Source organism: Ictidomys tridecemlineatus, chromosome 4, assembly GCF_052094955.1.
Source record: "Ictidomys tridecemlineatus isolate mIctTri1 chromosome 4, mIctTri1.hap1, whole genome shotgun sequence".
Classification (NCBI taxonomy): Eukaryota; Metazoa; Chordata; class Mammalia; order Rodentia; family Sciuridae; genus Ictidomys; species Ictidomys tridecemlineatus.
The window spans coordinates 19,082,517-19,220,604 of record NC_135480.1 but is presented as its reverse complement, the minus strand read 5'-3'; the positions used below and the strand labels follow the sequence as shown (position 1 = coordinate 19,220,604).

General features: G+C 38.6%; 2 protein-coding genes, 1 long non-coding RNA gene and 2 pseudogenes across 13 annotated transcripts; 2 read left to right on the top strand and 3 right to left on the bottom strand.

Moving 5' to 3' along the window:
* Positions 1-7,548: 7,548 nt before the first annotated feature.
* Fnbp4 (formin binding protein 4) lies at positions 7,549-49,277 on the bottom strand. 8 transcript variants are annotated; one of them, XM_005329962.5, is made up of 17 exons: positions 48,956-49,269; positions 47,883-47,975; positions 42,687-42,823; positions 42,173-42,359; positions 40,225-40,372; positions 40,008-40,128; positions 37,933-38,274; positions 36,309-36,519; positions 30,842-30,966; positions 28,426-28,530; positions 24,771-24,904; positions 23,611-23,798; positions 16,560-16,873; positions 16,292-16,436; positions 15,612-15,961; positions 8,984-9,141; positions 7,549-8,591 (listed from the first exon to the last, which is right to left on the bottom strand). In XM_005329962.5, exons 1-17 carry the CDS (start codon positions 49,260-49,262, stop codon positions 8,501-8,503), a joined length of 3,156 nt encoding a protein of 1,051 aa, XP_005330019.3. In that variant the 5' UTR covers positions 49,263-49,269; the 3' UTR covers positions 7,549-8,500. The 8 variants fall into 8 exon arrangements, 3 of the variants coding, with proteins under 3 accessions (XP_005330019.3, XP_040140275.2, XP_077902140.1); XM_040284341.2 differs by lacking the exon at positions 28,426-28,530 and having other exon boundaries at positions 48,956-49,270; XM_078046014.1 differs by lacking the exons at positions 7,549-8,591; positions 8,984-9,141; positions 15,612-15,961; positions 16,292-16,436 and adding an exon at positions 18,288-18,387 and having other exon boundaries at positions 16,727-16,873; positions 48,956-49,277.
* LOC120890078 (U6 spliceosomal RNA) lies at positions 35,410-35,527 on the top strand (annotated as a pseudogene).
* Positions 49,256-50,100, top strand: LOC110598627 (uncharacterized). The gene is made up of 2 exons (XR_002484508.3): positions 49,256-49,520; positions 49,987-50,100. It is a non-coding gene; the product is annotated as an uncharacterized LOC110598627 (long non-coding RNA).
* Positions 50,101-60,833: 10,733 nt separating this feature from the next.
* Positions 60,834-61,712, bottom strand: LOC101959254 (glutamine synthetase pseudogene; annotated as a pseudogene).
* Positions 61,713-69,856: 8,144 nt separating this feature from the next.
* On the bottom strand, positions 69,857-125,535 carry Nup160 (nucleoporin 160). Of its 4 annotated transcripts, none has more exons than XM_078046010.1 (36): positions 125,379-125,535; positions 125,008-125,119; positions 119,607-119,817; positions 118,900-119,122; positions 117,032-117,110; positions 116,369-116,483; positions 115,616-115,774; positions 108,240-108,317; positions 107,564-107,661; positions 105,747-105,831; positions 103,984-104,052; positions 102,018-102,113; positions 101,598-101,768; positions 100,115-100,214; positions 99,262-99,427; positions 98,382-98,509; positions 98,139-98,299; positions 95,229-95,362; positions 94,006-94,076; positions 93,148-93,307; positions 92,062-92,167; positions 90,703-90,801; positions 89,898-90,017; positions 86,373-86,468; positions 86,175-86,269; positions 85,985-86,081; positions 85,786-85,891; positions 81,698-81,858; positions 80,604-80,664; positions 79,792-79,902; positions 79,504-79,627; positions 78,031-78,132; positions 75,859-76,000; positions 73,078-73,203; positions 70,904-71,008; positions 69,857-70,495 (listed from the first exon to the last, which is right to left on the bottom strand). In XM_078046010.1, the coding sequence occupies exons 1-36, from the start codon at positions 125,476-125,478 to the stop codon at positions 70,406-70,408; spliced, it is 4,257 nt and encodes a 1,418-aa protein (XP_077902136.1). In that variant the 5' UTR covers positions 125,479-125,535; the 3' UTR covers positions 69,857-70,405. The 4 variants fall into 4 exon arrangements, with proteins under 4 accessions (XP_077902136.1, XP_077902138.1, XP_077902137.1 ...); XM_078046012.1 differs by having other exon boundaries at positions 92,062-92,131; XM_078046011.1 differs by having other exon boundaries at positions 102,030-102,113.
* Positions 125,536-138,088: the final 12,553 nt, after the last annotated feature.

Sequence of the window (138,088 nt, the reverse complement as noted above, 5' to 3'; positions counted from 1 at the left end):
ACCTATTTGCCATTAATTTTAACTATGTGTTTCCCTGTTCACATCATGAATTCCTGGGTAAGGCAAAGGAGGGTCTGTTGGTGGGGAAAATGTGTGTTGCACAGGTTGTGCCTTTAGAACAAGGAAATTAGTGTAAGTTGTTATGCTTTTCTCAGGAACCTCGATTTACAATCAGTTCCCTGTGAATTTCTTGAGGAATAACACTATTGTTTGTATCCTGAAAGATATTGAAACACACCCATACTAACATGGCCCCCCTAACTAGGATGGCCACCATGACAGTTCCAGAGAGGACCAACTAAGGCCCCAAAACTCCACTGTCCGACATGATAGAGGAGTTGAACACCCGATTGACAAAGAATACACAAGGTGATCCCCAGTTCTGGTAAACATGAACCAGTGATAAATGGAGATGGTATCGTCTCCTTTGTCATTCTCTGGAGATGGCCCATTCTCTCTCTTGCCGGTTCCTTCTGCTTAAGTCTCACTTCGCTTTTACTTTACTTTCACCTATAATAAAGTTCTCTTGCATGACTTTTGGTGTCTGACTTGAAATTTTCAGAACTCAAGAACTGATGTCTGGAGTTTCAGCTCCCTGCTTTCCTGTGTCAGAACTATCAGATTCAGTGTGAGCCTTCCTGGACTCAGTTGTAACAGTGTTGCTACTCTGTAATATAGAAATAGAATGCTCAAGTAGGAATGTATATTACCTTATATGGGAGACAAAGAACAGTATGTAAAGGAAAACTAACAAGACTAGGACTATGCCCTCCTGCACTAAAGGTTCAGCCTTTGAATAAGGATCTGCTGAGCCAGTGCTGACACAAGTGCTGTTTCCTGACCTGGTCTCTAGTACCCTACAACATCCTGGCTACCTGGGCCCCTCCACAGGAATGGGCAGAGGTTGATGGTACTCCCGTAGGGTTGAAAAAGGTCTTATACCAGGTGGGAGAGTGGGAAAATGCAGTGTGTTTAGCTGCTGGGCCCATTGGATGGTTGTTCCTTACAGTCTATGGGAAGTTACCGAGAAGATGCAAGACTTACAGGATAAAAAAGAAACCATGGAATCTATAATGCAATCAATATAAGAGAACCTCTGTACCTTGGAAAAATAACCTCAGCCTTCCCCATGTGTTGGTGGAGCCAGAGGAGTAAGAAGAGGGGATCTAACCATTGGTAATGCAGAAAACAAAACAATAACAGCAGGTGGCTTAAGGTTAACAGCCAGAAGAGCCGGCCCAGGTAACCAAGTTCACCATGTACCAACCATTTATTCAAGCAGAGTTGGCAGACTTGGGAAAGCAATTTAGACAGACACTAGGAAAACCCTTGGCCACTTGGTTATTAATGCCTCTGGGATTTAGGAGGAGATAGTATTATGTTTAATGCCTTGGAAATGGAGAAATTACCATCCATAATTACTCACCCCTCTTTGCAGCAGAGATTACATAAGTCAATGCCACAGGGGTGAACAAGGATACCACTCTTTATTTGATTGGGTAATGACTGCTATCTTCACTGTTTTGTCAAATGTGGGGGATGTCCCAGAGACCATAAGTAAATGGTAATCATGTGCATACCTGGTCCAGGCACTACGAGTGTTGGGGATGAGATGGGCCATATTTAACTTGAATACTCATGGGCCAAATGATGAACAGTTTATAGCTGGCATGAGGAACCTAATATCACAGAATGCCCCATTGACATCTTTTGGGACCTTATGTCCATCTTAACTCTTTATGTGGGTCACCTATTAATGAGGAAACCATTATGGTGGTCATCCTGGGGAAAGTGAAGGATTGATGCCAACAAAAGGGGGTCCAAACCACTGCTAAGACTACCCCTTCAGTACCTCTTCTGATGAGAGAAAGACCCATTAAGGTAACAAAAGCCCATTTAAAAAAAAAAAAGTTGAGCTGGGGCTGTGGCTCAGCAGTAGGTAGCACACTTGCCTGGCATGTGTGAAGCACTGGTTCGATTCTCAACACCACATATAAATTTAAAAAATAAATGTCTGGACTGGGAATGTGGCTCAAGTGGTAGCGTGCTCACCTAGCATGCGTGAGGCACTGGGTTCAATTCTCAGCACCACATAAAAACAAAATAAAGATGTTGTGTCCACCTAAAACTAAAAAAAAAAAAATTAAGAAAGAAAAAAATGTCTATCAACAACTAAAAAGTAAATTAAAAAAAAAAAAAAAGGAACAAGAACCCAAATGTGGATAGAACTTTCGGAAGCAGGAAGTCAATAGAGACAAAATAGATGGCAAGCCAAACACATATTTGCTACAATTATGAAAATAATTGAATAGGGACCAGCAGTTCCTCCATGTAAAGAAGCAAAATCCAAAGGTGGACCTGGAGCTGAACGCAGTGGCAAATGCTTATAATCCCAGCGGCTTGGAATGCTGAGACAAAAAAATCTCGAGTTCAAAGCCAGCCTCAGCAATGGTGAGGCACTAAGCAACTCAGTGAGACCCTGTCTCTAAATAAAATACAAAATAGGGCTGGGGGTGTGGCTTAGGGGTCAAGTGCCCCCTGAGTTCAATCCCCAGTACAAAAAAAAAAAAAAAAGCACCTACAGAGGCATGTCCCCTACATCTAGAGGATTATCTAGTCTCCCAAGGTTTTTAGGAGGAAGGGGACTATACCTTCTTCAAGTTTAAATAGGGAGGGGGGTAACATACCCATTGGCCCCACGTGGAACTGGTTATCCACTGGTCCCCCACTAATGTACAACAAGTATTATTAGTTCTGGTAGATACCCGGGCCAGATATACTCTGTTGTGCAGTAACCTGGATAAATTCCAGGGCTGATTACATATATAGAATGGATGCAGAGGCCATAGTATAAAAGAGCAAGCCATTGGCTGCTTGCCCCCACATGAACATCCAGTCTATGTATCTCCAATCGTGAGCACATTTTATTTGTGGACATCCTCCAGACAACAGCAAGAGAGTTTCACCTATGTATCTGCCATAAAGACAATGGTGAGGGGACATGTGAAGCAGCCCCCAATGGTGCTGCTGCCGCCACAAGCCTCACCAATTCCAAGCAACATAAACTGCCTGAAGGGCAAGAAGAGAGAATCACATATGCTGGGCATAATGTGACCTGCCTGTCATCCCTTCAACTCCCTGGTATGACCAGTGAAGAAAAAAGATGAATCCTAGAGAATGACTGTAGACTCAATATTATGTCCTCCAATACATGCTGCTGTCCCTTTGGTGGCTGACTGTGGCTTCTGTCCCGGTAGCTTAACCACTCAGACTTTTTTGCCCACCCAGGGACGCCAATTGCCAGGTTTTGTTCGAGACTAAAACACTCAGAGGTCACTCCAGGGGAACTGGGCTGCGTGAAATAACCACACAAGAGACAGAAATACCTTTTCCTTGGGGTTGCTGTGATGGTTCCTCTGACATTAAGGGTCTGCAGAAAGACAGGCAGCACGTGCTGACCCTTTTATTGAGGTAAAGCCATTCAAATGAGGCAAGGGGTCAGGTTTCAGGGGGTTGAGTCTAGCTTCATGATGTCTGCTGTCAGCAGGTTGACTGACATCTAGGAAGGCCACACCCAAGGGCACAGTAAAATAAAGGGACACACACAAAAGGCACTTCCATGGAACATTCTATCCCAAACAGGGCAAGGGGTAATATTACAAAGGAACAGGTGAGCATAGCTCCACCCATGGGGCTATAGGAAGGCACATGCCCATGCACGAAGACACTGTCCCTTGAACCCAAAGGGCGGGCAGTCTAGGGGCATGGCTGCTGCCTGACTGCCTCAGTTACCCAGCCAGGGAGTGACTTAGTCACGTGCAAGGTTGGTCTCCCACAGCTGACTTGATGGATTGACTAACGACTTTTGTAGCTGATTTGGCAAATGCCTTCTTTTCCATAGATTTTTTTTTTGTTCTTTTCCATAGATTCATAGATATTCCTGCTGATAGCGAAGTCTAGTTTGCTTGTTAGACCAGGACGCAAGAAAAGACCACTGACTCCAATTAAAATCAAATTAAAGCAAGCTTATTATTTCGACTGGCCAGGCTGCCTCTCCTACCCAAAACCGAGGGAACAAGACAGCAGCCGCAGCTTTCCTGCAGCCCAGCTTTATAGTCCAGAAAGTTACACAAAGTGGGGTTACAGATAACAAAACTCTGAGGAGCATAACACTAATGGTAGTTTGCATTTTTGCTGGCCCTGACATCAGAATTTATGAAGGTCATTAGAGCCTCAGAAAGGGTTGTTATCTGGCCAGGGAAAGCCAAGATTTGTGAGGCTTCACTAAAGTTTCAGAGAAGGCTGCTATCTGGTCAGAGAGCCAGGCATGGGTGAGTTCAAGGCAAGGGCAGGCATTCCAAGCAGGTTCAGAATTTGCAGTAATTTATAGTAAAGCCGAAATTATCTTTTCATGGCTTTGCAGCGAGATGGCTCCCAATTTTAAGAAAAGATCAGGTTGGGTCTATCACTTCCCCTTGGGATGGGCAACAATGAACATTTACCATGCTGCCTCAGAGTTATTGCATTGTCCAGCTGTATCATAGCCTAGTAGCCTCTGACATGGCCTAGTGGCCAAAACCATCCACTGTATGTCTATTTCACATTATTGATGATATTTTGTTAACCAGTGATTCTCTTGCAGATTTAGAGATACTGTGCTGAAATTGCTAGCACAACCTTAAAATTCAGATATCCTATGTCTCCTTCCAATGATATTATATTGAGAAGTATTTTTGTACTGTCCCTCTGGTCAATTATGAATGCCTTCTTACTAATACATATTGAATCTCAGAAGCTCATAAAAGCACTTCTTTTTTGGTACCAGGGATTGAACCCAGGGGCACATTAATCACTGAGCCACATCCCCATAATTTTTGGTATTTTATTTAGAGACAGAGTCTTGTTGTGTTGCTCAGGGCCTCGCTAAATTGCTGGGGTTGGCTTTGAACTCATTATCCTCCTGCCTAAGCCTCCTGAGCTGTGCCACCCTGTCTGGCATATGAAAGCACTTCTAAAGGTGTGGTACCACCAGACAGCTCAGCCATTGCTGCCTACAATATTGTCCATGGGCTCAAAATTGGCCTGTATTTTGCCAGAGGGACAATTGCTTTTGTTAGTACCTGTAACTGCCTTGCCTTTTTGACCTTAGGTACTTATGGGCCAATATGCTAGCTCACTGCCATGGCAAATCAGCCCAGCATCAACCTCTAAATGGATTTGGTTGCAAACATGGAACACAACTGACCCTCAGTGGAATCATATAAAGGGCCATATTAAGAAAATGTTTTTTCTAGTTGTAGATGGACACAGTCTGTTTTATTTTTGTGTGGTGCTGAGGATCGAACCCACTGGTTCAAATGCTAGGCAAGTGCTCTACCACTGAGCTACATTTTTGAAGATGTGTAACAGTAGGTCAATCTTTCATGACACATTATTCAATATGGGATGGCTTTAGATGGCTCCCTACCGAAGCTGTAGAGCTTAACCAAGAAGCACCCTATATGTTGAAAATAGAGGGCCAAAAGAACTCTGGGGTGGACCCTGCAAGCCTTATGCACTATAATAGTTAAAAGTTCTAACATGAAACGGTAGTCGTGCCTAACTTGTCCCTCAGGATATTTATGGGTATATGGACAACATGGATGTTCGCATTTACCTACCAAATGGACTGGCCAAAGCACTTGGGGAAGGTCATACCTCCCTCCCAGCAAAGGTTGAAAAGACCTTATTTGAGTGGTGATCCAGCTGGGACACTTTCAAGAAATGGCATCATATGAAATGTACTCCATGGTAGAGTAACCTCATTTTCACCCTAAGGGGCCACCATTGTTAATGAGAGATTACAGTACTGGCACTGCATACAGAAAGTCCCAGGTGAGAGAGCCTTCAATGCCATCCACAAGTCCCTTAGCTTCTTCTTAAAGGAAGAAGTGTACCAATCGAATGAGGAAAGTAGTGTTGAAAAATCAGATGGCTTTTGATACACTGCTTCCCAAGGTGAAGTATGTCCTCTTGTAGACAGTGAATTTTGACTACATATACCACATGAGTGCCATAATGTAAGCAGGCACTGCAAACCCTAGCCCTTGAACTCAGCAAATTGAACATGTAACAATGGATCTCCTTCAAGAACCATGGGCTGGGCTGGGGATGTGGCTCAAGTGGTAGCACGCTTGTCTGGCATGCGAGCGGCCCGGGTTCAATCCTCAGCACCACATACAAAGATGTTGTGTCCGCCGGGAATTAAAAAAAAGAAAAAAGAAAAAAAAAAAAAAAAAAAAGAACCGTGGGCTTCCCTGGCTGCCCCATGAAGATGGGTCTAATCTTTGCAAGGAACAACTTGTGTTATTAGTAACTTGCTGTTGTGACTTAAATTGCTGCTGTGGGTTATGGGAGCAGTGCTCTGCCCTCCTTGCCAAGGGACCTTCACAGAAGACTCCTGTTGTGTAGACTGTATGGCGTGGAACCCTGAAGGGGTAAAATGTTAAGGTTCCCTCACCTGAGTATCTAGGAAGCAATGATTAAGATGTCTTATTGCAATTGTAATAAGCTGAATGGGACTTTCTGCTGCAGATTGCTCACCCATAGAATAAGGGCAAGACAGATCTCCTATGGATCCACATCTCTTTTTCAGGATGCCTAGGATTAAACAGTTGCACTACACAGCCTCAACCTGGGGACTGAAACTTGGTTTATGAGTGCAGTAGCAACAGTCCTCAAAGTATTTCTATGCTTTGCTGGTAGTTTAGGAAACTTATTCATTGCTCTAGGGAGCCTATTTACCCTGTCGTTTCATTTTATATTCTCTCCACCATCTAGCCAGAAATGAAAAATTATCTTCTACATTGAAAACCAAAGAGTTAGAAAACCCAAACCATACCCAACTTGGCAAATTTAAAATTTTAAATGCTGCAATTTGTAGGATGTGAGGAAGGCACTGGTGCTCTGCAATTCCTTGAAGTTTGAAAAACTGTTAGGCAGTTAAGACAAAAGTTTTAACAGCTAGTTGATAGCCTTTATTTGCAGAAATTTACTCTATGCAAATAAAACAAATTTATATACAAAAATGCACCCCAACATTAGCATAATGGTAAATTAATCCAACACTCTATCACACATGACTGGGTAAAAATTTTAATTATATGCATAGTAATATACTGGAATAAACTTCAAACTACTATTCTTTGGTTAACTTTATAGGAATATAACCATAAGTATATATTATATACTTTTGTAATCAGTTATGTATTACTTAATGTAAAAAAGCAATAAAGCACCTTTTTCATTTTTGGTCAAAACTTCATCCACATTACATTGTTTCCAGGACTGAGACCTCACAGCACTATTTGGTGTTAGAGGCCTTTTTCTAACCCTGTCCACCATCCTCAAGATCCTGCTACTCTTTTTCCTGAAAGTCATTCAACATTTTTACATGCCTTGCACCATATCTGACTCTGATTAGGAAAAAACACTTAGGAACTGATGTAAAATTAAATTCTGGTTACATAATTATGGAATGACAGTCTTAGAAGAGCAAAAGATAACCAATCACAAGTATAAAAAGAGCTTTATTAGTGCATATTTACAAATTTACAAGGTCAGAAACTGGAGAAATACAAACAGCTTTAAAACACAATTTGCCTTTTCTTCAGTTTAAAGTGACTTTACCTGATTGTGACACAATAGAAAATACAGAACAGTAAACTGCTTTTTAAATACTGGAATTTTATGGAGAATACATTCACACATAGAAGGGAGGTGGATTTTGGAACACGGTAAGATCATGGAGACGCATTAACACAAAGTGGCTTTGTGAAACTTACTGCCACATACTTTGGGGGAAATTTCTGAAAATCAAGGATATAAACACCGGCTGCTATTGCTGCCTGCATTAAAATTTAAATATGTCACCTAGAGTGTAAGATGACTATCAATTCTAGGATTTGTGAGAAAGGACTACTCTTTATATAAAGAGTGTGGCCACTAGCACAAGGTATATCACTCTACAGATCTCAACACTTCAGGGGTGGCAGCCTGGAGGAAGAGTTCAGAAAGAGCTCCTAATGATTGCAGTCAAGCAAGGTAGAACACAGAGCTTCCTTCTTAATTGCACTTGTTCTTGAGTAGAAATCAGAGAATGTGCCACATTAGGAATGAAAGAAGCCTCTATTAGGCAGGAAAATCCTTCACTTTGTCAGCAAGCCCTCTACAGGAGCCATACTCATGAGCCACATGTTCTTCAAGATTGATCGACTGATACCTAACATGCTAAATTTGCCAGTGTGAGAATAAAGGTAGTCAGGTCAAAGCAATTCCAACTGCCTCACCCTTCAGCAAAACAGAAAAATTACATTTCACAAATGGACAACTTTGTACATGTATGCTCTTGCCCAGGAAATGCATATGCTCACCCCCATTACATTTATAGTTTATTTGACAATAGTAAAACTGGCTAAGACTCTGAACTGAACACAAAACAATTAAAATTTTTTTTTTTCAACTATGTGTTTGGAGCCATTTTCCTTCTCTTTAGTCTTGCTCTCCAATCCTCAGGAAGGGCTTCAAAATTAGCATTTCTCTCTGCCATGCCACTGTGAAAACAACACACATATTACTTCACTGGAAAGAAAAAGAACAAAACTGTTCAAATAAAACAAAAACATCTAATTTAAACTAAAAACCTGAACATCAGGAAGTTTAGAGTTTCTCAGCAAGACAGTACATTCTCCTTTGAGGTCTATGATTTCAAGAATATGACTGTTCTAAGATAAGACCAACACCATTACTCCCACAACCCATGTGCCCCCAATTTTTTTTTTTTTTTTTTAGAATTTTAATATTTATTTTTTAGTATTTGGCGGACACAACATCTTTGTTTGTATGTGGTGCTGAGGATTGAACCCGGGCCGCACGTATGCCAGGCGAGCGCGCTACCGCGCTCACATCCCCAGCCCCAACTAAATTTTTTTTGGTTTGTTTTTACCTAACCAGCTGCTGCTGTTTCCACTCTTCAATTCGCTTCTGTGCAGTTGATTCCCGATCCTCTTCACTGGAACTTGAGTTCTCTTCTTCATCTAATTCACGCTGGATACTCTGCCACTTCTTTACTAAAGATGGCATTTTGGTTTTACTTTTCTTTGCCTGTAATAAATGTTAAAGATCAGAAGGAATATAATCCATAAAATAAGGAAATAGGACCTCTACAAGGAGATCAAGATCTTTCCCTGATTCTAATGAATAAGTGGACTTCATAGGTATGATATATTTTTTTGGTACTGGGGATTGAAGTCAGGGGCACTCAACCACTGAGCCACATTCCTAGCCCTTTTTATATTTTATTTAGAGACAAGGTCTCACTGTGTTGCTTAGGGCCTCACCATTGCTGAGCCTGGCTTTGAACCTGCAATCCTCCTGTCTTAGCCATTCAAGTTGCTGGAAAAACAGGCATGAACCATTGCGCCCAGCAAGGTATGATATTTTATTAAAGCATGGCAGAAATGTTTCCCTTACCATTCCTATTCTATATCCTGGCCCCCTCCTGAGGTGGGGACAGAACCCAGGGCCCCATGCTAATAAGTGCTCTCTTGTGCTATGGGTGCATGCCTGCAATCCAGCAACTTGAAAAGCTGAGGCCTTAGGCAACTTTGCAAAAACTTGTCTAAAAAATAAAAAGGGCTGGGAATGTAGCTTAGTGGTAATGCACTCATGGATTCAGTCCCCAGTATATGTGTGTGTGTGTGTGTGTGTGTGTGTGTGTGTGTGTGTGTCTGTATGTGTGTATAAAGTGCTCTACCACTGAGCTACACCCCCAGTCTGTTTAATAGGTATCAACTGGTTTTGTTGATCTTTTCAGAAAAGCTGGATCTTTATTTTTCAGCTCTATTGTTTATCACTTAAAATGAACACTGAGAAGACAAGAACAACAATTTTGAATTTTACAGAATTGGAAGGTTAAAGTCAGGGAAACACAGCTCAATGAGTACTTGCCTCTTGCCTAGTATATTCAAGGCGCTGGGTGGGACCCCCAGCTTGGTGGTGGGGGGAAGCTATGACATTAAAGTATTAATGATAAATTACTTCCAAAATATGGTATTATAATGTTTTTCTTTTGGCTTACCTTCATTTACTAAAAATTTTCATAATAAAACACGTACTTGGCAAAGTAGAAATAAATATTCAAAATGGTCTGTTCTTTCATTATTATTTTGTGGTATTGGGAATTGATGCACAAGGACCTGGGTTCAATCCCCAGCATCACCAAAAAAAAAAAAAAAAAAAGAGAGAGAGAGAGAGAGAGAGAGAGGGGGAATTAAACCCAAGGTCTCACACATGCTAGGCAAGTGCTTCATCACTGAACCATATTCTCAAGCCACTGGCTTGCTCTTACATTCAGGCTTATGATCATTGTCACACTAGCACAGAAGCCACTGCCTTCTGAGAGCAGCACCTTCCAAAGATCACATCTGTCCTCTTACACTGCTTATTTTTCTTGATGGTTTCATTTAAAATATCTACTAGGTTTTATTTATTTATTTATAAATCGATTACATGAATAAAGTCTCCACAAATGTGAAAGAATAAGCTTAATATTTTCAGTCTTTTTATATTTATGTGGTTTTTCTGCTCCATGCCCTACTTTTTTCGGGGGGAACCAAGGATTGAACTTAGGGGCACTTGGTCACTGAGCCACATCCCTGACTTTATTTTGTATTTTATTTAGAAACAAGGTCTCACTGAGTTGCTTATGCCTCAATTTTGCTGAGGCTGGCTTTGAACTCGTGACCCTTCTGTCTCAGCCTCCTGAGCCACTGGGATTACAGGCGTGAGCCACCACGCCTGGCCTTCACACCCTGCTTTGACTGTCATTGATAGTTCCTATTTTCTGGAAAAAGGAGTGCACATCTATTGTGCTCAGCCTTTAGCTCCCTCTACATACATTCTCACATTCCATTCTGTCACTTCATCTATGGCACAAACCATCCTACTACAAACATCCTTCCAACAAGCTCAAACACGGTTCATTCTGGGAAAGCATGAAGCTAACCAAATAAAAAGTAAGATGGATTAATAATGATCTCAAGAAGCTCATGGGATTAAAATCTCTCAACCTCTGCAAACCTAATTTAAAAACCACAGACCTAAGTATAATCCTAGTGTTTCACTTTGAATTCTATAGAATTCAATAAATTTCTAGTATATTTGATTTCATCTGTCATGGGAAAATAAATTTTAGAAGTCATGTATGCCCTATTACACTTGAAACTTTGGGTCCAAAGAGTTGCAGTGGCTATTTGAGTACACTTTAAATAGGAGAACATGACAGTCAGAAAAACAAAGAGTAAATGGTCAGAACTCCTTTGTTCTTCTTTATTTTTTCTTTTGTGGTATTAGAGACTGAAGTAGGGCCTCACACATGGTAGGCAAGTGCTCTACAACTAAGCTACATTGCTGGCCCTTTTTGAGAAAGGGTCTCATTAAGTTGCCCAGACTGGCCTCAAACTTGCAATCCCCCTCCTGCCTCAGACTCCCAAGTAGCTGGGATTACTGGCACATGCGACCATATCTGTTCTTTAAACTAATTTCCTATTAAGCTGCCCATAAAACTCTTTAGGAAAGACTGAGATGTTAAGAATATAGAAAAACTGCCTGTCAACAAGGAGATAGGTCATTATTTATTTTTAGATATCAGGTATATAAAAATGAAGTACTATCTTAACATTCTAGAATTTTACAGAATTATAAGACAGTGAAAACAAGACTGGTTAAAAATATTACTTGTTGAATAAACGGAGGAAAAGTAAGCTATCTCTACTGGAGGATTGGGAGAGTCCTCAGAAGACTTCATAAAGGAAGTAATTCCTAACATTTGATTGTGTAAAAAATGAACTGTAGTGGAACTGGTGGACAAAGGCATGGAAAGTGGTAAATGATATGGTGGCTCAGGAGAATACGTTATAGATTAGCATAGCAGATGAGATAGCAATTTGTTTACAACACTGTTTTAATTTTTTAAAAATATTTTTTTTAGTTGTCAATGGACCTTTATTTATTGACACTCGGTACTGAGAATCAAACCCAGTGGCTCACACATGTGAGGCAAGTGCTCTGCCACTGAGTTATAACCCTAGCCCTCATTCTTGAGTTTTATAACATTTACTTTACTTCCAGATAATTTCTGGAGCCATGTCAACAACTACAGAATGACTAGAATAGCATTGTAGGAACTCTGGAAATCAGTCAAAGATCTGCAACAGCCACTGAAAACTGAATTTAAAAAATGCCACACTCAAAATGATAAGGAAACTTTGAGACACTTTTCTTGCCTCAGTTGCATTCCCTCCCCAGTGTGGCTGGGAGGAAGTGGAAATCTCCCAGTTCCCTCCCTTATGAATAAAGGAAAAGAATGGATGTGCTTGCAATCTTCTAGCCTGTCTGTGGCTGCCTGAGGGACTGATCTTTGTACTGCCTGCATTGGACTTCAGATGGAGGCCAAGATAGGTAGTGACGGACACTGTGAAAACTGGAGAGGGGCTAATAAACTGGCAAATGCCCAAGTTTAAAATGGTCTCTAGGGCTGGGGATGTGGCTCAAGTGGTAGCTCGCTCGCCTAGTGTGCGTGTGGCCCGGGTTCGATCCTCAGCACCACATACAAACGAAGATGTTGTATCCGCCGAGAACTAAGAAAAAATAAATAAGTGTTAAAATTCTCTCTGTCCCCCTCTCTCTCACACTCTCTCTTTAAAAAAAATAAAAAATAAAAAATAAAATGGTCTCTAGGTGACATTATTCAATAGTAGAAAATCCTAAAGAATTCACACACACACAAATACACAAATACTACTAGAACTAACAAATTTGGCAAAGTCACAGTGTTTAAGATCAATACACAAAAATCACTTCTGTGTCTACATACTAGCAAAAAGGAATCTGAAATCCTGGTGATACTGTCCAAAAGAATGAAATAACTAGGATAAATGAAACCAAGAAAGCAAAAAACATGTATTCTGAAAACTACAAAACACTGCTGAAAAAAATGAGGAGGCCTAAATACATGGAAAGGAATCCTATGTTCACATGTCAGGAAGTTGACGAACAATATACCAATTATGTGTGCAATCCCTACCAAAATTCCAATGGCCTTAAAACTTGTAGTGGCTTTTTTAAGGCTTTATTAAGAAATTTTTTTTAAGTTGTAGGTGGACACAATATACTTTTATTTAGTTCATTAATTTATTTTTATGTGGTGCTGAAGATTGAACCCAGTGTCTCACATGTTGTCAGGCAAGCACTCTACCACTTAGCTACTTCCCTGGACTCTCTTATGGCATTTTAATGCAGCAATGAAAAAAGTGATTCTCAAACTGTATGGAATTGTAAGGTGTCCCAAATAGCTAATATTGACTCATACTTTCCAAAACAAAGCTATATGGTCAGCTGATTTCCAGCAATAGTGCCAAAAATATTCAATGGAGGTAGTTATAGTCTCTTTGACAATCGGTGCTAGACAACTGATTATACACATGCAAAATGAAGCCGGAATTTTACTTTGTATCTTAAAAAAAAAAACAAAACAAAGTTGGGTGTGGTGGCTTGGGAGGCAGAGATAGGAGAATCCCTAGTTCAAAGCCAGCCTCAGCAATGGGGAGGCACTAAGCAACTCCATGAGACCCTGTCTCTTAAATAAAATACAAAAAATAAGGCTGAGGATGTGGTTCAATGGTCAAGTGTCCTTGAGTTCAATCCACAGTATGTATGTGTGTGTGTGTGTGTGTGTGTGTGTATGTGTGTATGTATGTGTGTGTGTATGTATGTGTGTGTGTGTGTGTGTGTGTGTGTGTGTATATATATATATATATAAAAAAAACCCACCACCAACAACAACAACTAAAAAACAGAAACCCTCCAAATCTATGGTCAATTATAAATTCTAAAACCATAACTCTTTTAACCTTTTAAAATTTTCTTTTGAGACAGGGTCTTCCTACTAAATTACCCAGGCTAGCCCTGAACTTGTAGTCCTCCTGCTTCAGCTTCCCAAATACTTGGGGTTATAGACATATACCAATGTACCAGGTTATAGAACACTTAAAACAGGAAAAAATCTCCATGACCTCATATTTAGCAATGGATTCTAGACATGACAACAAAGACATAATTCAGGCTGGGTACAGTGGCACATGCCTGTAATCCCAGTGGCTTGGGAGGCTGAGATAGGAGGACCATGAGTTCAAAGTCAGCCTCAGCAATGGCAAGGCGCTTAGCAACTCAGTGAGACCCTGGTGCTAAATAAAATGCAAAATAGGGCTAGGGGTGTGGCTCAGTGGTTAAGTGCCCTGGTTAAATTCAATCCCGGGTACAAAAAAGAAAAAGAAAAAAAAAAAAAGAAGAAACTGAGAAAATGAACTCCATTTAAGAATTTGCTCTTCACTGTAGCTAAGTGGCACGGTGCTTGCATGATACATTGGGTTCAATCCTCAGAACCACATAAAAATAAACAAATAAAATAAAGGCATTCTGTCTACAACTACAAAAAAAATAATTTGCTCTTCAAAAGATCATTAAGCCAGGTGTGGTGGCGCATACCTGTAATTAGCCACTTATGAGGCTGAGGCAGAAGGATCTTGAGTTCAAAGCCAGCCTCAGTAACTTATCAAGGCCCCAAGCCAGTTAGTGAGACTCTGGTCTCAAAATAAAAAATAAAAAAGGCTGGGGATGTAGCACAGTGGTAGAGCACTCCTGTGTTCAGTCCCTAGAACCAAAAATGATAAAAGGACAAAGGTTCCAAAGAATCATTTCTTCAAAGAAAATAAACAAATGGTCAATAATAACCTAATCTGGGCACAGTGGTACATGCCTGTAATCCCAATGGCTCGGGACACTGAGGCAGGAGGATTTTGAGTTCAAAGCCAACCTCTAAAACTTAGTGAGGTACTTAGCAACTCAGCAAGACCCTATCTCTAATGAAATATTAAAAATGAGCTGGGGATGTGGCTCAATGTTCAAGCATCCTTGGTTTCAATCCTCATTACCAATAGTAATAATAATGACAACAGCCTGAAAAAATATGCAACATCATTAGTCACTAGAGAAATGGAAATCAAACTATGATAAAATACCACTTCATATCTACTAGGATGGACATTATCACTCAAAAGATAGAAACAATCCAAATGTCCATTAAGTAATAAATGGGTAATTGTGGTATATATGCACAATGGAATTATTAATTTAGTCACAAGAAGGAATGAAGCACTGATACATGCTATGTACATGAATCTTGAAATCATGATGCTAAACAAAGAAAGTCAGACACAAAAAGTCACAAACTGCATGGCTCTATTTACAAGAACTATTCAGAATGATAAATCCACTGACAGAAAGCAGATTGGTGGTTCTCATGGGAAGCAGAAGGGAATAAAGGGGAAAAATTGCCTAATGGGTAGAGATGAGGTAGTTTTTTGGGGAAATTAAAATATTTTGTAACTAAATAGAGATGGTGGTTGCAAAACATTGTGCATGTATTAAATGCTAAAGCACTGTTAATTTTATGCTACATGAATATCATCTTAATAAAAGTGTTTTGAAATAAAAAGAAATTTTTTGGTATTCACCTTTTCTTTCTTTCCTTTTTTTGTCTTTTCTGGTGGTGGCATTTTGGGAGCTGGTGGTGGTGGTGGTGTAGGTGGAGGAGGAGGAGGTGGAGGTGGTGGTGGTTCTATAATGGCAGTGGCTGGCACAGCACCTCGGGCCTGAACTGGCTGTAAAGAGGCAGAAGTCACTCCAATAGGGACAGAACATTCAGCATAACTCATAATTGTAGATGCTGCTGCAAGTCCAAGGTAATTTGACTGGAGGCTCATTCCTCTGGCCTGATGACCCATTCCTGCTGCTGGATGGCTAACTGATATTGCCTGGTGTCCAATCCCAGTAGCCTGGTGTCCAATCCCTGTTGTCTGGTGACCTAACACAGAAAAAAAAAATACTATTTGATAAATCTTTCCCTTAAAAAATAGCCATATTTGCTGGTAGCAAAATAGTAATTTCTAAATATCTTAAAATTAAAGTACTTAAACATATAAATCACTGATGTATGAAAATGCACACACACAAAAAACAATCTGGAAGGCTACACCAAACCATTTCAATGGTGCCTTTTAGGAACTAGAAGAAATACATATAAGCAGTCTTTGCTATCCAAAAAGTCTTTACTGTTTCTTCAAGTTATGGTATCTAATACTGGAAACAAAGAAACACTACACTGAGAAAAATGCACTTTAATCATGATGCTTACCTGTAGCTATAGCTGCCTGGCTGTAGAGAACAGGAGAACTACCAATAGTAGCAGATCTCTGAACTACTGCAGTACTAATTTCTGTAGCTTTTCTCTTTATTGCTTTAGTGGAAGGAGAACTAGAGATGGTAGCATCAACTGAACTCTGAAACACAAATATTCTGGTCAGTGATAGGTGGCCATGGTTAAACATACTCTTCTAAAATAAAATGGTTCCAATCATGCTGTAGTCCCCACAACCAGCCAGAATGCTAAGGACATTACTTACCTGGTTAGTTACAACAGTGGGTTGGGCTGCTGAAGGGTTCAAAGGAGTGTCCTCCTCTGTTCCTGGGGCAGGAGGCTCCTCACTTCCCTCATCTTCCATCTCTACCTCCTGGATCTCACCATCTTCTACAGGAGGAGGTGGTGGCGGAGGGGGAGGAGGGGATTCTGGGGGTGGGGGAGGAGGTGGTGGCATTTCCAAGGGTAATGGAGGTTGAAGCACAGGCACATTTGACTGAAGGAGAGTCCAGAATGGAGTAAGTGGCATCAGTGAAGAGGAAGAAACTTGGCCAGAAAAGGATTCTTTACAAAGAGAACCTATGAAAACAGATAGGAGTCAGGGGAAAAAAGCAAGACAAATTTTCCATTGGTAATATTCAGAGTAATATTCAGCTGATTGGTGAGACAAATATCAATATCAACCTAGGATAGTATGGTCAGTAGTTTCAAGGACTGGCTTCCTGTTTCCTAACAGAATCTGATCCCTCTACACACCTATTGTACTTTGGTTTCACTGAAATAGTAAAAGAACTTAATCCAGAAATAACTTTCACAGGAAAGTTAAATGGACGGATATCATAGCACCTTCCCCAGCTGTTATATTCTTCTCTGGGTCCAGATTTATGAATAAGTAAATGAAAAGCATCAATAACTCAATGAGAAATTTGGTCATCTCAATCAGTAGTTTTTTTTTTTTTTGTGTGTGTGTGTGCCAGGGATTGAATCCAGGGGTGTTATCACTAAGCCATATCCCCAACCATTTTTTAAAAAGTACTTTTTATTTTGAGATAAGGTCTTGTCAAGTTCCTTAGGGCCTTGCTAAATTGCTGAGGCTGGTCTCAAACTTGTGATCCTCCTGCCTTAGCTTCCCAAGTCACTGGGATTATAAGCATGTGCCACTTGCCTGGCTGGAATTTTGTATTTCAAATAATATTTCAACATACACAAGAAGACAATCCTGGAGTCTATTTTTGTTACTGGGGATTGAACCCAGGGGCATTTTACCACTGAGCTACATCTCCAGCCCTTTTTTTATTTTTAATTTTAAGAGAGGGTCTTATCAAGTTGCTCAGGGACTTGCTAAATTGCTGAGACTGGCCTTGAACTTGTGATACTCCTGCTTCAGCTTTCTGAGTTGCTGGGATTATAGGCATATATCACTGCACCAGGCTTGATTTAGTAGGTTTAAAAATTCTTTTTAAGGTGTTACTGTTGACTCCTATTCTTTCATATCTCTGTATAAATCATTTTCATTTGCTTATTCACAGAAACATAAGTGAGGTAATTTTTAGTTCTGTGACGATAAGGGGAAATTCAGGAGGACATATCTTCAAAGTAAGTGGTAACTCAGATTTTTGAAGAAAGTATCTGAAGATGAAGAGGATTTGAAATTGCTATAGATGAAGTTTGAGTTAAACTGTTCCAGAGGTGGACATGGTGGCACACAACTGTAATCCTAGCTACTCAGAGGCTGAGGCAGAAGGATCACAAGTTCCAAGGCAGCGTGGGCAACTTAGTGGCAAAAGCACCCCTGGGTTCAACCCTTTGTACCCAAACCAAACCAAATAAAAAAAAAAAAACAAAAACAAAAACCACCCACAAACAAAAACTAATACTGAAAAGCTGCAGGATCAGCTTTTTCTCAAATTTTGCAAAGCCACCACTGAATGCTGTGGTTTTCTCTGTTGGGAAACACTTTTAGAGATTAGAGAAAATAGTAGGATATACTTACTTGTAGCCTTCCCCATCCCTCTTTATCGTCAATAGGAAAGTTTCACAATATATGGGACTATTAGATATATATCCCAGGAATGTTGAGGGGATTTTTCTCCCTAAAAACCACAGAATTTAGGAGTAGAAGAAACATGAAAAATCATCTAGTTCAACTTCCTCATTTTTAAAAGGTAATGAAATCCAGGCAGGAACTGACTTGCCCAAGATCACATGGCCATTAACAGCCAGACCAGAGATAGAACTGACTTCTAGCCTAGTGTTTTCTGTTTTATCAAGATCCCTGATGAAATATCAAGAGTTCAAGAACCTTAGAAATCTCTGTCAAATACTCTCACTTCTCATAGAGTAGATATTTAGATGTAGTCTCTTGTCAAATTTCATGGTCAAAAGTAGATTAACTAAGGGCTCTATTGAAAAGAAGGTCATTTAAAATATACTGCTTTGGCACTTGACAAGGTAAATCCAGGTGACCAAATTTACTTTTTAAAGATACAGCACATGGTACAGTGTATAAATACTTTAACAGTTTTCCAGCTAAAGGAATTCAAATTATTCATTAAATTTTTCTTCTTGGAATTAGATAATACTAATTTATACACTAACTTTCAGACAAATGAAGTCTGGGTATGACCAGGAAGCCTACATTATAAAACAGGACATCAAGATTACATCAGAACTAAGACAATAAACATGGAAGATTAATGACTTAATTAGTATTAAAGAATTAAACATCCCTGTACTAAACACGACAAATAAATATGTCAGATTTGATGATATTGTATATTTATGATGGTGACATGCTGCAATATGGAGGAACTCAAGGAAACAAAGTGGGTTCAGGGTTAATAATGTGGTTTGTTTTATCACCTCCAGCAAAGCTAGGGAGAATTAATTAAACCTTATAATGTAAATACAAGATTAAACCACATTTGATAAATTCAGCCATAAACAAGGAGCATTTTTAGAATATGTAAATCCCAAAGTAAGTTTACTCAAATCATACAAGCTGTATCAAATACACTGATAATTACCTCTTCTAGTTTAAGTACAAAGAACTTCAAGAAATCCCAAGTGGGAGTACTGCAGATGTCTATTAAAATGATGCTTATATTTGTTTCTAAATTTATTTGAGTTGGTGTTTTTGCTATTTTGCCAGGAATGGTGGCATAGGCCCATAATCCCAGCAATTTAGGAAGCTGAGACTGAAGGATCACAAGTTCAAGATGAACTTCAGTAACTTAGTGAGAACCTGTCTAAATAAATAAATAAATATGGCTGACAATGTGGCTCAGTAGTAGGGCAGCCCTGGGTACAATCTCCAGTATCACTAAGAAAAACAAGAGAAATAAGAAAGCATTTAATTCTGATGTTCAAGGAGAGATTCAAATGGCACAAAGCATTTACCATGTGCTAAAACTTTTAAATAACTAATGCTTAGTGTTTTGAATTAAGAAGAGGTTAGCAATATAAAGCAAGAAATTATACAAAAATAGTTTCACAGATTAAAAAGACAGCTAAATTTAACTAAGTGAAATAAATTTATTAAGGTTAAGGATAGAATAGGGTGAGGATACAAATTTTTAATTCTAGCCTTTTTTTTGGGTGGTGGTGGTGGTGGTGGTACTGAGGATTGAACCTAGTGGTGCTTAAGTACTAAGTCACATCCCCAGCCCCCCCCTTTTCGGGGCATTTTTTATTTACAGACAGGTTCTTGCTGAGTTGCTTAGGGCCTACTAATTAAGTCGCTGAGACTGGCTTTGAACTTGACATTCTCCTGCCTCAGCCTCCTGAGCCACTGGGATTACAGGTGTGTGTCACTGCACCCAGGCTAGGTATTTTAATTTCTATTTATAGGCAGTCTTCTTTTATTTACCCCCAAAGAATAACTAATGCTTAGTGTTTTGAATCAAGAAGACAGTTTAGCAATATAAGTCAAGACACTATAGTTTTACAGATTAAAAAGACAGCTAAATTTAATCTAAGTGAAGTAAGTCCAGCAAGAAAGACATGTCAGATACCTTGAAATATCATCCAATCTTTAGAAACATGATATTAAATTCAAATAGTGAAATGATGAGCAAGGATTAAAAATGAAATAAAACTTAAAATATCCTTGGCTCTTTTGAATGCAGTAATTTCTCTTTTTATTTTGTGATGCAGAAGATTGAACTCTGGGCTTCAAACATAATTACTAATTATTCTACTACTGAGCTACACCTATAGGCCCCAATTTTTCTTTTTTTTTTTTTTTTTAAAGCAGTACTGTTGTAGTACCCAGCAGAACCTCACACATGCTGGGTAAGCACTCTACCATTAAGCTACCACCCAGCCACCAATTTTTTCTTTTAAATTTCTTGAGACAGACCCTGTAAGCACTTGTTTATGCTGAGGTGCACATGAGTGGAAGAGGACCCAGTGTGGAAAAAAATACGTTAACACATCACAGATTTGCGTGCCATCCTTGTACAGAGTGATCTCTCTATTGTTCCATTTTTTAGTTTATGTGCTACTGAAGCAAGTACCCAATTTTGCTTTTATAAAGGGTGGTATTATTCACTGCTAAGCCCACAAAGAGCAAATGTATATTAAATACTCTTTAGAGACTTATAGCAATAGTAGTCAGTATTGCTTTAAAATTCTATAGACCTTGTATAAGATTTGATTTTTTTTAAGATAAAGTTTATCATACTAGATCTACCTTTTAGCAGATAATACCAACAGATGTATCATACATGAACAAGAAAGAAAACCAGCTTAGAACCCAACTTTAATGTGTACACATTTCAAGAGTTGGTAATTGTATTTAGCTTTGGAACATATAAAAAAAGGACATTAGACCATGGTCAGGAATGAAACCACCAGTAGAACTATCAACTCTCTTCAGTCCATTAATTACCAAAAAGCAAAGGATAAAAACAAACACTACACCAAGCATGTCTATCACTGTTATCAAAAGAGGGAGTATGCATAAGAAAATCTCATCATGAAAAAAAGGGAAGTGAAATATTCTGTAACATGAGAAAACACACTCTGAAATGTGAAGTAGAATAAAACCATTTTAAAATGACCACTGAAGTCTTATGTGGCTTCGAAATGTTATTTAAGAAGTTAATAAAATCGACCTGGGGTTGTAGCTCAGTGGTAGAGCACTTGCCTAACATGTGTGAGGTACTGGGTCTGATCCTCAGCACCACATAAAAATAAGTAAGTAAAAATAAAGGTAGCGTGACCATCTACAACTTAAAAAAAAAAAAATCAGCTCTTCACTTCCTAGGTCACCAACAAATTCCATCTCTTTTTATTTTCAAAGGGCTATTACTTTAGAAACCATTCCATAGCCTCTTGCATTCATATGACACTTTAACACACAAACACTAGTTGCTTACAATCAAAAGGTTATTATCATCGTTTTGTCTCTATTTCACTATTCATTTTTGTCATTAAGAAAAATGCACTTGAGGGAAAAACAAATCTTTTGTAAAGTACCAATCAAATGTATAGCTCTTGAGCTGGGCACGGTGGTGTTCACCTGTAATTCTAGTAGCTCAGGAAGCTGAGGCAGGAGATCAGGAGTTCAAAGCCAGCCTGAGCAAAAGCAAGGCACTAAGCAACTCAGTGAAGACCCTATCTCTAAATAAAATAGAAAAAAGGGCTGCAAATGTGGCTCAGTGGTTAAATGTCCCCGGGGTTCAATCCCCGGTACGAAAAAACAAAAATTACAGCTCTTCTTAAAGAGCTAATTAGAGTGGCTGGGGGTCATTGCTTAGTGGTAGATCTATGTGTGAGGCACTGGGTTTGAAACTCAGCACCATATAAAAACATAAATAATTTAAAAAATGGTACTTGTGTCCATCTATAATAAAAATACATTTTAAAAAACAGCAAATTAGGGGGCTGGGGACGTAGCTCAAGCGGTAGTGCGCTTGCCTGGCATGTGTGCAGCCCGGGTTCGATCCTCAGCACCACATACAAAGATGTTGTGTACGCCAAAAACTAAAAAAATAAATATTAAAAAATTCTCTCACACACTCTTTCTTTAAAACAACAAAACAAAACAGCAAATTAGAGCTGCAGATTAACTGAGGAACTATGAAAATCTACTTATTAAGAAGAAAAGAAGTGGGCTGGGGTTACAGCTCAGTATTAGAGTGCTTACCTAGCTTGTGCACAGAGCCCTGGGTGCAATCCCCAGCACTGGGAGGGGGGGGGAGAGAGAATGTATATATATATATATATATATAAAACTAACCAAACTTCTTTGGAAGGTACCTTTAATGGGAAGAGTCATCCTATTTGATTGTTTAGAATATGGTTTGCACTTTTTCATTATCAAAAATTTTGCTTTTGTGATTCTAATACAGTACTAGTTTCATAGCATTTCTTCCTACCATTTTGATTTGTACCAATGATACCTAATAAGACTACTGGAGTTGAGAATGAGTTGCAAAATCAATAGACTAGGTGATCTGCTGGAATGTAGAACAAATCTCATATTACCATACTACAAAGACATTGACAGTTTAATTATCTAGTTCCTTGTCATTACCATTCCTGTTTTTGGAGAAGCACAGCTTTCTCTGGGGTATGACAGAATGATTATAGGAAAATTTTTAATGTGTATTTAAAAAATATTGTTATTTAACAGGTAAATGAAATTGTACTTAATTAATTGATGGGATAACATGTCATGTTTGATATGTGGGATCTTTTAAAATTCAATTATAATAGTTCATTTTTTCATTTTGGGGCATCTAATATATAGTATTCTCATCTGCAACTAGTCACTGCCTTAATTTCTTTTCTTGGTACAAGGGATTGAACCTAGGAGTGATTGAACCTAGGAGTGCTTAATCATGGAACCACATCCCAGCCCTCTTTTATATTTTTATTTTGAGACAGGGTATCAATGAGTTGCTTAGGGTCTTGCTAAATTGCTGAGGTTAACTTTGAACTTATAATCCTTTCCCAGCCTCCCCAGCCACTAGGATTAAAAGCATGTGCCACCACACCTGGCTCAGACCTTTTTGTATTTTATTTAGAGACAGGGTCTTGCTGAGATGCTTTAGGACTAAGTTGCTGAGGCTGGCTCTGAACTTGAGATCCTCCTGCCTCAACCTCCTGAGCCACTGGGATTTCAGGTGTGTGCCTCCGCACCTGGCTGCTGTAATTTCTTTCAGTATAATACATGCATTATTTAAATATAATTTTCACTTTTTTTTTCAATTTGCGATGTTATTATGGTACAAATTAATTTCCTTTATAATATTTGTCTTTTTGTCTAAAATCATTGTGTCCAAGTAGTATAGAGTAAATTAGCACACCTGCTGAATTCTCAGAGGATTCTGTAGAATTTGAATCAGTGCCAGTTTTGTCTTTCAAGGCTGGTTTAGGAAGAGTCTCGTCTCTATTTTCTTGTGCTTGGCTTTCTTCCTCCTCCTCCTCACCATCTGGGAACTCCCACTGAGACTCGCCCGACTGTTCGTTTACATAGAAATATCGTCTATGATCCCTAAATCACAAGAAAGAAAACACATGTTTTAAAATCCATTCTCCTACAAAGACACATTCATTTGGTCCTGTCCCAGGACAGCAGTCTGCTCTCACCGGGACGAACCTCTTCTTATGGACTGCTATTCACAAAGGCAACAAAGAGCTTTGACAACTGAGGATGGAGAACCAAGGATAATTCAAAGCTTTTTGCACTGCCAGCAGCTCTGTGAATACAGCCCTGAGCCCTCTCACTCCAACAGATGACTTAGAAAACATCTTTTTTTGTTTTTTTGCCAATACATAACAGGGTTCCAAGTTTCATTAATGAAGGGACTCAATCGCCTAGAACACTAATTTCCCTTCCAAAGAAGAGAACAACGAAGTTTGTGAAAGGTGACTCTTCCCCTCTTGGACCGTGGAATTCACATTTCATATTCTTGATATCAAACACAGTGAAAGCTAAAGAGAGGGAGAGGATCTGGGAGCTGAAAAATAAAAGAGCAAAGATTTCAAATAATGAAAAAAAAAAAAATCAAGAAAAGCCAAATATAAAAAGAAATGTTTTCATCTGACCTGCTGGCAGAGGATAGTAATCTTGTTCTTCATTCACATCTTCAGCCACGAAGTTTTCCTTAACTTCACCGAGGTTAATCAGGAGTAGTTGATTCCAGAGGTCCTGTAAAGCGCACAGAGCTCTCGCATGCGCTTAACCCCCAAGCCCGCCCTACTCCGTGCAACACTCTGGAGTAAAAACCGGCTTTGTCCAATCTTGGGAAAAAATCCGTTACATGGAACACTTTAAACATTGCTTTTTGTTTCTCCAATGTGTGGCTGGCCCAGACTCTGCTTGCGATGCTTTGCCTGCCCAGCATCGCTAACTGCAGCTGCTTTCAGTCTCCAAACAGGCTGTCATTGTCGTCAGGTGGTGGTGATCACAAATCATGTCTGAGATGTCAAAGGTGAAAGGTGAAAAGGGGAGAAGAGTGCGTACCTGTCCCAGTGGCAGGACCAGCCTTTAGGAGTGGCGTTTATTTCATACTGTTTTAGTTGTTCTGCTGCATCCTGAAGTTTTCGTTTAAGGTAGTTTCCATTAAGAGCCCCTTCCCGCCAGTCTGCAATTCGAGTCTAGAATCAATGGAGAAAAAAGAAAACATTTATTATGATGTCAGGAGACAGAGGTAAAAGAAACATAAATATTCTACTCTGAGACAGTATTGCTACACTCCAGACCAAAGAAAATAAGAAATCCCATCTTTTGTTGTTGTTGTCATACTAAAGATCAAACATAGGAGAACTTTATCACTGAGCTACATCCTTAAGACACCCCCCACCCCCCTTTTGAGACAAGGTCTAAGTTGTCCGATTTGGTATCAAACTTGTGATCCTCTTATTTGCACTGTAGTGTTCTGAAAAAAAAAAAAGGGACCTGATTCTATTTTTTAAAAATATTTTTTAGTTGTAGTTGAGAATAATACATTTTATTCATTTATTTATTCACTCATTTATCCATTCATTTATTTTTATGTGGTGCAGAGAATCGAACCCAGGGCCTCACAAGTTCTAGGTGAGCACTCTACTGCTGCGTCACAACCCCAGCCCTTCTAAATTTTTTTTTAAGTTCATTTTTTTCCCTTTTCTATTTTTGTGGTGCTGGGAATTGAACCCAGGGGCTTGTGCATGTGAAGCAAGCACTCTACCAACAGAACTATATCCCCGGCCCCATTTGTTTTTTAAAACCTTTATTTTATTTGCTTATTTTTATGTGGTGCTGGGGATCGAACCCAGTGCCTCATACATGCCAGGCGCTCTACCACTGAGTCACAACCCCGACCCCTCTAGTTTATTTTTTATTTATTTATTAAGAATTTTTTAATTGATTTTTTAGGTGTAGATGGACACGACACAATGCTTTTATTTTTATGTGGTGCTGAGGATCGAACCCGGGTCCTGCCCGTGCTAGGCGAGCGCTCTACCGCTGAGCCATAATCCCAGCCCCCTCTAGTTTATTTTTATACTGCCAACTTTTTATTATCTTTGAAAACGTGTAGTTCTGTCATCCTCTCTGGATTTTATTAAGATTGATTACTCCAATGATTTGAATTTTTATTTTATTTTTGTGATTTGGGGATGAACCCAGGGACACTGTACATCTCAGTTAAATCCCCATCCCATTTTATTTTGAGACAGAAACTCACTAAATTGCCCAGGGTACTCTGGAACTTACAATCCTCCTGCCTCATCTGCTCAAGCACCACCATGCCCAGCACATTAACTTTTATTTTTAAAAATTGTTTTAACTTTATTTTATTTGTTTTATTGGGTTATTTTCTTTATATGATGCTAAGAATCAAACCCAGTGCCTCACATGTGCTAAGCAAGTGCTCTACTGAGCCACAACCCCAGCCCCAGCATGTTAACTCCCACCCACCTTAATAGATGATTCTTTCAATTTGATGTAACTTAGTAATCAAAATTAAAGGTTCAGTTATTGGCTGGGGGAGACCAGAGACAGAGAGAAGTCAGGGAAGGAAAGGGAAGAGAAGAAGAGAGAAGATACGTGAGGAGACAGGAAAGGAAAGAGCAGAGCGGAGCAGAACAGATTTAGGCTTAAGAAAAATCAGTCAGTTTCCTTAGGAATTCCTTCCCTATCTTACCCTACCATCATGAAAAGTATGCAGGTAACAAATATGACTCAATTTTTATTTTGAAAGATTTACATGCTTTAATGATTATGAAGTACTTTTTTTCTGCAGTACTGGGAATTGAACCCAGGACCTCAACATGCCAGGCAAGCACTCTACTACTGAGTCACATTCCCAGTTTTTTATAAAGTACTTTTAATATGGACTTAGAGCTGGGGCTACAGCTCAGTGGCAGAGTGCTTCTCTAGGACATGTGAGGCACTGGGTTGGATTCTTAGCATCACATAAAAAAATTAACTACACACACACACACACAAAAAAAAAAACTTTTAAAAAATTACAAGGCCCCATCTAACCATTATAAATATAATTTTTACTTGCTGGAAAAATCTTATTAGTGAGATTTAGTGAGAGCTGGGGAACAACCTTAGCGCACTTGCCTGGCACGTGTAAGGCACTGGGTTCGATTTTAAGTACCGCATATAAATAAAAAAAGGTCTATCTACAACTAAAAAAAATGTTTTAAAAAAAGTGGGGAGCTGGGGATGTGGCTCAGTGGTGAAGATGCCCCTAGGTTCACACTCCTTAGTACCAACCAAAAAGCATATGCCCACTGATGGTGCTCCAAGTATCATAATTATGAACAAACTCTTAGTATTCACATTCTAATTACATTTTTTTTTAAAATTTTTTTTAATATTTATTTTTTAGCTCTCGGCGGACACAACATCTTTGTTGGTATGTGGTGCTGAGGATCGAACCCGGGCCGCACGCATGCCAGGCGAGCACACTACCGCTTGAGCCACATCCCCTGGACTCAGTATCTTTATTTTACATTTATGTGGTTCTGAGGATTGAACTCAGTGCCTCAAGCATGCTAGGCGAGTGCTCTACCACTGAGCCACATCCCCAACCCCTAATTACATTTTTTTAACATTTTTAAAAAAATGTTTATTTTTCAGTTGTAGGTGGACACAATATTTATTTCATTTTTATATGGTGCTGAGGATCCAACCCAGTGCTTCATGTGTGCTAGGTGAATGCTCTACCACTGAGCCACAACCCTAGACCCTCTAATTACATTTTTGCCTAGGAATAGTTTATTTTCTGGGTTGATGAATACAAATCAAGGTTAAACTGTAAATTTAAGGTTTGGGAAGTAGCTCAATGGTACAGCATGCACAGGCCCTGAGTTTACTCCCTACCACCACAGGAAAAAAAGCAATAATAACAACAACAACAACAACAAGACACTAAAATTTAGGAATTACACAGGATTACAGTGAATTCTTGGTTATCAAAAAACTCATGTAGCTTTGGGATTTTCAACTGGTTAATATTTATGATGTGTGGAAAAGCACAAAACACACTACAATCTCAAATCACACCAAATGGAATGCTGTATAAGCAGGATCTTATACTACATGATCAACTAAGCTCCTTGTGATTGGATGACTTTGTTCTTTGCTTTTGATTTTGTTTCCTATAGTGCACATATTAACTTTTAAAAAGCAGAAGCTGTTTTTTGTTTTTGTTGTTTTGTTTTTTTCTTTGGTACTGAGGACAGAACTAAGGGGTACTCGACCAGTGAGCCATATCACCAGCCCTATTTTGTATTTTATTTAGAGATAGGGTCTCACTGAGTTGCTTAGTGCCTTGTGGTTGCTAAGGCTAGCTTTGACTTTGAATTCTCCTCTCTCAGCCTCCTAAGCCACATGTGCCACCATTCCTGGCCAGAAGCCATTTTAAAAAAAAAAAAATCAACAAAATCCCTTTAGGGGCTGGGGAATGTGGCTCAAGTGGTAGAGTGCTCACCTGGCATGCGTGAGGCACTGGGTTTGATCCTCAGCACTACATAAAAATAAAATAAAGATATTGTGTCCACCTTCAACTAAAAAATAAATATTAAAAAAAAAGCCCTTTAGGATTTAAAAGAAAACTAGAGAGATTCCTAATACAGAATTATCATTCAAACACTGTTGAAACCAAAAACATTGAAATTACCTCAGTCTGTAAGAGCAGCACGTGAAAGTTGGAGATGGACTGTCTATTAATGCCTAGGAATTCAAATTTACTTGTCAGGGTATTTGCCAGTTCTCCAATTTGAAACTGCAATGCAGGAAGGAAAGGGGAAAAAAAAAAGGAAAAAAAATAGAATCAGCATTATTTCTTTTATCATGTGAAATCTTATTTCCTTACTTGTTAAAGAAATTCCAATAATTTGTACTACTAAGCTACATCCCTAATCTTTGAACAGCAGCTTCTAGTTGTGCAGAAGATAAAATTCTAATTTATAGTAAAAAAAAAAAAATCATATTAAGTTATATTATAACGACAGGTCTATAGAAATCAAATACTAATCTACTCACACTTCATAATACATACTAATACAACAAGAAATTCAATAGTTGAAAATAGATCCTAATCTTAATAACAGATGAAATCATAGAAAGAATTAGAATTGTGGTTATCAGAGGCTGAAGCAACAGGGAAATGGAGATATTGGTCAAATAATATAAACTTTTAGGCATAAATCAGTTCTGGGAATCTAATAATATAGCATGGTGAGTACAGTTAATACTGTATTATTAGGCAGGTGCAGTGGTGCATAACCATAATCCCAGTGCCTCAGGAGGCTATGGTAGGAAGATCACAAGTTTGAGGCCTAAGCAACTCAAAAGATAAAACAAAAACAACAGAAACCTGTATTATTTAATTGAAATTTGTTGAGAGAATCTAAAATGTTCTTATCACTCAACCCTCAAAAATAAAGAAACCTCGGGGCTGGGGTTGTGGCTTAGTGGTAGAGCACTTGCCCAGCATGTGTGAGGCACTGAGTTCAATCCTCAGCACCACATAAAAATAAATAAATAAAGGTATGCGTTAATCTACAACAACAACAACATAAATTGTTTTAAATAAAATAAAATAAAGAAAGAAACCTATGCTGGGGTTATGGCTCAGTGGTAGAGTCCTTGCCTAAGATGAGTGAGGCCCTGGGTTTGATCCTCATCACCACATTAAAAACTATTTAAATAAATGGTAAGTTCTTTAATACATATAAATATGTAATAGATGTAAATACATAATTTTTGTTATTTATATCAAGAAATCTAAGAAAAACATACCGAATGATATAATTCTATTATTCAAATTTTTATTTATTCATTACTAACTGCTTATTCTAGCCACAGGATAAAACCTTAAATAGAGGCTGAGGCAGGAGGATTGCGAGTGCAAAGCTGGTCTCAGTAATGACAAGACACTAAGCAACTCTGTGAGACACTGTCTCTAAATAAAATATTAAAAAATGGGGCTGCTGAGTGCCCGAGTTCAACCCCCAGAACTCCCCCAAAATTTATTAGTTGTTCATTCATTCATTCATTTATTTATGTGTGGTGCTGAGAATTGAACCCATGGCCTCACACATGCTAGGCAAGTGATCTACCACCGAGCTGCAACCTTAACCTCTCAAATAAATTCTTATACATCTTCTACATGGTTGAACACTAACTGGTGATTAAACTCTTTATAAAAAGACAAAAAAATACACTAAATGGTTTTTCCAACACACTACACTTAAAGCACCAATATAGTGGGCCCTCCATATCTATATTCAACCAATAATAGATTGACTATGTGAAAAATAATTTGCTCCGTATACCACACAAACTTCCTTTTCTTGTCATTCCCTAAATAATACAGTCCAACTAACTGCATAGCATTTACCAATTCCCCATTAATACTGAGGGATGACAATACTTACCTGATTCAATTGTCCTCAAGAAATTATGTTAGAAATGCAATTAGAAGCAAATGTGCCTTTGTTTAAAGACAAGTCTTTCGTGCATAAATTAAATTTGACACTTAGTCTTTTAAGAACTTCCAAAGAAGGGCTGGGGTTGTGGCTCGGTGGTAAGGTGCTCGCCTAGCATACATGAGGCACTGGGTTCGATCCTCAGCACCACATAAATATAAGATATTGTTTCTACCCAAAGCTTAAAAAAAAAAAAAAAAAAAAAAAAAAAGAACTTCCAAAGACACACATATACACATATATACATTTTTTTTTTTCAGTATTGGGAGTGAAACTTAGCACCTTCAACATGCTAGGCAAGCACTGTACCACTAAGCTACATCCCTAATCCTGAGAACTACTGAGAACTGAGAAGCCAACACTGATAAGCTGCTACTTCTTTTATAGAAGGATTAGCTACAAACTAATTAAGCGCTTTGAATTTTCAGATAATTTCTCAGCACCACACCAATCCTGTAATTCCTTATAGCCTTATGACTTTTTAACCAAATAAAGTGAAAAATTTAGGTTTAGAGACAGTAAAGCTTTGTTACTTGATAATACAAAGTAGTTTAATCATTGACTTAAAAAAATTTGTTAAATTACATTAAGAAATATACCTACTTTCAAATCTTGTTCTTCTTCTACTTTAGGTGTAGTTTGTACTTTTATTTTCTCTGAAGATTCTTCCATTTCTATCTCTTTGTCTGAATTTTCATCTATTTTTTCTGAATTTTCAGCACCAACTGCTAAAAAAGCAAATATGAAAAATAACTCAAAGAATCGATTTTATGTTCTTTGCCCATTTTCCTCACTTGTTGAAATTCCGATAATTTGTCACTATCTTTATATAAACTACTACCTTTATGAAGCCAAAACTTTATCTTTTCTTAAAATGTGTCTATGAATAAAATGTGTTCTACCACATTAGCCTATAGTTTCTTCTTTTCCTTTCTCCTTACCTATCTTTTCTAATATTTTCTTTTTTTTTTTTAAAGAGAGAGTGAGAGAGAGAGGAGAGAGAATTTTTAATATTTATTTTTTAGTTCTCGGCAGACACAACATCTTTGTTGGTATGTGGTGCTGAGGATCGAACCCGGGCCGCACGCATGCCAGGCGAGCACGCTACCGCTTGAGCCACATCCCCAGCCCCTCTAATATTTTCTTTCAGTACTCTATTGCTTACAAAAGATGAATAACAAACCTGGGATACACAAGAATTCTTTACCAACTTGGGTAGGGCAGGGAGAAGCTTTCAAAATTAAAGCAGAAAAAAAATTTTATGTTTATTTTTTAGTTTTCGGGATACAATATCTCATTTTATTTATTTATTTATTTTTAATATTTACTTTTCAGTTTTCGGTGGACACAACATCTTTATTTTATTTTTATGTGGTGCTGAGAATTGAACCAGTGCCTCACACATGCAAGGCAAGTGCTCTACCACTGACCCACAACCCCAGCCCCCTAAAGCAAATTAATTGTCAACCACTCCTTTTCCTTCCTGAGCCACTTAAGACCTGTAGATAAATTAGTCAGGAGCAGGGGTATCCACCTAGTCCCACAGCTACTTGGGAGGCTAAGGCAGGAAAATCACTTGAGTTTGAGTTTCAGACAGTCTGGGCAATATAGTAAGATTATGTCAATGTAAGAACAAACAAAAACAAAACACACTGAAAAGCAAACCAACTCCTACAGAAGACCTATTGGACCCACCTATTCTGGTTGGTGTTGCTGTCTGTTGATAGCAGAAAATCTTCAAAACAGAACAGATTTACCACCAACTTAAATTAAAATTCTCTCTGTCTCCCCCTCTCAAAAAAAAAAAAAAAGAATAAAGCTAGGCATAAAGCTACTCAGGGGACCGAGGGAGGAGAATCACCAGTTCAAGTGTAGCCCGGGGAACTTATGAGACCCTGTCTCAAAATGAAAATAAATGTACTACCAAAAAAGAAAACAGCTTTAAAACTTAACATTTGGCTCCTCTTGGGTATTTTTCTTTTTAACTAAGCTTTGTAATTTTAAAAAATATTTAACACAGGGAAGATCTGTGGATATGTGTGTCTGTAATCCCAGCAAATCCAAAGCCTGAGACAGGAAGATGGCAAATTCAAACCCAGCCTCAGCAACTTATGAAGACCTTGCTTCAAAACACAAAATTTCAAAAAAGGCTGGGAATGTAGCTCAGTTGTAAAGCACTGCAGGGTTCAATCAAACAAAAACAAAGACAAATAACAAAAAACTCATCATTTTAAATAGCTTTTAAGAGACTAAAACATGCCAAGTACAGTGAGTGGTACACCACTGTGCCCAGTTACATTTTCAAATGAAAACAAAACCTTTCTACTAGTCCCACTTATTAACTTATAATACAATCACATTTTAGAAATCTTACATCTAGTGGCAGATACAAGAATCGAACAATTCTAGACACCACTATAATACTGGAATATTTCTGAGGGCAGTTAGGCAGGATCTATTGCATTAAATTGACACATGCCTTGACCTAGCAATACACAACTAGTTATCTACGTTGTAGTTGCAATAAAATATACTAGAATGCTTACTGTGAAAGCCCTTAGTAAATGTGTATAATACATACAATTTAAAGAACAAGGGCCTGGGGTTGTGGCTCAGCAGTAGAGTGCTCACGTAGCATACGAGTGAGGTGCTGGGTTCGATCCTCAGTACCACATAAAAAATAACAAATAAAATAAAAGTATTGTGCCCAACTATAACTAATAAATAAATAAATAAATAAACAAATAAAATAAATAAAGTGGGCAAGGCCAGGCATAAAGCCACTCAGGAGACTAAAGCAGCCTGGGCAACTATCTGAGACCCTATCTCAAAAATAAATGATTTTAGGGCTGGGGATATAGCTCAATTGGTAGAGTACTTGCTTTGCATGCACAAGGCCCTGGGTTCAATAACTACCACCATAAAAAAAAAAAAAGGTTTTGCTGGGTGCGGTGGTACATGCCTGTAATCCCAGCAGCTGAGAAGGCGAAGATAGAAGGATCACTAGTTCAAAGCTAGCCTCAGCAAGAGCGAGGCATTAAGCAACTCAGTGAGACCCTGTTTCTAAACAAAATACAAAATAGGACTGGGAATGTGGCTCAGTGGTCGAGTGCCCCTGAGTTCAATGTCTGCCATGCAATCAGTCAATCAATGACTTTGATTCCCAGTACTACCGAACAACACTCAAGTAACTACAACCCAGCTTAATAGAATACTGCTAGCACTGCTGAAGCTCCCTATGTCCATCACCTCCATGAGCAACATAACCTCTACCCTGATGGTATCAGTTGTTACCTTCTTTAATTTCATCATAAACAAATATTTAAGAAAGACATTTTTTGCTTATTTTCTGACTTTATACACAAAATATCAACATTTGCATTATTCTGTGTTTTTTTTTTGGTTCAAATTATTTTTAAGTTGAATCAGTGTTGCTAAAAAGAATGAACTACATGGTTCATTTGTCATTGCTGTTTAGTATGCCACTCTAAAAATACAAAATTTCCCCTTCTACCTTTTTCTTGGGGGTACTAAGGATTGAACTCAGGGGCACTCCATTACTGAGCCACATCACCAGCCCTATTCTACATTTTATATATATTATATATATATATATATTATCATATTATATTTAGAGACATGATCTCACTGAGTTGCTTAGCTCATTGCTACTGCTAAGGCTAGCTTTGTACTTGATTCTCCTGTCTCAGCTCCCAGAGCCACATTATTACAGGTGTGCACAACACCTGGCTCATAATTTTACCTTTGATGGTTATTTGAATAGCCTATAGGCATTTTTGACAACACAAATATGCCATTATTCTTTAGCAGTGCTCGAGATCGCACAAAGCTTTGAATATGCTATGCACGGGCTCTGTCTCTGAGCTACAACCCTAGTCCTTTTTATTTTTTGGGGGTGTCAGGAATAACTCAGGGGCACTCAACCACTGAGCCACATCCCACAGCCCTATTTTGTATTTTATTTAGAGATAGGGTCTCAACCAGTGGCTTAGTGCCTCACTTTTGCTGAGGCTAGCTTTGAACTCACAATTCCCCTGCCACCACACCTGGCTTATTTTTTATTTTAAGATAGGATCTTGCAAAGTTGCCCAGCTTGGCTAGAACTTTCAATCCTCCTACTTTAGTCCCACCTCCCTGTATCTGGTATTACAGGTATGCACCACCACATTTGGCCCAGAATTATTTTTTTAAGAAAAAAATATGCGGGCTGGGGATGTGACTCAAGAGGTAGCATGCTCGCCTGGCATGCATGCGGCCCGGGTTCGATCCTCAGCACCACATACAAACAAAGACGTTGTGTCCGCCGAAAATTAAAAAATAAATATTAAAAATTCTCTCTCTCTTTAAGAAAAAAATACAGAGGCTGGGATTGTGGCTCAGTGGTATAGCACTGAGCTAAACTCAATGTGAGGCATTGGGTTTGACTCTCAGCACCACATAAAAATAAATAAATAAAATAAAAGTGTTGTGTCCATCTACTTCCCGCCAAAAAAAGGTAAAACATTGACACAAATACAGATAAAGGAAAATTTATGAACACAACTATAGCACTCGGTGGTTAAAAACAATGGTTTTTAAGACCTTAAGTGAAACAAGTATTGCCTAAAAATCTATATGACAGTCTCATATATGGTGAAATGTACATATGTAAACATGAACATACTCATACATACACAACTATGAATGTGTATATAAAGAAAGAGGAAAAGGTCTAAAAAGAAATATGTACATAAAATAAACTGTATCGCAGGATAGGGGATGAGAATAAAGGAAATTATTTTAGAATTTTACTTCATGTTCTCTTATACTGATGACTACAAAAAATAAAAAAGTCAAATAAGAATGTCCACATTTGTTATCACTGGTGATTAAACACTGAGCAATATCACCAGTTCTTTTATTTTTTAAGACAGGGTTTTGCTAAGTTCCTTAGGGCCTAAGTTGCTAATGCTGGCCTTGAACTTGTGATCCTCTTGCCTCAGCCTCCCAAGCCACTGGGATTACAGGAGTGTGCCACTGTGTTGGGCATCAGTGTTTTTATTTTTTTTAACCATGATCTATAAAAGTACTGAAAAAGTTTGGTGTTCAGATCATACCACTAAATTTGTACTGCAGAATTATGGGTCAAATGGACATTAAAACATTAACTTGTGCTAACTTCAGCTGCACATATACTAAAATTGGAACAATACAGAGAAGGTTAGCATGGCCCTTGTACAAGGATGACATGTAAATTGGTAAAGAGAAGAAAAAAAATAACTTTTTTTTTCCTAATATTTTATTTTTTAGTTATCAACGGACACAACATCTTTGTTTGTATGTGGTACTGAGGATCGAACCTGGGCCGCACGCATGCCAGGCGAGCATGCTACCGCTGAGCCACATCTCCAGCCCCTCCCCCAAAATTAACTTTATTCAAAGCTCTCTATCAGCATGGAAAAATGTAGTAGAACTTCTTGCATCCTACTTGGAATAAAGATAGCTTCCTAGTGACAGGATCACTAACTGCACACAGGCTGGGCAAGAGGTAGAAACCTATCTACCTTGCTTACCAACTAGAAAGAGTAAGCAAAGGAGAACCTAGGGCCTCCAATTTTTATGGCAATCAATAAAAAAAAAGGGGGGGGTCAGCCTTATTTTATGCTTTTGAGGGAGAGGTAACTCCCACTCAATGGATGATAGCCTCAGATTCTTAATGAGACATGGAAGGAGATTACTTCCCAGCACTTTCACTAAAGCATAAAAAATGCTATCTTGCGGGCTGGGGATATAGCTCAGTTAGTAGAGTGCTTGCCTTGCACACTTAAGGCCCTGGGTTCAATCCCTAGCACAACAACAACAACAACAAAAAATCTCCATTTTTTGGCTAAAGAGGAAGGGGGGAGATTAAAAAAGGGATTCCCCTCAAAACTGTTAAATTGTGAAGTTTAATGTGGGCGGGGCTATAGCTCAGTAATAGTGTCTTATGTGCACATGCCCTGGGTTTGATTCCCAACACCACAAAAACAATTAATAAAATAAATAAAGTTGAACATGAAGCATAAATTACCATTTTCTCCATTTTCTGGAGTCTCTCGTCCAGTTTTGCTAGAACTCCGGCTGGTAGATTCTGGACTGGTAGCGCGAACAAACATCTTCCATTTTCCTCTTTTAGACATAAGTCTACGCATTCCATCCTGAGATGCTGGCTGGCTGATATCAGAACGTGGACTAGACCCTGACACACTACCATCTCCTTCCTCCAAGGCTCGTAATTCTGCCTACAAAGTGTATGATGATAAAGTTAGCATCATTAATGCATTACCAACATTTAAGCATTTGTAAGTCGTGAGAGTGATAGCCTTGACTACATTCTTTTTTTTTTTTTTGCAGTTCTGAGGATTGAACCCAGGGGAGTTCTAACACTGAGCTACATTCCTAGTCCTTTTAAAATTTCATTTTGAGGGCTGGGATTGTGGCTCAGTGATAGTGCTTGCCTAGCACATGTGAGGCCCTGGGTTCAATCCTCAGCACCACATAAAAATGAAGTAAAGATATTGTGTTCAGGGTGGGGGATATGGCTCAAGCGGTAGCGCGCTCGCCTGGCATGGGTGCAGCCCGGGTTCAATCCTCAGCACCACATACAAACAAAGATGCCGAAAACTAAAAAAAAAAAAAAAAAACATAAATATTAAAAAAATTCTCTCTCCTCTCTTAAAAAAAAAAAAGATATTGTGTTCACCTACAACTAAAAAAAATAAATATTAAAAAATAATGAAAAATAAAATAAAATTTCATTTTGGAAATGGTCTCACTAAGTTGCAAAGACTGGCCTTGAACTTATGATCTTCCTGCTTTAATCCTCCAGAGTCACTGGGATTACTGACATGTGCCACTTTACCTGGCTTTTCTTGGAACATTTTAAGAAGCGGAAGAATTTCTCAATACTGTTTTCTATCACAACTGAACATTATGTCCCATATCCTACTGCTAATTAGTAAATGCATGTTCACAATTATAGTAGCAAGCATTGATTGGGGGGACTGGCTTTAGAGAACCACAAATATATTAATTTTCACAAATGTATACCCCAAATAGAAAAAGCTTAACGTATTTTTATTATTATTTTGAAAAAGCTTAACTAGTTCTTTCCCATAAACTACTATATATCCTGCTAAGCTCTTGCTTCTCATTGGATCTCTTAAGGCAACAGGAGATGAAATTGTCCAAAAGACAAAGAATGCAGAAAAGAGGTAAAAATGAACATCTCAATGAAAAACGTTTCTGAGAAGCATCTTTAAAAAAAGAAAAGTACCATGGGACTAGGGTGGTGGCTCAGCAGTAGAGCACTTGCCTAGCAAATGCAAGGCCCTGGGTTCCATCCTCAGCACCACATAGAAATAAACAAAGAAAGAAAGAAAGAAAGAATTTTGTCCAACTACAACTAACAAAGATTAAAAAAAAAAAAAAGGTAAAGTACCAGAAATTAAAAAAATTTCTCTCAATTCTGCTATTTTACAAGGATCATATATTGTTTGTTAAAACTCAAGTTTTTACTGCAACAACTTAACCTAACATACTAGACACAGTGAGAAAAATAAACATACCAATCCACCCAGTAATGGCTATTGAGTATAATGATCCCCAAATCTGATATTAAGGGGAAAAATGTATTTTAAACCTTCAAATCTTACTTTCTTCCGTTCCAAAACGAGTTCCAACTCAAGGGTATCTTGTTCCTCCTCTTCTTCACTTTCTCCAGATTGAACAACACTACAAAGATCCTCCTGAGAAGGGTCTTCTATACTGTCCAACATAACTTCCTGTGGCTTTACCGTTGTCACCGCTTCTTCTACTGTTGCACTAGCTTCTTTCACCTCTGAAATTGGCTCAACTTCTTTACAAATTACTTTTCTTCTCCATCTTTCTTCTTCCTCTTTTATTCCCTCAGGCAATAAAGGAGCAAGCAGGGAGGCTGCCACCCCTTTCTTTTCCTCCTCACTATTTGAGAGAGCCTGGATTCCTTCATTTACTTCCTATGAAGAATAAAATCATTTAGTCTCAATTCTCAAGAAATCTCCCCAGGTATATAATCAACAGTTCACATTAATTTTATTTTTGTTCACTGGATACTCATAAAAAGCACTTATATCCAATAGATTAATGTACATAATGGAAACATTGTTACTTTAAAAGGCAATGGTTGAACTAGAAACCTATTCTAAGTGGGACTCAAATATATCCTACCCCTAATTCTCAGACAGTCAAAGGACAAATAAGAAGCACAGGCAGACTTAATAAGATCAGTATTTTGTTAGCTCAACACATAACTGAATAAATGTTCACCTTGCTCTTCTGTAAGATGAGAAAACCTCACAGGTATGCTGTGAAAGCCAATTTAGAAAAAAACATGAAATATTTCCCAAGTGAAATGAATAATTATGCTTAAAACTGTTGATTTCTGATCAGGAAAATACTTGTTCTATACCTCTGTCCTAGAGTTATAAAGATTAAAATACTATTATTTATTATCTTTAATTTCTTGCAGTGCTGAGGATGGAACCCAGGGTCTCATACATGAGGCAAGTGCTCTACTACTGAGCTATATCCCTACCCATTAAAGTATTTTTTTGTTGTTTTTGGGTTTTTTGGGTACTGGGGATGAACTCAGGGGCACTCAACCACTGAGCCACATTCCCAGTCTCTTGTATTTTGTTTAGAAATAGGGTCTCACTGAGTTGCTCAGTGCCTCACCATTGCTGAGGCTGGCTTTGAACTCGCAACCCTCCTGCCTAAGGCTCCGGAGCGGTTGGGATTACAGGCCTGCACCACCATGCCTAGCAAAAGTATTTTTTGAGCTGGGATTGGTGGTGCACACCTTGCCGAAGCATGAAGATCACAAATTTGATGCCAGCCTCAGCAACTCAGCAAGACCTTGCCTCAAAATAAAAAATAGAGCTCAGTGGTAAATACTCCCGGGTTCAATCTTCAATATCAAAAGATACTTTGTCATACAAAAAAAAAAAAAATCACCATTTTAAAATTTGGGCTTAGTTGTAACTGAACACACTTTCACTCTAAAAAATACAACTCCCTTTTCTTTCTGATGGTGATTTAAAATACTTAGGTTTCACTAGTACAGGCTGGGCATCCCTAGCTTCTGCTCCCAAATCTGAAAATTTGAGCGCTATGATGCCACAAACAGAAACTCCACACCTGACTTCAAGTGGTGTTAGTCAAAACACAGGCAAATAAATATTGTGTAAAATTACTTTTAAGGCTATCACAAAAGGTATATATGAAACATAAATGAACTGAGTTTAGACGTGGGTTCAATAACCAAGATATCTCCTTATTAATATGTGAAAACCGAAAAATCAAAAAATACTCTTAAATCTGTTATGCTTCTAGTTCAACCATTTTGGATAAGAAATATTCAATCTGTAGTAGTTTTTAATTTGTAAAACAATTGATCTTTCCATTAAAAATGGAATCCTAAATTAATAGAACAATTCTATCTGAAGTGGGGATGGAGACTGCAGCCCTGCCTCCCTGGCTGGTCCTGAATTCTTCTTAAAGACCCAAGGAACTTCAATGGCACACTAACACCCTAAAAGAAGCACTGAACTGAATAACTGCTGTAAATGCTAAATAATAAACAGAAAGAGATTCAAGTAAAACTAAAACAACATATTTGTTTTGTAAATATAATCCACATCAAGTTTATTAGACTAGAAGAAAAGGAAACAGGCTAAGTTACAACACTGACCTTTTTAACTTCTCGTTTAGCTATGCCTGGTCCACTTTTACTACTGGGAACAGGAATTGTTTTCTCCTTTGTATACGTGTCTGTATTTACCACAAAACTACCTTCAACACCTGTTACAGAACTGTAAAAATAAAATAAAAAAAAAATTTAGCAAGAGAAAGAGAAGGCAAAAACAATAAGACTAATTTCCTTCAAGGTAATTTAAGTTTCCTCTTACCTGGGCTGGTAATGTTGTAATCCCTGAACCTGGGTGGCAAGATATTGGGGTAACTCCCAAGTTACTTCATTTGTTTGTGTGTTCCAATAATAATAGCATCCTGTGTTCTCATCCCAAACTTCTTGCCAGTCTCCCATCTCAATTCCCACTAAAAGAAAATAAAACAAATTTTAAGAAATACAACCCCTCGACAGATCTGACTTACATCAAGTTAGTTCTAAAGCCATAACAATCTAACAATTTAAGTTTTCTTTTTTTTTTTTTTAGAGAATTTTTAATTTTTTTATTTCTTAGTTCTCGGCGGACACAACATCTTTGTTGGTATGTAGTGCTGAGGATCGAACCCGGGCCGCACGCATGCCAGGCAAGCGTGCTACCGCTCGAGCCACATCCCCAGCCCCACAATTTAAGTTTTCAAACTTGGTACTATTAGGGGCTGGGGTGGTGACTCAGTGGTAGAATGCTCGCCTAGCATGCATGAGGCACTGGGTTTGATCCTCAGCACCACATAAAACTAAAAAATAAAGATATCATGACCATCTAAAACTGAAAAAATAAATTAAAAAAAAAAAAATTGGTATTTTCAGTTGCTAGGTCTTTGTTGTATGGGCAGTCCTAGGTAGATGATTTAGCAGCATCCTGGGCTCTGATAACCAAAGCTATTTCTAGGCACTGTCAATTGTCCCTTGGGTGCAATATCACACACACATAACTGAGAACCACTGGTCTAACATCAAGTTATTATTTCCTCAGTAAGATGGAGGCAATGATGTACACCTGTAATCCCAGTGATTTGTGAGGCTGGGCAAGATAATCATTAAATTTGAGGCCATCCCAGGCAACTTTGTGAGACGCTATCACTGGGTATGTAGCTCAGTGACACAGTGCTCTTGGGTTTAATCCCTAGTGGTGATGGGGACTGAACCAAAGAGCACTTACCACTGAGCTACGTCCCCAGCTCCCTTTTCTTTTCTTCTTTACTAAATCACTAAAGCCAACCTTGAACTTTCAATCCTCCTGCCTGAGCCTCCTGAGTAACTGGGATTACAGAAGTGTGCCACTGCATTCAGTCTTTAGAATTATTTTCTCAACATTTAGCTAGCTACCTTTGCATAAAAAAGTCAAAAAAAAAAAATCAATTTGCTACTTCAAAAATGTATTCTTTACCGGGCACGGTGGCACACACCTATAATCCTAGTTGCTCAAGAGGCTGAGACAGGAGGATTGCAAGTTCAAAGCCAGCAAAAGCAAGATGATAAAGCAACTCATTGAGACTCTGTCTCTAAATAAAATACAAAACAAGGCTAAGATGTGGCTCAGTGATCGAGGGCCCCCGGGTTCAATCCCCAGTGTCAAAACAAAACAAAAAATATATTCTGAGGTCTGGGGTTATAGCTCAGGGGTGGAATGCTTGCCTTGCCCCTATGAGACACTGGATTTGATCCTCAGTACCATATAAAAATAAATAAGGGAATTGTGTCCATCTACAACTTAAAAAAAAAGTACTCTGAACCCCCAAATATTCTAAAATGACTTATTATTCGCCTGGCACAATATGCTACTGGTTAAAAGGGCAAACAATTACTAAGTTAGAAATTAGATCTGGGGGCTGGGGATGTGGCTCAAGCAGTAGCGCGCTCGCCTGGGATGCGTGCGGCCCGGGTTCGATCCTCAGCACCACATACAAACAAAGATGTTGTGTCCGCCAAGAACTAAAATAAATAAATAAATATTAAAAAAAAAAAAGAAAAAGAAATTAGATCTGACAAGTTCTCAGAGATCACTATCCTCTATCTATTATTATCTTGCAAATACTGTATTTAAAAGGCCAGAATCCCACAATGTGGGCCTAAGGATCTGGGCATTCAGTCTTAGGAATGCTAATGTCTAGAATACTTTAAAGACTACACTTAAAGATTTCTGCAAACAAAGGGTTAGTCGCATTTACCTCCTGCTAGTGAACACTGGGTATCATATTGCCACCCTGGTGTTTGGGTTGAGTCCGTTCCATTTGATGTAGTAGAAGAAAGGGTAGATGTTGTTGCTTCCTTTGGCTCTGGTCGAGGTGGAGTTGGAGGTGGAGCAGAAGCTCCCACAGGAGCTGCAGGCTGAGGAGCTGTTATGGCATCAATCTCCTGCAGAATGAAAAGAGCAACAAATACATCAATGACATGGAAACCAGAAACTTAAAAAAATGGTGAACACTGGAAAAAAAAAATCCTACATGCACATTATCAGCTCAAAAGTGCTTCTAATTACTCAAGCTCCTCAAACCCTTACATTTTCCTTCCTTCCCATTCTACTGAAAGCTTCTTATTGAGAAAGATAGGGAGGGACAGAGCAAGACAGAGGTAAAGAAGGAGAAAGGAGAGGGAAACACCAAGACTGACAAGAATGCTGACCATACTTGGTCCCGGAATGCCTTTAATAACTAAAAAAAATCAAGCAAAAGCACCACTAACCGCTAAGAAATTGGCCAGTGTACTATCAATATCAGCTGACTGGTTTCCGTTTGCTTCTTTGGATTGTGCTGGTTTTTCAGAAACATCACTCTCATCATCATCACTGTCAGCATAAGCACCAAGTAAGCATAGACCACCTAAAAACAAAAAAGAAAATCTCAGTAACCAAAATGCCAATATGTACCTAGGAAGTATCTAAAAAAATACACTATACATCTTTAGCCAGAATTTAGGCCAGGGTATAGTAGCGTACTCCAGAGGCTGAGGCAGGAGGACCCCAGACTAAGAAACGCAGCAAGACCCTGTATCAAAATTTTAAAAATTAAAAAAAAGGGGAGGGGGGCTGGGGTTGTGGCTCAGTGGTAGAGTGCTTGCCTAGCATGTGTGAGGCATTGGATTCGATTCTCAGCACCACACATAAATAAATGAATAAAATAAAGATCCATCAACATCTAAAATTTTTTTTTTTTTTAATTTTTAAGGTGGCAGGCTAGGAATATATTGCTCAGCAGTAGAATACTTGACTATTATGCCTGAGGGCCTTGGGTTCAGTATCTAGTACTGTCTGCTCCCCAAAACATCCAAGTCATAAATGTATGTACATTCTAATTAAACCTTTGAAAATTAAGCACATGCACTGATAAGGAAGAGGCATGGACTTAAAATAACACCAGGGCTAGGGCTGTAGCTCAGTGGTAGAATGCCTGCCTTGCATGAGTGAGGCACTGGGTTTGATCCTCAGCACCACATAAAATGAATAAATAAAGATGTTGTATTCATCTACAACTAAATAAATATTTTTTAAAAATAAAATAAAACCAAAGATTCATGCTCACAATATTGCTGTGTAACATTGCTTCATCCTAGAAAAATAAAACTCTCATAAGAATAAGTGTTAAGACTGCTATTTAGATTTGGTGCTACTTAAAACCTTAGAAAGCAGGGCCATTATTCAGAATCACAGTGCTTAGCAGTTTTTTCCTGAGAAGACTGCTGACTCCTCAAACCTCAACCTGCTTACCTTTTAATAAACAGAGGCTGAGCAATACTCAGGAGGGAGTATAGGAATAAACACTCGGTTTCTCCCATTACACTCTCAAATCATGCTTTTGACATCAGATGTATTATGTTTCCCCATACATCAAGCAAGCAATCAATTCTGTAGCAAGTGTCCTCGAATTAATTCAATTAAACTCAAGACACTGTACCTGTAAGTAATAATATGAGACTCCCTAGGTTCAGAGTTCCATCCCAAAAGTGACCCTCATATTTTCAATGCCAACCACAAGCCCCAGATGGTTTTACCTAAAACTTAGGTTCAACTTTTGTGCAGGAACAGCTCCCAGAACTGGTTTATCACACAAAATATGCTTATTACAAAGCATAATGGACACAAATGAAGAGCTACACAGAGTGATGTAGGGGAAGAGGGGCCCAGGGTTTCCACTCTCCAGAAACCTCCACAGGTTCGACTATCTGGAAACTCTCTTTACCTTTTCTCTAGCGCCACCCCACTTCCCCATTGAACCTAGTACTTATGCCTGTTAGATAAGTGCTCTACCATGGGAGTACACCCCCAGCTCTTCCTTATTTTTTCGGACAGGTTCTCCCTAAATTGCATAGGCTAGCCTCAAGTTTGCAATCCTCCTGCTTCAGCCTTCTGAAACTTCTAGACTTGCTCTAATTCTTCTGGGCTTTTATGGAGGCTTCTTCACATAGGTATGATTAAATCATACCACTGGTGATCAACTTAGCCTTCAGACCATATCCCTTCTCTATAAGTTGGTGATTGGCCCCACTTATCCTGAAGCTATCTAGGGCCTGTCACCTCCATTAATAAACTTGTTAGCATATTGAAACACTTTATAGGGGCTAGGGACATAGCTCAGTTGGTAGAGTGCTTGCCTTGCATGCATAGGCCCTGGGTTCAATCCCCAGCACAGCAAAAAAAAACCACTTTATCACTTTGAAGATTCAAAGAATTTTAAAAGTTTTATGCCAGCAAAGGGAAACAAAGACAAAATACATAGGCCTAGAGATGTAGCTCAGTGGCAGTCCATTTGCCTCCCAGGTAGAGCCCCTAGGTTCAATCCCCAAACAAAACAAAAATCAAAATAAGCTAGGGGCACCTGAAAGCCTATAATCCCAGGCATGTGAGAAGCTGAGGCAAAAGAAATGGCAAGTTTGAGACCAGCCTCAGCAATTTAGGGACACTTGGTTTTAAAATAAAAAGGGCTGTAGATTGGTATAAAACAAAAGCTGTGCGAGACCCTGGGTTCAATCCTCAATACCAAGAAAAACAAAAGAAAATAAACAAAAACCCAAATGTATATTCACGAAATCACAGTGCCACCCAATTTGCAAATCCAATAACTATAGCAGATAGTAAATTACTTCTCAGGTACATACCCTTCCTTCTAGATAGGCTTCAAATACTATGCCTTATATTTTCATAATTACCATTTCTTTGCTTTCTCAGTGCTTTGTAACTCCTGAGTCATAGAAACTTAACAGCAACTACCGTTATAAAACCTCTCTTAAAAAACATACTTGGTAGGGTGGGGTTGTGGCTCAGTGGTAGAGCACTTGCCCAGCTTGTCCAAGACACTGGGTTTGAGAATCAACATCACATTAAAAAATAATAACAACAAGTAAATAAGTAAAGGTATTATGTCCAACTTTAAATTAAAAAATTAAAAAAAAAAAAAAGGAAGGAGGACCACAAGTTCAAAGCCAGCATCAGCATTTTAGCAAGACCCTATCTCAAAATAAAAAATAAAAAAGGTTCAGGATGTAGCTCAGTGGTTAGGTGCCTCTGGATTCAATCCCTGGTACCAAAAACCAAAACAAAAAACGAAAAAACCAACAACAATCCCCCCCCCACACACTCTTGAGTATGCAATTTCGGAGAATTCATGGACCCCTGCAGATCTTCTGTAGAACCACGTTAAATACCCCTTTCTCAAAGATGCTTAATACTATTGACTACCATAGTGGTCTATTGACCTAATTTAATAGAGATCATTCCAAATTTTTTCCTGGGTAATTTCCCATGCATACACTGTAGTTTTCAGTGTGAAAGTACCAGACTCCCTCCCCAAATATAAATATATATAAAATATACAAATATATATGTAATGGGACTGGAGATGTAGCTCTGTGGTAGAGCACCTCTAGGTTTAATTCCCAGTACCACACACACACACACAAAAAAAATAATAATAATAAAATTTAACCAAAATCATCTTGGGTGAAAAAAAAAATAGGGCACACGCCTGTAATCCCAGCAGCTCAGGAGACAGGAAGATCGAAAGTTCAAAGCCAGCCTCAGCAACGGGTTAGGTGTTAAGCAACTCAGTGAGACCATCTCTAAATAAAATACAAAATAGGGCTGGGGATGCAGCTCAGTGGTTAAGTGCCCCTGAGTTTAGTCTCCGGTAGCTCCCAACACACACACACCAAAAAAAAAGTAAGCTTGGTGCCTAGATGGCTCCTAGGGAAAAAATTAAATTCTATACATCTTCACAATTCTTAGAAGCCTTGAATGACTGTGACAAAAAGGTAATTTTTCACATGAAACATTCAGTGGATGAAACAACCAGACTATACAATGGCAAGAAAGTCTGGTGGTTTGAGAATAAGATGGAAAAGGAAGCCCAGAGACACAAACTTTGCAATTTCACAACTGTTCAGGACAAGTCCTGTCCTTTAGAAAAATTCTTGTTTGCCTGGCCTGGTGGCCACACCTATAATTAATAAGGAGATGGTATGGCAGAAGGATCCTAAGTTCAAGGCAAGCCTCAGCAAATTAGTGAAAACCTGTGTCAAAATAAAAAGGGGGTTAGGGAGAATGGTATTACACGGCTCTGAAATTTCATAACCAAGTTTTAGTTTTTCCAACCCACAATGTTGTTCTCTTTCAATTTTTTTTTTTTTTTTTTTTTTTAGTTTTAGATGGACACAATATCTTTTATTTATTTGTTTGTTCGTTTGTATGTGGTACTGAGGATCAAAGCCAGTGCCTCACAGGTGTAAGGTAAGTGCCCCACCACTGAACTATAACCCCAACCCCCACACTGTTTTCTTAAGTGACAGATGGTATGAGGGAGGCATAAATATCTATTATTTTAGGTGTCAAATAGTACAAGACATATTCCAAACTAAAAAATATAATTACTACCAATTATAGATTTTTTTTTTTGAGATAATGAATATTTACCCCAGGGTTGTCACACATGGTAGGCAAGTGCTCTACACACATGCCACATCCCCAGCCCTTTTTAATTTTGATAGGGTCTTGCTAAGTTGCCTAAGCTTGCCTCCAGTCTGTGATGATACTACTTCAGCCTTCCAGAGGGATTACAGGTGTGTGCTGCCATGCATGGCTCTAAAGAATATTTGAGAGTAAACATGTTTTAATCTCTCAAACTATATAAGGTAGAAAAAACTAACATCTTTGCACTTATAGGGGACCAATTTTATATACATTATTCAGTTTGATACTCAAAATAACTCATGATTATAAGATCCATTTATACATGTTGGGCCCAATTAATTGTCTCAAAAGTCTTAACAATGAATGCTACCATGAAAGTTTGTTTATGAAACCACTGCAGCAAATATTCCTTGTGCTTAAAAAATATTTAATGCAAACCATTTTCAGATCCACAGAGTAGATGCTAGAATACCAATCAAGGCAGTGTTAGGAAAGGAACAATATGAAAATATGTTTGGTGTCTAAATGTCCCTAAAGAACACCAAGTTAATAGAAGGGCTAGAAAACTAACTACAAAAAAACATTCGAAGAAAAAGTAGTACAAATTATCTGGGTACAGAGATAAAACATAAATTTTGCATTGCTTAAGATATATTTACCAGATTGGGGATGTGACTTAGTGGTAGAGTGCTTGCCTAGCATGCACTAAGCCCTGGGATAGAGGCCCAACACAGCAAAAGAAAAAGAGTAGTTGCCAACAAGCCCTCACAAACAGAAAGGGTTTGTTTGTGACACTGAGGATTAAACCCAGGGCCTTGCAAATGTTAGGCAAGCCCTCGACTACTAAGCTACAATCCCAGACCCAGAAAGATTTTAAATTACACTTTAAGGGGGAAATAGAAATTAGCAACAAAGAATACAGTAAAGCATTCTAACTTAAGATATTCTACAGATGCAAAACAAAACAAAACAATTTATACCTGTTGCTTTAACAGCTGTGGGTCTGGTAGTCATGACTGGTTTTGGAGGGTTCTGAGCAACTCTGGGAACCTCCACCACCACTTCCTGTTCATCTGTATTTTAAAAAGGAACAAAAGGAAAACAACTGCAGTTAGCCTGTGGAACAGAAAAACACCAGAGATGAAAAATCAATCATAGGTCTGCCGTTTCTGGTCTAGATTCCATCAACTTAAAAACAGGGCGCATCAATGACCCAAATAAGTGGCAGATGAAAAACAGCCATTACTAGAACCTTCCATATGCCTAGTAACTTCAACTTTAAGAATGTGAATGCGGGATATAAAAATTACATCTGTAATACTTCAAAATTCAGACACAAAGACAATAAATAAATCTCCAGCCTTTCATGAGGTTTTTGCAACATACATCGCTACTCAATGTCCTGCACGAGTTTTTTTAACGTGATTTATCAATACCTGAATGGTCGGCTTCTTCGGCGCCTTCCTGTGTGCCGACGTCATACAGTTACTCTTAATCTAAGTACTATTTCAGGGAGAACCACACAAGTACTTGGGAACCCACTTCTCCAGGAATTTTTTGGATACCTGTTAGTTCGGGGATACTAACGCTTTGTTTGGCATAATAAAAAGGGTGTATTCATTTCTAAAGAGTCTCTATCCCAATTAAAAAAAAAAAACCAAAGGACGCAGGTGACGTGTAGAAAAGGCCAGGTTCCACCGTCACTAGCCTAGACGCCGAAACTCCCATCTACCCTTTTACGTAATCAAAACCCACCCCGGGACGTCTGGGAGCCCAGGGTGCCTAGGCCTCAGTCGGATTTCAAACGTTCCCGGGGAAAGCCCTCTGCCAGCCACATGCAATGGCGCCTTGGGATGGGCCCGGGCTGATCACGCACAGCTCTGCCGGCCTCTTCCGCCGCCCTCCCCGCAGTCCCCGAACAGGAGGGCCTCGAGAGGGTGGACCCCGCCCGCCCGGGCTTCTCTCCCTTACGGGGTCCAGGAAGCGTCCCTAGAAGCCTAGGCCGCAAGCCCCGCGCTCGAGTTTCGGACGTCCCAAATAGGCTCACCCTTACCTTCTGAAGGCGAGTCGTCCGCGGCCGCGGAAGCAGTCACCGCGGGTGTCGTCGACGTCGTTGCCGCCGCCGGCGGGGCTGGCTGGTTAGAAGCCGCCGCCGTCGAATCCGGTTCGGTGTCAGGTTCCGGCTCCGGATCCCGGCCCGGCGTGCTGCTGCGGGGACCTGGCGGAGAGAGCTGCAGGATGGGCCTGCGGCCGGGTACCGCCCGGGACTTCTTCCCCATCGCGAGCCCGAGCGCGAGCTGCGAGCGTCGGCAGCCGAAAGGGGCGGGCGTTCGGCGCTGCGCTGCGTAATCAATATTCATGTACCGCGGCAACGCCTTCGGCCAGGATCCGCTTTTAACCGGCGGGGCGCGCGCCTGCGCAAGCGCCCTGGCCCCCCCCCCCCCCGTCGATCTTTTGGCTCCTCCTCCCCAGCGAATAGGACGGGCTTTACGCACGGAACGAGGCGATTGGCTGTTTTGATCCAGGTCAGAAACCGGTAGCCAATGGAAAAGGAAAAAGAGTGGGAGTCGAGCCAATAGTGCAGAAGGGCCTACATTTAGTGTGACTTCCCCACGGAGGTAGGGTTCTATCCTTACGCTTTTGCCGAGTCTTTTCTTCACCCTATTGTCCTCCATCTTGTGACTGTTCTCGGCTACCTGTTCTTTGTTTGTTGCTTTTTGGACTCGTTTCAAGTTTTCCTCTGGTTACTGTGGTAACCAGATATAGCAGTGAACATTAAATATGATAATGGGTCTCTTAGGTTTTTGCAAATTCTTAAGACCACAAAGATGGTGTCTTGAATTGTGTTGCTTCTCAGCTGGAAAGAACGACCTTGTCCTCCCTGGAAGCAAATCACCGAAACTGTTCAGATGGGTTGAAGGAGCCTTATCAGTCTGGTTCCACTAGTAACCTCTTCCTCTTAACTAATCTTACATTAATACTCCTCCCTTCCTTACCTCCAGATCCAGCCGCTTGGACCTCTTTGAAATACCCTCACAATATTGGGGCCATTGAGTTTTTTTTTTTCCCTTCCTCCCTCTCTAGGGATCAAACCCAGTGGTGCTCAACTCTACCACCACACTGCATCATTTGACCTGATCCAGCTTTAAGTTGCTTCCATCATACTCCCATATCCTTAATATATCTATTCCACACGTTTGTTTGTTTGTTTGTTTTTTAAGGTGAGGGCAGGGATGTCTTGCTAATTTTCTCAGGATGGTCTCAAACTTGTGATCTTCTGCCTTAGCCTTAGTTGCTTGGATTACAGACGTATGCGTTGAATCTTGTTTGCCTGCAAAAGTTGTTACCGCTGTTGACCCGTGACAAGTCCTTGCTTCCCCAGTGTTGAAGAATAACACCAAAGAAGCACGCCAAGGCAAGGTCAGAGTAGAAATTAGAAGTTTATTAAAGGACAGCAGAAAAGACTTCTCCCGGAGGAAGCAGGGGACCCAAGAGGTGGAATCCGTGGAAGTGCGGTTGTCTTCCCTTTTTATAGTTTTGGTGATGGAATGTAAGGGGGAAGGGTTGGGACACAGGTGGGCTAAAGAAGTAATCTGGGCAGGAAGGACTTCATTATCACTTCTTTGGGATGGGCTATCTCCAAATCTGTTGGGGGCTGTTTCCTGGGCTCCATTAACTTTTCTTTGGGGTGGACTTTGGCCTAGGGCCTTTCTGGGACTTCATTAATATTCCATGAGTTGTCTTGTGCTTCCATTTTAGATTTCACTCGATATGATATTAGACCCAATTTACCTAACTACACTGACTACCTAATTTTAAATCTGGCTTCATTCCTCCCTCTAATTTGGGGAACTCCTTACTGCTGTAAGGAAAGGGGGCGAAGATCCTTCTGGCTTCTTAAGGCTGAAAAGGGATGGTGTGGGGCAAGCAGTTTGGAGTCCCCCTTTAAAAATCGGGTCTATTGAGTGGTCCATGATAGAAGTCCGATTGAGAAGTAATAGGCTGGAAGGCCATTTGAGTGATGGATGGTCTATAAGAGAAACAAGAATTTATTAGTACTGGAACCAGATTGATGCAGCAATAAATGCCACAGCACAGGAACATGCCAATGAGTATGATGACAAAGACAAAGACTAATAATGTTTTCCACCAGGAAGTACCAGAGAACCAGGAGCTAAGATATTGTTTCCATGACAAAGTTGCTGAGGACATGCTTCTATCTGAGCATGTAAATCTTTAAGGATATTTGTCACATTGCCAGAATTGTCAGGGATATAAACACAACATTTAACTTTTAGGGTTACAGTTGTCCTTCCCTTTAAGATACAGTTTAATAATTTAATGTCATCTGATCTTGCAAAATCCTTTTACTAGTATGACCTCTGTGTCTAATAGAGAAATCTTTAATTCTGTTACTTAGGGCTGGATAACCATACTAGTAAACACTAAGCCTACCTGTGTAGGTTAGAAATAGCTGTAGGCTTCAAACTAAAAACTACTCTGGCAGTTCTTTTTGATAGTTATCAGGCATTCCTGTCTGAGAATCTGTTTTTCAGCCTCCAGTTTACTTATTCTTTTTTTTTTTTTTTTTTTTTTTTTTTAATAAATTTTTTTTTTTTTTTTTTAAAGAGAGAGTGAGAGACAGAGGGGGACAGAGAGAGAGAGAGAGAGAATTTTTTTAACATTTATTTAGTTTTTCTTAGTTCTTGGTGAACACAACATCTTTGTTGGTATGTGGTGCTGCTGAGGATCGAACCCGGGCAGCACGCATGCTAGGCGAGCGCGCTACCGCTTGAGCCACATCCCCAGCCCCCAGTTTACTTATTCTTGGAAGTTACATTTAACTATTATTATCATTTAAAATGCCCAGGAATAGCTGTGTTTTGGCTTTGACTGTCTTTGCTAAGTGTTTAAGATGAAGCAAGTCAAACTGACTTTTGTTTCTATCTATTGTTAACAGTCAGCTGAGTTTCCCTGGGAGTCCTGGGGGAACTTTACAGCAGCTTCTCAGTTCTGCTAGTGCCATTTGCGCTAGGATGGGTCCAGGCCTTGCTTGATCATGTGGCTTCCCTTGGAAGCATCAGGGATGTCTCCCTTTTCTGATGACCCTCCTCTTCACAGCAAATGTACTGATTGGCTTTCTATCCTCCAGTGGTCTCATTAATCTCCCTGATCGGGAGGTTATGTGGCCCAGAGTTGCAAAGCTCTTTGGAGAAGTCCCCTGTTCCCTGGATTCAGACTGACTCAGAGGGAAAGAGCCAAATATTGGTTTTCTTGGCCCTTTTAATTTAACTTTAATTTTAAAACTTAATCTTAAATATCCAGCAAATAAATTTCAACAGCCTTATATTAAGAGTACTGGGTTTTAATGTCTATCTCTCTATCCTGTAGGTGATAACTCTTTATCTTAACCCAGGTTGTGAGTTCTTAAAGCAGTACCTCTGCAAAACATTAACAGGCAATCTCTAGATCATTTATAAGAAAACTACAAAATAAAATTAACTAGAGTAAAAACATATTTAGTTCATGCAATAGCTACCTTGAATTTTGGCAGAGTTATACATTATATCCTCTGTTTGAGATCCTGGTAATTGTGACAAAAACCAACTTTTGGACACAACTTTAAATGTACTGAAATCTGGCCTACTTCTTTCATAGTCACTTTCACATGTAGTGAGATGGGACATAGAGCCTTATCTCAGGTAAGGCGGGGTTCCCACCTTAAGTACTATAGTTCTGAAGCTCATCTTTACTTTTTTTTTTTTTTAATGTTTATTTATTTATTTTTAGTTCTCAGCGGACACAACATCTTTGTTTGTATGTGGTGCTGAGGATCGAGCCTGGGCAGCATGCATGCCAGGCGAGCGCGCTACCGCTTGAGCCACATCCCCAGCCCTCATCTTTACTTTTTAGACATCATTTTACAAAGCCTACATAAATTGTTGCTCAAGTTTACATGAATATTAGCTAACACAATATAACACAATATAATATCACATCTAAAACATGAATTAAAGAAAAGCTAAAAGCTTTTAACCTCTTGTAGAAAAGTAGCAAAGTACTTTTGTGTTTTGCAATAAAACCTTTACATAGATTAGGTTCTCATTAACTTAAAAATACATTTAAATTGTATCTCAGTATAAAAAGTAACATAGAACTTTACATAACTTATTGATAATAAGTCCAGTTATAGAACACAAATGATATAAATAAATCTCCAACATGTTTTTCATGTTAAGCCTAAAATTACTATACAACTTGAGAACACAGCTTGATATAATGCTCTTTCTAAAGCTTCTACCTTAGAGACTTGTATACCTGGAAGATATGAACACATTAATAGCACCACAATTACATTGATGTTTTTATATTAACCAAATTTAGCTTTTAAAGAAATAACATAGCACAATTCTCTAAAATAACAGCACTTGTTTATCTAGCTGTTTAATTTCTTTAAGATTACTTGCTCAAAAACTTACACATATAACCAACTTACACAAACCTTCGTTATCACTTAATTAAACCCTCTCAATTACTTAATCATATAGACTTTTATCCAGAAACACATTTTCCCTCTATTAAATCCATACCTAGAACCTTCTAGTTTCTCTTTTTCATCTGTTAACCTCCTTCTGTTCACATTTTAAAACAATACTTGTAAATTTTTTAATTTAAGCAGATTTAATATTTTATTAGGGCCTTTTTTGAACACCTAGAAAAACTTATAAGCTTAATTTTAAAGACATCTTTACTTTCATCTGTTTACCCAATTTAAATTGAATCATTTAAATTACGTGAATCAAAGATATTTGGATCCATTTTTTTTTTATTTTTCTTGAGCGCTCCTCATATATCTATCCATTGTCATATCACTGCATGATATATGGACATATACACATACAGACATACCGACATACAACACATAACACAATAGTAAAGGCCTTGTAGCTTTCTCAGGTGAAATCTCATTGTAATGTTTAAAAAAAACTCCAGTTGATCAAAAATAGAATTTATCATAAAAACATTAACTTGTCTGTAGGATCAAAATCATGAGCTCAAAAAAAATAGAATCTAAGAAAAGGCAAATCCTAGAAAAAAATTGACCGGCTAGTAATTAGTAAATGTCATACAATTTACTCTTTGGTTTAATCTAGTTTGAGTCTCCATAAAAAGACACTTTTACTCTTTTTTTTCCTTGGGCATCAGATCTGTCTCCTACTGAGCTCCAGGCTTCTTTTATTTGCATATCAACTTAAGTCCCGGCTGAGGTCTGGAAGGAACTGGGAAAACTGGAATTCTGAGCAGAAACCTCATGCCTAAGGCATTTTAACCATAAGTCATAATTTCCAGGTTTGGTTGTTGAAAATTATGATACAAGTTTAAGATACAATTTATAAAATTTCATACCTTTACATTTTCCTACACTAGAAAAACTTGCTCACACAAAACTGAAAATAGGATCTTAAGCTACCATCAGAAGAAATTTCTTTAGGATCATTAAGCCACTTTCTTTGTTCTGAAGTTCCTAAAGTAGTATTAAGTTACATTAAGTCACCTGAAAAAATTTTAAAAGAGAACTACACACTACCATGTATATCCAAAATTAAGGTTTAAAAATTTCCAAGACTGTTGTTATTTAATGTCATTTTAATAAGTCAGACCAGCGTTCCAATCCAACACTTTCCTTTCTTAAATCTTACACACTGAGAGAAACAGATACCAAATCATAATTTACTATCCTTGCCCAAATTAATGCACTGGTACACCTAGCGAAATCTTCTCAGGCTACCCAGTTCAAAAATTGATGAAAAAAATAAAACTAAATGATTGGGAGTTACTTGCAAACTTGGAAGTAGAGTTTTTAAAATTTTCTATCCTAAGTATTTAAGTTCTCTGGCATGAATTATCTGAAATCACAAACTAAACAATTACCTAAACCCAACTTTTAACTGCAAAATTGTGCAATGCTTCAAAAACCTATTTAGATACCAGATTGTTACAATAGAAAATCATCTTTTAGATACACATTCAGCAAGATCATCCCCAAGAACAGTCTATAATAACCTTTAAAACAGACCAGATAAGAGAAAAATCTCTCCAGGTTTTTAACTCCCATTTAATTATGACTCCTATCAGTGGCACCATAGATTTCCCATGAGTGGACCAGATGTTTTCACATAGAGGAAACTATAGGTGTAAAAGGGTCTCAGTGTGGTGACTTTACTGCATTCAGTGTCCCCTTCTTTTTAAGTAGACAGAGATGGAGCAATCCTTACAGTTCAGGGAAGAAGAGGTGGTTCCCCAAAGCAAAATGGCTTTGGCAGCTGCTGGGAGTCCCTCAGTCTCCCCTTTTACTTACAGGATTAGCTCCTTTGGTTAGATCCAATTCCAGGCAATCTGGCATATCTCCTAACTTTTCAGTAAAGTCAGTTTTTATCTGCCTTAGGTCTTGAAGGGGGAAGGGGGTATGTACTTTGATCGGCTCAAATTTTTTTTTTTTTTTTTTTTTTTTTGATTCTTTTTCCTCAGTGAGTCCCCAAGATTTTTTTCTCTTCATGGCAGATATCATAGCTAAGTCTACTTTACACTGTTGGCATAATTTAGGATTTTCTCTTAGAGCAAAGAAAATCTGAATATACGGCACCTCACACCATTTCCTTTTTTTTGTAAATTTTATCAAACTGTAAAATTGTATTAAAATTGATATTTCCCTCTGGTGGCCAGGTTTCTCCAGAGAGTTTGTATTGAGGCCAGGCCAAGAAAATGAGGCGCTTTTTCTTGAGCGTCTGAGGGTCAAATCTATCCCAATTTTTCAATACGCAGGCTAGTGGTGCACCTGGCGTATTGGAGAGAGAGAAGCTCCTATCTGAGTGAGAAGAAAACAGGATTTGGGGCTGGAGATGTGGCTCAAGCGGTAGCGTGCTCGCCTGGCATGCGTGCGGCCCGGGTTCGATCCTCAGCACCACATACCAACAAAGATGTTGTGTCTGCTGAGAACTAAAAAATAAATATTAAAAATTCTCTCTCTCTCCTCTCTCACTCTCTCTTTTAAAAAAAAAAAAAAGAAAGAAAACAGGATTTAGGCGCCCGCACCGCGCCAAAGAAAACTGTTCTCATTAGGGACGTCTCCCTAAGCTTGAGCTTCCTAAACGGTCCAGAAAACCCGTCTCTCACCTTGCTTTGCCAAGGGTGTTTCTGGTCCCCTTTAGCAAAGTGCTAGGGTCTCAGTTTGCCATGTGCCAGAAACCCTGGGAGGATTCAGACTTAAGGGCATTATTGCTTATCCTCCCGGCCACTAAGAACCCATTGCAAAAGAGAATCATGCACTCTTTTGTTGCCTTTGCTCCGTAGACTAAAGGAATCGCCTAAGGGTTAAAGGATATCTACTGGTTGTAAGGTAGCACTTTCTATCAGAGAGATTACCAGAGGAGTTGATTCTAAAAATGCCTCTCTAGCAGCTTAAAGAACACAGCATATTTTAAACATTGGGGTGATAAAACAGACTAGTGAAAGTTACCTATGCACCTTAGGGAACCTGGGAAGATTTTACTAATTATCCTATGCCTTTCTCTCAGTCCTACAACCTGAATTGCTAACATTTCTGACCTGCGAAGGAAGGGGAGCAGCCAGAAGGGAATGGATGCGGATTTGGAAGTGTTGCGAAGCCCATACAGAAGCAAATGTAATTGGGGCTTTCCCTCAGTGTCATTCATCTACCGATCACCTTAGATACCCCTGAGGGCTGTTGGGAGGGGGCTCAAGAGAAAGGAACCTTAGGAATACATCTGAGTGTAGCCCAGACCGGAATTCCGCAGTTGTTCCAAACTCCTTCCTCCACCTCCACGCATCTGAGGCAGATCGGGATTTGAGATACTGTGTACTCACGCCAATTGCTCTCCGGGCCCAGACAGAAAAGTTGGAAGTGGCCTCGGCAGAACCCAACATGCCTGCTCTGTATTGAACAGGTGATTGAGAGCTGCCTAGGCCGGGAAACCTCTCATCCGAGTCTTAAAGAGTGGTGGCTGCACTAATTGCATTTAAGTAGCCATCGGGTGCCCACCTCACCCTCCAGAAAGAAAGAGAAAGATGCACCTCAGACAGACATGGGGTGCGTGGAGAGGGCTTACCTCGGTGTAGAAGAATCTCGGTGGGACCTCCAATATGTTACCGCTGTTGACCCGTGACAAGTCCTTGCTTCCCCAATGTTGAATAACACCAAAGAAGCACGCCAAGGCAAGGTCAGAGTAGAAATTAGAAGTTTATTAAAGGACAGCAGAAAAGACTTCTCCCGGAGGAAGCAGGGGACCCAAGAGGTGGAATCCGTGGAAGTGCGGTTGTCTTCCCTTTTTATAGTTTTGGTGATGGAATGTAAGGGGGAAGGGTTGGGACACAGGTGGGCTAAAGAAGTAATCTGGGCAGGAAGGACTTCATTATCACTTCTTTGGGATGGGCTATCTCCAAATCTGTTGGGGGCTGTTTCCTGGGTTCCATTAACATTTCTTTGGGGTGGACTTTGGCCTAGGGCCTTTCTGGGACTTCATTAATATTCCATGAGTTGTCTTGTGCTTCCTGGAATCATTATCAGTATGGCCTCCATTTTAGATTTCACTCGATATGATATTAGACCCGATTTACCTAACTACACTGACTACCTAATTTTAAATCTGGCTTCAAAGTGACCTCCCCACCCTAGATGCTTTGGCATCCCCAAAGTGAAATGGCTTCCCATGAAGCAGTTGCCAAGCAAGAAAGTGCTGATGCCTCTGAGGACCCATCCCTAACACCCTCACTGCTTTTAGACCTCCTCTATCCCCAGCAGACCTCTAAAGTTCAGGTATAAAATGTGACTGTCGGACATGGTAGCACCACCTGTAATCCAGGCAGCTCAGGAGGCTGAGTCAGGAGGATCATGAGTTCAAAGTCTGTCTCAGCAATTGAGCAAGGCAATAAGCAACTCAGTGAGACCCTGTCTCTAAATAAAATGTTTAAACAGGACTGGGTTAAGACCCCCTGGGTTCAATCCCCAGTACCAAATAAAATATAACAGGGAGGAGGTTCACTATACTGCAAAAGAACTGCTTAAGTTTTCTCATGAATATCAGCAGAAATTTGGGGAATATGAATATTAAAGCTATGGGATAATGTGGAAGCATATTGAAGTTGGTTTAGGTCAAATTTATTGCTATGAGCGCATTAAACAGATTCTGCATTTAAAGTTGCAACAAAAGGAGCTAGGAAAACTGCTAAGTTTGGTTAGTTGGCTGAAACAGGAATCAAAGGATGGCCCACTCTGAATGAGTTGGAAAAACTTAATGTCCTTTGGGTTACCATACTGGAAACATTTTTTCCCCCCTGTGATACTAGGGATTGAACCCAGGGATGCCCTACTGCTGAGCTACATCCCAGCCTCCTCTTTTTTTTCTATAATTTTTTGTTGTTGTTAGTTATGGGGGATTGAACCCAGGAGCATTTAACCACTGAGTCAAAATATGTTTTATTGTGAGGCAGGGTCTTGCCAAGTTGCTTGGAGCCTTTCTAAATTGCTGAGGCTAACTTTGAACACTCCATCCTCCGGCCTCACCTCCCCAGACTTTACTAACCATAGTGGAAGGCATTTAAAGGTTTAAGGAAGTGGAACTTGATAGTCCACATTGTAATCACATCTACTCCAGAGACTGAGAGATTGCAAGATCAAGGATAGTTGGAGCAATTAGTGAGAGACCCTGTCCCAAAATAAAATTTTAATAAAGGGTTGGGAGGCCCATTGGGTGGCACACACATGTAATTGTGGTTCAGGAGGTTGAGGCAAGAGGATTTTGAGTTCAAAGCCATCCTTAGCAACATCGAGGCCCTAAGCAATTCAGTGAGACTCTATCTCTAAATAAAATACAAAATAGGGTTGGGGATGTGGCTCAGTGGTCAAGTGCCCCTGAGTTCAATCCCTGTTACTCCCCCCGCCCCCCCCCCAAAAAAAAGTGGAGGCTGGGGCAGAATGTGATAGCATAGATTTATAGTCCCAGTGACTCAGGAGGCTGAGGCAGGAAGATGACAAATTTCAGGCCAGCCTATGAGACTTAAAAAGATCCCTTTCAAAATAAATAGAAAGGGTTAGAGTGTGCTCAGTGGTGAAGCACCCCTGGGCTCAGTCCCCAGGGGGCATGGTGGCAGCATTCCTGTAATCCCAGCAATTTGGGAGGGGTACAAATTTGAGGCTGGCCTCAGCAAGTTAGTGAGGCCCTAAGCAACAAAGTGAGATGTCTCAAAAAAAAAGTGGGGGAGGGGGCTGGATATATGCATCTGTGGTTAAGCACCCCTAGGTTCAGACTCTGGTACCATTTAAACAAACAAACCAAAACTTCCTTACCCATATTAAAGGATCCAGAAGATTGACAAATAGATTTGCCAGAGAAGCCCCAACATCCCTAAAGAGCTCCATGTTTGCTCTTTGTAGGTTGGTTCTTACAGGGGAACAACAATCCCTCACTTGGAAAAATTATTAAAGACAATATGGGGGTTGGAGTTGTGGCTCAGTGGTAGAACACTTGCCTAGCATGTGTGAGGCACTGGGTTTAATCTTTAGCATCACATAAAAATAAAATAAAGATATTATGATCACCTACAACTAAAAAATATATATTTAAAAAAAACAGTGTGAATTATTGAATCCTGGAATGGCAGGGCCTAAATGGTGGCATTCAGCTGTCAGAGACAAGGTGGGTGTAGACACTATAATGAACAGCAGAGGCCAAGCAACAATCAGAGTATCATAACTCATCTAGTTCTTTGGCATTGGCTAGTTAATCACTGTGTTCCTGGAATTGAGATAGTAGGAAGCCTACTAAATTCTTACTTGATCTGTAGAAGCAGAAAGCTTTCAGGTCAAGTGACTTAAAGGCCAACTTGAATCATAAAAACAAAATTGTGGCCCTTTTATCAATTCCCTGATCTCTGTCCTCTCTGGAGAAGGCTACTGAATAAACTTCCCACCTACCTCTCTCTGAGCAATTAGAAGTTGCCATGGCAAGAGAAAAACCACAGCTGGCCTGCTGTGGCCAGCACAAAAACCAGGGAACAGTAGGGAAAATGCAAGATAGAGGTGGGGTTTGTGTATTATAAAAGAAAAAAGGAATACCCCCCCTAAGAAATCTTAACAAAGAAAGAAATATTCTACACTGGGAGAAAAGACACTAGGATACAACATAACAAGTATTTTTACTCCAGCCCTGCCCCCAACTCCCCCAAGAGAAGAGTAGAATGAGAAAGCTAAAGTGAAGGAGAAAATTTTGAAGAATTAAACTTAAAAACTATAAATCTGATTAAAATCTAACTTCTGTTTTGCTTTTAAAAAATATAATGTATTGGAGCTGGGATTGTAGCTCAAGGGTAGAGTGCTTTTCCAGCATACATGAGGCACTGGGTTTGATTCTCAGCACCACATATAAATGAATAAATAAAAAATAAAGATCGGGAGGGCTGGGATTGTGGCTCAGCGGTAGAGCACTCGCCTAGCACAGGCGGGACCCGGGTTCGATCCTCAGCACCACATACAAATAAAGCCATTGTGTTGTGTCCATTCACACCTAAAAAATAAATATTAAAAAAATAAATAAATAAAGGTTCATCAAAAACTAAAAAAATAATAATAATATATCAAAAGGCCTACACACCTGTAATCCCACATCTCAGGACACTGAGGCAGGAGGATCACCAGTTCAAAGCCAGCCTCAGCAATGGCAAGGCATTAAGCAACTCAGTGAGACCCTGTCTCTAAATAAAATACAAAATAAGGCTGGGAATGTGGCTCAGTGGTTGAGTGGCCCTGAGTTCAATCCCCGATACCAAAAAAAAAAAAAAAAAAAAAAAAAAAGCCCGCTTTAGTGACATGCTAGTTTCACCAGAAAATAACCCAACACCTCCTATCAGGAACATGTTTATATAGGCCTGTGGATTCCTTCACAAGGTCCTATTTGGAATTCCCACGGGGCAGGCATGACCTCAGCATTTGTCCCCGTAATCTTGACTCCAGCATACAAGCAGGCCTGGTAATAAGCCTCCATGGTATCCCTGCAGTAGGCGTTGTCTGGTGCCACACCACAGTAATAAGGACTTTGGGGACCAGAAAAGCCATTGGAAGACCAACGGAAAGGGTGGCCATCTGTGCCCTTGAGAGTGTATTCCTGCTCCATTCCAAACCAAGGATGCTAGTTGCTCACCATATCCATTATCAGTTTATGGGTGTGCCTTAAATTGGTCTCTGCAGGCTTTCGGTTATACTTGAAAACTTCACAGAACACCAGTGTGTTGGGATCCTTGGGGAAAGGGTCCTGAAACATGGTAGCAGGTACAAGATACATGTCATTATAGGAGCCTTTAGACCGAAAAGTACTATAGCCATCAAAATTCCACTCAGGCAACTCTCTACACTCTTGGGCTCAGAGTCCAGGGTGTGGGTCTTACAGTGAAGTCCTTCTCCAGGGCCATCAATCCAGATATATATAGCTTGGGCTTTCTTACTTGAGGCAGGGATATATACCCCTACTTGATGCCTTTGTTCAAGTGGGAACTGGGGGGGTGGCCATGGTGGAAGGTGTTCTGGGTGGCAAGCAGGTGGTGGGTGGGCCTTGAGAGAGAGGAGAGGAGTTGGCTGTGCCGCTCAGCCTCTCCACTCTTCTCCCATTCTCAGCTCTCAACTTTTTTTAAATTAGTGCATCACATAAGAACATTGTCTTCATTCCTCAAGATCCAGTGCAGATAAAACCTTCTGAACTTACATCTCTGGGCTTCAGTATCAGGCTTCCCCTTCCTAGCATTGATACCCTGCTGTTGATACTGGTCTCGCCCTCTAAATTGAGCTTAAGAAACACCAGTAGTATTTGCTTTTTATATCCCCAGCAGCTCAGCTTCTTCTCATACTAAAATCATCTGTCATTTATTGAGCATTTACTACATAAACTCTGTCAGTCACTAAGCACTTTAGCATTTTACAACTTTTTTTTTTTTTTTTGGCACTGGGGATTGAACCCAGAGGCACTTTGTTGCTAAGCTACATCCCCAAAATATATATATATTTTTTTATTTTGAGGCAGAGTCTTAGGGCCTTACTGAATTGCTGAGGCTAGACTCAAACCTAATCCTTCTGCCTCAACCTCCTAAGTCACTGGGATCATAGGTGTCCGTTGTCACACCAGGGTCTCACAACCTTATAGGGTAGATACTGTTAACCCAAATTGGTTGTTGAATGCAAAATCCAACTTTTGCATCTGACTTTTCTAGTTTTTTTCCTTGTGTATGAAATATACATTTTGGAACATAAGAGGCACCAGCAAATGTTTTTGGGTTTGTTTTTTTTTTTTTAAGTTTTAAGTGAACACAATATCCTTATTCTACATTTATGTGGTGCTGAGGATCGAACCCAGTGTCTCGTGCATGCTAGGCAAGCACTCTACCACTGAGCCACAACCCCAACCCACCAGCAAGTGTTTTTAAACAAATATATGCAAACTTGAAATCAAGTTTCAAGACTGCTTTCCGTTTCTCACCTATGGGAGGGATTATCTGGGTTATTAGGGTGTCCTGAGATTAGAGACTTGAAAGATTTCTAAAAACAATTAGCAGCAAGACAGAATTTGCTATTTTGAAGCTGTTAGTCAGCAATTTTAAAATTTATTTCTTGAAGAGAAAGGAAGTAAAATCATGTAACTTTGTAGGAATTCTGAAGCCAAACATCTGGATTCAAATTTGGCTCCAGGACCTTCCAGATACTGTCTTGGACAAATCTCTTAACATCCCTAAAATTGTTTCTGCCACTTTAAAGTGTGTTGGTAATAGTATCCACGCTGAGTGTGGTGGCTTATAGCCTGTAATCTCAGCCACTTGGGAGACTGAGGCAAGGAGGATCACATGATTGAAACCAGCCTCAGGACCTTATCGAGGACCCGTCTCAAAATAAAAACTAAAAAGGGCTGGGGATGTGGCTCAGTGGTTGAGTACCCTTGGGTTCAATCCCAGGTAACAAAAAACAAAAAACAACATTATCCATAGAGTTATTGTAGGGTTTAAATTAGGTCATAGCTTTAGCTCTTTGCATTGTGCCTGAAAGAAAATAAACAGTGGGAACTATTACTACTTAATTGAGCTTTATGTTTACATGAATATCCAGATACTATTGGATACCTAGAACCAAATTGAGATTGTACTAAACTAAAATGTATAGATTCGTGAAAATCTGTTTTCCTTGGAGAAAACAGACATTTTTGGACATGACAGGTATGTGTATCACAGGGGCTCTAAACCCTGACTAATTAATAGATACATCCGGAGAACATTAAAGCAATAAAAGAATTTGAATAAGATGGGCTGGGATTGTGGGGGATGCAGGTCCACTATTTTTTTTTTTTAAAGTTCTTTAGCCTTTAGCTGGGTGTGGTGGTGCACCTGTAATCCCAGTTACTTGGGAAGCTGAGGAGGGAGGAAGGCAAGTTCAAGATGAGCATGGACAACTTGGTGAGACCTTGTTGCTTAGAGGTAGAGTGTACCTGGGTTCAGTCCCCAGAACAACACACACACTGTTGGGGCAAGCCCCCGAATGGCTGTAGTTAGGCTCCCTCACGGAGACTTTTGGCAGGCTATGTTTTTAGTGTGTGGCCAGACCTGGGAACTGTTATGGTTAGTCAAGGCCCGAAGCACTGTGATTCAGTGTATAGTCTCAAGGTCATAAATATTAACTCGTGAGCATGTGTGCCCCTGCCCTTTATATATACCCTCTTGGCAGTGTGCCTTCTTTGTTTGGCCTGCATATAAAAAGCGCCAAGGGGAGGGAAGGAGAGGAGCTAAAATGGAACGGCTGGCTAATGGCTATGGCCACAAATAAAACATGTCTACCAGCCTGCGTCTTGCATCTGCTTTACTTGCTGAACCCTGAATCTGTTTCCTGGGTCAGAGCCCCCGCATCTCACACACACATGGGGCTCTGGAATTACTAAGGTTCTCCCTCCGCGCCTTTGTTTTTTTGGTTGTTATGATGTTTCAGTAAAATCAAGTTATCCTGGCTGACATTTGACAAGTGAAAGCTGGGAAGATCATTTGAATAAACATGTATTTTCTTTTTATTTAAATGTATTTTTAAAGTATTTGTAAGTTGTCAATGGACCTTTATTTTTATTTATTTATATGCAGTGCTGAGGATCGAACCCAGTGCCTCCCACATGCTAGGCAAGCGTTCTACCACTGAGCCATCACCTCAGCCCCTAAATGTATTTCTTTTTTTATGTTTTTTTTTGTTTGTTTTGTTTTGTTTTAGTTGTTGATGAACACTATGCCTTTATTTTGTTTTATTTGTTTTTATGTGGTGCTGAGGATTGAAACTAGTGCCTCACATGTGCAAGGTAGGTGCTCTACCACTGAGCCACAACTGCACCTAAACATGTATTTTCAAACATACTTAGTCACACTCATATTTTGATATCCATAGCTGAACTTCCTAAACCCAAATGAAAACTCTGGCTTTTGAAACTTCAGCAAGAGATCCCCCCGATGGTGAAATATGCACGTAAGTCTCAACTGTGGAATGAAACTTTGTGGTTGTTGTATCTAAATCTTATCATTTATTTGGTTTCACCACAAATAGGTGCACTTCAGTACAATTCAATTCTGACTTTAACTACCTGGAGTGAGAGAAGGACTCCATAGGTTTAAGGACTTGTTGTTAGGCCACCCCACACTTTTTGAAATTAAAAAAAAAAAAAGTGAAATAAAAATTCTGTGAATTTTGAATTCAGTGAAATAAGGATTCTGACTGGTATAAATTTTGGAGCTTCCAAGACCTCCTTAGTTTCCATAACTCACTAGAACCACTTGCAGAACTCAGAAAAGTGCTAAGAAGTCTGACTTCAGACAAATCCTTTCATCTTTTTGCTATTTGGTTAACCAAATAAATAGGGTTGATAGAATCGACCTTGTAAAGGATTATTTGAGTATTAAAGGGAATAATTTTGAGAACATTTCTTGAAACAGAGACAGTGTCTGGCTCACAAAAAGTGCTTAATAAATAATTGATTAAAAAAATTTTAAGTTGTTGACAGACCTTTATTTTATTCATTTATTTATATGCAGTGCTGAGAATTGAACCTAGTGCCTCACATATGCAAGGCAAGTGCTCTACCACTGAGCCATAACCCCAGCCCCTAAATAATTGCTTTTATTTCAAACATGTTTGTTAATTTAGTCTGCAGTTGTTTTTAAAGGACACAAACTTTTGAGGTTTTTCCACCACACTGATGCATCACATATGCCCAGCTCCTTGTGTTATATAGTTCCTGCATTTATTGGCTGTTGCCAAGGATTTTCATTAGGGACTATAACTTTGGAACTAAGGAAAGCCATGTGACTTATATAGAGATCACATCCATGTCCTTGGGCTCAGTAATGCTTGCAGTAAGGTGAGCCAGCTTGGCAGATGACTCCATTTCTTTGACAGCCACAGCACCTGTGGAAGAAGAGCTGTGCTGGGTGAAGTAAAAATAATTTCTATGGAAAGGATGATAAATAGGGCAAGCTGTAGGAGTGTGGCTCCCATGTCGCCTCCCTGAGGAGTCGGGGTGTGTCACCCTCCCAGCCCATCAATGTGTTCACCAAGTTGAAAGCTTATACTACAGTGTGGTGTTCAGAGTTTTTAACGGGACTTTATTGCATAAGCGTGATTGAATTAATTGGCTACAAGACTGGACTCAATCCCCAGCTCTCCTGTCCTCCCAGAGGCTGGCCTAACCCAAAGTTCCACCTTTTAATCTTGCAGTTCGTCTTCAGGGGACCAGCCCAATTTTCAAGTTAGTCAGGGGCTCACCAGGAGTCACTTTATTAGCTTAATAAATTCCCATCATTCAGGAAATTCCAAAGGTTTTTGAAGTTCTGTGCCAGGAACCAGTGACAAAGACCAGATTTATTATACCACATTACGTGACCTCATGTGTTTTATGGAAATTCATTTAAACCATGAAGCCTGATTTACTGAAAGAAATACCTATTTTTATTCCATAGGTAATTTGAACAATAAATTGACCTTTAGCTGGAGCTATTTGTACACACAAAAAAGGATTAATGAGTTACCTATATTAAGGTCTCTCCGTAATTTGAGCAAAAAGCCATAATACATGACTATGTTTTTAGGTACTATGCATATAATTGGAGAGAACTGTGATGATTAAAGGACAATAGCTGGGCGTGGTGGTGCATGCCTACAATCCCACAGACTCAGGAGGCTAAGGCAGGAGGATCACAAGTTCAATTGCTAGCTTCAGCAATTTAGTAATTTAGGGAGATCCTGATTAAAATTTAAAAAGAAAATGAAAAGGGCTAGGGATATCCCTTAATAGTTGAGTGCCTCTGGATTTAATCTCTAGTATCATAAATGGGGGGGAAGATCAAAGGACATTATGACTTCCTATAATATAAACTGTATACTAGTAGTAAAAGTGTTCCAGAGTGAGGTAAATCAGCTTAACTATGTTTTCTAGAATGTGTTACCAATAGACTATAAGTTCCATTTACTTTCTCATTAGTGACAGGAATGTGGTTATCTGCCAAAGGTTGGTAGATACTTAAGAAGGGAGGTGGCTAATAGCAGAATCAAGCAGTAGTCAGTTTTTTTTTTTTTCTTGCAGAGCTGGTGATTGTAGCCAGGTTTTAAGATTTTGTTCTGTTAAAAAATATTTATAGGAGAGCCGGGCACAATGGCACACACCTGAAATCCCAGAGGCTCAGGAGGCTGAGGCAGAAAGATCCCAAGTTTAAAGCCAGCCTCAGCAATGGTGATGCTCTAAGCAACTAAGTAAAATACAAAAAAGGGCTGGGGATGTCTCTCTGTGGCCAAGTGCCGGAGTTCAATCCCCAGTACCAAAAAAACAAAACAACAACAAAAAACTTACAGGAAATCATTGGACTGAGTGTAGGCCCACAGGAAGACCCAACCCAAATGGAGTTACCCATCCTAATGTTACAGTTACCAATCCCAAACGAAGTTCTTTTTAATATTTTTTAGTTGTCAATGGACCTTTATTTTATTTATTTATATGCGGTGCTGAGAATCGAACCCAGTGTCTCAAACATGCTAGGAAAATGCTCTACCACTGAGCCACAACCCCAGCACCCTTTCTTTATCTGACTTTAGGGAGAAATCTAGAGAATGAGATAATAACCAAACCCAGAAGCAAACATTTTAGCTGGAATAAAGAGGTTCCCTTTTTTTATTTGGTGGTGGTTGGTACCAGAGATTGAACACAGGGGCACTCAACCATTGAGCCACATCCTCAGCCTTATTTCCTATTTTATTTAGAGACAGGGTCTCACTGAGCTGCTTAGTGATTTGCTGTTGCTGAGGCTGGCTTTGAAATCACTATCCTCCTATCTCAGCCTCCTGAGCCGCTGGATTACAGGCGTGAACCACAACACCTGGCAGATTCCCCCCTTTTTAAAAAAACATTTTATTTATTGTTTTTGGTACTGGGGATTGAACCTAGGAACAATTTAACAGTTACATTCCCAGGCCTGTTTATTTATTTTTTTGGGGACAGGGTTTCACTAAGTTGCTCAGGGCTTCACCAAGTCACTGGCCTTTTTTGGAGGAGGAGCAGGGATTGAACCCAGGGGCACTTAACCACTAAGTCACATCCCAGCCCTTTTAGAGACAGTGTCTTGCTAAATTCTTGAGGTTAGCCTCAAACATGCAATCCTCCCGCCTCAGCCTCCTGAGTCACTGGGATTACAGATGAGCACTTTTATACCCAGTGAGGAAAATAATATAAGTATTTTTTTAAGTACTGGGAAATTGAACCCAGGGACACTTTACTACTCAGCTATATCCTCATTTTTTTCCAAATATTTTTAAAATTATTGATGAAGGGGGCTGGGGTTGTGGCTCAATGGTAGGGTGCATGCGAGATGTCGAGTTCGTTCCTCAGCATCACGTAAAAATAAACAAATTATAAAAAAATAAAGGTATTGTGTCCAACTACACCTAAAAAAGAGTCAATGAGCCTTGTATTTAGTTAAAAAGTATATTTATTTATATGTGGTGCCATGAATCGAACCCATTGCCTCACATCTGCTAAGCAAGTGCTCTACCACTGAGCTACAACCCCAGCCCACTATATCCCTTTATTGAGACAGTGTCATGCTAAACTGCTAAAATGTTGAGGCTGGCCTTGAACTTGAAATTCCCCTGCCTCAGCCTCTGGAGTCACTGGGATTACAGGTTTGTGTCACCATGCTCAGTTCTGAGGGCACTTTGTTATTTTTATTATTTTTTTTTTAGTTTTAAGACAGGGTCTCACTAAGTTGCTTAGGACCTTCCTAAATTGCTGAGGTTGGCCTCAAACTTGGGATCCTCGGGCCTCAGCCTCCAGAACCACTGAGTGCAGTGTTCCACTGCACCCAGCTCTGAGGCAGGAAAATCACAAGTTCAAAGCCAGCCTCAGCTACTTATCGAGGTCCTAAGTAACTCAGTGAAACACTGTCTCTAATACTTTATAAAAAAGGGCTGGGGATGTGGCTCAGTGGTTAAGTGTCCCTTGATTCACTCTTCCTGGCACCAGGAAAAAAAAAGTCACAAGGTCTAGCAAACAAAAACACAAACTCCAAAGGGTCAAATTGGAATGGAGGTTGCATACACATTGTGTTCTGGTAGGAATCAAAATGAAAAAGATAGAAGAAAAATAGAAAATCTAGACTGGCTCCAGCATGGGTTTTAGGCCTTGAATCAAAAAAATACAGGGACAGGAAAAGTTGGTCGAGGTCTCATGAAGCCATACCTTCTTTGATCAGCAATCCACTGGATAGAATTTCTGGAGTAGCCAGTCTCTCACTACTTGAAGCTCTCCACAGAGATGCTATGATAGGGTCCAATGTTTTTCAGGCCATGGGTTAAATATGTACATCTAGGTCAAAGTGTCTTACTATGGTTAAAAACCCAAAGTTTAGAGAGCTGGGAGTTCAAGGGCTCTCTCAATCCCTAATTGCACCAAATGCCTCATATTAATCATGATAGAATTAAAATGAAAGAAAGAAACACATCTCAATCTACCAACAACACCATGCAAAAATTCACACAATTTAAGTATATAGCTGGGTGTGGTGGTGCAATTCAGGAGACTGACGCAGGAGGATCACAAGTTCAAGGCCAGCCTGGGCAATTTAGACCCTGTCTTAAAATTTTATAGGCATGAAAGCTTCTCAATCCAGTACATTCTGGCCCTATACATTATTAGAATTTACTTGAAAAATCTACATGGTGGACTTCCATTTGTTTTCTTAGCTAAAAGTCTACCCAACTTTAGCTTCAGAACCTGATTCAAAATATAATATTTTCTTTTTTTGCAGTACTGGGGACAGAACAAGGGATATTCTACCACTGAGCTACATCCCCAGCTACGCTTTCCATTTTTTTTTTAATATTTATTTTTTTAGTTTTAGGTGGACACAATCAATATCTTTATTTTATTTTTTAAAGATGTACACAATATCTTTACTTTTTTATATTATTTTTATGTGGTGCTGAGGATTGAACCAAATGCCTTACACGTGCTAGGCGAGTGCTCTACCACTTGAGCCACAACCCCAGCCCCCCCACATTTTTTTTCTTTATTGCAATCTAGTGCTTTAACTCAGGAGTACTCCACCACTGATCTACATTCTAGTCCCGTCCCTGCTTTTTATCCAGGGCTGAGGACCGAACTCAGGCCTTGCGAGTGCTAGGCAAACGCTCTGCCACTGAACTACATCCCAAGCCCCATTCTAGTCCTTTTTATTTCTTATTTTGATGTAGGGTCTTTGCTGGACTCCCAAATTGCAATCCTCCTGCCCCTGAGCCTCCCCAGGTGCTGGATTTATAGGCATGCACCACCACACCTGACTCAAAGTATGATACCTTCTTTAAACATCTGGTCGTAATTTTACGCTTAACTAGGCAAATTATTTAATACTTTATTGAAGATCATACAAAAACTCCACAATAAATAATGAAAAGAGTACATAAAGTCATTAGCCTCCATTTGCAATACAGAAAATACATGTCAGTTCTGGACCAAAATAATTCCATTGAAATACAAAAAGTGATAGGGAAGAATTAAAATATTTGCAGTGACTGCTTTTGGTGGTCAGCTATAACAAACCAACCATCAGCTATTTTGGAACGTGAGAGTAGGTCTTAATTTGAAGATAAAGAATGTCTTCAATAGTTTAAAAAAATATATAAACTCTAAAAAAGCTGTGAATCATATACAAAAGTAGCTGTTTGAGAGACCAAGGTTGAAAAGCAGAAATTGTGTTAGCACCACCAGCAAGCACAGGTCCTCTGACTCTTCTGCCCTCCTATTTTGTGCAGGATGCAGACTTGAGTGTTGTACACATCATTTACAGTTTGGAAAATCAGCCTTGAGTACAGGGTTCCTGGTAGAGTAGTCTTAAGCCCTAAGAGGCACCAAGTGGTTTCAAAGGCTAGTAACAATCCTCATCACAAGTTCCGGCGGTATAATAAATCACGTGTTGCCTTATCAACTTTTTGCTGGTAGTCCTCTAATTTGTCAAGTATTTTCTGGGATAGCTGTAAAGGAAAAGAAGGAAATCGTTACAGAGTAATTCCAGGATTAAAAAAGACTGATGTTAGATATGTGGTATTGAGGATCAAACCCAGTGCCTCACATGTGCTAGGTGAGTGCTCTATCACTGGGCCACAACCCCAACCCTGTAAATTTCTTTAAAAATGGACTGAATGCAGTTTGTCTCTGTGTAATTAATGCATGGTTTTTCATTAGTTTATTTATTTATTTTTTTTGAAAAGTTGCTTAAATCATTGACCTTATTTATAATGGAACTGGAACAGCATGTTAACAGGGATAAATATTTGGCTTTTGCTCTCCCTCTAGTCCTTAGGAATTGAAGATCAACTTGTTAAGCATAGCTTGCTACTGCAGGAGTTCAAAGAAGACAATTCATTAAAGAGTTTACATACTGCGATGTTGTGACTGTTGGCACTGTTCTCTCCCAGAGCCTGGAGAAGCTGATCAATAGAGGAGTATGGGAGCCACACCATTGGGGCTGTTGCAGACAGTGGAAACTGAAAGGAAAATGATATTTGAAAAAAATCTGAAAGTGCACTGCTTCTTCTGAATAATAAGTCCACAAGACTCTAAAAGAATTAAATACTTAATTCTTTTTACCAGTTAAGATCCTCCTATATTTCTTTTCAACTGGGGAAACTGTCCTTCTCAGTTAAATCAAATATATTTAAAAATTTATTTCAACTCAATCTTAAAAGAGCCCTAAGGTCTATTAAGGATAAATACACTTTAACAACTCTTTTTGAGATGGACAAATTGAAACTATTCTCTATTTCAGTCTGAAATTTAATTTAAAATTTTAAATTCAAATTATCTGAAAACAAAATACTAAAAGCAAAAACAAAACTGGAAAAGGACAGGAAAGCTCAACTTTCAAAGTTCTGAATACTTCCTTGATAATTTAAGAACTCATCTCTATAATAAGCCAGACCTGTTTAGACCTGGCTCATCTATTCATAATCTGTTTCAGATTTGGAATGTGTAACCTCTGGGCCTGTTTTCTGATTTACTGATGCTAGAGATGGAACCTGGGGTGTTCTTCCACTGAGTTATATCCCCACCCCCTATTTTTTGGTACCAGAGATTGAACCCAGCAGTGCTTAACCATTTAGACATATCCCCAAGCCCCACCCACCCTTTGGTGGGCAGAGGTTTCTGGGGATTGAACTCAAGGGTACCCGACCACTTAGCCACATCTCCAGTCCTATTTTGTACTTTATTTAGAGATAGGGACTCACTGAGTTGCTTTGTGCCTCATTTTTGCTGAGGCTGGCTTTGAACTCTTGATCCTCTTGCCTCAGCCTCCTGAGGCACTGGGATTACAGGCATGTTCCACCACGCCTGGCCCCAGCTCCCTTTTTTAAATATTTTATTTATAGACAGGGTCTCACTGAGTTGCTTAGGGCTTTGCTAAATTGCTGAGGCTAGCTTTGAACTTGTGATCCTCTGGCCTCAGTCTCTTGAGCCACTGAGAGTACAGTTGTGTGTCACCATACCCGGATTCCCCACACCATTTAATTTTTTAAAATTTTGAGACAGGATCTTGCTAAATTGCCTAGGCTGGCCTTGAACTTGGGATCTCCTGCCTCAGTTTCCAGAGTTGCTGGGATTACAAGTATGCACTACTGTGCCTGGCTCATCAGACGTTCTAAGAAATAAGGAATAAAACAGTCTCTTATTGATAAGGCTGTTGTAAGGATTAAATAAGAAAACCTTGTAGAGCTGGATATGTTGAGGCATGTCTGTAAATCCAGGCAGGATCAGCCTTAGCAACTTAGCAAGGACCTAAGCAACTTAGTCAGACTCTGTCTCAAAATAAAAAATAAAATGGGCTGGGGATGTGGCTCAGTGGTTAAGCATCCTGGGTTTAATCCCAAGTACCAGGTAAAAGAAAACCCTGTAGGTAAGACAAGATAATACAAGTGGAAGAAATGATTTACAGTAGAGGGGGTAGAGAGAGAAAAGGGGAGGGGAGGGGAGGGGAGGGGAGGGGGGATAGTAGAGAATAGGATAGACAGCAGAATACATCAGACACTAGAATGGCAATATGTAAATCAATGGAAGGGTAACTGATGTGATACAGCAATCTGTATACGGGATAAAATTGGGAGTTCATAACCCACTTGAATCAAACTGTGAAATATGATATATTAAGAACTATGTAATGTTTTGAACGACCAACAATTAAAAAAAAAAAAAAAGAAAGAAAACCCTGTAGAGATGGCATAATCCCTCTACAGAAAACACCAAATACTAACTAAAGCCACATTCTTTCCTTGCCCCCTTACTTCTATGGTGCTGGAGACTGAACCAGGGCTTTATGCATGCTAGGCAAGTGCTCTATCACTGAACTATACTCTTAGTGCAAAAGCCACATTCTTTTAATGGAGAAAAAAGAAATGTATCCCCATTTTATAAACAGGAAATTAGATATACCTACAGGGCCAATATTTACTTAACTGCAAACAGTAAAGGTCAGACTAATATACATTTAATTTACTTTCAGATCCTTATCTTACTTGATATGTTAATACAGAATTGAAAAGAAATATTTATATGTACCTACCTCAATTCCAAAGTACTGATGTCCTTTTCCCAATACAGCATCCACATACTCAGAGACCAAATCCACAGCTTCTTCCAAAAGGTCATAGTTCAAGTATAGACGAAGCAACTCAGCAGCATCAACTTTCTGTAAAAAGCCAGTGATATTTCCCTGCTGGCTAGTACTGAGGACTGAATTCAAGGGTACTCTACTACTGAGCTACCCCAACCCTTTTTATTTTTCATTTTGCTAAATTGCTCCTACTAGCCTCAGATTTGTGATCCTCTTACCTCAGCCTTTCGAGTTGCTGGGATTACAGGTTATGTACCACCAGCCCAGCTAAAAATTCAGTGATTTAGAATGTATACCTCCTTCCATTTTATCCAAGCACAGAGCAAAGGATGCTGAGTGTCTGATTCCCTGGCACTTACTTTTTTTTTTTTTTTTTGGTACTAGGGATTGAAGTCAGGGTGCTTTTACCACTGAGACACACCAGACAGGAATACTGCAAATTTGAGGCTAACTTCAGCAACTCAGTAGGACACCATCTCAAAATGCAAAAAAAAAAAAGGGATGTAGATCTGTGGTAAAGCACTCCTCTGAGTTCAATCTTAAGTACTACAAGAAAAAAAAAAAGAAAAAAAAAAAACCATATATAAATGACAAATGCAAAAGTCGTTCAAAGAATCACCAGTTTAAATTTATACCTAATTGGTACTGTCTCCTCTGAGAGAAGAATGAATATAGTCTCAGTTTGGAAGAATGCTATTAATTATGTTAAATGTTTTCTAAGTTCTGATTTGATTACATTCTTTCTTTTATCATCTTATTTTCTCTATTTTTTAACTTAAAATCAGCTTTCCTTAGACTATAAATTATTTTTTTCAAAATTTTTTTTGTTGATGGACCTTTATTTTATTTATTTATTTATTTATTTATTTATATGTGGTGCTCAGAATTGAACCCAGTGCCTCACTCATGTGAGGCAAGCACTCTACCACTGAGCCACAACCCGAGCTCCTAAATTCTTCTTCTTCTTCTTCTTTTTTTTTTTTTTTAATTTTTAACTTTAGGTTCTCTTTCCTTATTCTATTTGAGGTAGCTGAATCTATATTTTAAAGAAGTCCACCATTCTAATAATTCTGATGCAGATAATCTGCTATGGTTGTCCCTCAAGAGCTCATATGTTGGAGGCTTGGTCCCTAATGTGGTGACTTTGGGAAATGTTGAGATAGGGCCTCGGGGGTGGTCCTTAGATCAATAAGGGTACTATCTAGAGGGATTACAGCAGTTCTTGAGAGTGAATTATTAAAAGTGAGCCCAGCCCTTTCACACCATGGCATATCTGCATGATGTGACACTGCCAAGAGGGCACTCATGGTAGCCAAATGGATGGCACTACATATTCTTGGATTTTCAGCATCCCAAACTGTTAGCCAGATACATTTCTTTCTTTCTTTCTTTTTAATATTTATTTTTTAGTTTTAGGTGGACACAATCTTTATTTTATTTTTATGTGGTGCTGAGGATCGAACCCAGTGCCTAACGCATGCCAGGCGAGCGCGCTACCACTTAAGCCTCATCTCTAGCCCCCTAAACTTCTTTCTTTATAAAGTTAGCCTGCCTCAGGTTTTTCTTTTGTTTCTCTTTTGAAGTACTGGGGATGGTGCTGCTAGGTGACAACTCTACCACCAAGGTACATCCCCAGCCCTAAGGTGATTTGTTTTTTTAGTACTAGGGAATTAAGCCAGGGAGCACTTTATCACTGAGCTACATCCCTAGTCCTTTTCACTTTGAGACAGGGTCTCACTAAATTGCTTAGGGCCTTGCTAATTGCTGAGGCTGGCTTTGAAAGTGCAATCCTCCTGCCTCAGCTTCCTGAGCTGCTGGGACCACAGGTGTGTGCCACTGTGTCTGGCAAGGTGATTTCTTTCTTTCCTTTTTTTGTGGTGCTGGGGACTGAACTCAGGGCCTTGTGATTGTGGGGCAAACACTCTACCAACTGAGCTCTATCCCCAGCCCAAAGTTATTTCTTTCTCATTTATGCATTTGTTTATTTTTAAAGTATTTTTTAGTTGTTGATGGACCTTTATTATTTGTATGTGGTGCTGAGAATCAAACCCAGTGCCTTACCCATGCTAGGTAAGCTTTCCACCACTGAGCCACGATCCCAGCCTCTCTTTTATTTTTTAAAAATTAAATTAAATTTATTTATTTTTGGGTACAAGGGATTGAACTTAGGGGTACTTGACCACTGAGCCATATCCCCAGCCCTATTTTGTATTTTATTTAGAGAAAGGGTCTCACTGAGTTGCTTAGCACCTCACTGTTGCTTTGAACTTGCGATCTTCCTATCTCAGCTTCCCAAGCCACTGCATCTGGCCAAAGGTTATTTCTTTATGGTAATGATAACCAGACTCATAGATCATCCACAAACTCAATTTTGACAATACCAATTTAAACAAACTGTTGCATTTGAAACTACTCCACATACTGACATGAATGTTTTAAGTTAACCGTAGAAACTATGTCCTGCATATACTCATTATTCGGAACATATGCTCATTATCCATTTAGCATATAGGCAGGCATTTATCTAATTAGTAACCAGTGGAACTTTAAATACCATGGTATGGCATTGTTGTTAGTGATTTTAGCTATGACTGAGAAACTGCCCACGGTATTTAATTCAGTATGTTTCCATAAATTATCAAACCTTTTTTTTAAAAAAATTATCTCATGAAGTTATTTAGAATGGTAAAGAGCAGATTCTTAATCTCAACAAGTTAAGATGTTACATACCTTGTAACTGTTTATAAGCCAATTGGGCAGAGGCACTCCATGGGACAAGAGCTTATTGATTACACAGTGGTGATATAAGTTATTCTGCACTTTGTACCTGTCTAGATAAGTAGACAATAGTCGCCACGCTTCATCTGTAGCACTTGAAAACATCAAAAAGGACAAATGAATTTCAGATTTTTTTTAAAAAAATATTTTCAGTTGTAGATAAACACACAGTATATTTATTTATTTTATGTGGTGCTGAGGATTGAACCCAGTGCCTTACATAAGCAAGGGAGGTGCTCTACCACGAGCTACAGCCCCAGCCCGACTTTTAGATTTAAAAAAAAATTTGAAGTCTGTCCCTGGTTGGTGAAGAGTTTCAGATTATTATTATTAATATTATTTTTAAAACCAAAGAGTAAACCCAGGGGCACTCTACCCCTGCTGTAACCCCAGCCCTTTTATTTTTTTTACTTCCCCAGCCCTTTTTAATTTTTTTAACTTTTTAAGACAGGGTTGGGCTAAATTGCTAAAACTGGCCTGGTACTTCTAATCCTCTTGCCTCAGCCTCCCAAGCTGCTAAGATCACAAGCATGCTAGGCTTTATTTTCTATTTTAAGACAGAGTCTATATTTCCCAGGCTGGCCTTGAACTTGTGATCATCCTGCCTCAGCCTCCCCAGTCACATGGGATTACATGTGTGTACCACTGAGCCTGGCAAGAGTTCCATATTTTTAACAGTGATTTACAGTACTATTTATAGTATGTATTTACAAAGAAAGACCTTTAGAAGGGTAACTAATACACTTAGGTTCACTATGACTTGGAATAGTACTGGAACCTAGATGACTTAGATTTTGGTTCTTATGTTTTTCTCCTACTAATCACTTTTGCAGGAGGGGGAGGGAGGGGGGGTGCAATACTGGGGTTTGAACTCAGGGGCACTCAACCATTGAACCACATCCCCAACCCAATTTTTGTATTTTATTTAGAGAAAGGGTCTCACTGAGTTGCTTAGTGCCTTGATGTTGCTGAGGCTGGCTTTGAACTCATGATCCTACTGCCTCAGTGTCCTGAGCTGCAGGATTACAGGTGTGCGCCACTGTGCCTGGCTCCACTAACCACATATTAATATTACTCTACAATTAATTTAATTTGTTTAAGGATTTCAGCAGAGGGAAGCAAACTGGCTCAGATTTCTATTTAATGGTTCCCAAACTTGAACAAACATTAGAATCATGTAGAAGTTCTGACTTAGAATAGGGTGCTATCTCATAATCTGTTTTAATAAGCAATTCTGATGTGCGAATTTAGGGGTTGAAAAGTAATATCAGAGAACTGCTGCTATGGATTGAACAGTCTCTCAAAGTTCATGTGTTGGGAACTCAATACCCAATGGGATAGTATTGGGAGGTGGGGCCTAATAAGAGGCTCTGTCCTCACATATGGAAAGGATTAATGTCCTTATTGTGGGAGTGGGTTAGTTATTGGGAGTGTAGAATTTGCTGGAAAGGCACACTTAGCCCTCTCTTGTCCTTCTACCTTCTGCCATGGAATGATGAAGAAAGAAGGCCCTGAGCACCTTGACGTTGAACTTCCTAGGCTCCAGAACTGTGAGCCAAATAAAATTCTGCTGTTACATATACCCAGTCTCAGGTATTCTGTTAAAGCATCAGAAATTAAAACAATGTCCATATTCTCTACCATTCTAAAATGCCAAGATGCATAATACATGTGTAAATGAATTTCAGAAAAGAGTTTACTGAGTGTTAAGATTATTTGAGGATTGTGAAGAAGAAACTGATGTACATTCAGGTACATCACTGGGTGCACTGGAAAAGTACATGGAGAGAGAAGATCTAAAGAAGGTATAATAGACAATGGGGGTTGGCAGGGTTGCTAAAGATTAGCTAGAAACAAATTATAAGGGGACACTGTGATGACAGCAATGCAGTGTTAGCCCAATGGAAGGAACGGGGAAAAAAAATGAACATGATGTTCTAAAGCCAAGTAAATATATAACCTTAAAGAATACTTTCCTTTTTTAAGAGGGGGCCTTGCTATTTTGCCCAGACTGGTCCCTAACTTGTGAGCTCAAATGACCTTCCTAGTGCTTGAGACTATAGGTATGTGCCAACTTGCTGACTAAGAGTAAACCCAGCCAGAACTAGAACACTTGGGATGTACCTTGATTCTTTAGTAGTGATGACGGAGGACAGCTGATTGGCTGCCAGCCAGGCCCAGGCTTCTGCTTGTGCTGCCTCTCCTCCAAACTGTAACTTGATGCATCTGCAACGGAAACGGTTCCTCACCAGTAAACTAACTGCTGAAGTGCAACCACTTCACCTTGCTACTAAAACTAGAGATACGAAGACAACTTTAGCTCTAGTATATTGATAAATTTGCTACTGGAGTATTAGTTCTTCCTTCTCAAAGCCATATAACTGGATAAGGGGCCACCAATTAGGTGTCAGAGATACTTTACTTCTAGGAGAAAATTAATGATGACAAATTCTGAATGTTTAAAAATATTTCTAATTCACAAACCACTTTACTAATAGGTATAAGGTCAATTAAATAAGAACTTTTTAAAAATTTTTATTTTTGGGGTACTATGGATAGAACTCAGGTCCTTCTATGAGGTAGGCAAGCAATCCTACCACTGAGCTACACCTCAGCCCAGAAATACTGTATTTTACTGCACAATCATCACATTTTATGCCAATTTATTTTGCAGAAAATGGGGTGCAATCATTATGCAAAGCTATTTCTTTTTTTAAAGTCGCACCAATATGCTTACAATTCATTTATTACTAAACTGTCTTTGATACAAAATTAGGATGCATAGTACACTCATAAATGTGCCTTAATGGTATGGCAACAATTATGGTGAGATATGGTGCTTTATAATACGCCGAAGAGGGGGTCAACAGATGTCTTAAAAGACCGAAAAGAATAAAAATATGCCTTATCTACAGTGGACACCATTACCTAACTCAGGCTGGTCTACTCTTCTGACTTCTCATGAGAAGCTATAAATCAATATTACTTTTTTTTTAAACTTATATATGACAATGGAATACATTACAATTCATATTACACATACAGAACACAAACTTTTCATATCGCTGGTTTATACAAAGTATATTCACACCAATTCATGTCTTTATACATGTACTTTGGATAATGATGTCCGTCAATTTCACCATCATTTCTAACCCCATGCCCCAAGATTACATTAAAAAAAAAAAATATATATATATATATATACATATATTATATATTTTAGTTGTAGTCGAACACAATACCTTTATTTTATTTATTTATTTTTATGTGGTGCTGAGGATCGAACCCAGCGCCTTGCACTTGCTAGGCAAGTGCTCTACTGCTGAGCAGCCCCTCCAAGATTAATTAAAAAAAGGTATTGTGCCCAACTGTAACCAAAAAAACTTTTTTAAAAAGTCACTGCAAAAACTTATTGCATAATTAAAAACAAAACAAAAAACTCACTTCTTTTAAAGATAAATGGCTTACAGTACCAATCTAACTAACTGGCTTACAGGCAGGTTACTGGTTTGTGATCACTGCCTCACATTAAGTAATAGGATAATATCTTTGCATTAGAAAATCAAGTCTATTAAAATATAAGTTTTTACATACTTGAAAGCAAGCCCCTCAAAGACTGGTGTTAAGGGAAGCTTAAAAGTCTGACAGAGTGATATGGCGGTGTCAAAGAGGCCAGCCTGAACCAAGAGAGCAACCATCTCCTCTGCTGAGGAACTTCCTGTGGAAATGGAAAATGGCTAGTTAGTTCACCCAAGGGTATCTGCTTTGCTTTGTCGATGAATATCTCAGAGTTAACAACCCTTCACTCTGTACCCACTCAGCACACTGCTTAGCCCTACAGTGTGCTACTATACTGACAAATTAGAGGTTTTAAATTCTTACCTGCAACTGCAACTGCTGACGGATCATGCTGAGCCAGAGTGAGACGAATTCGAGCCAAGGAGCACTCTTTCTCCAGATCTTCCAGTTCTAAGATTTCAATTTGCCGATTGGCTAGAAATCAAAAGAAAATTACTTTCAATTCCCAAAGTACAAAAGATTTGTCTGTTAGATTAAGGTACTGTTGTCATTTTCCACTAAACATTAAGTGAACATTCAGTTGGGCCTCAGTAAAAGCTAATTTAAAAAATTAGCAACATCCTTGCTTCACTTGTATTATTGAGTCAAGTCAAAGCACTCTAATCACCAACTGTGGTCGAGGAGGTGCTTACCAGTTATTTACATGTAACTTTATTTAAGTCTTACAACTGTGAAACACTACCATCTCTATCAACAAGAAAGGAACATGGCCAAGGTGAGAGAGGCAGAATTAAAACCTGGTGTGTTCAAATCTATAGCATAGGCTCTTAATGAAAGACTTCATGTCCCCCTGGTAATATTAAAGGAACCAAAGGAAAAAAATGGTATTAAGCTGATTTAAATACAACAGGCAACAAAAACACTGTCTTTTAAGCATTTTCATTTCTCATAGTACCATAGAGTATTTTCAAAGGGCTACCATACCAGAAACCCTTCAGCAGATTAAATGCTGAAAACAAAAAGAAGGAATTTTGCCATACTTTAATGTCACTATTGTATATTATTTATAGTATATAACATATAGTTATAACTGTCTATGTTATATATAACCATCTATAGATCTACTGAAAATATAACTACTGTTCAGCAAAGATCAGCATGAGACCTTGACTCACTTGGGGCAGCTGTGCACTCTCCATCATGATTCCTTTTAGGGGATGCTCCAGGGCGATCATACTGATAAGACAAAACAAAGATTAAACTGTGAAAATTGGTATTTTTATTTTGATATCATTAACAGTGATTTAGAGATTACATGCTTAAATCTTTTCAATAGAAATTATTTTTACTTCACCCAGCACAACTCTTCTTACACAGATGCTGTGGCTATCAAATGGAGTCATCTGCCAAGCTGGCTCACTTTACTATAAGCAATACTGAGTCCAAAGATATGGACTTGATCTCCACATAAGTCACATGGTTTTCCTTAGTTCCAAAGTTATAATTTCTATTGGAAATCCCAGGCAATAGCCAATAAATGTAGGAACTATACAACACAAGGAACTGGGCATATGTGACCCATGAGCATGGTGGGAAAAATTCAAAGGTTTGTATTCTTTAAAACAATTGCAAAGTGAATTAATAAACATGTTTGAAATAAAAGCAATTGTTTATTAAACACTTTTTGTGGGCCAGACACAATCACTGTTTTAGGCAATGAACTCAAATTATCTTTTTTTGTTTTTTTTTTTTTTTGGTATTGGAGATTGAATTCAGGGGAACTTGACCACTGAGCCAAATCCTCAGGGCTATTTTGTGTTTTATTCAGAGACTGGGCCTTGCTTTTGCTGAGGCTGGTTTTGAACTTGCAATTCTCCTGTCTCAGCCTCCTAAGCACTGGGATAACAGGTATGTGCCACTGCCTGGATCAAATTATCTTTTAATACCCAAATAATCCTTTACAAGGTAGACACTATCAACCCTATTTTATGCAAGAGGTTAACCAAATAACAAAAGATTAAAGAACTTGCCTGAAGTCAGTCAAGGTTAATTCCAAAGCCACTCTACAATAAGTCTTCCTACAAAAATTCCGAACTTGGGAATTAAAGGGACAGTATTCTATTATAGTTGAATTGCTGCAAAGAGTTTAAGTTTACAAGTACCTCTGCAGAAATTTTAAATGAAATGATGCAAAATAAGATAATAGTTTTGCAAGGACAAAACTAAAGATTAAATGATCCCCAAATTCCAAAATGGAAAGTTTTCATACCACTGCACCAGATGCTGGCTGCACAATCCATGCATATTCTGGACGAATAAGCCGTAAACAATTGATAGCAGCCAGATAACAGTTGCCTTGCTTCTCAAGTCCCCGGAGAGTTCGAACCTCTCTGCCAAGACGCATTCCATATTCAAACATCACTGTGCCAGCTATGAGGCAATAATAAATTAGACATAAGAATTTAAAAAATGTTTCCTTAGAGATACATACAGAGGGCAAGGCATGGTGGTGCATACACATGAGAACACTTAACAAAAGGTTAAGATGGCAATTTTATGCTATGTGTATTTCAACACAGTTTGAAAAATACGGGAAATGTTATTGTTGATCTTTTAAAGTTTTCACATTTTAAAAAGTTTTATTTATTTAAAATTTTGTAGTTGTAGATGGACAGCATACATTTATTTTATGTTTATTTTTATGCAGTGCTAAGGATCAAACCCAGACAGAGCCTCACACATGGTAGGCAAGGGCTCTGCCATTGAGCTACAGCCCAAGTTTTATTTTTAATTGACAATATTTATGGGGTATATTATGATGTTTCCATACATGCATACATTGTGGAATGAGCAAATCAGGCAAATTAACATTATCTGTCACCTCAAGTATTTATCATTTCTTTGTGATGAATTTTTGGCTTTTAGATACACCCCCATACCAAATGTAGTCTAGCTTTTTTTTCGGGGCAGGGGACAGTATTGAACTTAGGGTTCGAATATACTAGGTACGCACTGAACTATATACCATGTCTTTTTTTTTTTGGTGGAATTTCTTAATAACTTTATTTATTTATATATTTATTTTTATGTGTTGCTTAGGATTGAACCCAGTGCTTACATGCTAGGCAAGTGTGCTACCACTCAGCCACAACCTTAGCTCACATCCCATGTCTTTACTGAGCTACAAAACACCATTCATTACATTGAATGAGATACTAAAAAATACATTATTCTAGGATAGCAAGGGACTCCAGGGCATTTAAAAATCATACTTTTTTGTTTTCATTAAAAATACCCTATAAAAACCAAAACAAAAAGTTTTTTTTTTTCTTTTCTTTTTTTTTTTTGTGGTGCTGGGAATTGAACTCAGGGCCTTGTGCATGCAAAGGCAATAGCAATAAATGCAGGAACTATACAACACAAGGAAATGGGCATATACGAATGCATCTACCAACTGAGCTATATCCCCAGCCCTAAAAACTGCACTATTTAAAAAAAATTTTACAGCAAATATTTTTTGAGCTCTTGTAATACATAAGACACTATGTTAGAAGTACAGTCTCTCTCTCATCAGGTGCGGTGATGTAGGCCTGAGATCCCAGCAGCTGGGGAGGCTGAGACAGAAGGATCATGAGTTCAAAGCCAGCTTCAGCAATTTAGCAAGGCACTAAGCAACTCAGCGAGCCCCTGTCTCTAAATAAAATACAAAATGGGGCTGGGGATGTGGCTCAGTGGTTGAGTGCCCCTGAGTTCAATCCCTGGTACCACAAAAAAAAAAAGTAAAAGAAAGAAGTACAGTCTCTCTTCAGAAGAACTGAACATTAGTTAATCTTGCTAAATTGGTCCTAATCAGTGATACAATGGATATTACAATGTAAGCAGATAACGAGAGATCTTTTTTTTTTTTTTTTAAAGAGAGAGTGAGAGAGGAGAGAGAGAGAATTTTTAATATTTATTTTTTAGTTCTCGGTGGACACAACATCTTTGTTGGTATGTGGTGCTGAGGAAAGAACCCGGGCCGCACGCATGCCAGGCGAGCGCGCTACCGCTGAGCCACATCCCCAGCCCAACAAGAGTTCTTTAATTATTTCTTTTCCTGCATGATAAAAAAAATCTACAGAAGAGCAGTAATACATGTTTATAATTCCACTACTCAGGAGGCTGAGGCAGGAGGTATCCAAGTTTGAGGCTGGTCAGGGCAATTACCAAGATTTTGTCTCAAAAATAAAGAATAAAAAGGGCTGGAGAGGAGATGTAGCTTAGGAATAAAGTACTTGTTTGAGTCCCAGTACCACCAGAAAAACAAATAAATAAAACCAAACTAAATTAGTCACATTTTCTTTCTTTCTTTTTTTTTTAAATCACAAATTCTTTTTTTTTTTTTTTTTTTAAAGAGAGAGTGAGAGAGAGGGGGACAGAGAGAGAGAGAGAATTTTAACATTTATTTATTTTTTCTTAGTTCTCGGCGGACACAACATCTTTGTTGGTATGTGGTGCTGCTGAGGATCAAACCCGGGCCGCACGCATGCTAGGCGAGCGCGCTACCGCTTGAGCCACATCCCCAGCCCACATTTTCTTTTTTTTTTTTTTTTTTTTTTTTAAAAGAGAGAGCTAGAGAGAGGGGGGGACAGAGAGAGAGAGAGAATTTTTAATATTTATTTATTATTTCTTAGTTCTCGGCGGACACAACATCTTCGTTTGTATGTGGTGCTGAGGATCGAACCCAGGCCGCACGCATGCCAGGCGAGCTCGCTACCGCTTGAGCCACATCCCCAGCCCACATTTTCTTAATTTGAGGATGGAATCAACATTATGTAAATGAATGTCTTTAGGAGAAACAGCTGGACTAATTATGTGTTAATAGACATGATATCCATAACTTACTCTCAAAGTGATAAGCAAAAAATAAACAAATAATTAAGTAAATAAGTAGAGAAAATGAGAGAAAGGAAATAAGGAAGGTAGGAAGATAGGAAAAAAGATGTGGCAAAATAGTAATAATTGTTGAATTTGGGTGAAGGATACATGGGTTGGTGATACTGTACTAATATTTACTTTTTCTGTAGACTTGAAAGATCTTAAAAACTAAAAAGTTGAGGGGTTGCAGGTATAGCTCAGCTTGTATAAGTTTAGCATGTATGAGTCTGTGGATTCAATTACCAGCAAAAAAAGAAAGTGAAAAATAAGAATTCACTAGGCTATCATTTAATTAAAAAAAGAGAGCCAGGCACGGTGGTGCACACCTGTAATCCCAGTGACTTGGGAAGCTGAGGTAGGAGGATTGTGAGTTCAAAGCCAGCCTCAGCAATTTAATGAGGCACTTGCAACTAAGTGGGACCCTATCTCTAGATAAAATATTAAAAAGGGCTGGAAATGTGTCTTAGTGGTTAAAAACTCAGGGGTACAATTCCTAGTACCAAAAAAATTAAAATAAAATAGAGGAGAGAGAGAAGAATGCAGTAGGATCATTAATAAAACAAAGTTCACTAGGAGATCACTCAGAATGCAGTAGGATATCATTAATAAAAAAATTTACTAAGAAATCATTCAATAACCTCTGTGAAATTTACAACTCTCTAAGGGTTTTGCATAAAATTGAAGAGATGTGAGATTTCAACCATCTATAATTAAGAATGCTATGTATTATATTTATTTATTTTTTTTGAATTTATTTTTTAGTTGGAGTTGGACACAATATCTTTATTTTATTTATTTATTTTTATGTGGTGCTGAGGATCGAACCCAGGGCCTCACACGTGCTAGGCGAGTGGTATACCACTGAGCCACAACCGCAGCCCTATCTATTATATTTAGATGACCTAAGTAGCAGAATTTTACTCCAACAACTAAAATAAAGAGAGGAAGCCTCGGGTAAAATAGCCTACACACACAAAACTAGTTAAAAAAACAACAACAACAAAAAAAACCTATCTCTAGTGGAAAAGCTTAAGCTTCCTATATTTTATTTTTTTAAATATTTTTTTTGTAGCTGTACACGATAACTCTATTTATTTATTTAATTTTTATGTGGTGCCGAGGATCGAACTCCGAGCCTTGAACATGCAAGGTGAGAGCTCTACCGCTGAGCCATAACCCAAGCCCCTCAAGCTTCCTTTACAACTGGAGAGAAAATGCACATAGAATGCCATCTCACTGGAAATAATCTGAGAATGTTCTAGAATGGGGTAAGTATATAAATACATCTTCAAAGCTAACAGGTAATCTTCAAAAGGATGAAGTGAAGCTTGTACTTAAACACAACTAAAACTTAGATAAGCCCAACACACATTTTTGATAAAATATTATTAAACTTATAAGGCAGCTTCCAATACCAAGTGTCTTTGTTCAGTTGCTCACCTTTGCGGTAATTGTGGCGATAGATGTGAAAGGCATAGAGAAGTTCATAGTAATTGTGAGTCATAAGGTCCACAGCTCTAGCACGAGATTCAATTATTGCCACAACCTAATATAGGAAAAACAATGAGGCATCGATGTTAGTAGCAATCGTGACAACCAACAGAGCTGTTTCTAGACATCAGTGGATACATAAAATTACCTCATTATGCAGATTCACATAAGGAAATTCTACAAGATCCTGTAGCTGTGAGCGTTCACAGAGAACTACCACTAGTTGCCGTAAACAATCTAACTGCCTGGAAGAAAAGAAAGGGTTATAAGGGTAAAATGCCATAGTGGGTTAAACAGGGCTGGTAAATTGCCTTGTGTTAAAAAGACTGTAAGATTACCTGCTAGAGTCAGGAATTTGGGTTAAGGCCTCATATGCTTGGCTGTTGTGACCCAAATCCAAATGATGTTTGAAAATGCATGTCCGTAAAGTAGCCTAAATATCAAATTTAGATCAAATATCAAAAAAGGGCAAAGAAAATTAAAATACAAGGTCCAGAACAACCTTCAAGAAAAACAAAGCAAATAATAGTTTTTACCTGACTTTTCCAGTCATCACCTGCTTCAGTTATTGCTGATGTAGCCAACTGAATAACCAGCTCAGGCAAACCAACAACATCTAGAAGACGTAAAACCTAAAGAGAAATTCAAGAAATTTTCATTAAAATTAATATGGCAGTGGTACTCCAAATTGAATTATTGTTCAAAATTAGTCAGAAACATCATTAGGTAAGTAAAGATTAAATTAAAGGCACTGATAAGGGGACTAGGGAGGTAGCTCAGTGGGAGAGCCTTGCCTAATAGGCTTGAGGCCCTGGGTTCCATCCTTAGAACCATTCAGAAAAAAGGTGCTGATAAAATGGACAGGATTATTTGGTTAATATTAAGATTTTTCTTTAGATTCTACTGTTATACAAAGGCTTGTTATAAAATCTATTTGTTTTTCTAGATAATAACACTGGAATAATGGCTCATAAGTTATAGATAATTTTGATTGTGTTAGGTTGGAACAGAGAAAGATAAAGTTAAGAGAGAGTCTTAACATGTTCTTTATAGAACCAACCAACCACTACTAATAAATAATAGAGGGATTAAAGATTGGCTTTTTTTTTTGCATCAGTGATTGAACCCAAGGCTGTTTTTACCACTAAGCCACATTCCCAGCCTTCTTTTATTTTTATTTTTATTTTGAGACAGGGTCTTGCTAAGTTGCTTAGGGCCTCACTAAGTTGCTCAGACTGGCCTTGAGCTTGTGATTCTCCTGCCTCAGTCTCCCAAGTCCCTGAGATTATGGTCATACACAACCACACCTGACTTGGGCTTTTTTTAAGAGATGGGGTCTCATTATGGCACCCAGGCTGGCCCCAAACTCCAAAGCTCAAGTAATGTTCCTGCCTCAGGCTCTTGAGTACTGGGCCTATAGGACTGACTCCCCACCACATCCAACTTTGTCCTTTTGTTTTGCCAGTGTGAGAAAGTAATGAAATATCCCCCAAAGATATGAATGTGTCTATATCCTTATATTCACATGCCTTCAATAAGAAGCTGGGGGTAGCTGGGCACAGTGGTACTTGCCTGTAATCCCAGCAACTCAAGAGGCTGAGGAAGGAGAATCGCAAGTTTGAGGCCAGCCTCAGCAACTTAGCAAGACACTATCTCAAAATTAAAAAATAAAGGCCAGGCATGGTGGCTCATGTCTATAATCCCAGCCGCTAAGGAGGCCGAGACAGGAGGATCTTGAGTTCAAGGCCAGCCTCAGCAACTCAGTGTGGCCCTAAACAACTTAGCAAGACCCTATCTCTAAATAAAAAAAATATATAAAAAATGGAGGGGGATATGGCTCAGTAGTCAAGTGCCCCTGGGTTTAATCCCTGGTATCAAAAAAATAAAAAAGACTGGGGATGTAGCCTAGTGGTAAAGTACCACTGGATTCACTCCCTAGTACCAACCAACTAACTAACCAACCATCCAACCAACCAACTAACCCAAAAACCTGGGGATACAAAAAGTACTTACTTGCCAGGAATAGCTTTACCCTTGGTAGGTATTAATCATATTCACCCTCACAGTAATTGAATGATTTTACAGATGAAGAACTTGTGTAAGGTCGTAGTCCAGAGATCTGGGACTTAAATCTTAGCATGTGGACCTGAGAGCTACCACTATGGAGTTTCAAACTGAACACTTCCTGGCCTACTGCGTTGATCTGCTTTACTTTTATTCAGAGCACATATCACTGCCTGACTTTATTTGTCTAGTCTCTTTCCAACCTGTATTTTAAGTACCACAAGAACAGGGAATAGCGGACAGGGAGTAGCAGTGGTACTTAGAACCTTATCCTCTGATCCTAAACCAGTGCCTTATACACAGTAGGCTCTCAGTGAATATTTGTTAAATGAAAGAACAAACACAATTTTACAATAGAACCAGCATTCCTAATCCAAAACTCTGAAAATGCTCCAAAATCTGAAACTGAGGGCTGATAGGCCACCACAAGTGGAAAATTCATCTGACCTCATGAGAGGGGCCACAGACAAAACACTAAAAATTTATGTAAAATTACCTCAGGCTATATGTGTAAGGTATAATATGAAACATAAATAAATTTTGTGTTTGGACCTAGACTCCTCCCCAGGATATCTCATATGTATATGTAAACATTAAAAAAAAAAAAATCTGAGCTGGGCATGGTGGTGCTCGATGTAATCTCAGTGGCTTGGGAGGCTGAGGCAGGAGGATCAATCAAAGCCAGCCTCAGCAACAGTGAGGTGCTGAGCAAGTCAGTGAGACCCCATCTCTAAATAAAACACAAAACAGGGTGGTGAAGCACCCCTGAGTTAAATAAATCCCAGGTTACCCCCCTGCAAAAATGAAACACTTTTGTTTCCAAGCATTTTGGTTAAGGGATACTCAATCTGCATAAACTTTTCCTATAAACTGTTTATGTTGCTGATGAATTTAAAGCATAGTAAATGAACATCATAGTGTAACAAAGCCCTAAAGAGTTTTTTTTTTTTTTTCCCTTCTCTGTGGCACCGGGGATTGAACCTAAGGCCTACGCATGCTAGGCAAGCATTCTACCACTGAGCTACATCTCCAGCCCTTTTTATTTTAAGACAGAGTCTCCTGAAATTGCTTAGAACCTCCCTAAGTTGCTTTGGCTCGTCTCAAACCTTCCTTCCTTAGATTCCTGAGTCACTGGGATTACAGGTGTGCACCACCATGCCCAGCTTCCATGAATATTTTACATCTACAATGTAAAGGTGAGTTTCATCAAAATTAAGCAATATATCATGTAAATCTATCCAACCAGGTAAATAACCTACTGAAATCAGATGGACAAGAGAAGGTGTTACACCCTCAACCCTGTTGTGATGCTCTCTCTTCCCTCTGATGCCTGCTTTAAGATGGACAAATGATCACCTGTAAAAGAGTCATGAGCTGGGCTTGGCAGCATACACTAGTAATCCCAGAGACTCAGGAGACTGAGGCAGAAGTCCTCCTGTCTTAGCCTCCTGAATTGCTGGGATTCCTTCCAGTCATGTGCTACTGTGCCCAGCAGGTTTTCTCAATATGTCTAGGCAAGTCCATCTTCTTCTCACTTAGAAGTTCTGGGAACAATTAAGTTTTTTAGTATTTTTCTTAAAAAATATCAAAGCAGCCGGGCAGGTGTGGTGGTACATGCCTCACACGTGTGAGGTACTGGGTTCGATCCTCAGCACCACATTAAAAAAATGATATTGTGTCCATCTACAACTAAAAAAAAAAAAAAAAAGCACACTAAGCAACTCAGTGAAACCATGTCTCTACGTAAAATATTAAAAATGGCTCAGTGGGGGCTGGGGTTGTGGCTCAGCGGTAGAGTGCGTGCCTAGCATGTGTGAGGCACTGGGTTCAAGTCTCAACACCACATATAAACAAATAAATATATAAGTGTCCATCAATAACTAATAAAAAATTTAAAAAAAAAGGCTCCATGGTCAAGTGTCGAGTTCAATCCCCGGTACAAAAAAAAAAAAAAAAGCAATATATCTTATAAGGAGAGCCAAACAACAGCACTGTACCTTATCATAATACTGCAGCCTGGGGGAGGATACAATGTCCCCATCCTCTGAGCGGATCAATCGATCTAAGAATTCTTCTTTGCCCACTTCTGATGCTGCCTGACAGAAACATTCCAAAGCCTGGAAAAAATTTAAAAAGTGCAAAGTGACCTATAAAGTTTTAGTGATATAAATCAGGTTCATATGCTGAGGAAAGCCAAAAGAAAAAGTATTTAAGATAGTATACCACTACTCACAGTTTCTGCCACATATAAATTCTGATACATCATTTAATATTTCTTTAATTTTTCTCACTTTTTATTTAAATGCTATTAATTTAAAAAGCAAACTTTAATAAGACGACTGATGGATAGATAAGTAATAAAGCAAACTGTAGCAGCATGTGAACAACTACAGAATTTGAGTGGTGGCTATATAACTATTCACCGTGAAAGTCTTCAAACTTTTCTGCATATTTAAAATCTACAAAATAGGATATCAGGGGAAAAAAATTAAAAATATAAACATTATCTTAACAAAAAAAGATGAAAAAGCAAACAGATACATGAAAATGTGATTAATGAATAAATTTTATTTTGCTTTGGGGCAGAAAGGTCTTAATGTTTCGTCTTATTTTCCTAAACCCTAATAAAACCTGAGTGTAAGAAGCTAACCTGATACTATGCCCTTCACTGGTACCAGTACAGTACTCATATGCTAAGGAACCCTTTTGTGGAGGACTCTGTGCTTCCCACCCCATAATCCAGATGAAAACTAAAACATCCTCCTTGAACTAGAGGTTATTCACCACTCAAATGCACTTTACCTTTTGTCCTTCGCCTGTAACTAGGTAACAACGTCCCAACATAAATCGACAGGAACCAACATTGACTTGACACCAGGGATGTAGCAGTTGAATATAATCCTTAAGGACATAAAAGGTAGTTTTTGATTAGAAAATAAACACTACTTAAGGAGATAGTCATTTCTTCATAGAAGGAGAGAAGACACTATTTGATCAGTACAAAAGTTTTATTTCTAGAAATAATCTGGAGACTGAAGCCTAATTCTGTTAATGCATTCTTATATTAGGCTAGACACCTTAAGAAAGCATAGACAGCTGAGCATGGTGACTTGGAGCATCATAAGTTTGAAGCCAGCCTGGGCAACTTAGTGAAATTCTGTCTCAAAATAAAAAATTAAAAGGAATGGAGATGTAGCTTAGTGATAAAGTGACCCTAGGCTCAATACTCAGCACCACACATACATATAAAAGAGCTGGGTGTGGTGGCGCATACCTGTAGTCCTAGCTACTTGGGAGACTGAGATAGGAGGATTACCTGAGCCCGAGTTTGAGACCAACCTGGGCAACAGAACAAGTTTCTGTCTTAAACAAAACAAAATAATAACAAAAATAAACAAATAAAAAACAAGCAAAGAGGAGTCCAGTAACACACACATGTAAATATATACATGCTTCACATCCTAGAAATTTTCCAATTTTTAATATTTACTGGTTCAATGACTAAAGTACAATAAAGGATTTCTACTAAGACAGTGATATGCTTGTTTTATATAAAGAGAAACTAATAAAGAGGATTTAAAAAAACCAAAAAGATATGAGAAAAAATTATATTACCAATAATACTACCAAGAGAGAGGTAGAGAATATAATTTTGGAATGAATATTTAATTTTTGCTGGGTGCCAAGCCTTTGGGAGGCTGAGGCAGGAGGATCTCAAGTTGGAGGCCAAACCCTGCCTCAAAAAATAAAAAGGGCTGGTATATAGCTCAGTGGTAGCCCTGAATTCGACTCCTAGTACCAAAAAAAATTTTTTTCCCCAAGTTTTGCAAGGCATTGTGGTGGACACCTGCAATCCCACATTTCAGGGAGCTGAGGCAGGTGGATCCCAAGTTGAGGCTACCCTTAGCAACTTAGCCAGACTCTGTCTCAAAATAAAAAATAAAAAGGGCTGGGAATATAGTTCAGTGGTAAAGCACCCCTGAGTTCAATTCCCTGTACTGCAAAAAAAAAAAAAAAAAAAAAAAAAAAAAAAAAAATCAATTTTTGTGGTTCTTCCTAACAGTCCAATTAAAATGCAAACGACATTCACAAAGGAAAAAAAATCCATCAATCCTATTCTTCAAAAGAGTGATTAAACCTGAAAAGTTAAAATGAACTCACCTGCAATTGTACATACTGACAATTTCCCATCAAACATTCTAGAAAGAGACAACCAGGATTGCTAGGCCATCTAGTCACTGGATAAGGAGGTTTTTTATGTAGCTTTCTGAATTTTTCTAAGAACAAACGATGCTATTTATACAATGATGAAATTACTTAACAATGCTTTTATCAGCACACAGACCCACTGTGAAGCAATACATGACTGTACAATATGAATCTTATCATTAGCTTAGAACTCAGTTTATTATAGGATAAGGGATGCAGTTTACTTTATCCCTGAATGGTGAACCGCAATTCAGCTGGTACATAGCAGACCAGTGGACATTTAGCACCTAAAATTGTGACTGGTATATGGAGTCACTCAACAAATATTTACCTGAGTGAATGTCTTAAAAGGGATCTAGAGGGGCTGTGGCTGTGGCTCAGTGGTAGTGCACTTGCCTGGCATATGTGAGGCACTGGGTTCAATTCTCAGCACCGCGTATAAAGAAATAAAGGTCTATCAACAACTAAAAAAAAAAAAAGGGATCTAATGGGGCTGGAGTTGTGGCTCAGTGGAGGAGCACTTGCCTAGCGTGAGGCACCAGGTTCAATTCTCAGCACCACATATAAAGAAATAAAATAAAGGTCCAACTAAAAAGTATTAAAAAAAAATGTGTGTGCACCAATAAAATCTCACTCAACTCCTGATCAAAAATATAAAACAAAAATCAGGATATCTCAAAATAAATATTATAATCTTGTGCTAGTAGGGTAAGTACTCAACCTCATTAAAATCATTCCAGGGAAGGGGATGTAGCTTAGTAGTAGTGCCTGCCTAGCATGCAAAAGGCCTTAGGTTCAATCACCAGTACTGCGAATCCCTTCCCTACTCTCCCACCCCAAAATAAAGTAAGACAAAAAAACTTGATGCTGGGCTGGGGATGTAGTTTAGTGACAGAGCTCTTCTCTAGTATAAGGCCCAGAGTTTAATTCCTACCACTGGGGAAAAAAAAAAAAAAACTAAAAGACTCTATTATACAGGCAAAAAAAGAGGTTTAAACCAGATAGAAGACAACTTTCAACTTTTAAAGAAAAGGATACAAAAGCTGCAATAAATAATTGGTAACTGCAATAATTATTTCAGGCCAATTCAATCCCGTTTGGTTCAGAGGTGCCTTTGGTTGAGAGAAGAGATGAGATATAATCTGTTTTCTTGCAACTTCTTGGAAGAATAACTCCACAATTGTCTGAGGGCTAGATACTTGAAAAGAAAATGCTACAATCATAAACTTGTAATGGTAATATAAACTTTCAATTAAGATAGTCTATGAATTCACTATATATTTGTAACAAAGATTATTTATCATTTCAAAACAGAAAATGCACCATGGGTGTAATTGGTAGCAATATAAACAAAAACAATTTGTAAACTGAAGTATTAAATAAAAGCAATGATAATGACTATTAAATCAACGTTGCAAATTTTCATAGATCTCACCACCTGAAAGTGCCTTCCCTAGGACCTACATATAATAAACACAATCAGTCCTAAGATTTCAAGTTTTATTCCAAAACAGTACAAAATAAATTCTCTAGAGTAATGGTTTTCAAGGATGAGAGAGGACTCCTTTTAATTTGTTAACTAAGACTAGATTATAAAAGCTACCATTAACTTAGTAAATTTATAAACGATTAAATATTAAGGGCTAATGCAAGTGAGAGACTCTCAGAAGTCTTAAATTACCTTACTAAAATTTGTTCTTATTTTTACCATGTATATCTATGGGATCAGAGCTTCATAGACTCTGCTACAACCAGGTCTTAGGCCACAGCTTCTCATGCCTTCTAGTGAAAGCAAAAAGCATGACCAACATTTCCATAGCAAAGATGGCAAAAGAACACATTAATAAATATGCAATAAACCTCCAAACCCAAATCAAATGTATACACAGTCCTTACCAAACTTGTTTGTCATTAAAGTACCAGAGTCAGTTAGTTCCAGTACTGACAAGTGTTGGAGATTAGACTCCCTGTGAGAAAAGAAAAAAAGGACAGCTTAGTAATTCTCCCATGCTAAATATATGTCCACATCCACAAGTTTTCCTAAAAGGGACACCGTAAATTGTACATAAAAGCTTCTTTGAAAGCATAAAGAAAAAGCAAAAAACCAAAGGATTTAGATTATTGTCCATTATATTATTCAACCATGAGCCACAGCAAGAAGGATGGTTCATCTTACCAAAAAACTGAATCTTGGGCCGGAGATGTAGCTCTGTGGTAGAATGCTTGCTTGGCACACCCAAGGCCCTGGGTTCAATGCCTGTACCACAGAGTGTTGAGTGGTGGGAGGACCAAAAAAAAAGTGAATCTTGTAATTATTAGATTTTTTTTTCTTCCTTTGGTTATAAAAAAGTTCAGCATAATGTTTCCGTGTATGATCTAACTTTCCTTTTACCTTCATCTCATTCCTTTGCCTTCAACATGATTTATCTGTATGTTACACATGCATTATTATAAAACACATATGTAATAAAGATGTGCATTTTTTATTTTCATCTTCTAAATTGCTTTCCACCTTTAGAAAATGGAGCATCTAAAAATTTTCTGAGTTGGGCAAGGTAGTGCATGCCTATAATCCCAGCTAACAAAGAATATTTAGGGGGCTGGGGGGCTCAGTGGTAAAGTGCTTGCCTAGCATGTGTGAGGCACTCGGTTTGATCCTCAGCACCACATAAAAATAAAAGTACTATGTCCACCTACAACTAAAAATATCTATATATTTAAAAAAAAAGAAAAAAAAGAATATTTGGGAGACAAGGCAGGATAATTGCCAGTCTGAGGCCAGCCTAAACAACTTAGTGACAGCCTGTCTCAAAATAAAAAGTAAAAGGCTGGAGATGTAGTTCAGGGGTTCAGTCTCCAGTACAGCAAAATTAAAAGTGAAAATTATCTTCAAGGCAAATTATTTGACAACATGTTTAAAAAAAAAAAAACTTAGCAAGTGTTTATTTGGCTTGGGAATGTGGCTTGGTTGTAGAGTATTTGCCTAGCATACACTAGGCTTTGGGTTTGATCCCCAGCACTACCAAGGAATACAAGAAAATAAACAAAATTAAAGAAAAACAGAAAAAAATAATTAAACTCACAATTTATTTTAAAATAATTAGGAAAAGGAAACTCACAGTGTGTCCACTGGAACATCAGTTGCCAAGCACTGACTTCCCCACTTAATGAGGTAATAGGATAAGAGCAGGGGAGCCGTCCGATGAAGCAGGTCTTGCTGAGCTTGAAAGAGCTGGCCAGCTCCCAAGATCACCTATGCATAATGGATGAAATGGTCACCACCCAATTAGTAATGGTAATTCTCAAGTTTCAGGTGGAGTAAAATAAAATAGCATACATAGCTATAAAGGGCACATTTTACCTATTACATTCTGGGATAGCAATGGAAAAACGCCTTCCCACATATAAACAGACCCAAAATAATAATAATAATAATAATAATAATAATAAACTTTTCCAAATTATGGGAGCTGATGATGAAAAGAAACTTTGATTAAATCTGTGGGCTCAGAATTACAGGGAACAGGGAAATCTAAATATCCTTGTATGCTGCTGGTGTTAGGTAAAAATGGGTCTGATTAGTACAGGCAGATTTGGCAAAACTTCTAAAACCTAATAGTGTGCATAGACTCTGACCAAACAATTCTAGTTCTTAGAAGTCACTCTAGAGATAAAACCAAAGATGTACAGAAAGTTATACACATCAGGGAAAACCTGGCAGAAGTCATAAAGAGAAGTGGTTGAGTACATTAAAATTGCACTAAGTATAAATACAAAATAATGTGGGAAGACCAATGAGATTTACAAAAATGGAAAAATGAAAACTAGGTTACAAAAAATATTAAGTGGCATATCCTAATTGCACAAATAAAACCAAAAAACTATTTGCATAGAAAAAAAGTATAAAAAATTAAAATGTCAATAGTGGTTGTTACTGGGTAGAAGATATAGATGAATTTTTATTATTTTTGCTTATATATATTTTATAAGAAAAAGCTATTATTTCTTTCTTGTTTCAAATTGTTTAATTATTGGTTTTTAGCTACACATTAGGATTCATTTTGACATAATCATATAAACATGGGACATAATTTGTTCTATTTAAGTCTCCAGTACTTTCCCTCCCCTCTTTCCTCCCAATGGTTCCTTTCCCTCCACTCCATTGATCTGCTATTAATATTTTCTTTAACTAGTGTCTTGTTGATGTACATGATGGTTAGATTCACTGTGGTATATTCATATATGTACATAGAAAGTAGGTTTAGATTCATTCTGTCTTTCCCTTATCCTGTTTTTCCTCCCACTACTCCACTGATCATTCTTTTATTTTTTTATTCTTCCCACCTCCTGCTTATTTTGAATTAGCTTCTGTATACCAGAGATAACATTCCATCTTTAACTTTTTGGGATTGGCTTATTTCACTTGGCATGATAGTTTCCAGTTCCACCCATTTACTGGCAAATGCCATAATGTCATACTTCTTTATGGCGGAGTAATATTCCATTGTGTAAATATACACTATATTTTATTTATCCATTCATCTGTTGAAGGGCTCTACAGCCTGGCCAATGTGAATTGTGTTGCTATAAACATTGATGAGGCTGTGTCACTGTAGTATGCTGATTTTAAATCTTTTGGATATATACCGAGGAGAGGAACAGCTGAAGGTAATTATTATTATTTGTAGTAAACTGCAAGAGATTAGAAACCCAGAAAAACACACACACACACACACACAAAACCTGTGAAGAAATGCAAGTATTTTTTTTTTTTTTTAAACTATTTATTTTTTAGCTGTCGATGGACACAACACAATGCCTTTATTTTCATGTGGTGCTGAGGATCGAACCCGGGTCCCGCCCGTGCTAGGCGAGCGCTCTACCGCTGAGCCACAATCCCCGCCCGAAATGCAAGTATTTACACAATCACAAAGAACTTAATAAGGGTTAACCCAAGTGACATACTCTCAGGACAGGATCCTTTTTTTCCTTGGTGTTCTTAAAAATTTCTAACTTTTTTTTTTTTTTTTTGAGTGAGGGTACTGGGATTGAACTCAGGGGCACTCAACCACTGAGCCACATCCCCAGCCCTTATTTGTATTTTATTTAAAGACAGGGTCTCACTGAATTGCTTAGTGCCTTGCTTTTTGCTGAGGCTGGCTTTGAACTTGAGATCTTCCTGTCTCAACTTCCTGAGCCACTGTGCTGGCTAAAAGTTTGTTCTTATTTTTGCCTGAAATTTTAATAATAGCAATGTATTTGAGTTAATAAATTCTGATTTTAAAGTATATTACTTCGGGGAGACCTATTGGCTTTTTGGCTCTTTATTCATTAACATGGATAATTTTAATCAGATTGCTTCCTTGCCAGGATCAAATGAGATTATTGACTCAGAAACAAATGGGGTGTGAGATTCTGGGTTGGCTCCTCAGCACTGGGGTGGGCAGTGGGGACACATATATTTTACTATGGGCAGAAAAGTAATTTTTAGCATAGAACATCCAGTAGGTGGAGCAATCAGGATTTGTGATGGCACTGAAGTCTGGTAGTCTGAGAAAAATTAAGATGGAAAAGAAAACACAGAATGGAGTTGGGAAGACCACAGATGCACACTTTACAACCTCAAAATTGTGCTTAGGGTAAGCCCTGGCCCACAGAAAGAGAAAAATTGTTCTTTTTTTCTTCTTTCCTCTACACTAAAGGGTATTCTGCTGTCACATCTAGGGTAATACTTATAATACCAGTTTTTGGGACCACCAATCTGAGAAAATTTTGTATTACTATACATTCAAAGGTTAATAACAAAGCAATCTGCTTTACATATATTCCTATTCTGTAACCTTAGATTATGACATTAATTTATACTTAACTCCACAAATATTTACAGAGCACCTGGTAAGGTCAACCATGGGAGATAAAGCAGTGAAGAAAGACAAGTGTCTACTTTTTAAGCTCAACAGCCTGCTGTATGCTTCCAGATCTCTGTCAGGTTATAGATTTTGTTAAGTATTCCCTCAAACAATACTTACTGCATCTCCTAGCCTCATCAGTAGTTGCTGTAAGATCAAGAGGTCTCGGCAGATCAGGAATCGAGTACTAGCAATTCTATATACGCCTCTGCACACAATACACCCCGCTGAGCTACTACCATAGAGCTGGGAAAGGTTCATTCGAACATTCAAAGGCTGAGCTATAATAAGAAGAAAAATGGAGTTAAATGTTATCACTCTTTTCTTGAAATCAAGAGACACATTTGTTGTTTTGTCATTTACCTGAATTGAATCCTTTTTCCATTTCCACTTCTGTTTCATAATCCATTTCCCGTATAAGAAGTCCAATGGCATGGACAGGGTTCCTAATCTCTTGTAGTTTACTACAGATATCTTCCATCACATTTTCTCTACAAGGACAATTAGAAAATTCCGATTATTACTGAGAAGACATAAGACCTATACTCTGTATGTGTTGTAAGCTAAATGCTCTATGAAACAGGAAAACCAGCCCCATAATAAAGGAGTGGAGATTATCATTTTGGCATACAAGATACTTCCACTTCACATATTAATTTTTCTTCACCTTTCTGCAAAGCACAGACAAAATAAAAATAAGGAAAATACTTTTTTTCATGAATATGTAGATCACTTAACAGGTGCATCACATTTAATGAGTCTGTTTCTAGGATGAGTGCAGTGGCTCATGCCTGTAATCCCAGTGGCTTAGGAGGCTAGGGCAGGAAGATCATGAGTTCAAAACCACGCTTAGCAACAGTGAGGTGCTAAGGAACTCCGTGAGACCTTGCCTCTATAAAACACAAAATAGAGCTCAGGATGTGGCTCAGTGATTAAGTGCCCCTGAGTTCAATTCCCAGTACCAAAAAAGCAAAAGGAAAAAACAAACAAACAAAAAACCCCTGAAAACAGGGGCTGCTGATGTAATGTAAGTCAGTGGTAGAGCACTTGCTTAAAGCAGCATGTTCAAGGTCTTCAGTCAAACCCCAGCACTGCAAAGGGGATAATACCTGTTTGGAATCAAGTATAGTCACTAACTTTAAGCCATTACTTTGTAGACACTTGAACATCCAAAACCTCACGTTGGCACTAAAAATTACCGAATTTCCATTAGGAAATACACTTTAGCCTAAATTCTCCTTACACGTCATTAGTGATCAAATCTTCCAAAATCTGTTCTGCAGCCTTTTCTGGAGACTGTAGGTTGTAACAACTCATTTCCATCATAACTGACATATCCATAGTTACAGACTCTCCAATCAACCGGAGGCATTTTATAAGACATACGACATCCCGAGCGACATCCACATCTATGAAGAAGAGAAAGTTAATAATAATAACATTCCTGCCTCAAGCCAAAGAATTATCAAAGGCTGGGATTGTGGCTCAGTGGTAGAGTGCTTGCCTAGCATGTGTGAGGCACTGGGTTTGATTCCCAGCACTGCATATAAATAAATGAATAAAATAAAGGTCCATCAACACCTTAAAAAATATAAGAACTATCAATAATATGTTAAAATCAGTATTAGTGGGCTCAAGCTATATGCCTAGTAAGTGTGAGGCACTGGGTTCGATCCTTAACACCACATAAAAATAAACAAAATAAAGGCATTCTGTCCATCTACAACTACAAAAAAATTTAAAAATCAGTATTAGCATTAGATGCCAAGGTATCTGAGGTCAAGATGCCTTGACCCCTTCTACTTTTAAAAAAATTCTTAAAATTTGTTTAATTAAAAAAAAAAAATTTTTTTTTTTGGTAATTGTAGACGGACAGAATGCCTTTGTTTATTTTTATGTGGTGCTAAGAATCAAACCCAGTATCTCAAGTGCTCTGCCACTGAGCTCCAGCCTGTCCAACCTCTTCAGTTTAAAACCTACTATGAGGTAAACTGACCAAGACAAGTCACAATGGCAATCGAATTTTGCATGAAGTGAAATAAAGGATAGGGTTCAAGTGTGAAGGAATCAAATATAGACATAATAATTATTATTACCATCAGAAATGGTTGTCTCATCCTCTGTCACAAGGTTCTCATCAGACAGGAGATACAGATGATCCACTAAGGAGGAGGGCACAAGAAAAGACAGGTACCCCTAGAAACACAAATCTTTCAGTTATATTTGTTTCAGTGAATTTTGAATGAATAAAATAAGTGATAGTCTATAATGTATCATGTGGAGCAACAAATCATGTTGTACATGGTACCTATGTATAATTTAAAACATTTAAAAACATTGAAAGGGGCTTGGGTATAATTCAGTGGTAAAGTGCTTGCCTAGCATGCATGAGGCACTGAATTTGATTCCCAGCACTGCAACAGGAACAAAAATTGAGATATGAAGTGTGACTCTTATCATGAGAAAACACCAGACAAATTCAAGTTGAAGGACACTATAAAACAACAATAGGTATTGCCTTCAAAAAAATGACAGTGGAGGAGCTGGGATTGTGGCTCCGTGGTGGAGCACTTGCCTAACATGTATGAGGTACTGGGTTTGATTCCCAGAATCATATATAAAAATAAATAAATAAAACAAAACAAAGGTATAGTGTCCATCTATAACTAAAAAAAAAAGTCAGAGGGCTGGGGCTGTAGTTCAATGGGAGGGTACTTTGGTCAGCATGTGTGAGGCACTTGGTTTGATTCTCAGTACAATATGTAAATAAATAAAATAAAGGTCCATCAACAACTAAAAAAAATATTTAAAAATAAGTCAATGGAATGAAAGACAAAGACTGATAAGAGGTCTAAGATTAAGCTAAAGAAATACAACTAAATAATGTAAGATCTTGGATTGGACTTTGACTCAAAAACAATTATGGGCACAATTGTCAAAAGTTGAATATAAACTATATAATATTATATTAATATCAAACTGCCTAAGTTTTAAATTTTGTCATAGTTAATTTAAAAGAATATCCTTGTTCTTAGATATACACCAAAATATTAAGGATAAGGAGACATGATGTCTACAATTCTCAAGTGGCTCAGAAAGAAAAAAATATAAAATATAAAATGAAGAGCAAAAGGCAACAGATATAGCCCAGTATAGAACACATGCTTAAGCATGATGAATCTAGGTGAAAGGTATGAAGAAATTTTTTGTTATTCTTATAACTCTTAAAATTGCAATTACTTCAATGTAAACAAATAAGGGGGGAGGGAAAGTTAAAGTACTGAAGATTGAAATAAAGCAAACTGTATTACCAACAAGCATGAATGTCAAAATGAACCTCAATATATAACTACAAAACATAAGAAAAACATTTAAAAAGTAAATAAATAAAAGAAAAAACAAACAAAACACAAAAAGTATAGTTAATAATGAAAAAGACTATTAAATACAAATGAAGTATAATTTAAGGAAAAAAATTACAAACACAAAATCCTAAAAGATAAATACACTTAACAAATATTCTGAAGACCCACTGAACTGTCTAAAAAAGAGTTCTTCTGTATGCTTCAGCTCTCTTACTTTTTTCAGTAGGCACACCATATTTGTGTGAGGATTCAAATGTAGGGCAAGAGGCTGGGAAAGAGCTTCTTGGTACTGAAGACAGCAGGCGTAGAATTTGCACCAGAATTCCTGTTGTAAATTTCTAAATGCCTCTCTGGAGAATTCATACTCTGTTACACTTCCTTGGAGCTGGCAAAGTGGAAACAAAATTAAACTCTTGGTACCATTTGGGATCAAACAACATAATTGTCCAATATGATTTTACTAGCTATAGCAAAAGGAATATTCTTTATACATTAAATGGCAACTGTACATCTAATTCTCTAATTATAAGGTTTAGACATGTATACTTTCTACTAAACAAGGTTAAGTGAACAATTTTGACAACTCCTCAGTGCCCTTCTTATATAAAGATGAAAAAAAATTTTTTTTATTTACCGGAAATCTCACCTCACTTTCGACAGCTAATGTAACTTCTTTTTTTAGTTCACTCCACGAAAGATCCAAATTCCTCTCAGTTCCTCTGCAGAAAATCTAAAATTAATAGACATTTTAGAGTATTACACTCAAAAACAGATGAAAAATACTCCAGCACAAAGATACTGAAGCAATGTACAACTATATAATAAAGAAAAGGCATGCCTAGAATATTCTTTACATTTAACACCAGGCAAATAATTTCTGAAAGACATTTTAGCAATTGTGAACTTGTTTCTAGAATAAACTAAAAAAATATATGAATCTGCCGGGCAAGATTTAATCCCAGTAACACAGTTGACTGAGTCAGGAGGATCACCAAGTTTGAGGTCAGCCTCAGCAACTTAGCAAGAACCCTGTCTCAAAATAAAAAGGGATAGGGATGTGGCTCAGTGGTTAAGCATCCCTGGGTTCAATCCCCAGTGCCAAAAAAAAAAAAAAAAAAAGACTGGCACAAGGTGAGCTAGAATAGTGAGTGTAACTCTATAGGATTGATTCGATAAATGACTTAAAGATGGTTTAATGTCTCATTGTCTAAGAGATAACAAGAGAAGTGGTTGAGTTTTTAATATATGCAAAGCAAAAAAGAATAATTATTTATTATACAATATAGTAGTAATAAAATCATAAAGTTTATTAATGAAGGAGTGCTAATGAGATGAAAGGAAAAACACCTGAGGAGAAAGTACTGTGTCATCCTCAAGTTTTATCAGAGATAGAAGAAAACTCTTAATGAATATACCTAGAAGAAAAGTCAAGGGCCTAGAAATAGTATCACTTGAGGTAAAGTTAATATGTTGTGTTTAGTCTGAAGAAAGATGACATGTCAAGGTTCTTTTTCTTTTTTCTTGGTACGGGCGATGGAACCCAGAGGTACTTTGCCACTGGGCTACATCCTCAGTCCTTTTTATTTTTTATTTTGAGGCAGGATCTCATTAAGTTGCTGAGGATCTCTCTAGGTGGCTGAACTGGAATCCTCCTGCTTTAGTCTTCTCAGTCACTGGAATTATAGGTGTGTATGCACGCATTCTATTAAGTTTCTTTTTAAAAAAATTTTTTTTAGTTGTCGATGAACTTTTATTTTATTTATTTATACGTGGTGCTGAGAATTGAACCCAGTGCCTCACTCATGCTAGGCAAACGCTCTACCACTGAGCCACAACCCCCGACCCTCATTCTAAGTTTCAAAATAAAGAACCCACTAAAAGGATGGAAAACAAATTCAATCCAATTCTTGGAAGATCTTTTAGAAGATAGTTTGGGAATAATAACTCACATAAGAACTAGTAAGAAACTTGTCAAGGGAGGAAGACAATCAGAGGCTTCTCAGAGAAGTCTCAGGCATTTATGCTTCAAGTAGAAAGTCAGAGTAGGACACTCTAAGGTTATCTTTCAATCCTATGAATGATTATTGTTTTTTAAATCCACAAAGTTAAACCTCAATTGAAGGAAGCTACGTAACTTTAAAGAATGCTTTTTAAAGCATTAAGTAGCTTTTTAATCTTGTGAGGCTGAAGTTAAAATTTTTTGAGTCTTCTTGAAATGAACCAAGTCACACCTTTTCTATAGTAACAAAAGGGTAACAATAGAGTATAATTGAAACTAACTAAAAACCACTTTGAATTTCTTTCAAGTATAGAAATTACATGCAGTGTAGGAGGTACCTTTTTACAATAGTGTGGGTCCAAATATCTCTTTAGACCTCTGGTATGATTCACTAGTTTTTGGGAAAGCGCTTCCTACTCCCACCTCTCTGCTAGAAGTCTTATTTAATGGAAAGAACATTTTAAAAAAATTACAGTAGTATTTACAAAAAAATTTGAGTTTTTAATATATGCAAAGCAAAAAAGAATAATTATTAATTATACAATATAGTAGTAATAAAATCATAAAGTTTTAAGTGAACATTAAATACTTTCTTGCCAACCTGTAAAGCTTTACATAAAGCTGCATTTATGAATCGTCCTGGTGTAAACAGACTCCGCAAATACATTTCCTGTTAGAACATTAAAAAAAAAAAAATTAACATCATTCTGAAAAAGATAAAATTTGTAAAATGTTGTAGATCCAAAACATTTACAGCAAAGTCTGAATTTCCAGTATACGAAATGGACATTTGGCCCTTCTCCCTGAAGGGCACTAAAGTGAAAATGACAACATTTTTGGGTCAAACAGGGCATATTATACTGAAAATGGTGTGCCCTTGTATAGTTCTTCATTGGGTTTCATTGGAAAACAAGGCATGTCAACTGCCAATCTTAAATGAAAGAGGCAAATACAATTTATTGGCGATATGCATTGGTAAGAGAACAATTAAACTAGGTTGATTTCTGCACCACCTATAAAAGTACTCTTTTTTATGGCTCACATATTAAAAAAACTATAATAATAGGCATTTTATATAAATAAAACAAACTGTAAAAAGCTCACAGAAATGGGACAATGAAGTAGAGAGAATAAATGGAGAAATTTCATGTTGCTTGATATTTTGACTCAGTCTCATGAACCACATTTACTCAGAAGAGGTGAATCTGATTGACCTTCATTCATTTCTCTCCTTCTACTGAGCTTCAGGTAGATAAAATGACCAAAATGAAGGAGAAAAATAAAGATAATAAAAATCAGCATGTGACTTTGACTTTCCGACAAAGTCAAATACTAGTAGTTAACTGGAATAATTAATAACTTTTTGGAATTAAAAATTTAGTGATGTTCAATTTCAGATAGTTAAAGTGGGTATCTTCACTCCTACACAATAGTCATTGTTTCAGACTTAGGTCCATAGGCTTTAATGACATTTTAACACTAAGGCAGCAACAAAAAGCTTTTTCCTTCATTTATCCTGGGGGTATCTTTGAAAAATGGGGAGACTCTTGTGTTCTTTATTGTTTTATCTTCTAAAATTATTATTTTCCTAGTGAACAGGTCTATCAGAATTTATCTTATTTCTAAATAAATGGTAAATATTTAAGGAGGTAGAAATGCTAATTACCCTAATGCTAATTATACATTATATAAACGTATCATTATCACAATGTCTTCCACAAATATGTAGAATTGATGTCAATTAAAAATACTCCAAATTAAAAGATAAAATTATCTTGTTACATGCACATAAAATGACAGATGTAATAAACCTACCATTTGTGCCCATGCAGAATCCTTTCCCCTCAATTTATTAACAAATCTCTTTATCTTTTTTTTGGGGGGGAACCATTCCTCCCCTGCCCATACTCAACTGGACCTCACCAGTCCTGCAATGGCAAAGCCCAGGCTGGACTTGTGTCCCATTGTAGGCCAAAACATCTAACTGCTTCTGATCATAGTGACTACATCAGGAAGTAGCACACAACTTAAGCTAGACCAGAGTTTCACCCCAAGAATACAGTCTGTAGAACTGAGACGTTGCTGTTTCCCCTGGGGCTGCTAAGTTCACAGAATGCAAACCCACTCAGGAGAGGGAGCATACTTGAGAATATACCCAACCAGGAGGGAAGCAGAATAAAGAAGGGAGACCAAGGTTTGAAGGCACTGAAACCTGGTTGTTCTCAACTTTTAGCTGCACAAGTCAATCCTTTTTTTAGCTTTAGTCAGTTCAACTCACCTGTAGCTGAAAGAGCTCTAATACAATTGGTTCTTAAAATAATAAGGATAAATTATTCCCTAACATTACACTTTAGTGTTACTTACCCTGGGGTCTTGATCATCTCTGATGACAATTTCTTCCTCTGGCAAAGGCTGCATAAAAACTGGATTCCACTGACCTGCAACATTACTACAGACAAAAATCCAAGTTTACACAAAAATAAATTTATGCCGTTGGCAACATCTGGGCAAGGAAGGCCTCATCAATGGAATCCCTGCAATCAACCATTCTGCCTGATCAATTCTATTAACAATAAGTATGTTTTGCCATAAAGAGGAGGAGGAGGAGGAATTCTTAGCAGAATCTGGGTTTTAATTTTTTTTCCTAAAAATACTTTTTAGTTGTCGGTGGACCTTTATTTAATTTATTTATTTATATGTGGTGCTGAGAATCAAACCCAGTGCCTCACACACACTAGGCGAGTGCTCTACCACTGAGCCACAACCCCAACCCCTGAAAATGTGTTCTTAATTACTTTTAATAGGCACCTTCCTGAAATTAAAATTCTAAACACAAATCTACAAATAATAGCCAGCATTTGTTCTTTGCTAGATATTATGCTAGATGCAGTTCTAGATATTACTCACGTATGCCTTACGATCTCATTCTCTTTTTGGTACTAAGGATTGAAGCCAGGGCATTTTTATCACTGAGCTATTTGCCCACCCCTTTTTTATTTTGAGACAAGGTGTCACTAAGTTGCTGAGGCTGGCCTCCAACTGGAAGTCAAGATGTGCAATGCCTTATCACTGCTACTAAGTTGTACAATCTGTTCTGGCTCTATAGCCTGTGGTTTTTTACTACTCTGAATGCCATCTACAAGGACTACTCTCATATTTTTGAGTGTTCAATCTGGGGGCAACCATTCCAAAATCAGTCTTGAGGGACCTGGAGCGTTCAATTAGTTCAGTGGTCTTCAAACTGTGTTCCAGGGAATCCTCTAAAGTGTTTCAGGGGTTACATAAGTGTTTGCTTAAAAATTATTTTCTAAAATGTATTTATAATCACAATTTAATTTATAAAATTTTAAACTTATGTCACATACATTAAAAATATTAACTGTCAAATATAAAAACATTAAACATTAAAATATTAGATGCCAAATATATTTAATATTAGAGATTATTAATAGTAAGTTATATTAATATTAACTTTATATTCATAAAATACCAGTTTTGCATTATATATTAGAATTCTTTTTTTCTGAGGAACAAGTTTTTTTTTGTTTTAAAAAGTTTGGGAAATACTCTGTTTGTCCAATCTATTTCTCATCTCATGATGAGGAAATAGAGTACACAAAGAACAACAAAGAAGTACTGGCCATAGCAAGGTTAGCTGGTGAGCCCTTGCTTTGAAGTACACTTCCTGATGAATTGGGTGTGGTGGTGCATACCTGTTAATCCCAGCTGCTCAGGAGGCTGAGGCAAGAAGCCTGCAAGTTCAAAGCCAGCCTCAGCAACTTAGTGAGGCCGTAGGTAACTTAGAAAGACTTTGTTTCAAAATAAAAAGTAGAAAGGGATGGGGATGTGGCTCAAAGATTAAGCATTCCTGGGTTAAATTCCCATGCCCTCTAAAAAAGAAAATTTCCAGATGAGAAGTATTTTGGGAATGTGTTCTCTCTTCCAAGAAATATGATATTTTCTTTATCTTAGTCCAACCCAAAGTATCCCTATTTTGTCCTAAAGCCAAAAGTAACAAAATAAAACAAAATGCAAAAGAAAGTACTTCAGAAAATAAGAACAACAGGCAAACCAAGGTCAGAATCCTTCAAATGTAGACTTAGTTCTACATAAACAGCTCTCTTGACCTTGCATGAAAGTACTTGTGGTAAGGAAGGATGACAGAGTTAAGGGACTCGTACTGTTCAAAGTTGATGTATTTTACAGTTGTTTGGTTCTCTACATCATGCCACAGGGCCCAGATATCCGTGGAGGTTAAGGCAAAGTCAATCAGTGTCTCCTAGAAAGAAATAGGAAGAAAATGGAAATAGGAAATAAGAAAGAAAAGGCAGTAGTTCATAATAACTTAAATTGGTACTGTTAAAGAGAGATAAATGCATAAAAACAAAACATGGTACCCACTACATGAATTTGATAAATCCAAATCAAAATTTGTTTCTATCATCATAAAAATTTCCATTTTAAGATTACAATCCCATTGACACACAGTAGGGTCAGTCAATATCTCTTCGTTTTGTTTTTTTGGTACCGGGGTCTTGCTAAATTGCTTAGGGCCTTGCTAAATTGTGGAGGCTGGTCTTGAACTTGTAATCCTCTTGCCTCAGCCTCCTAAGACACTGGGATTATAGATGTATGCCAGTGTGCCACTAAGCCTGGCATTTCTTTCTTTTTTTGGGGGGGGAAGATGAGGCTTTGTTATGCTGACCAAGCTGGTCTTAAACTCCTTGATTCAAGTGATCCTACAGCCTCAGCTCCTCAAGCAGCTGGGACTCAGGTATATACCACCTTGCCTGGCTATGCTTAAGTTAATACTTCTTTGTTGTACTTGGAAAATACGAAAAAGATGAATCAACCTACCTGAGAAGTGAATAATGAGGAAATGTGATCTAGACTATAGCGGTTATTCTCAGTGCTCACCAACTGGAAAATGCAGAACTGAAAAATACAAGATGATAAAAAAAATAATTAATATACTACTTTTCTAAAGCAAAGGTTATCAGTGTTCAAACAATTTATTAAAAAAAGTGGTTAAAATATATGTAACATAAAATTTACCATCTTAATATTTTTTTAAATTTACTTTTTATTGTTTCTTTTTAATTATACATGACAACAGATTTTGACATAATTATAAAAGCATACAATATAATCTGTTCTAATTCAGTCCCCAGTACTTCCCCTTTCCTTCCCTCTACTGATCTTTCTGCTACTTACTGATAAGTTTCTTTTCTTTTCTTTTTTTTTTTTAATTAGTGTTTTATGGGGCTGGGGATGTGGCTTAAGTGGTAGCGTGCTCACCTGGCATGTGTGAGGCACTGGGTTTGATTTTCAGCACCACATAAAAATAAAATAAAGATATTGTGTCCACCTAAAAAAAACTAAAAAATAAATATAAAATAAATAAATAAAAATAAATTAGTGTTTTGTGGATGTACATGATGGCGAGATTCACTGTGGAATATTCATATATGTCTTTCTCTATCCTATCCCTCCTCCCTTTTCTTTATCCCCCTTTGTCTATTCCATGGTTAACCTATTTTTTTTTGTGGGTGTTTTTTGTGGTGCTGGGGATTGAACCTGGAATTTCACATATGCTAGGCAAGTCTTCAATGACTGAGCCATGTCCTTAGCCCACATCTTAACCATTTTTAAATATATAGTTTAGTAGTGTCACATACATTCACACAGTTGTGCAACCAATCTCTGGAACTCTTCTCACCTTGAAGAAATGAAACTCTATACCCATTAAACAATAACCTCCCCATCCCTTCCATCCCTCAGAAACCACCACTTTTTGATTGTATGAATACAACAACTTTTGCTACCTCACAGTCATGTAGTATTTGTCTTAATGTCCTCAACATTGTAGCAAGTGGTGGATTTTCCTTCCTTTCAAAAGCTGTAATACTCCATAGTAGGTATACACCACATTTTGTTTATCCATTCATCCACTGACAGACATTTGGGTTGACTTTGCCTTTTGGTTATTGTGAATAATTTGTGCTATGTCTATGGTTGAAAAATCTCTCTTTTAAGACCCTGCTTTCAATTCTTCTGTTTATAATTTTATGGGTTTTTGTTTTTGTTGAGTAACTACCACAGTTTTTCACAATGGCTGCAGTACTTCAATTAACACCTGCCTCTTACAGTGTTTCAGTTTCTCTGCATCCTTGCCAACACTTGTTATTCTGTTTCCTATAATAGCCATCCTAAATAAGTATGGTATCTTATTATGACCAGAAGCTTATTAAGTTTATATTATCAAAGTACCAGAAAGAATTTTAAATATGCAAATAACACAAAGCAAAACTAGTGAGTTAATCTTTATTAAAAATTAATCCTACTGAGCATGATCATGCATGTCTGTAATTCCAGCAGCTCATGAGGCTGAGGAAGGAGGATAGCAAATTGAAAACCAGCCTCAGAACTCAGCGAGGCTCTAAGCAACTCAGCAAGACCCGTGTCCCTAAATAAAATATAAAAAATAACTGGGGATTTGTCTCAGTGGTTAAGCACCACTGGATTCAAACTCTGGTATCAATCAATCAATCAATAAAACAAAATCCTACGGCTTGAGGTGTGGCCATTCATGAAATCCTAGTTTTAATCCCTAGCCCCCTCAAAGAAAAAAATACTAGGAAATAATTCATGTTTAGTAGTTAACTTTGCTGCCAAAAAAAATTTCAAACTCAAAAATTAAATTCAATGAGTAATTTTAGATACATATTTTTTACCGTGCACTAACAGTGATGATGACCCTTTCCTTTTAACATAGGCAACTGGTCATAAGAAAGTATTAAAAATAAACAAGAAAACTGCTTTTTGAGAAAAAAACATGAGTGTATGAAATATGGAAAATATACAGGTACAGCTCAGAGGTAGAAAGCATGCTTAGCATGCAAGAGATCCTGGATTCTATCCCTAGCACCAAATAACAAAAACAAAAACACAAATAAGCCAAACAATCAAAAAGCCCTAAATTATTAGAGTTCATTAGTTCATCAATTGTAGTGTCATAGTAATGGTAAATATGTTTCATGAAAATCTTTTCCTGCTATGTCTTGTTATGAATACATATATCAGGTAGCAGTGAAACCCTTTTTCCTTTCTTCTTCTTCTTTTTTTTTTTTGGTGGTACTTGGAGCTTGGACCCAGATGCACTCTAAAACTGAGCTACATTCTCAGCTCCTTTTTTCTTAATGAGACAGGGTCTCACTAAGTTGCCCAGGCTAGTCTTGAAGTTGTGGTCTTCCTGCTTCAGCCTCCAAAATATTTCTTATAGATTTTAGCCACACACACACATAAACACACAAAATGATGGAAAATGCTGACTCAGTGCAGTGCTTCTCAAACTTGAAAGAACTGTGGGAAAGAATGAGTCTGTTTTTTAATTTCTGAAGTTATAACTAACTTCAAATATGAATGCCTGAAAAATTTCTAACCACATAAATTTCTAAATGCTGGGTGAGGTGGTGCACCTCTGTACTCCCTGCTACTCGAGAACCTGAGGTAGGAAGGCCCAAAAGTTCAAGGTCAGCCTCAGCAACATAGCAAGACCCTGTCTCAAAAAATAAAAAGGTCTGGGGGTATAACTGAGTGAGACAAAGTGCCCCTGGGTTCAATCCCCAGTACTGAAAAACACCCATTTTCTAAATACTTCCTCTCATTTCCTATACTTATTTCCCTGAAAAAAGATGACAAAGAATTTGTGGCCCAGAACTGTTTCATGAACCACACCATAGTGCTGTTTATTACTGTCTTAGAAGACACAATGCTGGGAGGGACTAAATTAATTCTTATTATCAGACTCAGGATTCAAAGAAAAACAACCAGAAACAAATGAAATGAACGGGAATGGATGTAAAATAACAGATAAAAAAAATAAATACAAACTATGCAAATAAGAGAGGAAACAAACCACTGACTACCAGCTTTTGTGAAAAGGAAGAAGAAAGAAAAAAATTATAGCCATGCCTGAAATCCTAGTGACTGGGAGGCTGAAGCAGGAGGATCGAAAATTTGAAGCCAGCCTCAGCAACTAAGGGAGAAGCTTCACTAATTCTGAGGCTGTCTCAAAATAAAAAAATAGAACAGACTGGACATGTGACTCAGTGAAGTGCTTCAGGGTTCACCTCCAGTATCCACTCCCAAAATTGCTAATTTACTATAATCTGAATAGATTAGTTCTGTTATGTGGCTGCCAAAAAAGCTACTCTAATTTTAGGCTTCATTAATTTAAAAACTATACTGCTCAAAGTAAAAGAGGCAATAGCTCAGCTCTATTTGATATACTCCTGGAATACTACATTCAAATCTGAGTTTAAATCCATTAGAGCAGTGGTTCTCAAAATACGGTCCACAGGTTCCTAAGGGTGCCTGAGACCCTTCAGGGGGTTGGTGAAGTTAAACCCCTTTTCAAAATAATACTTCATTACTTGCCTTTACACTGTGTCAGTATTTGCACTGATGATGCAAAAGCAATGGTGGGTACATTTACTGATTTCTTTTTCTCTTTCACAGTACTGGGGATTGAATTAAGGGCTCTGGGTACACCAGGCAAGTGCTCTACCACTGAATTACACTCCCAGCCCAAATTACTGGTTTCTTAACATGAATCAAAGTTGTGGCACCAGACTGAACCTCCTGGCAAGATAAAAACACTATCAACAGGAATGGTAAAGGGCATTTATGAAAAGTTCATAGTTAACGTAACAAATTTTACACCTTAGCAATAAAAATCAGGACTAAGATAAACATACCAGCTCTTACCACTTTTTTCAACATTGTACTGGAGTATTTAGCCAGAGTATTTAGGCAAAACCAAAATAAAATAGAAAGACAAGAAAAAAAAGGAAATAAAAGGCATCCATATTATAAAGGAAATAAAGTAGTGAAACTTTCTTTATTTGCAAGTGACATTACCTAATATATAAAAAATTTCACCATAAATCTTTCAGAACTAATAAATGAGTTCAGTAAGGTTGCAGGATACAGGGACTGGGATTATAGCTCAGCAGTAGAGCGCTTGCCTAGTACACATCAGGCATGGGTTCAATCCTCGACATCACATAAAAATAAATAAATAAAATAAAGGTATTGTGTCCATTTAAGACTGAAAAAAAAAAGGTTGCAGGATACAGTATCAATATACAAAAATGTTATATTTCTAAAAACTTCCAAAGAGCAGCCTGAAAATGAAATTAAGAAAATAATTTCATTTACAGCAGCATCCAAAAGTATAAAATACATGGTCAAAAGATACCTAAAACTTACATTCTGAAAATTTAGAACATTATAAAAAGAAACTAAAGATGACTTAGAAAAATGGAAAAACATCCCATGCTCATGATATCAGAAAACAGTATTGCTAGGATGACAAAATCTTCAATCTCCTACAGAGCCAACACAAGCCCTATCAGAATTTCAGCTGACATTTTTGTAGAAAGTGACAAGCTAATTCTAAAACTCATGTGGAATCTAAAGGAACTCATAAACAGCCAAACCACCTTGAAAAAGAAGAACAATGTAGAACCCAAGACTTTCTGATGCCAAAACTGACTACAAAATAGCAACAGTAAACAAGACAGTAGGTACTGGCACAAAGACAAATAGATCAATGGACTAGAATCAAGTCTAAGAATAAAACCTTATGTCTTGGGTTAAGCAATTTTGACAACAGTGCCAAGACCATTTGATGGGAAAAGGATGGACCATCTTTTTAAATGAATGGTGATGGGAAAACTGGATATCCACATGCAAAACAATTGAATGCATGCAACTGGATCCTTACCTCACACACACAACACACACACATATGTGTATGTGTGTGTGTGTGTATATATGTGTGTGTGTGTGTGTATATATATATATATGTATAAAACACAAATGGATCAAAATCATAAATGTAAAAGCTAAAACTATAAAACTCTAAGAGGAAAATAGGAGTATATCTTTATGACCTTGGATTTAGCAAAGGCCTCTTAAGGTATGACACTAAGAGCACAAGCAATAACAAAAAAATACTTTGGACCTCATTGAAGTTAAAAACTTGTGCTTCAAAGAATATCATCAAGAAAGTAAATAAGAGGGGCTTGGATTGTGGCTCAGTGGTAGAGCGCTCGCCTAGCACAGGCGGGACCCAGGTTCGATCCTCAGCACCAAATAAAAATAAAGGCATTGTATTGTGTCCATCTACACCTAAAAAATAAATATTAAAAAAAAAAAGAAAGTAAAAAGAGGAGCTGGGGGTATGTAGCAAGGTCCTGGGTTCAATTCCAACCCCTAAATCAATATCTCTATTTAATAAATGGGCAAATGCTCTGAATAGACATGTTTCCAAGGAAGATATATAAATAATAGCACTTGAAGACGCTTAGAAATGCAAAAAACCACAAGGAGTTGATACTTCATACCCACCAGGATGGACGGATTGAAAAACCCAGGTAATAGTGTTGATGAGAAAATGAAGAAATCAGAACCCTCATAGACTACCTGTGACAATGTAAAATGGTACAGCCACTTTGGAAAACATTCTGGTTGTTCCTCAGAAAATTAAACATAGAGTTACATAAGATCCAGCAATTGAGCCAGGTATGGTGGCACACACTTGGAATACCAGCTTCTTAGGAGGCTGAGACAGAAAGATTGCAAGTTTGAGGCCAGCCTTGCCAACTCAGGGACACCATGTTTCAAAATAAAAAATAAAAAGGGCTGGGATATTGTTTTGTGGTTGAGTGACCCTTGGGTTCAATACCCAGTATTACAAAGAAAAAAAAAAAAGTCCAGCAATTCCACTATTCCTGGGCATATATAAAAAAGAAATGAAAACATACATCTATATAAACACTTAATCAAACACGTTTATAGCAGCATTGTTCATAAAGCCAAAAACAACACAAAAGTCCATCAACTGACAGATTTTTTTTTTTATGTGACATATTCACATGATTAAGAATGATTCACACCCCAACCCTTTAGGCTTCAACATCAGAAAACAATTTTAAGAATGAGGACATTCTCTTTCCTTTCATTTTGTTCCTCCACAATCAGTCTTAAAACCATTAGGTGCCCGGAGTAGACTAGGTGTTCTTGCTGGCCCAAGGGTGATGTGGAGTGGAGGGGTTTGGCATGGGGAGTCAGCCTAAAGAGGTTGAAAGGAACACCTATGCAGGCATGTCCCAGCACAGGGAGTGAGGATACCAGCAAGCAAAGGGCAGGCATGCAGAGGGCGATATGGCCTGGTGTGATGAATCAAGAGCCTAAGGAATGACTGGAGATGTAGCTCATCAATAAAGCACTTGCCTAGCATGCATGAGGTCCTGGGTTCAATCCTCAGCATCAAAAAACAAAAAAACAAAAAACACATAACAACAAAAAACAAAACAACAACAAACAAAACAACAACAACAACAAAAAACCCCCCCACAAAACCCATATACCTAAAGAAGTAACAGGCATCTACATTTGGGACTGGCTTGGCTTGGGTCAGAGCAGCAGGAGTAGGGTGAGATGGCTTCTACTATATGCTGGGAAAGTCTGATACAGGGTGGAAAGTAGGGTAGAGTAGTGAGGGTGTCCTCTGCACAAGAGTGGCACAGTAGCATCAAAGGGTCTGAGCCCAAATAGGACTGAGGAGACACTGGGACAGGACAGTGACCTAGTATGGGGAAATAAAGCTCCAGCAGCAAGGAAGGCAAACCCTAACTCATTGGAATATTATTAGGAATAAATGGATAACACACACAGCGAGTGAACTCACAGTAAGCTCAGTCTGAGTGTTTGCTTTTATTAATGTATGAACATCCAGGGCCTGGCACGGTGCCAAACACACAATACCCAACAAACAGCTACTTATTTATTTTATACAATTGCTTTACATCCTGCATACAACAATTGGCATCTGGTTGATGAGCAAAATTATTTTTAGAAGTTAACTTTCTCAAAACTACTTGGTAATACCAAACTTCCTTATTAGTAATTGCATTTTCTTTTTTACCCATACTTCCAAATGTGAGTTTTCTTGTTTAGTTTTGGTTAACTTTTCCTTTCCTATTCCTTTAAACTCTACTTCCTTTCATTCTGACCCTTCAAGATCTTCTAAATCACACAATAACCCCAAAACCACCCTTACCTCAATTTAACACTTGAAACATCTAGGTTGGTACAATGAGCCCAGTTACTCTCCATATCAGTACATGCAGAATAACTTGATACATATCTTATTTGTTCCATACCTGTCCTCGTTTTGGAGCATGCATGTATATTCCTAGGTAGAGTCCCATGGAAGGGGAATAAGCAAGTCGCAATTTGTGCCCAGTTCCAGCAGTGAGCCGAAGGTCTTTGTTCACAGGGACATACTCCAGCATGTCAGCTATCATCAGACACATTTGGTCCTGCCCAAGGTAAGAGTTAATAGACCATATTCAAAGAATATACAGGCTAGAAAAACACATTCTATAAAACATTTTTTTTGGTACGGCCGATCTAACCCAGGATCGTGTACATGAGCGTTTTACTTTTGAGAGAGGGTTTCACTAAGCTGCCCAGGCTGTTTTCGAATTTGCAATCCTCCTTCCTCAGCCCCCCAGGTACCTGGGATTATAAGTGTGCACCATCATGCTGAGCTGTAGATTTTTTGTTTTTAATGAGTTAAGATAAAATGTACCTCTTCAGCCTGATAGATAAAATCACTAGCTGTTTGTTTTGTTTTGGTAAATCTTAAAAATTATTTTATCAATATGCATTTTTAAAACACTTTTGTTGCTCTTAAGTGAAGGATATATTTTGTATTACTCTTTCAACTTTCTTGTAGGGTTCATAATTTTCAAAATTAAAAGACAAAAGAAAAAAGGGAGGCAAATGTACAGAAAGCAAAGCTAAATGAATTGTCTGAATCTGGAAATGACCATAATTTCCAAGCCAAATGATCTTCTCTCAAAATTCACAATCCCATTTTAACTAACTGTAATTATAAGTGTTGAATTTACCTTATAAGACCACATTCGTAGTTTGTGGTCCTGACACAGGGCAAAGATGAAGGCATCGTGCTCCACACAATGAACAGCAAGACTGAGTGCACGGTCTGAAGGCCCCTGATCACCCCTAAAAACATGAGGCCCAATTTTAGAATTTTATTATTGTAAATAATCTGATCATTAGAATCTGCAATTCAGGATATAATAAAATTATAAACACATGCTCTCAGCAGAAGAAGACAACTGAAATAAGACAACTACACTTCTCTTTGGCTTTAAAGGGTTTTTTTAAAAGGTAAACTTTAAAAGGTTCTACATAACAATTAAAAACTTTTCCTTTTATATTGTTTCAGTTTATATTGTTTCCTTTATAAAGTTTCAAAAACCTCCTACTTCAGCAATTTTACACAAAATTGGTTTTGGTTAAATTAGGGAAAAGCACCAAACTGAATATTGTAGGAATATAAACAGCCAGTTTCTGCTGTCAAAGTCCAATCACAGATAAAACAGACACTGCAGTCTGATTTTTCTTCAGATAGAATGTGCTGGTATGTAGACTCTTCTCTCTAGTGCAGTGTGTGCCTTGGAATAAGACTATAAACACCAGGAGGTGCTGACCAGTGCAAAAAGATTATATCCCCAGGCCCTCTGATTTACCTGCCAGACACCACTTACCTGATAGCTGTTGGCATCCACCCTGTGAGCAATCGCTGCATCACTGAACTCTGTTTCAGTTCCACAATGGACACTATACCTGCAATAACAGCCAAAGCACCTCTTGATCATACTTAAGAGAAACCCAAAGGCAAGATGACATAACAAAACAAGGCTTTATAATAGGTGACAGGCTTCTACATTTTTGTACTGATAGTTTTAGGATGCACTTTTTCTACATGTCACCCTAAAATATAATAAATTATTACTGCATCAAAAAAAATAGATATTGGGCTGGGGTTCTAGCTCAGTAATTGTAGAGCACTTGTCTAGCACAGGTGAAGCACTGGGTTTGATCCTCAGTACCACATAAAAATAAAATAAATGTATTATGTTCACTTACTATAAAAATATTTTTAAAAATAGATATGAATTCCCAAAATGTTTTGTTAATTTTTGCTTATGTGCCCCACTGCTGTCACTCTAACTTCACCTTTAGGAACATGTTGCCATTTACAGACAGTAACCTTTGCTACCACTCAGCAGAATCATTTCACTGTTGCAAAAACAAAGTGCCCTTCACGTGCTGGGTAGTTCTAGGTGCTAGGGACAGCAGCAAACAAAATAAACTACTCATGGAATTTACATTTCATTGGGGGGAGTTAAATTAAGTTAAATTAAGAAGAGTGGTAAGAAGTACAGAAAAAAAAAATAAGAGTATAGAAGACTGTTGGTGAGTTTCTGGGGAGGAGAGTTTGAATGTTAAAAAGTAGTGAGGGAAGGCCTCACTGAGGTGACACTGAGTTGGTAGCTGGCTATCCCAGGCAAATGCCCCAAGTACGCCTGAGTGTTTTAAGGAGTTGTAAGAAAGCATGTGGCTACTGGAGAGATGAAGGGAAAGCACAAAAAGACAAGGTCAGAGTGGCAGCAGCAGAGTGCTGTAAGTTAATCTAAGGACTCAATTTATTCAGAGTGGAGATAAACACCCTCATTGAACAGCTCTGAGCAATCCAGTGACATGTATCAACTAATGTTTTAAATGCATCAGTCTGCCTGAGAAACTCCTGAAGAGAGGTAAAGAAATCTGTTGAAACATTTAGGAAGCTAATTCAACACTCCAGGAAGAGATAGTGGTGACTTGGATATCAGTAGATAACCTTTATTCCATTAATTATAAATTCTCAATCTGAGGGTGGACAACTAGTCAACTCCTTTCTACTAGAGGACTTAGAATAGGCTGTCTTATATTTATCTATGTTTTCTATAATCCAATGTTTTATTGTTCCTCACCCAATGTCCAAAACCCCTTGGGTAAAAGTAAAGCATCAGGAATCATTAGGTAAACAATGAACAACCAAAGCAGGGGCAGTATAGAAGCAATTCTTGTGTTGATGGTGGTGTCAAACTTTTAGAAGGTCTGTTTTTTGCACCCGTGGGTACTAGGAATTGAATCCACGGTACTCAGGATGTAGCTATACCATTGAGGAATATCCTCATCACCTTTTTAAAACTTCTGGGATAGGATCTTGCTAAGTTGTAAGGCTGACCTCAAACTTGTGATCCTCCTGCCTAAGCCTGCCTTCTGAGTCACTGGGATTACAGGTGTGTACTCTCATGAGTAGCCAAAGGTCTGTTTTCATGACAATATCTCTTTTTTCTTTCTTTTTGTTATAGTATTGAGGATTGAACCCAGGGCCTCATGAATGTAAACACTCTACAAATGAGCTTACTCACACCCAGTATTTCTTTCTTTTTTGTTTCGTAGTGCTGAGGATTGAACCCAGGTCCTTATGTATGACAGGCAGACACTCTACCATTAAGCTATATCCCCAGCCTCCCCCCAATATTTCTTGATTAAAGTTGAATCCATGCTCAATTCCCATTCTTACCAGAAATGTCATGAGGAGGTAGTTTAAGAACAAAGATGCCCCCAGAAGCAGATGGGAGAGCAAACAGCGCCTCCCCATCACTGCTAAGCCAGGCTGCTGAGGTGGTAGAATTAGGGCATAGTCCAGGTACTGTTGGAATTAATTGATAGTTGCAAGGATCCCTGAAATCAACTTTTCCAATGTCAGTGAATATTGACTGCATCTGACTTTCGATTACCAACTCCTATGAGTAATGAAAAAGAAAAATCTTTTAAAGTCACATTAACTTTGAATTTTGCTTAGTTTCTCTCAATTACTTAAAAAAAGTGTTAGGGATTGAATCCAAAGATGCTTAACCACTGGGCTGCATCATCTTTTCAATTTTTTGTTTTTTAATTTTGAGACAGGGTTGCTCAGTTGCTTAGGAACTAACTAAATTGCTAAAGCTAGCTTTGCATTTGCGATCCTTCTGCCTCAGCCTCCTGAGCTGCTGTGATTACAGGAGTGCCCATCATGCCCATAGCAAAAAACTTTCTTTTTTAAAAGAATGCTATTTTGTGAACTTAAAATGTGTATCTGATTATCTAAAATTATAACTACCAAAGTATCCTTGTTGAGGACTAACAACAAATCCAAATTTCCCCAATTCCAAAAAATATTGTTCCTGGACTTAGTTTTTGAGAGCTAGAATAATTTGAGAAATAAGATACTATAATTAACCAACTTACATTCCTATACATCCGGGAAGGGTGTGGTAAAAGTAATCTGTGCACTGTTTGATTGGTTAATATTAAGATTATCACATGATTCTGGGTCTCTGAGACATAAACCCCTCCAGGTAAGATGTTACAATTCTGGAATTTTAGGCGAACTGCATTATTCAACAGATTTAGGTCCAGTGACTCCTCCACCAGCTCCAATATATCTGCAGAGATCTTCCTGTGGGGGGAAAAAAAAGACATTTAAAAAAAAAAAGTTTATGCTTTTCTCAACAACTGCTGCACTGAAACACAAACACACACACACACATACACACACACACCCACACCAAAGTGAATGCTTCAAATTTGGAAATTTTGGATAAAATTCAGACCACTTGCTAGGCATGGTGGCACATACCTGTAATCCCAGCAATGTGGGAGACTGAGGCAGGAAGATTGCCAAGTTCAAGGCCAACCGGAGCAACTTACGCCCTAAGCAACTTAGTGAGACCCTGTCCCAAAAGAAAAATTTTAAAAAAGGGCTGGGGATGTGTCTCACTGGTAAAGTGCTTTTGGGTTCATCCCTAGTACCACCCCCCAAAAAAAATTCAAACCACTCTTACATTCCATATTAAAATATACCATATTAAATTACCACCATATTAAAATACATAAAAACTGAGAGCCACGGTGCATGCCTATAATCCAGGCAGCTTGGAGGCTGAGGCAGGAAGATTGCAAGTTCAAAGCCAGCCTCAACAACACAGCAAGGCCTAAGGTAACTTAATGAAATCCTGCTCAAAATAAAATATAAGGGAGAGAATGTGGCAAGCGGTAAAGTGCCCCTGCGTTCAATCCCTGGTACAAACAAAACAAACTAACAAAAAAGCAAAACAAAATTCAAGCATCAATATAATTCTATTAAGTCTTCCAAACTTGACAACCCATCTATTTAGGGCAACATCCAATGCAATTAAACTCTACTATGATAAAAATTAATACCACATATCCATTACTAAAGAGTAGAATGTGGCTTCCCCATACACTATAGTACCAAACAAAATTGACTGCATGTGAGTATTCTCTTCTACTACTTCTTAATATACAAAGCCCAACAAAAACAGCAATTATTTATTTTTTTTGGGGGGGTGTACAAGGAATTAAACCCAGAGGTGCTTTACCCCTGAGCTACATGCCCAGCTCTTTTTAATACCTTTTTAAAAAAATTTTTGAGACTGAGTCTCACTAAATTGCTTAGGATCTTGCTAGATTACTAAGGTTGGTCTGGGACTTGTGATCCTTCTGCCTCAGCCTCTCAAGTTGCTGGGACTATAGGTATGTGCCGCTGTACCTGACTATAGAAATATTTTGAAAACACAAGAATAACTACATGTTGAACATATCAAAGTAAATTTTTTTTATTTACTCCTCAAAATAAGTTTGCTTTTTTTAAAAAAATTTACTTTTTAGTTGTAGTTGTCAATACCTTTATTTTATTTATTTTTATGTGGTGCAGAGGATCGAACCCAGGGCCTCACATGTGCTAGGCGAGCGCTCTACCACTGAGCCCCAGCCCCAGACCAGGAGTTGCTTTTTAATAAACAATGGTAAGATCTGTGGTGCAGACATATCTGCCATGTGCAGTTGGACATCATAGACACCGGAAAATTACCCAGGACAGAGCCAGCATTCAATATCTTTTTTTTTTTTTAATAAAATGCACGTATATTTGAAGAAAAAAGTTTATTCAAACCAAAGTTTCAACAGGGAAGACAAACTATTTTGTCTAAAAAACTAATTTGGTTTTAAATTTAGATTAAAAATTATAACCCTCCTTGCCTGTGCCTAGCTTTGAACCCACCACAGCAGCTGTCACATCATCTTATTCTAAAGAAGACATTTCTTTCTCTTAACTTCTACATATACTTCATCTTCAAACATCGTGAACATGTCTACTGGTCTGTGTCCTTCATTCAGCATGTGTGATGTTGATTTAGATCTTGAAGACCCAAGTGTTGAAAGCTTGGTCCTCAGAGAGCCATTACTGGGAGGCAGCAGAACCTCTATAAGGTGGGATCCAGTGGGAGGTCTTCAAGCCACTGGAAGCAAGCCCTTGAAGGGGAGAGTGAGACCTGGCCCCTCTTTTTCTCTTCTGCTTCCCGGCCATTGGTGAACAGTTTTGCTTCTGCCACGATGTGCTGCTGTGCCATAGGCCCCAAAGCCACAAAGCCAACTGATCCTGGATTGGAATCTCTAAAATTGTGAGCCATATTAAACCGTTTATAAGTTGATAGTCTCAAGCCCTTACAGTGATAGAAAACTAAAACTTGTGATTTGTTAAATCTTATTGCTTTCCTCCTCCTGACATTGTTCCTTCTCTTCCATTTCTACAAACTGGTCACCCTTGTGAAACTATAGCTATACCTTCAATCCATGTACTGTGCACCTGCAGACTCAACCAACTAAGTACTGAAAATTTTTCTTTTTTGGTGGGGGGTGAAGAGGACTGCATCTGTACTGAATACGCACAGCCCTTCTTCCCTAAGCAATGCAGTGTAACAGTTATTACAGTTATTACATAGCATTTTTATTTTATTAGGTATCATGAGTGATCCAGAGATGATCTAGAGAGGTTATACATAGATTATATGTATACTGGCAAATACTCTGCCATTTTATATGAGGGATGAAAGTAAGCATCTGCAGATTTTGGCATCCACAGAGTTCCTGGAACCAATTCCCCAAGTACAGATGGTCAAATGTCCTGTAGCTTTATCCTTGGTACCTTCTTCTCAGCAGCACCAGTGACTGTTAAAGGCTTCTCTATCTCTTGCAATGGCGACATCTATCTCAGAATAATGAAATGGACCCTTTCCTGAAGCAAAAATGTCTCCATTGTCCTATAGTTACCATTTGATTTCTCTGCTTCCCTTAGAGCAAAACTCCTTGAAAGAGCTGTCCTATACCCACTCACTTAAGCATCTATTATTGGAGCAGATCCTGACAAGGTCACCAAAAACTTCCATAATGCAAAGGTCAATTTTCGTTTCTCTCGTTACCTGAATTATATAGCATCTGACAACTTTTTACTCTCCTCCTTTTTGAAATATTTCCTTTAGCTTCTGGGACATTACTTTCTGATTTTTATTTTTATTTTTGGTACTAGAGATTGAACCCAGTGACACTTTACCACAGAGCTACACCCCCAAGTCCTTTTTATTTTGAGACAGGGTCTCACTAAGTTGCTAAGGTTGGCCTCAAACTTGCGATTCTCCTGCTTCAGCCCACTTCACTCTGACTCTCACCTTGGCAGCTACTCTCTTTCACAGGTTCCTGATCATCCTAACTGTTGGAATGCCATAGATTCAGGCCTCAGATCATTTCTACACAAGTATTCTCAACTAGGATTGATTCTACCGAATTCCCAAGGACTTAGCATTACCTAGAGAGATGGTTGTTACAACTAGGGAGGTAAGATGGGGGTGGGGATTGGACATATTATTGGTTTGTAGTAGATAAAGGCCAGGATAATGCTCAACACCCTACACCCTACAACAATTACTTATCTGGCTTCAAATGTCAATAGTTCAGAAGCCTGATTTATTCACTCTTTAGGTGAGCACGCTCATTATAAAGCTCTAAGTGCCATCTAATGACAACAATTTCCAAATCTTTAGTTCAAACCCTCTATGAAATTACTGACTATTGCTTCAATACTTTCTCTTGGCTACCTACTAGGCATTTTAAATTAAACCTGTCCAAAAGAGGATTCCCAGGCCCAACAAATTAGGGGTAAAATAAAAAATAAAACCCGCTCGTTGCATTTTATCTACACTCTTTTCCAACTCAATTAGAAGTATCTCTAAAATGTCCAGATGCTCTAGCCAAAAATCTGGGGTACACGCTGTATAGGATGCAAAATGAATTCTAATAAGGCTGAGGTTGTGGTTCAGAGGTAGAGAGCACGCCTAGCATGCGTGAGGCACTAGGTTCGATCCTCAGCACCACATTAAAAATAAAATAAAATAAAATAAAGGTATTGTGTCAACCTACAACTAAAAAAATAAATGTTTAAAAAAATGAATTCTAACAAATTCACCTTGAAAACATATTCACAATCAGAACATTACTCACAGACTACCACCACCATCTGAGCGATCATCAACTCTTATCTGGATTGTGTCTTCCCACTCCCACCTTTACCCCTTTCCTACTCTCTTTTGAGCACAGTAACTGCAGCAATACTTTAAATCATGACATTCATCCATTTAAAACACTCCAGTGGCTACCTCTTATCTCAGAGACAAAGACTTAAATAACCAACTAAGCCTTGATCTGGTCCGTGGCTATCTCTTTCTTATTATTAACCCTTTGTTCATGCAGCTACAGACTCTTGGTCTCTTATTCTTTTTTGAGACAAGGCCTGATCTCAGTAAGTTAGTAGGGCTTTGCTAAGTTGCTAGGGCTGGCTTTGAACTTGTGATCCTCCTGCCTTAGCCTTCCAAGTTGCTGGGGTTATAGGTGTGTACCACGGCACCTGGCTAGACTGATCATTTTTTAAGTATAAAAATCCAAAATTCTTAAAAGTGGCCTCAGTGTTCCTCACAGTCTGAGTCCTGCCTCTCTCTTCAGCCTTGGCATTCTCACATCACTTTATTTTACCACAGCACTTATGCCACACAGACTTTTGGTCAGTTGCTCAAATCCGCCAAGTTCTTTCCACTTTATGGCTTTTGCATAGAGTGATCATGCTTGCTGAACTGCTCTTTCCCACTCCCTGAAAGTGCCTGGCTAACTTTTCATCCTTCAAATCTCATTTTAAATATGACTTTCTACATCCTTCCCTGCATTGCCAATGTTCAGTGTTCCCACTGGCCTCTCATAGCCATTACACTTTTCCTCTAGAGCAAGTATGAAAATATGCATTTACTTATCTATGTTGAGGTCATTTGTTTAATGTCTTTTTTCTTTCATGAAATTGTGGCACACAAAGTGAGTCTACACCTATTCTTCCACAAGTACGACATATTGCATGATGAAAATAATAGTTTTTATTCATCATTTCGTCCCAGTGCCTAGCACAATGCCTCACATGTAAAAAGCTCAACCGCACATCAGCAGAATGAAGCTATAAAGACTATAAAAACATAATAGACTCGTGATTATAAAATTGGTCTTCAGGGCTTTACCCCTTAGGCTATATTCCCTGTTTTTACCACTGTCAGGCAGGTGCCTCTCTTAGAACTCTGTATGTCAAATTTTCCCGATTTTAACATGAACTGAAAACAGTCTTTCTCTTTTCCTAAATGTCGATTACTACTCGACAGGAATGCCGCTTCGGGAACTGTCGCGATTATCCGTACATCGCGATTATCCGTACACCAGACAATTCTACCTTCCAGTGGGGTTTGGAGAACACAGCACTTACCAATGAATGAATCTGTTTCTGGTGACGGACAACAACTTGCCGCTTTCCACATAGAAAAAGCCCCCTGCACTCTCACTGTATTTAACCGTTCCAGCCACGGGATTTGTAGTCCCTGCAAAATGAACCTGGTCAGCCTGTACACGTGGTACGAAGGATGACAAATACTGAGGAAGCAGAGTGTGACGAACTGACAATCCATACAAAGGGAAGGGGAAAGGAGGGAGAAGTTAGACGCCAAGGAAGCTCTGATCCAGAGGCTGTGGGCATGTGCACCTAAGATGATGAACCGGGAGAGGGTCACCGATCTGGGGACCCATTGGAGGAGAACGAGGGGAAGGATCGGATCGCGCCCTCCCTGGCCACCTCCGTACCAACGCCGCAGACTGTGAATTCTCGAAAGCGCCTTGGCCTTTCGCGCTCGGTCCCGCTTAGCTCTACGAAGCTCCGTTCCAGGGATCCCGCCGCCGCCATCTTCCCGCCGCCGCCGCTAGGCCCGACGGGACACGGGCGGGCCGCGCAGTCGTCGTCACTTCCGGGGGCGGGGCGAGCGGAGCGGCAGACAGGTGCTGCGACCTGAAGCCCGGAAGGCGGGTCTCTGGATTCTTTGTGGGTCTTTCACCGGAGAGTGAGGGTGGGCGTTGAGGAATCGCCTCTTCCTGCTGGACCTCCGAGCGCGGGGCTGGGAGGCGTGCAGAGGACACCTCAGGGCGGCAGGGCGGGGCAGGGCTTGTTTCCATTTAAAAAATCCGACCTGGGCGGGCGGCTGGGCTGAACCGACCCGAAGGACCACCTCCGGGGAGCCCGGGCCTCTCGGTTACTCTGAACCGAGTTTGCGCTCGCCTCTCCGCCGTTAGGTGTCCATCTGCAAGTCTCCGCCCGGTGTCTTATCTTTACCCTTCAGCGACACATGTGGTGGTGGAAGGAGAGAAGGACTTTTTGATTTCTGTTGGATTTTTTTCCGAAAGGAATTTGTAGTGTAGTGAAAATTAACGCGTTCAGTTTGACATGTATGCTGCAGCCTGCTGAGGTTACCTAAATGATACTTGCTTGCAAATGTGAAAAGGAATTTGCCTTTCGTTTCCCCGCTTAGTTTTTGAAGGAGTAGAAAGTGCTCGATATTGAGGAAAATATTAATTTCCTCTTTCCCCCCTTTACTTAATGATGGCCAATTTTAAGCACTTGTGTAACCTTATTACCAGTGACGGCAACTAGCTGTTACCATTCTCATTCATCCTATTCTGACCATCATTCCACCTCACTTGCTGAAGACACCAACTCCAGCAAAGCATTCCCCTCATTCCGCCTGCAATCCTTTGTTCTACCACCTTGCCACAATCTCTAGCTTCCTTGGTGTTTCCTTCTTGTCCTACTTAACTTCCATTAAATTACTTCTTTACCTAACACTCATCGTATTCCATTAAAAACTACAATTTCGATTCAATCCAAATCTGTAGTTGAACATGGATGTATACATCCTACTAACATGCCTCTCCCTTCATCAGGACTTAGTCTCACTTGGGTCCTTGATGCTTCCCAGAAAACGCATTCTATTTTCCTTGTCCATTTATTGCCTTAGATGAGTATTTCATAACTCCTCTAACTGCCAACACTTCCTCTTCCATCCTTGCTCTCAGCTTGCTTCTTCATTTAGAAAATTAAAGCTATCAAAAGAGATCTACCACTTCTCCCCAGTACCAATATCTGTACCCATACACTTTGCCTTCCTTTCCTGTTGCTATATAGTGAATTGACTCCCAGTTTTATGGAGAGGAAACTTTTCTAATTCTTTCTTAGATCACCTCACCTGCTCAAGGACGTCTACATCTTCGATATCTCCCAAGTTGTTTCTCTAAGTATATAAACATGCCATTATTTCTCCACTTCAAACAAGCCCTCAATTGGCCTCCATTCTCTTTTTGTACCCCATATTTCTGCTCCTCATTACTCAACAAAATTTAAGATCACTTTTCTCTCATTCTCAGTTAAACCTGCTTTTATCAGGTTTTGGCTCCTTGTGCCCTACTGCAACTACTTTTTTCAAGATTACCAAACATATCATGTTACTATATCTAAGACCGAATTAATTCTCTTTGTTTGTGTGTGTGTTGCATTTGTGCATTGAACAAACCTACCAGGGCTTCTTGCATGCTAAGCAAGCACTTTACCATTGAGTTACATCCCCAGTCTCATTTTAAAATGTTTTGTTTTGAGATAGGGTCTCCGTAAGTTGCCCAGGTTGGCTTTGAACTTTTATTTTTTATTTATTTTTATTTTTTATTTGTATATGACAGCAGAATGCATTACAATTCTTATTACATATATAGAGCACAATTTTTCATATCCCTGGTTATATACATAGTACATTCACACCAATTCGTGTCTTCATACATGTGCTTTGTATAATAATGATCATCGAATTCCACCATCATTAATTACACCATGCCCCCTCCCTCCTTCCACTCCAATCCTTCTGCCGTATCTAGAGTTCATCTATTCCTTCCATGCTCCTACTCTCTATCCCACTATGAATCAGCCTCCTTATATTAATGAAAACATTCAGCATTTATTTTGGGGGATTGGCTAACTTCACTTAGCATTATCTTCACTAACTCCATCCATTTACCTGCAAATGCAATGATTTTATTCTCTTTTATTGCTGAGTAATGATTGTGTATATATGGCACATTTTTTTTTGTCCATCTATTGAGGGGCATCTAGGTTGGTTCCACAGTTTAGCTATTGTGAATTGTGCTATTATAAACATTGATGTGGCTGTGTCCCTGTAGTATACTGTTTTTAAGTCCTTTGGGTATAGACTGAGGAGAGGGATAGGTGGGTCAAAAGGTGGTTCCAGTCCCAGTTCTCCAAGAAATCTCCATACTGCTTTCTATATTGGCTGCATCAGTTTGCAGTCCCACCAGCAGTGTAGTGTACCCTCCCCCCCCACATCCTTGCCAACACTTATTGTTGTTTGTATGCATAACAGTGGCTTTGAACTTTTTGATCTTCCTGCTTTAACCTTTCGAGTAGCTGGGATTACAGACATTATAGACATGCAACAGGAGCTCTGATTCTGGGAATACTTTTTTCATGTGGCTTCTGTACTCTTCTAACTTTTGTCTGTTTCACTGACTTTCTTTTTTTTTTTTTAAGAGAGAGAGAGAGAGAGAGAGAGAGAGAGAGGGAGAATTTTTTAATATTTATTGTTTTAGTTTTTGGCGGACACAACATCTTTGTATGTGGTGCTGAGGATGGAACCCAGGGCCTTGCACGAGCTAGGTGAGTGCTCTACTGCTGAGCCGTAGGCCCCAACCCCAATTGAGATTACAGGAATGCACCTCTAAGCTGGGCATTTATTTAGGTTTTTAATCAAGAAACATAAAGCTGCCCATCAGAGCTTCTAACTAACGTGAGATGACTAGGTTAAACCCTTATGAGCAAAAAATAACTTTTAAGTTTTGACCTATACATTCCAACCAAGGGAATATGCTGGCCTCAGGATGGTCATCACAGGTCATAGGTCCACAGGGCAAGTATCATCCTCATATCTCACAAACAAAATGAGTAATACATATATGCAAAGTGAGTACAAAATATCACATAAAATACATTTCATTTATATTCCAGGGGAGTAATGCCTAGTTCCCATGAGCACACAATACAGCAAGGGGCTCTAACCCACAAGACAGTGGAAGGAATTAAAGTCCTGTGCCCTGGAATGGGAGTGGAGGCTTCGTGGACAGGTGGCATCCAGGCCAGGCCAGGAACATGAGTGGATATTGAGGCATGTGGGGAGGGATCTTCAGGGATGGAGAGAACATATGAACCAAGACATAGTCACAGACCTACTGAGTATTCAGAAGACAGAGGAATGTTTGTACCAGCTGAAAGAATGTAAACTAAGAGATGCATAAAATAGAAATAAGAAAACCTCTTCGGACAAGAGGATCCACATGCTTTCTCTGGAGGTGAAGCAGCTGAGGATCACTCTGCAGCAGGTTACTCTCCATACCAAGACCCTAGTCTCTAGGAATCAAATCCATGAGCAAGAACCTTCCTTCATGTAAACTGCCTTTTCTCCAAAAAGTAAAATAAAAATGCAAGCAAAACAAAAAGAAGAATCAGACCAAGCTTTGACCCATCGTACTTCACTTGTGTCCCAGTCATCACGCTAGGGAGACTGGGTCCGCTCTGTTACACTGGTTCATTATTGTGAGGCCTCCAGTATGTCGTGCTCTTAATACAGCTCCCTCAAAACAGCCAACACCTCGCAACACATAAACTTACCCCAACTAAAGGCAGCATCAACTTAAGGATCTACTGTAATATCACCACACTAACCTAGCATATTTTAACCCTTTTTCTGACACAGTTGCAAAATATCTGCCCTCCTTACTGCTGTGGAAGCATTACAAATGTTGCCTTAGATTCCTCTTCTTGAGGTAGTTCAAAGTCTTGAGACAGCAAGTTTACATATTTTTCTCTACTACCATGGATGGGTAGTAATCATAAAAGGCCTAAAACCAAACTCCTTCACCCCTGATTCTTAGAGTATTTTAATTTTCCCTCTCAGATCATAACAACTGGAAAAAAACCTATAAAAGTCATGCAAAATTTAAAAAACAAAAAAACAAGAAAAAAAATCTGTGGCATCAAACTAATAGTCTAAACTTTGCAGACAGAACAAACAAACAAAACAAAACCTCACTTCATTTACCAAACTATATGTACTCGAGTAATTAACAGCTCATAAAAATTGGAGAAATTTGTAGGTAGAAACAAAATTAATACCAACTCACTCTCTGGCAACTAGTTCTTCTAAAATGCCATGTCCAGAGAGACAGGTTTGGAGAATTTGTCTGCCAGAGGCTACCTAGTAGGCCAGACCCCTCTCAGGCCTGCTTCAGAGGTGCCTGGATATTGGCAGATGCCAGCTTCAGGTAGGCCAAGAAGCCCTGAGGGATACTGGCCAGTTTTTTGTGCTGCTCATTGATGTCCTGCTGCCATTGATGGCATCACCAAGGTGCTGCTAGAAGTTCTTGGTGTGCTAGGCACTGCCTGAAAGAGCGAAGCCTGGCTCAGGAGTCCTGGTGACAGTTGGGGTTTGGGGGAGTAGTGGCTGCTTGGAGAACATACCACCCAGTGGAGCCACCATGTCTGGGATGGTGGGCCTTGGCAAAGGAGTAGGTTTGAAGTAATATTTTGTAGGTAAAATTGGAAGGATCTGATGAGGGTGAGAGTGATAGGACCAAGACTAAGATGATTCCTATCTCTTTCTTGACAACTGATGCCATTAACAGGGTGGGAACAGTAGAAGAGTAGCGGTTCTTTGTAGGAACAATCAATATTTAGGGTAAGATACTAATGTTGATTGCTGTGGTGCATGCCTGTAATCCCAGCAGATTGGGAAGCTGAGGGAGGAGGATCGGAAGTTTAAAGCCAGCCTCAGCAACCTAGGGAAGTCCTAAGCAACTTAGCAAGACTGTCTCAAAAAATAAAAAGGACTGGGGATGTGGCTCAGTGATAAAGCACCCCTGGGTTCAATACCTAGTATAAAAAAAACTGATATTGCTGAAATGAAAATACTGCATTATTGATGGAAACTACTATATAAAACATTTTTTCATCAATCAGAATTTTTTTTTTTAAAGAGAGAGTGAGAGAGAGAGGGGGACAGAGAGAGAGAATTTTAACATTTATTTATTTTTTCTTAGTTCTCGGCGGACACAACATCTTTGGTGGTATGTGGTGCTGCTGAGGCTCGAACCCAGGCCGCACGCATGCTAGGCGAGCATGCTACCGCTTGAGCCACATCCCCAGCCCCTTCATCAATCAGAATTTTAACCTCCTAACTTTACCATTGCTCTTTCACCAAAAAAATTCTATATACTCCCAACATCCAGATCTCATGTGCCTATGCAGCAGGTTAAAGGTAGCCACAAATTCTTTAACATTGTTCCCATTGAGAGCATCCTCTTGGATGCTCTGTGAGGGCTCTGTGACTTCTATAAGTAATAGAATACAGCAAAAGCAATGCTGTATTCTATTACTTATAATAGACTCACTTTCAATGTCAACTGCTTCTCTTTTGGAACATGATTATGGGGGAAACCGGGTGCCATGTAAGAAATTCAGTTGCTCTTGGGAGATTTTAGGGAGAGACCACACAGACTTTTACCACATGAAGGCAAGGATGCCTGGGGAGGCTCCAACTGTTCCAGCACCAAGCACTGATCAGAGATGTACAACCACCTCTGATCCCCAGTTCAAGATTCATGAGCAAAATACATGATTGCTATTTTAAACCACCAAGTTGTTTGGTAGTTAGATAGCAATGGATACCAGGAACATTCTTTTCCTTTCCATTCATACTTTCCTGTAGAGCCTTCCACATTTCATTCTTAGATGACTGAAACAACTCCCTCATCAACTCTACTTTCGCTCTCCTTACCTTTCTACTTTACAAATACAACATGAGGTCAATGTTCCTAAACATCACTGATACCATTGTGTTTATTCTTAAAATCTTTTAGGGCTCCTTGTTGTCCTGACTTTCAAGACCTTTCTTCCAAGTCAACTAATCATATAGTACTTAAAAGCAGAAGATGTTCTCCTGCTGAGGTCAGGAAAAAAATATATGAGGACATAAGAATAGTCAAAGATATGACATTGCTGGCATTTAAGATGGAGAAAGGTGATCATGAGCCAAGGAGTATGGTAAACCTCTAGAAGCTACAAAGGATGTAGAAACAAATTTTCCCCGAGGGCCCTGCTAAGAACTTGACTTCTGCTCTTGGCTTACCTATGATTATGCCCTCTGCTTTCAATGGTGTGTCAGTGTGGAAGTATTAGGGTCTAGCCCCCATGCTCCCCCCTGCAAAAAAAAAAAAGCACACATACACACACACACACACAGATGTGCTCTATCACTGAGCTACATCCCTAGTCATTTCTATTTGGAGAGTCTTACAAAATTGACCTTGAACTTGTGATCCTCCTTCTATCTCAGCTTTCCAAGTACCTGGGATTATAGGCACGTACCACCACTCTGGTTCGTCCCCTTGCTTTGATCTAGGACAAGTCTAAAGGACCATCTAACCTCCACAGTGCTGTGTAGGATTGGCTTAGGTCCCCCTTGCAACTGCATTTTAGTTCAATTTCTGTCTGCCCAGTCCTGTCTGTCTCAGTTTCATAGAAGTGCTACTCCAGAGAACACTCCCCAGCAAGCCTCCCGCATGCAAACCAACTGCCTCAGAGTCTGTTTCCTGGGGAATCAAATACACATACATAAACTCCCCTTGCCTAAGGATAGGTAGCTGGGAAGCAGCCCAGAAGCTCCCCAGGACTAAGCATGTCTTCTCTGAGTCAAAACTGACTTCTGGGTACACACAACCTGTGTCCTTTGAGCCAGCTATATCATGATACTTTCTTAGATACATGTCTAGCACAATGCTTTCCATACAGAGTATTTTCTCAGTTCTAAAATGAACCTTACGGTTTTTCATTTTAAATGACTGGAGGTGTAGCTCAGTGGATGGTAGAGATTTTGCCTAGTGTGTATGGAGGCATTGGGTTCAAACCCTGGGATCCCCCAAAAATAAAGTTTAATTTTTTTTTTTAAAAGAAGAACATGCCATAAAATCAACATATATTTTTAATGTAGTCGCCTTTCTTTTGTTTCTCAGAGAAGTGGTTGTGAAATAGATGGAACATCTTTCAATTCTTAGGAATCTAGGAAATTTTATTTTGGTGAGCTCTTTTAGGTTTGTTTCACAGTCTCATTTTCCTTCTCTCCAAAATCCATCAGAGTCCTTGAAACTTAGAGGTACCCAATAAGTGTTTGAGAAATGTCTAAATAATCAAATGTAAGCATGTATGCATTTTTAGAAGGCTCAAATACCTCTTGAACTATTATTAAGCTGTGGTGTGGCTGTAACATGAACTGGTTCACATTGCCATCTAGTGGTTAGGTGGTAAATTCATTTACAAACTGCAGAATGTTTCCAAGATGATTGAGCAAGTTTTATTCACAGATATTTTCTTAAGAAAAAAAACATTTTTAAAAATTATCTGACACTGGGGGCTGGGATTGTGGCTCAGTGTCAGAGTGCTTGCCTCGCATGTCTGAGGCACTGGGTTTGATCCTCAACACCACATAAAATGAATAAATAAAAATAAAGATATTTTGTCCATCTACAACTAAAAAAAAAAAATTATCTGACCATGTATTCTAAGAATTCCTTGAACTTCTGGATCACCACTAATGGGTAAGAATAAGTGAAAGGTACTGTTAACCGAATTTTAAAACAGATTTTTTCTGAATTAACTTAATAACTACTCTTAAAAGAAGAAATTGGTAATTTAAATAACTATGGAAATGATGATGAATAAAGTTAAACATATTTTCTGAAGAACTTTGAAAACATGTTAATAGAATACTATGCTTTTTTTTTTTTTTTCCTGATTGAACCCAGAGCCATTTAATCACTGAGCCACATCCCCACCCCTTTTTAGATTTTTTAAATTTTGAGACAGAGTCTTGCTGAGTTGCCTAGGCCTCATTAAATTGCTAAGGCTGGCTTTAGCAATTGTGATCCTCCTGCCTTAGCCTCCCGGGACACTGGGATTACAGGTGTGCGCCACTGTGTCCAGCTGATAGGATGATATGCTGAATACTCTTCTCATTGGACCATGATTCTATGGGGATACATTTTGGGAAAATGACTTTAATGTCACTTTCCCCATTTCTTAAAAATATCAATTAAAGCACAATGTTTTTCTGAATACTGAGCCTTCTTTGACTTTATATCCCTTTTCTAGAAACATTAAATTCAAGGAGCATTGTAATAACTCAGTAGTAAAATCTTACATTTATATGAAGCTTAGTTAATTTTTAGGTGATAATTTGTTTCATTGAAATTAAGGTTATTTCACAGTGAACATCTTCTACTTCTACATAATCTAATTTCTTTTGTGTTTGGAAATGTGATCTCTTGCCATTTTGACATTGAGTCTTTTTTTTTTTTTTTTGGTTCCAGGGATTGAACTTGGGGCACTCTACCACTGAGCCACATCCCCAGCCCTATTTTATATTTTATCTAGAGACAGGGTCTCACTGAGTTTTTTAGAGCCTCAATTTTGCTGAAGCTGACTTCGAATTCACAATCCTCCTGCCTCAGCCTCCCAAGCTGCTAGAATTATAGGCATGGGCCACTGAGCCCAGTGACGATGACTTTTTTTTCAAGATGTTGATGGATTTTTTAATTCATTTACTTATATGTGGACTGAGAATCGAACCCAGTGCCTTGCACATGCTAGGCAAGTGCTCTACCACTGAGCCACAACCCCAGCCCCTGATAGTGACTTTTAATAATTAGTGATAGCAGCAATGACTTGAGATACAGGCATAATGCAAGAGTTAAGATTTTCTGTTTCTTTTTTCAATTTTTTATTTTTAGGTGATGCTGTGGACCAAAACCAGGACCTCATATATGCTAGACAAGCATTCTACCACTGAGCCATGTCCCAGTCTAAGATTTTCTTTTTTTTTTTTTTAAATATTGATCTTTACCTATGTGTTGCTCTATTAGACATAGCAACTTGACCAGTTGTGATGACACATGCTTGTAATCCCAGCTATGCAGGAGGCTGAGGCAGGAGAATTGCAAGTTTGAGGCCAGTCTGGGCAACTTCATGAGACTGAGACCCTGCTTCAGAATAAAAAGGGCTGAGGATATAGCTCAGGAGTAAAGTGCTCTTAGGTTCAATCTGTAGTACTAAGAAACAAAAATCTTAGCAACTAAATTTCAAATTCCTGGCAGGATCTTAATTTATCCCATATTTACTCTTTCAGTCTTGATTACACACCTCCCACATGCAAGGCACTGGGTTATAAAGATCCCTCAGAGGCTCTATGCAGCCAGGGACCTTCTCTTCCTTGTTCTCTGTTCTATCTCTGGTGCCTGAGAGGGAGGTTAGTATTTACCAGTATTTTTAGTTAATATACTTTTTTTTTTGGTGTGGGTATTAAACCCATTGGTACTCTAATATTGAGCTACACCCCCAGCCCTTTTTATTTTTTATTTTGAGATAGCATCTCTCTAAGTTTCAGAGGATGGCCTCTAACTTGTGATCCTTCTGCTTCAGCCTTGGAGTAGCTGCACCTGTCTAAATATTTGTTGACAGAATAAAAATTTCATATTTCCTGCCTGTGAGGTCCTCCCAGTTTAATGGGGAGACAAAGAAGAAATAGAGATAATAGTAATGTATGATAATTATTATGAAAGGTATATGCAAAGGGTGAATGAGCATCCAAGCACAAAGACTTTAAGCAGAAAAGAGATAATAGGGCCAGGAGTAGTGGAGAAAGTTGAGGTCATGTTACAGAGCTTTTCCTTTCTTGCTGACAAGTTCAATTTACTTAACTGTTTTTTTCTTACAACTCCGCGCTTAGAGTACTAAATAAATTCTTTTTGTATATTTCATATAAGAATTTTATTTTAGGGTTGGGCTTGGTGGTTCATGCCTGTAATCCCAGAGGCTCAGGAGGTTGGGGTAGGAGGATTTCGAGTTCAGTCAGCCTCAGCAATTTAGCACAGCTGTAAGCAACCTCGTGAGACCCTGTCTCAAAATAAAAAAATAAAAAGGGCTGGGGATGTAGTTCAGTAGTAGAGCACTTCTGGGTTCAACCCCTAGTACTGCCAAAAAAAAATTTTGGGGGGGTGTAAAGCTCTCCTACCTCAGTATAGAAGCCCTCAACGTTTGTGAACTTGGGAGAATGTTGTTTTAATAGACTTCACAACAAGATTGGTAAGTGATGGGGAAGTCCAGCATGACACTGAAGGAACTTCATAGTTGCCCTGACATAGTGTCTAGCATTTTCATGGTGTCTAGCATTTTCAAAATATCTCCAAGAAACCCCTAGAGCAGCGCCTTGCAAAAGGAGCTTCTTTAAAAAGCAAGGTTGTAAATTAAGTGAAGCATGTCAGTGACTTCTCACTTCCCTTTTCAGTATTTTTTCACCAAGAGTTTGTGTGTGTGTGTGTATGTGATGTGTGTGTGTGTGTGCGTGTCTGTGTGTCTGTGTGTAGGTGGTGTGGTACTAGAGATTCACTACAAGGGCACTTGACCACTGAGCTACATTTCCAGCCCCTTATATTATTAATTTTAATACAGGATCTCACTAAAGTGGGCTGGCCTTTTCCTGAGATCCTCTCACCTCAGCCTTCTGAGCAGCTGGGATTTTAGTTTATTTAATTTATTTATTTATAATATTTTTTAATTTTTTAGTTCTCGGCGGACACAACATCTTTGTTGGTATGTGGTGCTGAGGATCGAACCTGGGCCGCACGCATGCCAGGCGAGCGCGCTACCACTTGAGCCAAATCCCCAGCCCCGCAGCTGGGATTTTAGATGTAGTAGTAGTATTACTATTTTTTCACCTTTCATATAATATTTTCCATTAATTTCTACATGTTGTGATTTAGTACGTGATTAATTTAAAGTTACTTTTGTATCTTTGAAAAAGCTTGCACATAATTTAATTCACAAAATCAGAAAAAAAGTCCTTGCTTGAATCATATGTCCTGAGTTTTCTTCTAAAAATATAAATGCTGTACCCATCAAACCGAGATCTTGTATCATTGGAAATGATCTGACATTAATTCACACCGAGTGCTGATGACATATAAAAATGTGGCACACACATAGTCTTAAGCAATAAAGCACTGCTTCTCTTACTCATCTTGCTAATCAGTTGCCTGATCCTTTCCTACTGAGTGTTGGTAGTATCATTTCAACACAGTGATTCAGACAGCTGCTGTCAGTTGACTGGAACCAGCATGTGATACATATAAGGCATTTACCATTTAATTCAAAGGAGTGGAAAGAACTCCGAGGATGGAATTGGAGGCAATAAGGAAATAGGTGTGTGGGTAGTCTCACTAGAGGCAATTAGGCTGTTTCAGTAAAATAGGATTAATATTAACCTTAAAGACTAAGATCAAAGCAATCCAGTAAGAAGGTTTTATTTATATGTATAGACATTAGAATTTCTCTTTCATGTCAAAGCACACAATCAAGGAGCTAGAGATTCTCATTTAGATCCAGACCTTCAGAGGTTGCAGCTACTTTAAACACTCCCTTCTCATTCTGATCAATCTTAAAACTTCAGGGCTGTCACTTTCTTTTTTTGGTGGGGTGGGGGGATTGAGCTCAAGGACACTCAACCACTGAGCCCCATCCCCAGCCCTATTTTGTGTTTTTTTAAGCAAGTTCTTTTTTAAAAATGTCTTTATTATATTTACTTATTTTTATGTGGTGCTGAGGATCGAACCCAGTGCCCCATGTGTGTGAGGCAAGCACTCTGCCACTGAGCCGCAACTCCAGCCCCACTATTTTGTATTTTATATACAGACAGGGTCTCACTGAGTTACTTAGAGCCTCGATTTTGCTGAGGCTGGCTTTGAACTAGCAATCCTCCTGCCTCAGCCTCCAGAGCTGCTGGGATTATAGACGTTTGCCACGGTGCCCAGAAGGGCTATCACTTTCTTTGTTATTGCACCGTCATGGGCAGTGCCAATCAACCTGCCGAATCTGTGTTGTCCTCTGGAAAATAATTATGGCAATAAATATCAGAAAGATTTTTGCGATATGTTTAAGTTTTCTCATTTTTCTTCTGTTCCTGAAAGTTCTTTAACATCTTTCTCCACTTCCAACCCTTCAAAGAGTAAAAAGGTTCAGATCATAAAAATAGGTTGCATAGGAGAGGAGGGAAAGAGAAGATACTGGGGAATGAGATTGATCAAAATTCTGTTACATGCATGCATTAATGTAACATAATGAATCCCATTATCATGTATAATTAAAATGCACCAATAAAAATAAACAGATTTTTAAAAATAAAGATTCTAGAAGTATTACTCCGTCCTCATTTTGCCTGCTAAGTTTCAATTTGGGACAGGTGCTGAAAGATGTTTACAGAAAAATAAAATAAGACACTTCCGTACCTCAGAGCAAACATGCTCATTGGTCTGAGCAGGATTTAGGACTTTGATCAGAGGCTCCAGTCAGAGGTCAGAGG

What these genes read in the sequence shown, in the direction of transcription:
- Nup160 (XM_078046010.1), bottom strand. Translation starts at nt 125,478, where the DNA reads ATGGCGGCGGCGGGATCCCTGGAACGGAGCTTCGTAGAGCTAAGCGGG. An exon ending in ATGCTCCAAAACGAGGACAG is followed by an intron (nt 108,318 to 115,615) that starts GTATGGAACAAA and finishes TGTATTTTTCAG; the next exon opens with TTCTGCATTTTCCAGTTGGT. An exon ending in AATTATTTATTGCAGCTTTT is followed by an intron (nt 92,168 to 93,147) that starts GTATCCTTTTCT and finishes AGAAAAATTCAG; the next exon opens with AAAGCTACATAAAAAACCTC.
- Fnbp4 (XM_005329962.5), bottom strand. Translation starts at nt 49,262, where the DNA reads ATGAATATTGATTACGCAGCGCAGCGCCGAACGCCCGCCCCTTTCGGC. An exon ending in CACAGCTGTTAAAGCAACAG is followed by an intron (nt 42,824 to 47,882) that starts GTATAAATTGTT and finishes TTTTGTTTTTAG; the next exon opens with GTGGTCTATGCTTACTTGGT. An exon ending in CTAAACGAGAAGTTAAAAAG is followed by an intron (nt 38,275 to 40,007) that starts GTCAGTGTTGTA and finishes TATTCTTCATAG; the next exon opens with GAAGTAAATGAAGGAATCCA.